Source organism: Lonchura striata, chromosome 5 (assembly GCF_050655825.1).
Source record: "Lonchura striata isolate lonStrDom1 chromosome 5, ASM5065582v1, whole genome shotgun sequence".
Lineage (NCBI taxonomy): Eukaryota > Metazoa > Chordata > Aves > Passeriformes > Estrildidae > Lonchura > Lonchura striata.
In genome coordinates, this window is record NC_140707.1 from 66,155,771 (window position 1) to 66,299,949 (window position 144,179).

At 41.1% G+C, this 144,179-nt stretch overlaps 1 protein-coding gene and 1 long non-coding RNA gene across 2 annotated transcripts; one reads left to right on the top strand and one right to left on the bottom strand.

Moving 5' to 3' along the window:
- Nucleotides 1–1,099: 1,099 nt before the first annotated feature.
- On the bottom strand, nucleotides 1,100–59,524 carry NUDT14 (nudix hydrolase 14). Its single transcript, XM_021554491.4, has 5 exons — nucleotides 59,431–59,524; nucleotides 32,067–32,110; nucleotides 18,126–18,190; nucleotides 12,970–13,207; nucleotides 1,100–2,635 (listed from the first exon to the last, which is right to left on the bottom strand). The coding sequence occupies exons 1-5, from the start codon at nucleotides 59,509–59,511 to the stop codon at nucleotides 2,395–2,397; spliced, it is 669 nt and encodes a 222-aa protein (XP_021410166.2). The 5' UTR covers nucleotides 59,512–59,524; the 3' UTR covers nucleotides 1,100–2,394.
- Nucleotides 59,501–61,362, top strand: LOC110484091 (uncharacterized). The gene is made up of 2 exons (XR_014955789.1): nucleotides 59,501–59,712; nucleotides 59,960–61,362. It is a non-coding gene; the product is annotated as an uncharacterized LOC110484091 (long non-coding RNA).
- The last annotated feature ends 82,817 nt before the right edge of the window (nucleotides 61,363–144,179 follow it).

Here is a 144,179-nt window from a genome sequence, read left to right on the forward strand (position 1 = left end):
CCAGCATCCCTTGGGGTGTAAAGCTTCAGAGCCACTGGGGTGTGTGCCCAGTAGACCCCTGGGGAGGAGCAGCCTGGGCGTGGGGACAATGCTGCTTGTCTGGCTGCCTCCATCACGGAGGAGTGCTGAGGGAATGCTCGGCTCACACCACTGCCCTCCATCACCCCTACCCACAGCACCGAGTGCCAAAGCACTCCGAGCCTGTAGGCTGTGTTGGTGGGGTCACCTCGGGGCACTGATGCCGCCCTGTCACCCCTGTGGCTTCCTCCCCACACCCCCCCACGCTGCCACATGTCCCCCTCTTCCCACAGGGTGACCTCCAGCTCTCTCCCCAGCCCTGGGAAGCCTCGGCTGCTGCTCTGGTGGCGATGGCTCCTCGGTGGCTCCTCGGTGTCACCCTGATGGCCCCGGCAGACGCCTCCTGCGAGCCCCAGCACGCTGGTGAGCGATGGGGAACAGCCTCCTGCTGACCAGCAGGAGCTGGGGCCAGGTTTTGGCAAGCCTGGCACTGCCCCTGGTGAGGTTTGGTACATTAAGAGGCACAGTCACAGCGCCTTGGAGGGGCAAAATATTTTATTTTTCCCTATTTCTGCATTATACAGAAAAAAGGCTTTTGACATGTATGTGTACAAGCTGCTGTGTGACCAGTAATTTTAGTGGAATCAAACAGAAACTTTGGTTACTACAGCCTGGAATAAAAGGCATTATTTATTCTGTGGACTGTAGTAGTTCATAAAGGCCTCAGCAGCAATCAGGACACACTGTACTAGACAGAGCAGTGGAGACCCCACCTTGAAACACCTTCCAATGTAAATACATCAGACAGACAGAATTTATTTGCTTCTCACAATAACTCAGCCCTTGACTCACCATGGACCAGGCCCAGCTCAACACAGCTGTGTCTGAACTTCCACAAATAGCCTGACTCCACAGACAGAGGCTGATCCTTCTTCCCTGGCTTTCCAAGGACCTTTCCTCCCTGTCATGAGGAGAACCAGCAAGCAGCAATTCTAAAAGCTCATTTAAAAAAAACCAACTTTTTTATTTATACACCTATTGAGATAAGCAGTGATTTAAAATCAGCCACTGGACACCATCAGACACCTCTGCTGCATTTATTTCAGCTGTTAAATTCAAGTTTGCATATTTGCAGTTCTCTTCTAAACACACTTAGCACCTCAGTACCCCTGGAGGCATTCATAATATGGGCTTGTTGATTAAGTCAGTGGATAACATAACCCAGTGCATAATTAAATTGCCAGACTTGATTCTGTTTCATTCATGCTCTTAACAGTTTCACAAGACAAACAGTCCACATCCAAACTACACTGATAGAACATGTACTATATGTTCTAATTAGACCACTTTATTAAACCAAATTAAATCAAATTATTAAATCAAGACGTTGATTTTAAAAGACATTCCTCAGTACATCTGTGCAGGTTGCATAGGCTTTCATGTAAACTGCACAAATCATGATAAAATCACAATAAAGCACTTCCAATCATTAGACTCCAAGAAGTGTTATCTGAAGGGTAAGTCCCATTCCTCCCATTTGGGTGGTAAGTAAATTGAGATCACAGCAAACCTCAGAGAAATCACTTGAGTTAATCACCTCATAGTCAAATTAAAAGAATTTGGCCTCTCTGGTCCCGCTCTAGAGGACAAAGTTTGATCTAATTTATCAACAATTGCCCCAAAAGCAAAGAAAGAAGCATGTGTTCCAGCAGAAGCCCCCATCCTTCACCCCTCCATCACCATCACTGCTGCCCAGCATTGTGATGGGAACAAACAGGAGCACATAATCTTACAGCTGCTCCATTGTCAAAGTGACACGTTAGCAGGATTTACAGACCTGTTTGCTTATGAAATAAAGGTTTGCATGTTCAGAAATGCAAACTCCTCCTCTGCACAGGAGCCACACACCACAGAAAAAGCTGCTCCCTAAAACAGTGCTGAACTCAGGAACATTGTTAAGTATCTGTGACTATTAAGGTTTGCTGATTTCTTAAAAAAAATAAAACTGGCAATGAATGCACAGCTGTCAGTATGTACAACACGGTGAGAGGCTCCTGAGACAGCTGTGCTGAGGGCTTGGGCAGCTCCTCAAAGCAGTGCTGTGAGAAAGGAAAACTGGACAAACTGAACACATTCACTTAACCTTTGCACAAAAATCACCATTTGCCTCTCCAAGGCAAATCCTGGCCCCAGTGCAGCCAGTTAGTGTTTTGCTAATAATGGAAACTGTGTGAAGATTTTAATTCACATTTTACATCCAAATTTATTTAAAGAAAAATTTGTCATGTGAGAAGTTGAGTTGATTGAGGCAGGCAGATTTGCAGTTTTCTGCATGCACAGCACCAGCAGAAAAGCTTTCCTTAAAATCATGGGGCTTTACTTTTTGGGTAGGTTAGGTGCTATGTTGTTGTGGAACCACATGAAGCTGAAGATGACACCCATTGTCTTTGGGAAAGTTTCATCATAAGCGAACTTCATGGATTCTCCTAAAGGTATTTCCACAACTTCAATCAGCTCTCCTTCTTCAGGCTGGCCACCTCCTTCACTGGTTCTCATCTGGTCGTTTACTTCTGCATAGAACAAAGTCTGCCTAGAACCTGTCAAACCAACTCCAGACCTGGAAAAAAGCAGAGAGGAAACTCTGGTTTAGATAGAAAAAAGGCTGCAAGGAGCTAGGAATGGAAACTTGGGTCCTTAATGTGTGAGACACTGAAAAATTGATTGCAACTTTTATGCAGAAATATCAACAGTTTTGAATACAGTTCCATATAAAATAAATCCATTTTCAAATATATTCTTTGGAAATATGTGAATTTGGGTGAAAATAAAGAAGGAAGATTTTGTACTGGTGAATTGTTTTCCTACACACACTGAAGTCAAGAGAAGTTCTTCCAGCTGACCTCAGGGAGAGCAATCTGCAGGATGACTCACAGAGATGCACAAACAACAGGAAGAAGCTCCCCAGTGTATCTGTGTGCTGTCGTGCTACATTTGTTTGCTTGTTTTTACACAAATATTTAGATTCTTTACTCTTAAGAAGATTATGTCCATTCACAGCTGGAGTCCTCCACTCATGGACTGGATAGGTAGAGAAGGGAAAGGCAGTCTGAGACTCGCTCTCTATCCTTCCTGAACTTTAGCCTTGACCCAAATGGACCACTGTAAGCACGCACATGTCCAAAGTAATTCAGTCTCCCTGCTAAATTTGCTGCAGTGGATTTAGCTGAGGATATTTTAGATTATGTAGTCTTTCTTCAGCTAGACTGCTTGCTGTGTATTATACTTCTTATTTGTTAATCCTCTATTTCCTTAGGACTATTTAATTTAGGTATTATTAAATAAGGGATAAGTAGATAATCCACTCATTTAGTCCTTCCAAGAAAATATTCACATTGTAATTGCAATTTCTTCATTTCACATGATTACAAGCGACTTTTCACATTAAATCTGGATCCAAAGTTCACTGAAACTATGAATGAGGCATTAGGGCAAGATGAAAAATTAGCTTCCATATTATTACACATACAGAGGATTCTCAGATTTGTAGCAGTGTTATGATCTCAGAGGGTATATCCAGATTTACCCAACCATTAGTCAACTAAATCTTTCAGTTAATCCAGCACACATCACACCCCATAGCAGGAATTAATCATTTGTCTCTCAGTTTTCTAAGAACACTGGCAATTATTTTGTTTGGATAGTTAGTAGTGACTACAGAAGTTGGTTTCTAATAGTGACTATTGAAATTGATTTCTTATATCAATATACACTTTAAAAAAATACTGAATAGGCAGCGAATCAGTGAATTATTTTCCTAAAATTACTTCTGATGCATTCTGTGACTTTGGACAAGATGTGTCACCGTGCCTCCAGGATCATTCCTATGAAAAGAAACTTGACCATCTTTGGCATTTTCAGGAACTCTGAAGGTTGATATTGGACCTGTTTCATTCTGTGCTCATCACTTTATCCCAGTGTTAGGACTGGGCTTTTTGATCTGAAAAATTTGCAAAGAATGCAGTTTTCTGGTTGCCATGAAGAAACACGGGACTGTGTATAATATATTTAATGTCCTGTTATTTATGATGAGTATCAAGTCTGACACCTTCCTCTGGGGTGCCCCACCTGGAGAATTAAAATGATCCTAACCCGAGTATTTCCATGTCCACTTGATATTATATAAAGGTTATATACAAAACCAGAAAATTTATACAAGAAGTACTTCTATAAGAACATTCTGACTTGATTATTTACAGCATAATCTCCTTCTATAGCACCTGTGACCATTTCCTTATGAAATAGCTAAAGCTGTGGAAAGCAGTTCACTTCCACACATCTTTTTTCTAAAGGAAAACCAATTTCCAAGGTGCTACACTGTAAGACTCAGGCTCTTGCCACCACAACTCAAGTAGCAGGATTGATTTCCATATGGTGTAATTTCTTTGTACTTATTCACATGATATTCCCTTGTTATGAACTAAATATATGAAGAGTAGCTACTACACTTAAAATACTTGAAAAGATGAAAGTCCTGGAAATCAAGGTCTTTCCTTTGTTATGATGCCCAAAGTTATGGTATTTCTTCACATCTATTGGCATATAATTAACCACCGAAACGAACAAACATTTCTAACAATACATATTCAAGGCAGGACATACCCACATGATCATTTTCTCTTACTTGATTATCTAACTATCTCTTCTCTGGTGCATTTTTGCCACAAGATATTAGTTATAACAAAATAAAAACTTCCAAGTGAGCTATAAATAAAACTAAAGAATGCTGGTATTAATACTTTTTACATTCTATTCTACTCTTTCCTTCCCAAACCACCAAAATCGAACATTTCTAAGCCTACCTAGAATCCCTTCACTATTTATATGGCTACTTTGCAGACTGTTGCAGGATGTTATTTATAAATATATTCACTCCTTTAATTTGTTGTCTTGTGTCCCTCAAGGGAGTTGACAGTTATTTCCAATTTGATGATACTGAACTGGGAGGAGCTGTTGACTCCTTCAAGGGCAGAGAAGCCTTGTAGAGAGACCTCAATGAATTAGGAGAGGGGCAATCACCAACCACATGGAGTTTAACAAGAGCAAGTGCTGGATTCTGCCTTCAGCATCCTCAGGGGGTGCAGCAGAGGCACAGGCAGCCATCCCTTCACTCCTGTGGCCAGCAGCAGGACCCGAGGAGCTGAGTCAGGAGAGGTTTAGGTTGGATATTAGAGAAAGGTTCTTCAGCCAGAGGGTGTTTGGGCAGTGGAACAGGCTCCCCCAGGGCAGTGGTCACAGCACCAAGGCTGACAGAGCTCAAGAAGCCTTTGGACAACACTCTCAGGCACAGGGTGTGGCCCTTGGGAGTGTCCTGTGCAGTCAGGAGCTGTACCTGATGATCCTTGTGGGTCCCTTCCAACTCAGCACATTCCATTAGTCTCTGATTCTAAAAGACTGTTTCAATGGTTTCAGAAAGAAGTTCAAAGACATAGAAATATACTTGAATTCTTAAAAGAGGCAAATATCTTACCTTTTTTCACTTGCTATTTTATTCTCTAAATGCTCTGGCTTACACTGCCAGTTGATCATTTTTGCATAGATCCGCATGGACTGCCCTTTACTAAATTAAATATTCTTCAGTATTGCTTACTGCTGTCTTTCACAACATTTCCACACTGCTAATGTACCCTGCTTGTCCTTAGAAAATTGCACAAAAAAATCAATGCTATTCACATTTTATCTGTCTTAGTACCTTTGGCTTTTATAGAAATCAGAAGTTAAATTTGTTGCTTTGACTCTTTTCAGGTAGAAGTAATAAAGCATTTTTCCATATAACCTTGCAAAACATTGTACATTTCAGTGATTTTGGGCACTGGAAGAAAGCAGAGAGGAAGAAAGTGGGTCTGACTGGTGAATAGGCTATAGGAAATATTATGTTTGCAGTGTGCTTTCAGGTTTATCTGTCACTAGGAATTTTCTCTGCTTTTGCAGAATTACCTGCATTTTCTGAGTGTGCTGCTTAAGGAATTTTGATGTGCTTTTAGTCCTATTTATACGCCACTTTCTGCTACTGTCTTCTTCTATCCCACATATGTGGCATATACTTTTCCTTACCCCAGTATTTCCCACTATGAATAAAACACTTTTGCCATGGTCTAAAATGAGTCACCTATTAACAGCTATATTCATTAGCTGTGAAAATCACAGGGGTCAGCACACCCGAACTGCAAGTGATGAGTTTCAGCCTGGGAAAGCCACCTTCCTGATAAAGGTGCCTTCCTGGGACAAGAGAAGCTTGGCTGGGGGGAGGGTGAGCAGGTCTGAACTCAGCACCAGCCCATGGTGAGACTTCAGGCTTTGGTGTGAGCCCAGGGTTTAGCAGCATGCTGCCCAAACCCAGCACGTCATGGCTCACACTGACCCAGACCTACTAAGCCTGGCTTGACCTCAGCTGACTGTTCCAGCTGTATTCTGATGTGTCTGCACAGGGCTTGACTGATTTGCCACTGGGGGACAAAGGCAAATGATCTACACAAAACACAGCTCAGTTTTGTTGCCTCTTCATCCTGAGGATGGGTTTCCTCCAAGAGCTGATGGTCTTTCCAGTAAACAGCTACAGGGCTCACAAATACTCCTTGTCAAGTCATTAGGGCTTAAGCTCACAAGCCATGTAATTTCAAGAGAGAGATTTTAAACCCCAAAACTCTATTAGCACTAAACTTTCTGCGTTGCTTCAGAGAGTTAGAAACCTCCATTACCTTTGACAACAGCAAGTCTAGGAATGTAAGCATGTCAAAGCAAGGATACCAAAGTCGTATGGTTTTCATCACAACAGTAACTTATATATAAGTTTAACACATCAAAACAAGATTGTATGCTGCCTTCCCATATTTCATTTTGAATAAAACACTCAAATAGTGAGATTAAATCATGCTATGGCTTTTAAAGCCCTGGGCAACACCAGAGAAGAAACTTCTGTAGAGTGACTGGAAGCACTTCTCACCTCCTGCCCAGGAGTGGGACTGGCAGGCAGCACGAGGCTGTAATTACAGTATTTCCATCTACTTCCTCCTCAGACCAGGGGAAACACAGGAGGCAGATTGTCACTCCAATCTGTTTTTGAAACACGGCCATAGCAGCTACCACAAAGCCTTTGTTTAACTGTTCCCTTTTATCAAATGCACGAGGAAATACGGCGCTCGAAATCGAGCTCACAAAATGGGACTTCTCACTTGTCCCAAGTTCATGAGCATAAAAACACAGTGCATACATTTTTTATCAGAAATGGGAAACGGTATCTTATAGCTTAAAAGAAAAGGTTTAGTAGTGTCTGAAGCCACAAGTGAGACTGAGTTTGCCAACATTCCTTGAGCTTTTGCTTCACAATGAGTGTGCACACGTCTGCATGTCCATGTACAAACATGTTGGCAATCAGGGCCAAAATTCAAAGCTTCTGGTTCAAATTAGCTTTGCCTTTTCCTCGTGTCTGGGTGCTCACCTATGCCAACCAAGCATCTCATTAATAAGTATCACATTTGTAAATATTATATTTTTAATTTGAAGAAACAAGCATGTATGAGAATGTAAACAATATTTTATACTCTGCTGCAACATGGGGAACAAATAAATTGGTTTATCCTTGTGAAGACTTATTACTTTAGTTCAGATTTCTGATAGACAGCAATTAAAAGCTAAATTTCTTTAATGTGTTAATATTAAACAAATACAAAATCTATACACAATCAACATTCTTATCAACACAGAAATATATCTCTTTTTTTGGTTTTAATCTTACATAGTTAATGTCCAAATTCCTGAAAGCAATATATCTTTTTCTAAGACATAAGCCATCTGGATGCAAAATTTGGGTATAGAGTGAATACATAATTCATGTTTACAAATAAATGTGACACAAATCTCTGTTATTCATGCTTAAATCAAGACCCACTTAGGCATGCAACATGTAAACTGATGATCAGTGACATGCAGCTCCTATTGTCACTTCTTAGGACCTTTGAACAGTTCTGACATTATAAGCAGCAGGTGCAGGCAAAAAAGCACAGAAGTAATTAACATAAAATTATATTACATTATGCCATCACCCAACAGGTGTACTAGCAGGTGATCTTTCTAATTATAATGCACTCTAACATTTTCAGGGCTTTTATTCCTTCTACATAAAAACCTGTGAATACAAACCATTTTTACCTCATTGCACAGAGGCTAAAAGCCATGGCACAGTAATTGGAACATCCAATATTAATTCTCTGAATGCTCTTCTTGTACACTTTGGAAACAAAAATCAAATGTAGGAAGATTAAAGTAAGTACCTATTTTAATATAGTCAGTCCTTTAAACTAATCCATCTGATTTCTTTGCAGTGAGGCTGAAAACCTACAGCTCCTATTGTATCCAGGTCAGAGGCAAGAGTATTTTACAGCCCCTGGGAGAAAATAAAGATGTAATGAAGGGAAAAGGAAGCTGAACTAGAAGCTCTGGTTCAACTCTACCCTGACGTTCCGAGGTGCTACTGAAGTCCAATTAATTTTATAAATATTCTTCAGGACAACCAACATTTTCAAGAACTAAAAGAAAATACTTTGCAATAGCAACAATAACATCAAGGAGAACAATAACAACAACAACAACAACTTATTTCCCTGCCCTTGTCTTGGAAGGAAACACCTCAAGGCAGGGCAGATAGCTGGAAGCACTTCAACCTAAGAAATTAACTCACAGCTGAATTTCAGCACATGGGATTCTATCAGAAAACTGCTGGGATACCATGACAGAAAGAAAATTGTTATATCTGGTACAAGTAAGTCCAAAGTAAGACGTTCACTTAAAAAATTTTGCATTTGTGAAAAAAACCCCAAACATTAAAGGAAGCTCACAGATTTCTTTCAGAGCTTTTAAAAATGTTGAATTTAACTGCAACCTTCAACCTTCATGAACCCTCAATTTATAATTATACTACAACTGGATTAGCTTTATTTTGTTGTTTTATTATTGAACCAGGTAATTCCTTTATACCCCTCACATCAACCACCTATGCTATTTTGGACTGATGCCATACATACAACTGACAAGAATTCAAGACAACAGCAGCCACCAAAACTTCCTGGAAGTCTCCGAAAGTAAATTAGCTGCAGCCATAATTTAAACCAACACTTTTTCAATACCAAAAGGAAGTTACTGAATCCCAAGCACAAATGTAGAAAATTGTGGAGTGATGATACTAAACTCACCACACAGGCTACAAACAATGCAGATTCTTATCGGAATGATCTCTCCTCTGTCTACACAGCAACATGAACCATCTGCATTTTAATTCATCTCCTGTCGGGCATTTTTCTATAATAGGAACAGATATTTCTGACTTTCAAAGTGTGATTACTCTGTCCTCTCCAGTCAAGTTCCTCTAAATATGTCTGTGTTTCTTGTTATCTGCCCCCAACCCAGCCTCCTTCCCTCACCACACCATACTGTCCTCCTGCTGCTGGAACAATTTGTTCCAAAGACTCTTTCTCAAATGGTGCAAATTCCCCAACTCCTGGCTTCTTTCCTGATCCCTCACTGACTCCACAGCTCCTCTGTGGATAATTCAAGGTAATTAAGTGTGAGATCTGCTTAATTCACTGTCTGACTTCTATGTGATGAGTATTAAATCACTGGAGCTTTGACAGAGCTTAATAAGGGGTCCAGTGGCTTAACTCCATGTTTATGAATTACCTGTGGCAGTACTGGGGTCATACTTTCCAGATTAGCTGAGAAGCACTAAAAAAAAATCCCACAAAACCACTGCTACAGGCCCTGATAATAAATGAGGAAAATCCCTGCTACCTTCAGATTATCTCTAACCTATACAGTTATAAAACAGAGGACAGAGCAAAGTTAAATACAGTCTCAATACTTTCCTCTTTTCCTTAGAGAATTCTTCTCTACCACAAAGAATGTACTTTCCCCAGGTCCATTTAGTTATCAGCCTATGATTTTTCTGCATTTTTTCTCCATCTCTTCTTCCTCTTTTTCCACTCAAGGTTTTCATATTCATGTTTTCCCCATAGTGTAAGTTCTCCCTATGGATTGTCCATGCTCCATCTTCCTTAATCCATTAGGCATAGAAATATATTGACCTCCCTAGCCAAAACCATTTCTCCCTTTCCATTTGATGTGTCTTTGGCTCTTCATGCCCTTCTGTCAGGTCTAGCTCAACTCCTGCTTTTATTTCAGTCAGGCACTTCCCTTCTGATGACCATGATTCCAGCAAGGGGTGTCATTAGGAATACAACTCCCTGCTTTCAGATAAAAGGCTGTGATGACACAGAATATGGACAGGAGGTGAATGACAACGCAGAATCATGGAATATTCTGAGCTGGAAGGGACCCACAAGGATCATCAGGTTCAAATCCTAGTTTTGAGACAGGGAGGCATTGTGGAAGATAAATTGCATCAATAATGTAATGCCTCTGCAAAAAAGGCAAACAACAAACTGCAGTGTATAAAGAATGATCTGTGAGACTAGGGGAGATAATGCTTCCACTCTATCCAGGAAAGCCCCCACTAAAGTACTGTGCTTCACTTTGGGCACTTGATTTTTAAGAAGTGTGCAGACCAGATGGAGAGAAGGCAGAGGACAGCAGAAGGAATGATCAGATATCTAGAAAATATGATCTGAAAATACAGACTAAATCAACTAAAATAGTTTTGCACAGGCAAAAATAAAATAAAGGGAACATGCTTTAACAAGGAGGTGGAAGGAGCAGAAGTACTTCATGTCCACTGGGGACAGAGTATTAAGTGTCAGTGTTGAAGTAAAGAAAGGGAAATTTAGGCAAGATATGAAGGGAAAGTTGCTTTTGGTACAGACAGGCAAGACACTCCAGACAGAATGCCAAAACCCTCCAAGAGAGGCCACGGAATGATCCGATTTGAGAGAAAGAACAGATGCACATTTGTCACAACTGGTGCCAGTCTAGCTGAGGCTGATCTTTGCAAGAGGAGCCATCTAGAGAGAGCCACCCAAAACTCTGACCTGAGGCACTGGATCAATAAATAATGCAGAGCAGCTATTACACAGATTGTTGGGATGGGTGATAAGAGTAGAAGTGCAGGATGCATTGCAATTGTAATGGCATGCATATGCATTAATGCAGTGCTTTATGCCTGTGTTTTGTATTGACAGTCACAGCATGAAACAGCAGCATAAACCACTTGGAAAAACTTACTACAGTTAGAAAAAGCCCAGGAATTCTTATATGTAGTGCAGTCATTACAGAAAAAAATGTCCTTAGGAGACTATAAATGAACAAATTACTTCCTGTCTTTGCATTGAATCCCCAAGGATCAGAAAGATATCACAATCCTTGGCTGGAGGAAAACAGGACACTACAAATAGGAATAATAGAATAAAACCCTAATAATAGAGCATGGGAAATCACAAAAAAACCCCTGTGAAATATCATCTTTGAGGTGTCAACCTCATAATTATTTAAAAATGTAAAAATTATAAAAATTGTACAGGCCCTTTTGACTTCAGCATGGATCTCCATGGGTAGAAAGCTGTGTCCACATGGACAATGGAGGATTACGAGCTCTTTGCAAGGATCTCAACAAAGAAAATCCAAATTGTATACACTCTTCACAACTCAGTGCAATAAAAAAAAACCCAAAAAAAAAACCCCTGAATTAACAACCACCTGTAACATAGAAACACATTTATCAACATCAAAACACAGAGTTTTATGCAGATAAAAATCATTCAGTCAAACATCTGCACTAAATCTACAACCTTCTACAGGAATTGTATTCTACTTTTCCTCTTTTGCATTTGTATGCACATATACGTACACATACATATGTATATATCTGCATGCAGCAGCCTGTCAGTGTCACCCAACCTATGAAATTCTATAGACAGCTTTTGCTCATAAATCTGGAAGACACTTTTTCTTTCAGTACAACAAACCCTTAATCTGGTTTCAATGAGTTGTAAAAGACAGCTCCTGTGATTCACCCCCTCCCCTCAACAGAAGCACTGCTTGTTAATCCAGCAGGAAATAACATTTGCCAGGATTGACAGCTGTGGATTTGTATTCAATTCCCAAATTAAAAACCAATGACAGCGCCTAGTTCAATGGAGATGTCAAGTAAAATAAAGAAAGTAAAAAACCTGCTGCTTTCTCTGTAAAATACAAACATACATACATTTTGGATAACAATACTAAAAGCTGGGAATGAGATAGAATAGGATTAAAGCTGTGTGCAAAGTTTCTCTTCAGAGTTTTTTTCCACCAACACACGCATTGTATTTTTCCACTTACATATTAATTTTCCCCTTTACTCCTAATAAATGTTTTAAAACATGTTAAAAACTATTTCAATAACTATTTATAACCCTGTGAAAATACAGTGTAATAATTTTGACAATCAACTCTGCAAAATCTTCAATTATTGTCCAATTCAAAGAAGCTTTAATTACAGACCAAATATTAGGAAGAGATCTAGTGCCACAGGTTCTCATGCTTCTGCAAAATCATGTTAAAGTCTAATGAGAGAGTATCTTGGGCAGTTTCTATTGTTAATCTGAATAATAAGAATTAGAGATGGAAAACACCCAGTATAGAAAAGATGGGCTGTTTTCTTGTGTTGTACCAAACTCTGAGGAGCCAAATACAACATTTTCCCGTCCTAATTGTTTTTGGAATAAGTCACAATAGTATGATTCTTCCTGGGAATTAAACCCCATAATTATAATATTGATTATATAATTCTAATTCCTTACATTTCTGTAAATACTCCTCTCACTTGCTAAAAATTACACCTTTCTTGTACCTTCAGATGTCCACATTCCTCCAACACTCCATTTAAACAGGGCAAGAGGGAACATTCAGGCCACTTCAGCAATCTGTGAAACAACAAAATGCTAAGTGCTGTAACTTGCTGCTATTTACCTGTAAGAAGTGATCCTCCTGAGGCCTGCAGTGGAAACACGATAGCCACACTCTTCCAAGACTTCTTCACAAGCAATTTCTTCTAAAGAAAGGCCTGGCTTGTCCACAATGCCAGCACAGAGTTCATAGGTCACTCCAACCACAGCAGGTAAGGGATTCTCCAGGGAAGTGAAGCTCTCCTTATCCTGATTCTCAAAGACTTGAGGATGATGCCTTTCAGTTTCACACATGTAAACAGCTTAAAAAAAAAAAACCCAGAAGAAAAAAGAAAAAGAAACAAAAGGCAGTATGTTAGTCTCTTCATATTAAATATAAAAAAGGGTGGTAGACAAATTTTGCCTGGAAATTAACAGCCATGAGAGTACTTGAGAGTAACAAGGAATTCAGCTGTGTTATCTGTTAAAATAATGACACACAGAATTGGAATTTTAAAGAACAAAGGTTCTCTTGCCATGTCCGTAAAATTATTCTTTAAACTCTTGTTTCTACTTACATCATCTGAAATGAATTCATGCACACCTTAAAATAAATAAAAATTGAAAAAGGAAGCTAGTTCATCCAAGAAATCTAAGTGCCACAAGCACCACACAACTCCCATTAGTTGGGCAATGCAGATATTGGGATTTAATTTAAACTATGCAGTTATCTTGCAGGGAAGTTGGGTTGCACATAAAGTACCATGTGCACAATGATGAGTCTTTCAGCCTGTCAACTCAGCTGTTATTTAGAAAGGCTATGAAAAACATGTATGTTTGTTTGAAAAAAAAAAAAGTCCTCTTTTGAACATATAATTCCTTGCACAGATTCCTTGTAGAGTCTGAAAAAGACTTCTTGAACTAATCTACGAACAGCTGCCACTGTAATGCACTCCTCAATAAAGTGCAAATGTCAGATTTTAGTCCTTATTTAAGCAAAACCTCTCACTGATGTCAAAAGAAATTTTGCTTAAGAACTGCAGGACTGGATGTCAACACACAAAGAATCCCTACTGACAGACAACTTCAGATCATTGTAACTTTAATATACAGGCATAATTCCACTTGTTTTTCCTTGAGATTTCCTTATGTCTATCCCCTTGCTTTTCATGAAAGGTTTCCAAGAGAGTGTTATAAACCACCCTGAATAAAACTGTTTTAAACTTTGAACCTATTTTTATTCCATTAAAATATTTTACATACATACTTCACATACACGTAACATGGTTTTCAGATTAGTTTCTCTTTTATTTCCCATTCTAAATCTTGCAGAATTGATAAATAACAACTCAGGTTTAATAGGCTTTGTCCTTCCAGATACTGTAGCTTGGTATTTCTTAAAAAAAGGTGTCTGGAGAAATGTTGCTGAATAACAGTGAAGTACCACAGTGACTTCTTAAGCACTTGGTCTCTGAGGCAGAGTCTACACCCCAGCAATCTGTGCCTGGGCTCTTTCTGCAGTGCTCATTTTGACACCTCAGAAGTGCAGAATAGCAAGATCTGCACTTGAAAGGGAGATGTCCAGATCAATATCCAAAATCTAATCTTCCTCCAGAAGTTAAAACTTTCAAAGCTGCTAGTCTTAGGTGTATCCAGGTATTTGAGATTCAAACAGGTATGGATTGGAGTTTCTATTTCTTACTTGAGAGACGTGAGTTAGAGCTCTTTTTTTTTTTTTTTAAAGCACAGCATGAAGCCAGAAAAAAAATACTCCCTGCCAGCTCTAAGGGACAGCTCCTTGAAGGGTGTCTATTGTCATTATTCCAAAAACTTCTAAAAGCTAGGAAAATTATCATAAATGACAACCACATCCAAGATTTCTCTGAGACGAGCCAAATCCTCTGAAATCCTTATTTCTTTTTTAGTACTGACAAACCCATATCAAATAATTTAAAAAGGAACAACACATGCATGCCATTAAAGGCTTTGGGCACTAAACCAGGATGCAGGTAAGAGTGTGGGATACAGACATATGAAGCTGTGACTTGAAAGTGTTAAAAGTCTTCTGTATCCCTGAAACCCATCCTGTCATTCCATCAGACACCTGCCATTCTCCTTCTCCCTCAGCACAACTGGGCCCCACGGAGATCAAAACCTACATTCCCAGAAGGACCTAATTCAGCAGTCCTCTTCAGAGCAAAGTCCTGTGATATGGCCACACTTCAAGCCCAGGAACAGTTTTTCTCTGTAGATAAGGAAGAAAAGAAGCAGTACCAGCCACTTCTGTAAGAGCCTAAATATTAGAGCATTCACCAAGGAGTCTGATTATGAATTTACTATCACTTGGCTTGCAAAAGTTCAAACTCAACTCACAGATAAGAAAAGCCTGAAAAGCCAAACTGCCTTCTAATGTCAGGGAACAGAGAATCTCCCATAACTCTCTTGAAAGTGCAAAACTGACTGCACAAGTGATGCACTGGATGATGAAGAACTGGATGGAAAAGCAATGTGTGACCTACTGACTAAGGCACACTCTTCAGAGCGAAATCTGTGACCCTCCTCTTCCTCACCAGAGATTGTCATCTTACTGCAAATCCACAGAGGCTGGAAAGCAGATTCCAGAAGCCCCAGCACAGTCACCCACCCACTTGTCCCATGTCCATTGTTCCCTTGTCTTCTGACGCTTCCTCAGCCAGGAATTGCCCCTGCACCATTGCTGGGCAGTCTCCTCCATCACCAGATGGACACGGCCATGAGCGGCAGCATGGTGAGGAACCAACCTGTGCCAGGGCAGCTTCTGCCTGCACATCAGGGACAATGACAACAGAAAGGGCTGTCAGCTTTGGAAAAGGCTTCCCAAGGAAGTGATGGAATCCACATCTCGACTAATTACCCTGGAGGCACTTGGCTGTAAGAAAGTTTCCACTCAGAGTGGAAACTCCAGTAGAATTGATGTTCTCACCTTCCTTTCTGTAATGTGGGACAAAGGATAGATGGTTCAACCAAACAGAGCAAATAAGATCACTGCTGCTATTAAAAGCAGCCTTTGTAGGACACATACAGGGACTTATTTGCTGTCCCTAAACAGAAGAAAACAAGAGTACAGACTAAGGAGCCAGTGGGGTTTGGCTGTCTGGGAAGGCGCTGGCTTGTCTCTAAACTTCTGACTGCACTGGAGTTTTGTACCTCCTGAAACAGAATACGGCTTATGATTCAAATCTTTGATACTGTTCATTTTAAGTGAGTGGAAAAACAAACATCACAATCCATTGAAAGGTCATTATCCTTACAGTTAATGAACCAGAGAACATTTTCATAGGTCCCAACCCTAGCAACATATCATTTTATTGTATTTGAAAATGTGTGGTCAATTGCCTACCAAAATAAGCATGGACCAATCCCATTGCAAATTAGTCATGAGTGAGGTACATATACAGAGATACATGCTTATCTTTCTTCTCTCTGTGTGATTTCATGATCATTCAAGATGATCTAATCCCAGAGCACACTGTTTGCCTCACTGATCATGTGCTTCTGCCACCCTCGAGTCAGCATGAACTCCTTCAGCTCCCTGCTCCTCAAAGCCTCCTGTCTGCAGCCATTCTGTTGTGGCTGCATAAGGGCTGCTGCTACCAAACAGAATGGGAGGCATGGGTGTCTTTACAAGCAGCACAGACATCAGTGGGAAAAGCTGCTCCTGCCAGCACAGCCTAGGGAAAGGTGAGCACACCTGGCACCAGCACACGTGCAGGGGACGTGCCTGCAGAGCTGTTCCCTCACAGCAACGAGTGATCACCTTCCTGGTGGGACCCTGGTGGGATCTGGCAAGGAGAAAAGCCTCAGCCTTTGTCTTGGCTTCATGGACCAGGCACCAGGGCAGACATTAGCCATGGAATGGAGATATAACTATAACAACTATAACCATAACCGTAACCATAACCATAACTATAACTATAACTATAACTAACTATAACTATAACTATAAATATAACCATAACTATAACTATAACTATAACTATAACTATAACTATAACTATAACTATAACTATAACTATAACTATAACTAACTATAACTATAACTATAACTATAAATATAAATATAAATATAGGGATGTGAGTAATGCAGGGCATTGTTGAGATCACTGAAGTCCTGTGGCATATCTGACTGACCACTGGGCCCAGGACCAGGTGTTGGAGCAGCACCAGCCTCTGGAATGGTTTAACTCCAGTCTTTTGGGGCTGATTTGAGACTTTCATAGAGATAATGCAATGAATGTGTTGCTGCTCAGTCCATATATATACATGTGTGTGTATATATATATATGTGCATGCACAGATATGAAGGCTTCTCCCTAAGATTGCTCAAAGAGAGCAAGAGCTAGGGGAGCCATATATTTGCTGGCAAATAAAAGACAGTGGATTAGTGATGAACAAATAACCAAACACTTTATACAAGTCAATTAGCACTTGATGAGAAGGATGCACTCTCAGTGTAACACTGCTGCACAGCACTGGAGAGGCTGTGATCACTGTCAGGAAGAAAGGGCAGTGTGACACTATCCTAGAAAGTTTTTTATGAAATCTACCATGAGCAGTCTTGAAACGGTCTCTTAGCAACAGTCAGTGAAATACCTTGTCCTTTCTTTTAATTAACATGCAGTGAATACACATTTAGTTTTTAACTTCCAGGAAGTAAATATTGCTATGAATTAAAATAACTGATACAAAACCTCAGAAAAAAATGTATATAAACTTAAATTCAAAATAATTGGTAAAATGAAGTTGTCCACATACTGGTGAAAAAGCATACACTCCTGAATCTCCCTCATTTCAAATTCCCAACTATACAATGCACAATGAGACAGTACAAATAAAAATAATATTTAAGACAAAACAAAACAAAAAGGAAAATACTGTGCTTCTGTACAAGTAGGTCAAGAAGGAACTTCAAATTAAAGCAATTTCTTGCACGATCATTGTAGAGCTGTTTGCAATTCCATCCAAAAAAGGACAATAACCAGCCCAAGAGCAGAATGTAAGACTACCCTGATCATTCGTTTCATCTGTAATGGAAATTTCCCTGGTTAGAAATTCTGACTAACTGAAAAGGATGGGCTATCATACCAAGAAACAGAATATAGAACAAAGATTTTATCACCACAGATGCACCAATTTTAACTGCTAAACCCTTAAAAGCTTGCTTCACTAGAGAGCAAAAGTAAATGTAAAAGAGAGGATTACCTGGGCGGAACTGCTTCACCACAACAAAGCACTGCCGAGAAGTATTAAAGATCAGGATTGACACACTGAGGAGGAAGATAAAAAACACCAAAGATCAATGCTTTATGAAGGATTAATGCAGAACTATTAAACTTAAATCTTGTGAATTTAATTTCAACTTCATAAATACATGTAAAATTTATTACTAAAGCCTCAACACAGCAAGGTCCTTGTCCAAAATCCATCTAGAGGGATAGATAATGGATCATGTTCCCAAAGCCCATGACAATTTTGCTCAAAATTAAGTCCCTTTTGTCTCCTGGCATGCAAAATAAGCACCAATCAATTCCTTCTTGCTAACAAGAACACCACCACCACACCCTCTTCCAGTCTAAGAACACTGGTGCTAGATAGCAAAAAATCCTTACAACTAAAAACATTTTCCCCCTTATACCAGTCTCAAATTAGGACAGTCAAAACCTCAGGCACAGTCTAGTCTCATTCAGAGCCAGTGATTCTGTAAAAGCATAGAGCATCTCCTATCTGCAGCTACTGGCTGAGCTCAGGTTTCAAAACAGATACCATCCAAGTTCAGTTTTGTACAAACTTAATCTAGTAGCTTCACCTGCTACATTCAGTGTTCTTTGGTTGCTTGCAGTACATGTCAGGGGACACCTGATGGGCTGAGTATTTGGATATGCTCTTGTTGTGTAGAGTACTGATTTCTCTGCTTGCCTAACACACTCTCAGATTTACTAGTTTAAGAAGATGCAGACGGAAGTTTTTCCCCTTAGTTGGTAGCCCACTGCCACCTGAGAAAACAAGTGTGTATTTTGCTCATTACTATGGCAGCATTCTCTCATTTGTTCTGCCTCACTGTATGCAATTGAGACGTTAATTCATTATTCTATGAATTCTACAATGGATAAGACTCACAATGGCATATTTGCAGGGTTGAGTCAAACTTTCAACTTTCCTTGTAAAAGAGCTGTATATTTATTTTCACTATTTGATTTAATAATGAAGTCTCAAGCTGCCAAAGAAAATGCTATCTGATGATTATTAAAAACAATGTTAATGTTTATTATAATAATATATAAAAGCCAAAACAGAATGGAGAAGTCCAGATGTTAGTATTTATATTCATGCTTCTATTCTCAAAGACCTGTACTGCATATTGATGGCTTCCTGCCCTGGGAGATGCCATTTGCAGACAATTTTAAAGAAAAGGTTTTAGCCTTCAGAGAGGCTGGAGGAGAACATTCACTCTGTTTACTGGCACTAGGGTTCTTTCTGGAATATCTGTGAGTTTGTTGGAAAGAAATGAAGTTAAACCACACACCATAATATTTTTAACATTACTTAAATATTATTCTTTTATTCTTTGATTTTTTTTTTCTTTTGCATGACCATTCCTCTCCCCAAAGCAGTATTGTCTGAGGGCAGACACTGCTCTAAATAAAAGAGGAAAAGGAATTACTGCTGCTGAACCTTTGTTTTTTGTCCACGGGCCCTGCCTGAAACTGGAGAGAGCAGCAGCCTAAAGCTGCTGATGAAGAGTGGAAGCTTCCTGAAGCAGATGGTTGCCCTTTACCTTTCTTTACATCCACCACCCCAGGCCCAATCTTTCCTTTGGCTTGCCTTCTTCAGCACGTCTCATTAAATAACTCATACCAACTCATTAAAAATGGCTCAGCTATTAGACATTATTTTTTCCTAGGAGTCAATCACTTGAGATTTTTTATGGAACAGATGGGAAAATTAAAAACAATCTGTCAGAATTAAGGAACAAGATCAAATTAGCTGGAAAGGAGTAGCAGCAAGTTATTACAATTGTCTGCTTCTCACACCATCTTGAGATGAGAGGGTACAGAAATGGCACAAATCTGTACAACTTTCTATTTAATTACTTCTAATTTTCTGAGAGCCTGACAAACAATTTTGAACAGAAATGTACATTTTTTAACAAACCACAACACACAAGCTTGTCGGAGTTGGAGAGTCATGGAAGAGAAAGTTCAGAATTACATCTTCTTAGGAGGGGTAACATTGAAAATGCCATTTGCTGTTTCATTTTACAAAAAACAACATAACATGAAATATTTCCATAGGTCACCAGGTCTGTAACTTCTGAAAACCCACTGAAGGTTGCATTCAGGACAGTTATTTGAGTATTAGACAAAGTTAGAGCAAGATAATTCAACTGAGCTAAGTAGAGGAGCCTCACTCCCATTTTCAGTGGGTTTCCTTAGAACGACCCAAGTGGGTTTATATGATTGGTCTGGCCTGTAAGGAAAATATTTATCTTCTGGAATTTTATACCATCATACAAAGAATTCATTACAAAATCAGTTTGAAATTGCTATTTTTACAGATGATACAGGCTATTAAAAAGAACTACAATGTTAGTAGTTCCATTAGTAGGTCCAAATACATCTTTCAGTGGTGCCATACCATGAGGTATTACAGATGCTTCAAGGCAATTCCCTTCGAAGTATTACAACCAGATCTATTTTAGGGTATACAATACCCTGTTTTTAAGTGAGGAGTAAACATACAAAAAAATTAAAACATCCACAAGGACTTTGGTGAGCATCTCCACAACTGAAAGATACAAAAAAGAAATTAAGCCAAAGTTGTACAATTGGGAAAAACACACAGAAGCACTAGAAAAGAAAAAAGAAAAAAAAAAAAAGAAAAACAAACAAACAAACAAAACCCAAAAAAAAAAAAAACCCAAAAAAAAAAAAAACAAAACCAGCCACATTCCCTAAAAGAAGGCAGTAATACTATACAAGAATTTAACCTAAAACGGGTATCAAAGGTCCTAATGTAATAACAGGCTTCTTGTCTCAAACAGGAGCACAAAACCACTTTTTTATTATATTTCACAAAGGAAAGCAATACCCAGATATAAAAGGATCATGATAAATCCCAAGCTTCCATCCATGCCTTAGAACAAGCTGCACTAAGGAAACAGTCTCAGGTCAGATCTGCTAATCTTTACACTTTGTGTGGCAGATTACTTTTACCATATTCCAGAGGTGGGATCTCTGCTGGCTATTCCTCCAGCAGCTGACTCTGGGGGAAATCAGAGGTGTAAAAGGGGAGCTCAGGAATGCAAATACCACTGCCCAGTGAAGGAGACTTGGCTCCTCCACACCACATCTGTCGAGGCTGCATTAGGAACTAGAGCCAAACAGAAAAAGAACTTATTAAGAGATGACAGGGTGTGTGAAGTGTCTTCCAGGGCTGGTGAAGACCACAGACCTACTTAGCCTTCAGCCCAATCTCATCCTCAACTTCCCACTGCAGTAGCTCCCACTCATTTTATACATAAATCACTACTCTAATTACAGTAGTTTTCCCCAAAGAAAGCAGGCATGTAAACAGTTTACTATGCAATGATGTAGAATATTGTTCTTTCTATAAATATGGGAACAATTAGAGTAGCTTTAAAATATTTTAAGAAAGATATGTACCTAAAATGTTACATACACAGAGCATTTAACCTGTACTTGAGCTGTTGTTGTACTCAAGTTTGCAGGTGAAGTGTGTCTGGTCTTGGCACCTTGCACAATGTTTTCTGAAAGGGATTTCAACTATTTGGCCAAGGCTCTCATGTAGCATTTAGCCATTTAAACTTCAAGAAATCCCTGAGTGAAAAAGGTATTAGGATTCTTTGATGGATATCTGACTTCCCTAAACTAAGTCAATGTGCAGAAATCAGACAGCTGACCCAAGGACACTGTAACATACAAGTGCACAAACTTAATTCCTCCTCCACCTTTAAGACTCTTAGGACAAGAGAAAATACCCACCTGAACACAACCTTTACAGCTGAAAACACCACTGAGAATAGTTTAGAAAATGACTCCATTGTGTGCCATAGAAAACTACATTTTTCCTTCCCCCAACACAGTAATGCTGATGCTTTGTGATATTCCAGCTCAGCAGACATTTAACTAGAAATACTACAACTTCATGCTCTCAAACCTGAGAAAGGAAGGTGGTGTTTCATGGAGCAGCACAAGACACGCAGCATTTGACCACAGCAGCTCTGAGGTAGGGGACAGATGAAAACTGACATCCTGTTAAAATGTGCACACACACATATGGACCATGCAAAGTTAATTCTTTTGAAATACATCCCAGCAATTGAAATCAGCAAATTAACTTCACCACAGCTTCTTAAATGTGTACTTCTAGGGCTATAGAGTTAATCCACATGCAACTGCTGACACTTACTAATTACTTTTCGTGAGACAAACTTTCAAAATCCTTTAATAAATAAAGATGGATTCAGTCTTTCTTTATTCTTAGATGTGGTCCTAATGCTGACTTTACAAATGTGAATTTCGAAACTAAAAAATAATTTTAGAAAATCCCCACAGTACAGCAATAGCAAAGACAAGGACAATACTCTTGCACTTCTGTCAGTGAGCTAAGACTCTCAAAGCTGGAGATGAGGACTTTCAATGACAATCCTGTACTAATAACTAAAATACTAATACATTAGGTAAATTATGAGATAACAGAGGCAAAGAAATTGACCTTTCTTAAATCCTTGTCAGATCAACTCTGGAGCTGCTTGTGTCAAGCATTTGTGGGTATGTGTGTGATACACACAAATTGTGATCAGAAATGAACAGTGGAAGATAAAGCACCTAAAAAAAGACTGATATTAACACTGGAAGCCAGGACTTCTCAGCTATTAACTTCAGCCACTTTCACCTACTTTTGAAGGTTAAGAAGTATCTCAAAAATAGTTTAAGGCTTGTAATATTGGTAAGTGCTGCCTAGAAAGAATAATCTCAGCTCCATGGGGGAGACTTTAGGAACTAACGATGTATGATTTCTAAAAAACCACAACAAACCAACCAAACCAAACTACCAAAACCCCTCCAATACTACTAACACAGCGCCTGCAGTATTTCAGTTACCATTCTCAAAGAAAAAGGAATGGCAGATTCCAAAAGGAGACACAAAAACAGTGTGCAGAAATAAAAGCAAGTAAGTGATTTAATCAGCCCCCTTGACTCTCAACAGATATTTGGTTTTAAAATTCCCTTTGATACAATCAGAAGAAAATAATCAAATGTAGTGTGCAACCACAGAGGTATTTAGAGATGCATTCATCTCTGCTGGAGAGCATGTGAATATAAAACATACATTTCATATTTTTGCCCACATAGCTCATAAAGGAGAAAATATCAAGATTTACAAATCATACTAGATGAAAAGTTAGTAATAAATAAATAAATAATTCAGAAATCCCATAATTGTTTTAGCTTTAAAGTATAAATTTTTCTTCTTGAACTTATATGAATTTGGCTTTCTTTGTTCATAGAGGGATGACAAATTGATTATTCATAGTTTTCCATGTCAAGCCTGTAATTCCAGATAGTCTTTTTAAAATACCGTGTTTGAGAAACACCCCAGATCACAAATAAAGTATATCTATAAAAAGCTAAAGGGTTGGAATAGACCTTAAAGATCCTCTAGCTCCAACCCCCTCTGCCATGGGCAAGGACACCTCCCAGGGAACCAGGTTGCTGAAGGTGTTATCCAACCTGGCTTTAAACAGTGCCTGGGCTGGGGCACCCACAGCCTCCCTGGCCAACCTGTTCCAGTGCCTCACCACCCTCACAGAAAAAAAAAATCTTCCTAACATGTGACCTAAATTTTCCCTGTTTGAATCTGTACCTCTTACTCCTTGTCCTGTCACCACAGTTCTCACAAAATCTCTCTGGCTTCTTTGTGGGTCCCCTGCAGATCCTGCAAGGTGCTGTTCACATTTGGGAACGTGTCCTCTCCTGTTCCAATCTAAAATGACTGTGCTTTCAACTTGAAAGTGATAATAAAAAACACCTAAACTTGTTTGGGAGCCAACACACAAAAACAATTATTTGTGAGGAGTCAACCTTCAGGAGGGCCTACTTCATCTTATTTCAAAATTATTTTTGATGTCCGTAAGAAAGAATTGTATGCAGCCCCTGTGCTACTTCTGTATTCAAATTAATCATCCATTTAACAGCTGGACATGTCCTGAAAACTTCTAATGCGGCTTCTAAAGTGCTGTCTTCTTCCTTTTATCAGCACAGCACCCAGTACCTTAAGCCAGAGAAAACAGCCCCTTCGTTTTCAGAACAGAGATGTAACAAAGCTGTACTCTGATTATTCTCCAGTGCAATTCCTTTAGTTTCCCAAGCTTTAACTATAATGCAGATAGTCCTGAGATTAAATGTGTGCACTTGCACAATCTTTACTGGTTCATTTAAGTCTTCCTTCAAAGCATTTTGCATCTTTCAAAGGCCAACACCAATCCAATTGGCTGCTTAAAATGCAGCCTATTACAAAAGCAAAGCTATAAGCTCCTGACAAAAACATTCAGCCTTTCATACTAATCACATATAAAGTGGATTTGGCAATAGATAATTAGAGACATCTAAAAGACTTCTGTATTCTGATGAAATTTGAATGCTTTCTCCAACACAACGTAAATATTTAATACTAAATAAACCCAGAATAAAGAGGTGAGCCATGTATGCTTAAGAAAATAAACGTTACTTTGGAAAAAATCAAAAGGAAGATCGATTTCAGTAAACTGAACTGCAGCAGGAAGTTGTTCATGACACCATAAAGCAGGAAGCATATATTTGGTTAATCATCAGACCAGCGTAAAAATGGACTAAGAAGTGGTAACAAACCCATATACACCCACTTTTAAAACACAGTTTGTACTTGTAAAGTAGCAATTTATATTGCCAACCAGAGAATATCATCAGGACAACTTCTTTGGAATAAACAATTCTCTCTGCAACTTATTTTCATACAACAAAGAAAAATTAGACAGAAAATTCAACTGCAAAATAAATGAGACATCAAAGCATGCTGCTCTTAATAACATTCCTTAAGTGTCATATCTTGGCCAGTATCCCAGGATACCCTTAGAAATGACACATTGCATCTCAATGGGATTCTTTCAACAAAATATTTTAATAAATAAATTCAGGTTTTATGCTAACTTATTTGATTAAATACAGCTTTATGTGAATTATGTGCAACAGATGTCAGAGCCTGATGGGCTTTTGTTCCAATTCCTAATTATATGTGAAACTGCTATTTATAAATGCTATCACATAATAAGACAAATAAATAATCCACCTAAAAAACCTAAGTATGCCTCTATTCCCTTCTGAAATGGCAAAAGTCAAAGATTTAAAACACCATCAGGTTTCAAGGACAGTTCACAAAACAAAAAAGTTCAAGCGTTCTGCACTAAGGTACGGGAAATCAGCAACTTTGTTTATTACCTACCAAAATCCAAGTATGATGTGCATAACACAACCTTTTGCCACGTATAACTGCACAGTCTCAGTACCATCAGTGAGAAACTGGTAATTGTTCACATTTTCCTCAATTTTCTAGAATAAGGTTTAAATAATTCCCTCTTTTCCAAGAGATATTTTCAGCTAAAATTCTAAAATACAGGCACTTCTACTACAGAACATTTCCTAGCTTTCCTAAGATTGTTTTTACCCATCCCAAATGCAGGCCATGATCATGCTACTGCTCTAGGCCATGTACAAACTCTTGGCATCGTTCATACAGAACACGTTTATTTCAAAATCACCTGAAAGCAGAAATCACCTTCCTAATTTCACCTGAAATCACGTTTCTAATTTCTGTGATTGTAAGAAAATGAACACATTGATTTATTTTGTATATTATTGGAAACACTAGATTATTAAATCCCTAAACTCATGAAGAGCCCAAGATGCTTCTAATCTGGATACCAGAAACCTGTATTCAGAAATTAATGACTAACCAGCTAAAATTCTTGTGTACCTGCTTAGTTATAAGAATTTTCATGGATTCTGTTCTTAAAATTAGGCAAATATCTAACTTCCCAATGAAGCATTGCCCTCTATAAAGATTTTATTGCCATTTTATACTGTTTCAGTGATAGAGCAGAGATTATATGCTACAGAGTGCGTTCAGATCACATGCTTAAGAAGATAAAATGAGAATTTGAAAATTTATGACTTCATTTTTCTCTCTGATAACTTTACAGCACTTCATCTCATGTTTCTCTCATTCCTATGCATTTATTTAAATTGGGTCCTAAGGTAACAGCATAATAACTCATTTTAAAAGACAGTAAATATGCCTGCAGAATTCCTGGCACAAAAGCAGAGGATCTGTCAAGCCTTCACTGTAAAAAACCCCAAAAATGAACAACAAAAAACACAGCATTAAATGCATTTTATTTGCAAATACTGTATGCAAACAAATTGTGTAATTACTTGGGTTGAAGGAAACTAATAGGCTACTACATTTTTTCCTTCTAATACCAGGAAAATTATCATTATCCTGATAACATCCTTGCTAGATATCAAGCCTAGACCTGAGCATTTTCAATGATAGTGATTACAAAATATGCCTTCCTGGATTGTTTATTGGTAAAAACAGTTTCTTAGTGTTTAGTTTTAAAAATACTTTCCTCACCATACATCATTTCTCATTATGTCATTGATTACTGATGAAATTAAATTATTCTGGCCTGTTCCTTTACATTTTATGGTAAGTGGTGATTTCTCTCCTTCCATTGTGATATCCTTTGCATGAACATGCCCAGCTCTCATTCCTTTCTCTCAGCCATTATTTCCCTAAACTTTTCATTATTTTTGTTTGTTGAACTACCTCCAGTTGATTTTAAACACTGCTTTATCTTCCACATTATCTTTGAAGATAATCAAGAAAATTCCACATCACTGACACCCTGGAGGAGACTTTACAAAGACAGACAAGGTTTACAGAACAACAGCACATCATTGAAAGTAAAAGGCATATGCCACCCAAGAAAAGCTTTTTTAGGTTTTTTTTTTTTACCTGTAATGATGTTAAAAAGCTATAGTTTAAAGCTACTGTGACAATTCTTGCACAAAGGAAGCATCTGAGTTAAATTTCATGGTGTCTTATAATACACCAGGACATAAACCAGAAAAATACATACAGGATTAAGTTTCCATAAAGCCCAAATGATCTGGCATATGAAACAGGAGAAGGAATTTAATCCACTCCTATAATGTGGTCAGGGCACATGACTTCCACCGTGTCTCCATAGCTGCCTGTGCAGCCCCCTGAGCCAGAATAGCACCCGTGGCTCCCGTGGGCCACGGCTCTGTGACCCATCCCTGGCTGGCTCCCCTGGCCAGGGCTGGATGCAGCCACAGCTGCTGGGCTGCATTCCTCAGGCAGGACCTCCTGAGCTCTGCCCTCGGCCAGGTAACTGCACAGCACGCAGCCTCCACACCTGCATCTCCTCCTCCTGAGTTATGCTCATTGCTAACCTGCCTCCAGAACCTCCTCCTGCTGCCTGCATGGCTGGTACCTGCAGGAGGAAGCAAGCTGAGGTGGAGGTTGCTTTGGTTTCCTTCATCCTGTAAACTCACTCCTGATGGAAAACTACACTTTTCAGTTGTCTTTGTAATAGAGAAAGTGTAAAGTCGTTCCTTCCGAGGAAGCAAATTAGATTAGGAATTAATTTGTTTGAAATGTGAAACAAATGAATATCTTTACTTGAAAAAAAAAAAAAAAAAGGCAAATCTTATAAGCAGGAATATAAACTTTCAGCTTTTTTCAGTAAGAATTTTTTAAGTCAGGAACTATTGCTGAGTCACTGAGACGTTTTTGAAGGTAAAAATGCAGCATGAATGGGGTACAATGCACGTGTAGAATTCCAAGTTTTTTAGTCCAAATGCTTTATATACATCACATGGTATTTTCAGAGTTGAGAGGAACTCACATAACTATCTTGCTATCTTGCACAAAATTCAGTCTCCTCAAATTTGTTCTCTTTAAATGCAGTGAACTTTACAGTGAATTTTTCACACTTTCAAATAGAGAGGTAGACATAATTTTGTTTTGTCAACTAGGAAAAGGTACAGTGGTGTCCCTGTTCTCAAGCATTATTACTCAAAGCACAGAAGGGAGCACATGACTGTACACTGACCTTCATCTGTTCCCAAATTATGCCTTTTAAAAGCCTTGAATCTGTTTAAGGGGAGCTGCTGAAACCTGAAACGAACGTGGTCTATTGCTTTATAAAGTAGATGAATGTAGAACTTAAGTATTACATTTCAGGCTCTTACTGTACTATATATAGCAAAATTAGGATGAGGGAGAATGTAACTGTAACCTGAGTCTGGTTTTAGAGAATATTTTTTTGTTACAGGTATCAATGGTTACTCTGTAAAATTCAGCATGTTTGTATTTCTAACAGAAAATCACCACAAATTTGTAGAAGGAAAATGTTCTCCTGATAAAGACTTTTATTTTTAAAAGCCAAGCCCTTAAAAAAATTAACAGCTCTTCAGCCTGCAAATCACACCCCACAAATTGCTAACCAGTTCTGACAGACCCAAGTCTAAAAAGAATCTTGAAATACACCTTGTATCTCAATTTTCATTGCTTGCACTCTGCCTGATTTTCATCAGGATATGTTTAATAATGACCAAACACATCATCTTGAGTATTAAAGGGAAAATTACACTTAATTAGAAAAGTAAGTAATGCCTAACGCCAGAAAGCATCTTTTCTGTGTGCCTGACACAACAGGCCAAAATTATGTAACTCTTAGGAGCAACAGCTCAATAAACTTGTTCAATAATTACAGTGTAAAAGAGGTAATCAAGGATTTTTACTTCATTCATTTTTAGTAAACTTCATTGTTGCTTCTAATGACATAGTAAAACCTTCCAATGAGCTCCGATAATGTTATCTGAATGTTTCAAAGAAAGATTAACTTAAATCTAACTCCACAGAACAAGAACAATAGTAACCTCATTATTTTCCAATAGAAAAATGGCTTAGAAATTGACAGATTCCTTGACAAGTTTGCCAATTTTTGACAGTTTTCAGATGGGAACTGTAACACTCATGAAGCATTTAATATGCTTGTAAAATACCAGAAACCTTCAGGATGCAAGTGACTTTTGGCAATCATCTGATCCAATCTCCTGTTAAAATCACTATAACTTCTAAGTTAGGCCTGATTTCTCAGAGCCTTGTCCAGCCAAGGTTTGGATTTCTCTAAGGAAGGAGATTCTGGGCAAAGCATTCCAGGACCAAACTACTGTCCATAGGTGTGTCCTTGTGTCGTGGATCTTCCTTCTGTTAGAATGTAAACCTAAATATGGTAAGAAATGCTGCTGCTTTTGTCTATGCTGACACACAGTTGACTTTTGAAGGTACAGGTTCTGAAGGTTTGCCTTAACACAGTTTATTGTGTGACCAGGAATAAATTGCACATAACTATTTTTGTCTTCAAGTGGCAGGGAGGGATTGGGAATAAGCAATTACTTGTTCAACATGAATTACAGCAGTGCCTTCAGGATTGATGTTTAGTTCTGAATGATCTTGATCTTAAGAAAGCTCATGAACCACATACTGTAGACTCATGCCCAGATGTGCAATAACTAAAGGAAAGACAAGAAATAAAAGGAAAAACCAGAGAAGTAATACCAATTATGCTATTTTATCTTGTGCTAGAGTTACACCACCAGACTACACATAGTTAAATGATCTTGCCCCACTGCAACATATAGTGAGATTTTAAGAGATGACTCACATCTAAGGCAAATGAAGTGACTACTGCAGTCCTTGTGTTTTTGTCTTTGTATAATTTAATCAGCTGTTCATCTGAACAGTTGGAAAGGATACATTTATACAACAACAACTTCATCTCTCTTGGTAAATACTTTTCTGTATCTTTTGATACAAATCTATTAAATATTGGCTTATATTGACCTAATTTGAAATGAGGCAGAACACTCCCAAAAGAACCCAGCACACAAGCTCTCATTTTACTACCATGCAACAAGGAAGTCAATCTTAAGCATGTTTACGTGTGCTGCTGAAAGAGGATGACAATAAAGACATGGGTTAGGCACAATGTCTGGTTTGATATCATCACACTGTTGTTTTTTTAATTAATCATCACTAAATTCGTAATACATATCAGTTCAGGTAAACAGCTGCATTACAGATACTTGGAGCACTTAAGAGTCTTACAGCACTTCCATGAGTATTAAGCCATGAATACTTATGAAAAACTATTATGGAAAAGGGATCTTAATTCTGGAAAACATCTACAATGTTCTTCAAGCAGACATACACACCAGGAAATCCTGACCAACAGAACTGTGTCCCAGAAACCTCTCCTCTCCTTCAATATTTCATTAGCAGTAATGAACCTGTAAGAGCTCTCTCAGCATAAAGTTCTTTATAATCTTCAGGAACTAGTTAACATGGCTTTTCCACATAATAAGCATCACAGCTATTAAAATACATCAAAATGTAGGGCTTTAAAGTATTGTAAGGGATTTTGAATCTGACTAATATATTGGGTAATAATTGCCTTCTTATTCTCAAAAAAAATTATGTAAACCCATGGATTTCCTATGCAGGAAGTTCACATTACTAACTTTGGTGTCAGAAGCTGCAATGAATTTCCTTGTGAAAGAGTGTTAGACATTCTGCAGTTCCACAGTAGTCACTAATAAGTTGGGGTGGCAGCTGTTGTGCATCTGAAGCTAACAAATGTTATGTGACCAGAGATGACTGGCATGACATGTGGCTGTAGCCTTTTTATAAAGTTATGTTCTCAACTATTTTAAAAATGTCCACAAAAGTCCTTCAGAAATACTGTTCCCAAGAAGTTCATGGAAAACTGATCCTTTAATACTTACCCCACTCAGTTGCATATATTCACACATTATCACACAGTGATAAACTAAAGTTTAAACAAAAATAGTCATACAAATTCATCTGGAAGTCATGTTCTCAGTACTGTGACTTGAGGCTGGATTCACTTGCTTGAATGGGAATATATTAAATTTCCAGCAATCAATTATCATTTCAGCCTTTGTATCTGCCATCATAAATTTAGGCACATGCCCATATGGACAGACAAAGTGCAAAGACAGAACTGTCTTCCAGGCAAATTCCAAAAGCAAGTGTGAAGTTCAGTATTGAAATATCACTCCCTTTTCTGTCCTCATTCTCAAACAGTACAGGCATTTTTAATCCATTTAATGCTTTCCCAGTCCTCCTGAAAATTTTACCTTCAGAATCTTTATATATATAAAAAATGTTGCTAGAATTTAAAATTTTATATCCCTCCCAGGCACCCCACAAAGACTCATGAAAGGACTTAGAGGGTTCCAACAGAGAAGAATTTCCCAAATTGCAACTGATTTTAGTTATTTAATGCATACATATTGCTGCATCTTTTACAGTTAATAGATTTAGAAAATCTTTTTCTTGGAAAAAGTTATTACCCTTCTTTTTATTTTTATCTTCTAGTGCCTGAATTTTCAGCAAACAGATTAAATATTAATACTTTTGGAAAGACATATAAATATTTTAGTTTTTAATAACACTGAGACGTGGTCTGTTTTATATACACCTTATTTGTTATAATCTTGTATGAACTGATCTTTGAAGTCAGGAGTTAATTGCTTTTCTTCCCTGATCAGAGAAATACATTTGGAAACACAGAAGAAACTCCTTCCTTCAGGTAATAAATTCCCACTCAAAAAAGAGAATTTCAAACAATCCAAATGTTCAGTTCCATCTTCTGTGTAATTAAATAATGTAATGTGTAAATAATGTATACAATAATGTGTTAATGCACAATTATGTGTTAAAAGTCTAATATTGGAATAGTCAAGTACTGACAAAACTCACTGAAAACATAATAAACGACAAAGAGATTTTTAAATTTCTGCTAATTCTATCTTAAACTGTAGAGAACCACCTGCAGGTATTATGTAAGAAGTGACAATGGAAGAGGAAATTGGAGGAAAGAAAACATCAACAACACTTGACTAATGAAAGAATAGAGTATGAAATATAACATGAAGACAGTGGGAAATAATGTCATGCCATCATTACCTGTCATGTGTCCTCATAAAATCCCAGAACTTCTTTGTACCATTCTAGGGGAGAAAAAATAATAAAAAAATCAATCAAATTAACTCCAACTGAAAAATTACTATAATGAAATTTAACAAAACTTGAGAGGTATTTCTTTGAAAACTTAGTATAGTTAATTTTATTTATGAGGCCAGTATTCTGTATTTTGACAGATAGTATTACAGACACTGAGAACTAACTTAGGAGAGTTCAAAATCTTAGATCCACAATAATATGATGACAGCTAGCAGACATTTCTTGCAGCCTTCAGGGCCAGTTTTGGCCACATTATCAACTTTAGCTGCCCAGTCTAACCATTCATGGTGCCAGGAAGCCATAAACAGCTCTGTTTTAACCAGTAAAATAACCCACAGGTATGTCCTTCAATGTCCAAAAATGGTCTCACCTTGAGACCAGCTCAGCACTTACCTCCTAACTAAACCCATGTGGGATCCAGGAACAAGACACCTTCCCTCTAACCCCCTACAAGGACCAAAATAGGAGTTTTATCCACACCTAACATGAAGGGGTCACACTCCATTCTCCACAGCAGCTGTTCCTCTGCACTGCTGCTGGTGCTGACGGCACTGCCTCACAGCAGGCTTGAAATCACAGCACTCACTCAAGAACTGGGAGACATAAAATGGCTGATTTTCTCAAGATGGGCCAATTCCTGTCCTCTGCCAGCTTAAAAAGAACAATACCCACTACAGCACAGCTGACAGCAATCTCTGAAAACAAGTGTTCTTTCATAATTATAATGAACACATATACCCTGCTTACATTTATATTATACCTATATTACCTATAGCAATTCATACACATCAGTTAATGGAGATGCAAATAATTCTTTACTCTGTTTACTGCAAGTGTGATGCTCAAATACAACTCAAGAGATTTCACTCCCATGCTGGTTTTAAGTCTGTGTTAGGAATCCGTATGAAACCAGAGGAAATTCTTGTGGTTGATACCTTTTTCTTATAAGCAACACAAAAATGAGACCTGCTGAAGGCCTACATACCTAAAATATGCTTAATGTGAAAAGCAGACTTGACTTCTATTATAAAGTATGGCTAAATGGATGATCAAACCCTGAGCAACTGGTTAATGATTTAAAGCAGGTAAATGTGAGCAATGAGAGAAGAATCAAGTTCAGTTGGTGAGTAAAGGTGCCAACCAATATAGACAGGCCCTTCAGCTCTATTACAGATGTCATGGCTACCAAGTACACAACAGCTGGTGGGGATTAGATAACAAGCACTCTGGTTCAGAGATTAAGCCCCTGAGCTTTATGAGTTTACCAAGCTTTTTGGAAGAGGGACTGTTTGCTTGCTAGCTGGGTTTTTCTTCATTCCCACAACTCTAATTATAAACAGTTGTTCACCTCAAGAGAAACTCTAATCCGTGCTTCCATTGGTGTGTGCACATACCTTCTGTTAGCACTGACAGGAATCCAATGTGTGCATTACAGGAGAAGCCCTGTCATTCTTTAAATGAGATATAATGTTGAAATGGAAATAAAGACAGCAAATTCTTCGTGTGAACTGAAATATTAAAGCCATTGTTTCAAAACCTGAATGTATATCCAATTCATTTCACCTGCTGAGAGACAGAGGAACAACTTTGATAGGACTATGATACAATACACAGCTGCAACATGGGATGTATTGTAATGTAAGATAATTTAAGCTATTAAATGTGCAAGGTCAACTCAATCTTTCTGTAGGTTTATTTCTACCTGTAAGCAAGGTATTTGTGGGATTTGTTAGCAGATTGCCGAGCAATTTTCCATTTAACACAAAAGAATTGGAAAATTTTGTACCAAGGGTAAATTTCTCCTGCATGTAACTTCATATTGTTTCTCTAGCCTCAACCTTCCCCTGCCCCAAATCATAAGTTGGTGCTACCATCATCCATTCTCCCTTTGTAGTATCCACTTTGGAGAAGTGTCGGTGTCCAGCTGCTGGAGATGCAAAAAAAAAAAAAAACCAAAAAAAACCCCAAACCAAACCAAACCAAAAAAGCCTGAATCAAGTTGCTCCTTGCATTAATTTAGGCTATTAGTCCTGTGATACTGCATTCTAACAAACAGTCCCACCAACAATCTTCCTAGCTCTTTCCTTTTGCCATCATTTTGCAAATTACAGAACCTGATCACTTTGGAGCACTTATGAGAGGGTTTCAAATAGCTGAGGAAAATTACACCCTAGAGAATCATCCTCATACAGATGGGATCCATCAGACCTGAATGGCCTCTTCCCAAGGATGAGCTCTATTACCATTAACAGAGCCTGCCTCACAGACGTAGACATAATTTTAGCAGAAAGTAAAAGAAGAAACTTAGTACCTAAAAAGAAATTAATCAGAAAATAAATCTCTATTTTCTATTTTCTAATCCCAGGTAAAGCATTTTCTCTAGACCATGATTTGATTAGTCTAAGACCCAAATTCAAAACTAGCCACAGGCTAAATTATTTTGAACCAAGACATGGGTTAGTATCACATACTCTGACTGGACAATGTTTACTAAGATATTTTCTGCCTATATTTGAATTAAAAATTTTTTTCATATGATCAAGTTGCACCTGTCCAAATAAATAAATCAATAAACAAATGAAACATTCCAACATCTCTTTGTTTACAGTGGCAGAAACTCAAATGAGCCCCATTCATACCCTATTGTCGAAGTCAAATGTAATCTGAACCCAACCGAATGGAGTTGAGTTTCTATTGTACCCAATGCATGGTTCTTTCCTAACTGACTAGTAGGAAGGTTGCTAATTATTAATAGCATGTAAACAGTTACCAATGGTTCTTATGCTGTTTTACATACTTTACAGAACATTAATTCCAGCCAGCTTCTAACCAACTATATCAAGCTGCATGTAGTATCTCTATCTTATCTTTGAGACAAAAGTATTATTTGTTGAACTGATCAAGACTCATGCTTTTAAAAGCCAAGAGGTGATGATTACTTGTTAAACTGTTCCACTCTACACATCCTGATCTTTGACAAAGATCTGCTATCACCACAGTTACAGACAGCTGCAATATTAAAGGTATCAGTGGTCAACATCATTCCTGAAAAAGAGAAGTATCCTTGTGAAACACAAAGGCTCTCAAACCCTTAACATTTTTCATTTTAATAAGCATATGTAATTGCATTATTACAAGTAGTCCATTCTCCAATGTCTAGGATAAGGAACAATCACATTATCTCTCAATGCAGTGGGAACTGAGTATAACTGATTGCTGGGAGACCTAAACATTGATGACAGGAAGGAGAAAGAATTATTTTATGACATTTGAGAAAGATTTAAAAAATTATTCTTCAAACAGGAGATGTATCCTGTGATGTTTATAAATATGTCAGAAGTATTTTACACTACTTTTTATCTGTTCAGAACAGCAGTTCAGATACTGCAACGACCTTGTGTAACACATAATCGATTTGGTAAATCTTTAATCACAAAGTAATCACACTCTAGTTCTGTGCTCAGTGATCAGGTTCTGTGATGTTGCAACACTCAACTAGTGCATATAGTATGTGTAAATTAATAAAGCTGTATTCCAGGAGAGGCAGCAAGTGAGACAACCTCGTTTCACATTACACAGAAGACGGATCACTTACATAAGTACTAATTGCATAAGAAAGCCATACCAGGTCAGACAAGATGTCCATCTTGCCTGGCAACCTGTCTCTAAAATATAAGAGCAGAGAAAGCACACAGCAATGCTTCCCCAGAGCACTCTTCCAAATCTGGCAAAAGGCACCAAAAGGTGGCAAAAGACAGTGCCTCAAAAAGGCACCCAAATGAAACACAGTCCTCCCTCAACTCTAAAAAGCAAGCACAAATAGCCATTTCAGTACTACCTGAAAGTGCAAAGTGGCTCACAAGACCATACTGTCTGTAAGACTGACTTGGTAATGGCATTGATAACTTAATCAGAATTAGCAGCAGCTTGCTCCCAGCTTGACAGTCTGCACAAGCAGACTCAACGCCTTCTGGTACAAGTGATTCCAGGAAAACCAGGCACTGCCAAGTGCTCCCTGCTAGACAAGTGTTGACAGTGGCTGCAATATTAGCAGATGTGACTCCTACCTGTGCAGAGCTGTTTATATCACCCATACTTGATCTTCACATTCTCTGTCCTGTTACCATCCTTGAAACAATTTTCTTTAGACTCTTCCTGCACCAGCTCAGTGCCATAATTACAGGCAGGTGTCTCTTCACACTATCTGTAATGGATAAGTTGGACTTGTCTGCAGCCTATCAAAGTACCATTCTTTTTACCATATGCCCTTTAGCTAAAATGCCTCAAGAATCACTGTGCCAGGGATATTGCTGTCCTTTGCTTTTGTCCACTGCCTGAGGCAATAAAATATTTGAACAGCAAGTTCAAGTCACTGCCAGAATGCCTAAAGGATAACTCTTGCTTGCTAGAGGAACTTGCCTAAGACTTAGCCCAGGCAGGCCAATAAAGAAGAGAAAAAGGACTTGCTGTGCTAATGATGTAGAAAGAAACATTCACTGGCACTGACTGTAGGGTGATACTGGGTATGCTCCACATGTGACAGACCCTGGACATGCTCTGACTCAAGTCACTGGAAGTTTCTACTCTTCACTAGAGGCAGCTTCAAAGCCTTCCTCCTTTCTACTGAGGGCAGTGCCCATGCACAGTCTGCCACCTGAGAAGAACCAGCTCTTGAACCAGCTCTTACATGAGGTAATGTGTCTGCACAGGCACCAATACTCATTACTGTTTGACTGATACCATCCTGGGCTTTCAAAATACTCCCAACTCAAACAAACCAATCCCCTCAGTCTTGCTGTGGTGTACTCAACAATTTCTCTGCAGATGCAGCTTTTTCAAATGGAGGGAGTAAGTACTTAAACACAATTTTAGAGAGAGGTGTAAACCCTTCCTCAAAGATCACTCCAAGAATCTTCTCAAAAATAAGATCCTTTTCATAAGTAATTTAATTGAATTAGACCTGTGGTACTTCAGTTATAAGATGCTACAGAGTTTCAGGATGAGGAAGAGAAAGGACAGGGATGCTGTAGTCCATGGCACACAGCTTATGGTAACCTTGATACAGTGCCACACTAAGGGCTGACACAGCAGAAGTCTGTAAAACCATGAATCACACAGAGAGCGTGGGTGTGAAAAAATATTCTCTATTTCTCGTAATATAGAAGCACTATGTCATAGCTGGCTAGCTGGGAAAAAGGCTGAGGTTTTTCTGGGCACTGATCTTCTCTGATCAGCCTCATCTCAATGAACCAGTGCTCAAGTCCTGCAGCTGCACAGAGAGGTTTGCCTTGCTTATGTATAAAAGAATTAACTGACAGCTTCTGAAACAGCTACAGACAAACTGCATTACATGTATGTTTTAAACATGTGCAACTAAAGGCTTATTCTTCTTAGATTTTTTTAGAAGTTTTAGTCTGAAGAGTAAGCTGAAAACACGTTGGTGTTACAAGTGAAAGAACACTCGCAAAACTGCTCTAAATGCTTCCTTTATCTTTGTGTAATAATTTTTTTCACAACATCACATAAGGCTGTATAAAATAAATCCTCCACACACAGGTTTACAGTAACAGATTTCCTGTAGTTACTCTGTTGGGAGTTTTATTCAACAAAACAAAATTTACATTGGATTGTCACTTATTTAATGACTCCTTGAAATGAGCTCTGGACTGACAACACACAAGTGAAGGAGAAATGATCTTTACCCAAAACCTACTTAAAGCTTCTCCTATATTATTTACCTTATACAAATATCCAAAGAATTAAGAAGTGACCAAATTAAAGGCACTACCTTATGTCATCCCCCCCATTTATCCACGGACTTCTGCTTGGGCAGAGAAAGTCTAAGTGGCCAAGAACTGTAGAGTTACACCAAAACCACCTCAGTAAAAAGGTTTTGTACCTTGTATTACATATTTTTGAAGAGAAAGGTAACAGGCCACGCAGGCTGATCACTTCAAATGCAGGAGACATGTGTCCAAAATATGTCCAAAATAAGCAAATTAACATCACATATACCACTAAAAGAGAAAGAAAAGCAATCTGTCCATGACAATGATTAACTTCTTTCTGTTTACATTACAGGAGAGACAACATGAGGTTTGGTGACCCATTGTGAAAGGCACTAAACACATATAGTGGGAACAGTTCCTGTTCAATGATCTTACAATTCAGTTAGAGCCCAGACAAAAGTTGATGTAAACAAACAGAGGCAGTTAAGAAAAATGACAAATACATTATGATTTAGATAAGCTATATGCCCTAGTTATGAGGGTTAAAATGACAAATAACAGTCATGATCCCACAGTCTCTACCATTTGGATTGGGTTTAAAGCAGTCACCCAAGAAATGTTCCATATTTGTGAAAAAAATATCCAACTGGAGAAGTTGAAGCAATTATAATATAAAAATAATTCTGTCGTCATTATTCCATTTACTCTATTTCCACACTCCTAAGACTCAAAAGCAGTTAATGTCCTTAATGCAAAGGAATAATGAGCATTCTTCATGTAATAAAATAATTGTATTACAGGTGCAGAAAAACAGATAAGAGAATTAATTGGCAAATAACGCTCTTAAACCAGAGTCAGCAAAGTCAAGCAAGAGTGAGGTCCCTGTTTAATGATTTACATGGACCAAAGCAGTAAAATTCCCTAGAGACATAATCAATTTTCTGCCTTTTTTCTGCTCTCAATAAAATTTTGTACAGGTTTGAGGGTTATGCTTTTCTTTCAAAAAGTGTAAAACTTGTTTTTCTATTGCACTTATTTTCACATTCAACCCATCTTCTACAAAAATTTTCACAAAGTTTGGTATCAATGTGCAAAGCAATGCCCCTAACTGGAAATTCACCATACATTCTCCTGTGGAGGTGTCTACTTGTTGCCTAAACCTTCATAGCAAAAGAACACTGAACTTGCCATTTTATTAGATGGGTTTTTGTCAGGTTAATCTATGTGAGCAGTCAATGAACTGACTCATGAAGGCAAAAATCTGCACCAACACAGCTAGCTCCTGCTACCTCCTGTCACCTTTATTTCCTTACGTGGTCTCAGCTTAATGCTTTTCAGCCATGTTCACCTTTTTATGACCAGTAAAAATTGCCAAGAGTTAAATTTGCAATAGAAGCAACTCAGTAATTCAGAACTTTTTGGTTTATAAACTATATGGTTGTACAACAGGAAAGATGTGTGTGAGCTGCTGCTTCTCAAGTTCCAGATCCTAGGTTAAACAGAGTGGACTTCCCCTATGGTAAAGCCATAAAAATTATGTCCTCATCCCTCTGCAAACAAACCTTTCCCCTCCTTTCTCCACTCTCTACTGAAGAAGTGCTGCTATCAGGTGAGGCTTCCTTGTTACATTTGTTTTTCCAGCCTAATGGAACCTGATGTCACATCTGTAGTGGTTTTCTGTAGCAATGTATGAGCATTGATAACCTAATGTAAAGAATTTCTTGTCAGCTAAATTATTAATGCTGGAAGTCTCTGTTCTATAGAATCAATACAAAATGTTTTCAATGCCCACAATGATGTGCCTGCAGAAACTGCACTTCCAGGACAATCTCAGGACTTTATTCTTTTCACTTCACTATCAGAGACAATTAGTCACCAATTACCTTGCATCGTCTGAAGATCTTTCATAGTATTTTCAGAATATACAAAAATTATGTGAATTTAAAAAAAAAATCACCCTCAAAATACAAAGTTTGTAATTTTTCTTGAGAAATAAAGCATTGATAGTCATCACAATGCTGTGAAACCTGTTTGAAAAACAGAACTCAAATTGAGAGACAGCTAAAGCAAGTTTGAACTCCTGAAGTTTTCCAAATGATAATAAAATACCTATTCAATACTTACTCAATACACGTTAAAAGCTTCATTGCTTCCTGTTGAATATTTTTATTGGATTAATGAGTCAGTGGGATGGATTTTGTTTATAGAAACTAAAGAATTGCCGTGCTGTATCCAAAAATCTTCATCCATAAAAAAAAAGTGCAAATGAACAGTCAAAAATTCAAGGATATTTAATATTCAACTTTTTCATCTAAAAGAAAAACCCTGTCTTGAATAGACTACTTTGCATCTGAAATCTGTTTGAAATAATGACTTATCATAATTTTTTTGTCTACTTGAAAGGTTTGATTTGTAGCAAGCAGGGAGAATGCTGTCTTCTTTTTATATAATTACAGACTTAATAGAAAGTTCTACATTATCTTTCAAAATGAAAGGAAGCATTTTCAGCTAGCATAAAACCATGAAACAAAAATATTAAAATCAATAAAATAATTTCAATTTGCATTAGTTGAGTGACATTTTTTTTTTTCTTTTGAATGTGCACATCAGTATTAGGGATCTGTCTTATGCTCGGCTCTCTTATTACATAACTACTAATTCAAATGCAAAATTGAAGTCACTCTGTCCTGGGGTTCAGTCCCAAAACACTGTAAATCACACAAAACCCAGGCTGCCCCTTTTCCTACTCCACCTGCACATCTTTATCCTATCCTTACCCCACCACTGATGTTTGTGTGGGCTGGTTCTGCAAACTGACCTAATCAAAAAAATGTTTTTTTTTTTTCTCCAGAAAAAAATCCTGATGAAAATATTATTTACTAGAATGAAAGTGAAAAATTAATAATGAAAAAATATTAGTCAACATTAATGCAATGCCATCATACAGACTGCAAGTCTTCAGCAGTGACTATTAAGCAGAACAGGCTTGGTCCTCTCACAACTGCTCCAGGAGGACAGAGATGTGTCTGATAGGGAGTGTTCTACAGAGAGACACATGCACACAAAAATCCCAAATTACCATTTCAGTCCACACCCACCAATCCACTCCATCAGACTGCACACGCTGGAGTAAATGAAGCCTCATCTTCAAAAGCAATTTGCAGAATTACTTGCTGATGTTGAAAAACTACTTCAAAAGAGTTTAAGTGTTATGGAATTTTACTGGGTTTTTTAAACAAGCCACTATTTAAGCTCAAGAGGAAGGGGGGGAGTGTTTGCTTTTTAAACAAAGCTTGTAATATTTCATTACTAAACTATCCAGAGTGTTTACTTTAAAAGCATCATGATTACAAATAATGGCATTTTTCAGTTTTTAACTTCCCTATTCCAGCATTTCAGTTGGAAACGATCAGTTTAGTGCCTTTGTACAGTATGCATCCAAAAATACAAAACCTAATGACATTTTAACAGAACTAATAGTGAACATTGTACCTGAAGCAAAATACTAGTGCTGTAAGCTGGCTTTAATTGACAATTTTAACAGTTTCAGAAGTAAGACTGAGCTAGTGAAGTCCATGCAGACAAAACATCCTTTACACTAAAGGACATCATGCCAGATGTCCAGCAGTTTGGGCAGGGCAGGACAAAGTTGCTGAGGTCTCATTCAGCTCATTTTAAGGCTTGAACAAGAGACTGGAGTGCTCAGCTCCGTGTGACTCTTTGATGCATGGGCTTCTTATCTGAAATTAGCTGGAAGACATAAAGGTACTTCTTGAAGAAACTTTAACATCTACCAGTGGAGACCACACCAGGAATACCTCAAGGGACACAAAACCTAAGGTCAGAGACCGTAATTTTTACAACCCATATCAATTTTCTCTTCAAAGGGAAGGTTATTCTGGTAGGACTGTGTAATGAAACTGCAAACAGATGGTTATAGCAATAGAGTTTACTGTTCAAAGGTGCAATTTTTTCACACTTTGGGAGGTAAAATAAACAATAGAGAATGCATTAATTTATTCAACTGTTAATGTGATACTGGGCCAAGCCACTTTATTCATTTTATGTACATCAACTGCCAGAACAATTACAGCTAAGATACCTGATGTGTAAGTAAACTTTCTCCTATAATCCTCTGGAAGTTTACTTTTCAGGTCACAGTTTGTTTTTTGTGTGTACTTTTCAACAATGGAGTTGTTGCAGTTTACCTTGGCATTCAGCTATCATTAAGATCACTTACCTTTGAATGAAATTTATAAAACATGAAAATTAAGCATATATAACTGCATTAAATACAATCATATCTCCTTTCTCACCTTGTTTTTCTGTTTTTAATATACATAATTATCAGGAACAATTGCATGTACAGATCAAACATGTTTTATTTCAAGGCAAATGCACAGCAGTGCACTGAAATCTATACTACAAAGAAAAAGGACATTGAGAAACAAAATATGCACAAAGGTCAAATTTATGACTTTTCTCACATCATTTTATTACCAAGTCAGCATATAATTTAAGGTTTTAAGTTGAGATACAGATGGGGATTTCCTAGTATTAAATTCAATTCTGTACAAAGGAATCAATTGCTAACAGGTAGCCATCAGATTCCTCTCTCATTGTATATAACTGATAAAATTTAAAGTGAATATTCAAGTGTTCTTTTACATAAATTCCTGTTATATTATTGAATTTTGCTGCATGTATTTTGCCAATTTCACTAAACTACATTTTCCCTTTAAAATTTGTAACACACTTTCTTATTTTGCAAGGATAAAAGGAATATACACTTTCCATATTTCCTAAATTACTTACACTATTTTTTCTAGAACACTATAGAAAAACATAGAACTATTAACTTTAACTGGACGTAGATAAGAAAAATATTCCTAATAACAAAAGAAGTTTTAACAGAGATAATGTAATTTGGAAACTGCATTCAGCTAATGTGACAGCAAAATACTTTACTGTAAATAAGTGCTGTACTTTCAAACAGATGTACTACACATCTCACACTTGTATCCATACCTGCTGAAAACCTCCCCACCAAAGGCCTTTTCTCTAATCTTTTACCAATATTTTTTCTGATATTGCTTAAGAAAAATCTCACACAATTTGCAAAAATTACACTAGGAGGCTGAGAAACTCAAGTCCAGGATGCACATCTGCTGGCTCCAACTCAGAGAATAAAAGCCAGGGAAATACCTCAGCCAAAGGCTGCTGAGAACTCCTGGGTGTTCTGTGCCTCAGTACTTTTTCTGGAGTTTTCCTTATTTGTATAAGTGGTTGCATATTGTTGCAGTTAGAAGCAAACAAACAAACAAGCATGGCCTTTGTAGTTCAGTAATAAATTCATCTGGGGAACATAGACATGAGTTCACAGCCCTACTCCAAATTTATAATAATACATTAACATCTCCAAAAGATGAGATTTATGAAAGCACTTTTTAGCATTCAATAACCTTCACCTTTAAGACCCTCACTAGAAAGATAGAAGAATTGAATTTAGACTTTACTGTGGACCACTGCATTTTCAGCCAAATGCCAGAACCCCCCAGCTGCATCTAAACATTTTTACTGAATAATGTAATTTCTGTGGTGGGACTTAAAATGCAATATTTGTCTAGGATTATAGAATTATTTCTACTCTACCATCTGATGGAGCATTAGTGAAATTAACTGAGAAGAATTCCTGAAAATTCCTTTGGAAAATGGCATTTAAACTCATAAGTTACTAAAGACAACATTTTCCAAACTTCTAAATTTTACTGAGACTCACATAACTATGAGAAAAATAAATTTTGTTTAATTTTGGCCTTTTTTTTTTTTTTTTTTTTTTTAGAGAGACATAAAGAATTAAATACATTTCCAGGAAACCTGCTTCCAATCTTTTCTTGTCCACTGGCAGCTGCTCCTTTTGACGAGTTACTGAGATAAAGGGCCTGACTGAAATTTCAAACTAGTGATATTTAATGACAGGCGGGGGCAATAATTCTGCACTCATAATAACATACCTAGATCAATCACGTCTGTCTCTAGTAGCAGTTTCAAGACAGAGTGAAATTCAATATAAAGTACCCATTGCAAGTTTGAGACCCCACAATGGATGAGAATTCTCACTGAATATTCTTGAGCTCCTTCCTGTACTCATCCTGTGCACTCATCAGTCAAAATAACCTTTCAACCCCTTAGGAAGAGGATTTTCCAAATGCTACACACAGGGCAAACACTGCTTTGGTCCACATCACATTCCCACAACTCATGATTCCCTGCTCAGTTACTGGTACAGCACAGCCTTGTGTAGGATCTCTGACTCAGAGAGAGGTTCACACCCCTGACTTTGCTGGGATTTAGGGCTTTCACCTCATTTCTGCAGGCACAGCAGGGAGAAAAGCAAACACAAGTGTAGTAGGTAGAAGGACTAAAGGAATCTTAAAATCATCAGTCCCAAGGCAACCACTACGCCTACAAGCATAATTTCTTCTTCTTTGCTACACTAGGTCATGACCCTCATCCAAGAGAGGAAGGAAAGAAACTGTCCTTTCATCATTAATTTTGCTATGTCATTCAAGAAAACAACACTGGCAACACCATAAAACCACAGTTTAAGTTGCCACTGGTACTTCAGCCAAAAGCTAATCACCACCATCAATTGTCTAATATTTCTCATTACCTCTTTAGTCATTCTAACAATCCACGGCAACTTATATAGGATCTGATTAAAATCTTTTCTGGCTGACAAAGAGCCAGCAGGAAAATAAAACTATCCCTCTTCTACCACAGTACTGGGCCACTCCATTTAAACAGATAATAACTCTGCATTCAAAAACAATGCAGTTGATGAACACTGCTCTAATTAAAAAAAACAACAACAAAAAACTACTCCTGACTGTGTCACCTGAAGCAGAATGCTTGTAAGAAAAACCCTCTCTATAGACTGTTGTATCATTAATATTGGATTTAAAAACCCCCCAAACAACGCAGAAAACAATCCATCATGCATAGCTGCAAAGTTACTTGGTTTTCCTAATGCACCTGATAAGCAATATCACAGATCACATGAGTATGATTTTAAAATAGTTACAAATCTATTCGTTTATATATATAACTTACAAAGGACAAAATACTTCTAATGCAGCATTCAAATCAATGCAGAAAATAGAGTTCAATGAACTGTACACCTTGTCTTCTACAACAGGCTGGTACCTGCCAGCAAAGATCCAGCATTAACAAGCCTGACCAAGGTTAGTAAGCAGCACTTGGGACATCCTGAGTGTCAACAAAGTCGGGAACAAAGCCAGGAGCAGCCCTGCTCTGTCTCCAGTGAAGTAAGGGCAGGGGAGGACACATCCTATGTACCAAATCTCAGAGGAACTCAAGGCTACCACTTCCTCTTAGTATGTTCATAGACAGAGTCCCAGGATTCTGAGCATGTCTCCTCTGAATACTGTGAGCATGTTAAAACTGTTTTTGGCCACTTCTGTTGGTCCTTCAGTAGAATACCAAGAGACTTTAAGCCTTAAGACTTCATTCTGAGCATGCAATGGCATGAACTCAGCATATACAGAAGAGCCTAAATCTTAAACAAAGAATACAGGTCACAAGTTCACCCCACAGGGTCAGCAGGGCTGGTCCAATAATGAAGATTCAACATTCACAGCTACTACAGGCAATTCCATACCTTCCCTTGCAAAACCAAGACACACTTTTCTCACTAAAACGTATACATAACATACCACTGCAGAAAGTTGCTTCTTCTTCCTTTCATCCTCTCCCCAAGGCACAACTGCTGGGTGTGGTTTATCATCCCACTTAGTGCAGGACTGGAAGGCCTGACACTGCTCTATCCTACAGGCTGCAGAAGAGTGTACAGAAAGAGGGGAGGGAAAACACCATACCAACTGTCATTCATCTAGTTTTTTTTTTCAGAAATACTTAAAAGCAAATATCCTGACAATTTTTCCATTTAATGAAATAGTTTCCCTGAATTTTTTCAGCCCCTGGGTGTGATTAAATCTTTACTCTCCCACCACTCAACATAATTCTTACACTTAAATCTTAACATTCATATTATTACTTTAACAAATTAATCTTTATGGAGTGTCCCATAATGCTCTAGGGAGGCTCACATGTTCCTGTGAGTCCTGTCAGATTTCTGCCAAGAGGTCTGAACTCCTAGACAGACCAAAGAGAAAGTAAGGAGATAAATAGAAACAGAGTTCTCCAGACTGACAGGTCAACCACATCTCCTTGTCAAGAAATAAGGGTGGTTTAAAGAAACAATAAGGGAAATATTAGTGATTCATATTTGGTGGAACTATCCTATAAAATACTATAGCAGTAATTTCCAAACTAATGATTACTGATTTGTTTCACGAATAGGAGGCCAATTTCAAAGAATGATTTGAGCCGGAGGAGACCTTCAAGATCATCAATTTCCAGACTCTCTGCCATGGGCTGGCACACCTTCCACCAGACCAGGTTGCTCAAAGCACCATCCAATCTGGCCTTTAACATTTCAAGGGATGGGGCATCCACCCACAACTTCCCTGGGCAACCTGGGAACCAAGAGTTTCCTCCTTATAGAAAATCTTAATCTATCTTCTTTCTGTTTAAGGATGTTCTCCCTTGTCCTATCACTACGTGAAATAATCTCATATTGTTTTTTAATTTATCTGAACAGTACGAATCAGATAAGTTACAGATAAAATTTTAGGCTGTACAAACTGCAGTACAATGGAAATGTTACTCTGAAGAACAACACAGCTTTGCAAAGTAAGCCAGAAATTGTCTGGGTCCAATATTTTCAAGTGTCAGAAATGTTACAATGCTGAAAGTGGAATGCTAAGTGTAGACACACATATGAAATTCTACAGCAGATTTGCCAAAAGATTTGATTTTTGAAAGCAAATTTTTCTTCTAATCCTGCTGCTTCAAAAGCTCAACAAGTGGCATAATGATAACCAAAATGAAAGTAAACAAAGTCAACAGTGATAGTTTATTTCAGCAGCTCTGGATAAGAATATATACAAGAGCTATATAGCATCATAGCTTATTTTTTAATTATTATTTATAATGTTATCATCAATATATAAATGTACTGTTTGCCCCTATTTTTTCCCCATATTGTCTTCCAGCTCAGTTTGTCAGAACATATAATTTCTAGTTAAAATCCACTGAACTGTTGCTACTCCAATCAGTTTACCTACTAAGTGAAAAAAAAAAGTTACTCAAATTGCTTTCAAACTTGCTTTAACTAGTACCGAATACAAACAATGTAAGGCACAACCTGGCCTCACAAGGAGGAGAACTAAAATGCCATTTCATTCAGCAAGGTTGGAATTTCATAATGTTACAGAAATTCATGCTGAGGATCTTCATATCTGGACAGACCCACTTATTGTCTAGAATCTTTTTCTGCAGTAAACCAAAATGCTCTATCCAATCTAAGTTCACAAATAGCCATTACAGCTAATTAAAATATAGTCTAAAATGAAAAATATGGAAAAGAATCCTTAAAACAGTAACATCAAGTGATCAAATTCTATGTAGTTGATTGGATAGTCAATATTCTTACTCCCTATTTAAATGATCTCATACATAATGAAAATCTTACAGATTTTACTCAAATAATGTCATGCTTTTTGATGAAACGTACCATTTCTAAGCCTTATCATCTGCAGAAAATCCAGTAATTTGCAATCATCACATATTCGGCTCTTGGGAAAAATAATTTTCTGTATTTCATAGAATCGGATCTGGAGTCAGAATCATGCATAGATGTAGCTGTTTTACTCCAGAAGGAACTTGTGAATTAAAATTGAAATTACAACGCTGAATATTTTTGAAATCTGAAGATGGATATTATATTTTATCAGTTTGCTGAGAAATTATTCTAGACTTTAAAAAGAATTGTTTGTATTTGCTTACTAAATGTGCACCTTGATCATATGCAGCATGAGATCAGAAAAAGCATTTGGTTTAATAAAATGAGGCTCATAGTCTCAGTGGAAATACTGTTTTCAATGTATACTTTTTTTTCTTCATTTTTCATATTAGATCTACAACACAACAGCAAAAAACAAGCTATTTACTGATTGGGAGTACTCTGGAGGGAATTGAGAGTGGGGAGAGGAGACTAAAGTAAGAGGGCAGGTTCCAGAAGAAACATGCAATTACTAGATGATACACAAATGCACTTTGCACACACTGAACACACAGAACAAATATTATGCACTACAACACAAAGGAAAACAACTATATCAGAACTAGATAAGAATTTGAAGCACTAGTTAATTAAAAATACCAGAAAAAGGCATCCCTTAAAACAGACAGAAAATTAAAAAGCACAGTAACGACCACCTACATATTTTTATGCTTTGGTCCTTTTCCATCTATACATGATGAAAAAAACTGCAACACTCATGGAAAAAAAACATATTGCAGATATACAGAGGGTCACAAAAGCTATGAAAGAGATACTTAACACAGGTTCCTGAGCAGATGACAAGCCATTAAAATTTCACCTTTAGGTAGTTATGACGATCTGGTGTCTCTTTTATGATATCAACCATTTTTTAAATTAAATCTACAATGTGATTAACAAGCAATTCTTCCATCAATCTTTGATGTGTTTTACTTATAAAGCAATGACAGTTTTCAGTTCAGACTCCTTAAAGTTCCAGAGAAACCATTTTCCACTCACTTGCTTTGAAAGCCATTAAAACAACTTGATGAAGAACATCAGCAGGGGGCTAACAGAAGCCAAGGCTTAGGAACAATCTTTAGATTTTTCTCCTAAGACTTTCTCACAGACCCTCTTCACAAAGATCCTCAGGGCTTTTCATCCTCTCCTTTCTCCCCACCCCCTCCCAAAAATCAGTTCAAAGTGACAGATGCAACTAGCTCCAGATTCTGCTCTTTTCTTAATTTCACTTTTACCTCTCAATTTTGATAGACTCAATTGAAATCTGATTCCCACAGAGGCAGTCCTCTTATCATCTTCCCACTGGGAAAAAGTCACACAAAGAAAGATTCAAGTAACTTGTGAACACTTTCTAATCTGTCATCCATTCTAATACAGAATAGTGAGACCTGTACCTGTTATTTAAATACCATATACTACTGGCATTCAGTAAACTGACTGAATTGGTGATTAATTTATTAGTGATTTACCTACAGTTCTATGTGTTACTGCAGTATTTCTGGAACTTGCATGACAATGACCCTGTAACAGTTTCGATACTAGGATATAAAATAAAGAATTATGCAAGCAAACTATAAATTATCATTAAAATGGAAATTGTGTATAACAAATGGTAAATTATTTGGTGATAGTTTCATGCAAATGCAGAAATCCCAGTTTTATGGAAAATACACCTATTAGGACAGTAGTTATGCTACTTAGAATGAGTAGAGCGGATTAGTTTTGCTGTGCTCACCATAATTTTATTTCTTTGATTATGGCTGACTGAAGGACAAATTTCATTGATTGCTAATTTTGTGGTACATGTGTGACTCCAAAGCTCTACCAACTCTTCAGCTGCTGTATTCAAGTGATGTCACTGTGGTCAAGATACTGAACATGAATTTCTCAAATGTGAACATCTAATTCCATGAAGCAGGGCGATGGGACAAATCAATCCCATATTTTGTTTACAATCCCTTGTTCTTTTACAAATAGAGCTACAGTTACAGTATGCATAGCAGCAAACAGGGACTGAAGGAGACCAGCCTCATGTCTCCTCAACTTGAGGACAGGGGCAGCACATATGAGGGATTTGAGGTCAGGAAGGACAGATGGTTGGCATTCCCATTACAGCTAAATCACCTCTTGTCCTTACAACATTGAGCTTTATATTTGCCAGTTGGCAACTCTCAGTTTATGTTTCTACATTATTTTACCAAGCTTGTATTTGTAACTCAAACTGTGAGAATACATTGTGGAATAAATTTCTAGATGTCTTGTGAACAAATCTTATTGGTACTTTCTCAGAATATTAACAATTATACTTTCTGCTTGTCCTCTCTTCAGCTAAAGTAATACATTACTAAAAAGTTAGTGTGAGATGTTTTTTAATTCATTTTTCTTTACAGAAATTTGAAAGAAAAAATCTCATAAGAAATTCTAAGTCAGAAAACTGACATACAACCCTATAAGAGAACATGCAAAAAGTTTGTTTGCTTTCTGACATTACTATATCATAAATATTGGAAAAGGATTCATCAAGAATATAAACTAAGGAAATCCAAGAAGTAAAGAAACAATACCCTAAGGAACAGGAGGACTTATGTATGATATTCTACAAGCATGCAATCACTTTACAGAATTGAAAAAATGTTAAGGCTGGAAGGACCTCACAAGATCACTCAGTACAAGTCTCTTAACAGTGGCAGGATCAAACATATGTTATGTGAGTGCTATGTAATACATGCCAGATACAGAATATGCTTCTAAGCATTATCCAGTCAGAGCCTCCATTCCAGGCTGTTCCATCATTCAAACTAGTCCACCATTTGTGCAGTCTCATGACTAAAATAAACACTTTCAATCCTATATGTGCAATAGCACTGTAAGATTGTTATGCTGAAAGTACACGACTTAGAGTTTATACTGAACGCTCCTGCGGAATAATAATTCAATTAAAACTATCATTAGCATCATTTCTTTCTATATTAATTTTCAAGAACATTTACTTCTCCAGAGGGCTAAACTTTTGTTTTCCCATATTTTCTATTTCAAGAGAAAGAACATCTCTCGTCTTCAGGAGTATAGCCTCATTTCCCTATAATGTATTCATCACCCCTCAGCACATCTGTCCCAGCAAATCCCATTTCCTGTTCTATTCATGAGGCTCAGCAACCTGGAGCTTTAGTGATTGCCGCCACACTTTTCCCATGGCCTTCTCACCTCTCACCCCCCCCACGCACCCCGCTCCCATTGTTTATCATCTGTTCTCCCCTGCTGCAAACTGCTGTCAGATGTTCACTTATCCCTAATCTTACTCACTGCCTTTGATATTCTTTCTAATCCAACAACCTGTCAACTGGGGCATCAGCCCATGTCCACACCAGCTGCTCTGTCACAGGCTGTAAGATTCCCTCTCTTCTCCAAGAGGTATTTAAAGGATTTTGACACAGCAACCTCAACGTGGAACAAATAATTAATGCTGTTTTGATCAGTGATCAGGGCTTTAGTGTGACATGAGCTGACCACTAAGAAACACTGAGCTTTACTTTGTTTAAACTTCAGTAAACTTTAGTGTTACTATATTAACAAGATTTTGATCAATGTCTGAAGGACAGTACCAAAAAGCTGAGTTCTTTACCTTTAGTTAAAAATTATGAAGAATAATTAATGAGTGCAAGTCAGAGGGGCAGATAACACTATATGCCTGCTGTGTAAAACATGCTTATTTATTCAGTATCAACTTGTATAGAGTTTTCAAAGCATGGGAGCTGACCTTTTATGAGTTACAGCTGAAAATACAAATGCATTTTAAATATGGCAGCAGTTGAAATAAAATTATTTTAAAAATACTTGTTTTCAGAAATAGAGTAGCATAGTTTAATCTCTTATAGAACATCAAACCCTGACATTTTAAAGAATACTGCCATTTACAGAAAATCTAATTTCCATGATATTCAGATTTGCTATAAACACTTAAAATTTTACAGTGTTCATCTGCTTTAAAACATATCAAATACACACAATGTCATAGCTGAGATTGTGACTCAGATGACAAATTTTTTGTATGAGGAAAGGTTTCTGCTAGTTAAGCAAACACATGAAATTTGATCCAAACTGAAAAACAAATACAGTATATAGTTGTTGGATGAACATGAGCACTGTTTTATTTCTCAGATCTAACTTCAATTACTACAAGCCAAACAAGGCAAAAAAGCCTTCTTCATACCCTACAGTAACTGTATTTCACACACAGAAGTATAATAAAACTTTAGTGATTAATTATATAACATGGTTCATTCACTTAGAACTAAACCACTTTTATTCTTAGGGCTTGTCTATACCAGGACATCAAGAAATGAATCTGAAGTAAGTACCTTGATGAACTTGAATTCTGCTACTTAAACTCCATTAAACCCCTGTGTGGACACAGTCATCCAGTTTAGTTTACTGGTGCCTGAGGGCACACACTGGAAAGTTAACATGGATTAAGGCAGGGTATGAATTCAAAGTGCAGTCGTACTTTGAAAATGGTTTAACGTAAACAGAACCAGACTCTTTGTTGTAGAATGAGACATGGAGTTAATCAGGAAAGTCCTGTGCAGACAAGTCCTCGAAGATGAGGCTACTGGAGTGGTATTGCCAGAGCTGATGGTTTTCAACTTCTTCATCTGCTGATCTGGAAACATCTTCCAGGGAAGCTGCAGGCCTTGGTAGCACATTAAGCCTGCTAAAAATTTATCTGCCTTTCTTAGTTACCTCATATGGATGATCTACAAGTATTCCAATGGCCCTCAGTGAGTAGCAGATCAGAACTTGAGAAGTACAATTTAAACTCACTACAACTTAAATACCTCCTCCTACACTCAGTCTTAACTTCACAGTTACTGTGCAGTAACCCAAGTAGTCTGACGGCATTAAATGAGATTTTACTGATCGTTTATGTAAGTGCAGACACATTTCAGCTACAAAAGGTGCTCAACAAGGCCTTATTCTTTTCATTATGTGACATTTGCTGTCACAAGTGTGTTAAATCGTAGTATGACTGACCTAAAAATACAAAGTTTTGTCACTGTCAACTACTTTTCATGCATTTACTTCAAAGCTTACATTCACTTGTCAAAGCATGCTGGATAAAGAAATTAAGACTAACATGACATAATTTCACTGAAACAAAAACAAGTACTAGTGTTCTTTTCAACTAGTGCTCTTATTAACTAATGCTTCTCATTTCCCCTTCAGTAATTAATAAATGCCTGATACAAAAATAACTTGTACAAATTTTCAGAGTTAAATTCAAAACATATGGCAGAGTCAGAAGCGGATATGCCTAGATTCCTTAGTTCCTTTTCTTAAATCTGTGTTCTAATTGCAGAGAACACCATTCCTCTCAAAGGAAATTATGTTTCCTAAGTACTCAACTCCCTAACACTATCTTTACAAAAACTTTTCTTTATTTTCTTTCACCCATATGAAAGAATTATACTGCACCTCAACTACATTCACTGTTAACACAGCAGCAGTAAGATCAAAAATCAGTCTCATCCAGGATCTACCTCTGACAGAAGCCAAGATGCCCAAGTAAGAATATATTGTTAAAACACTCTCAGACTCCTGCAATTTGCAGCTCAGGGACTCCCTGAGCTGGAAGCAGTATGTTTCCATTTAAGATTAATACCCAACACTGACATAACAGACTTGACAAGCTGAAGAAAATGAGACAAACTTCACAGGGAAAAAATGGCATCTCCTTTCACTGCATTACTGCTTTAAAAAATGAACTGCAAATAAAAGTGTTACTTAGTAATATATTTCCTACTACTGGAACCTTTTGAAGATTCAACAGAACACTTACTTGTTTGAACAGGTAACTTAAAAATCTGTTTACTCCCTCAACAGTGTAATTTTTAACTGTCAAAACAGAAAAGAATGTTTTATGTTTATAAAAAAGCAGTCGGAAGTTCCAGAGAATATTTCAGGCAGCTGGGCACATTCATGTTGCTATTAGCATATACAAAAATTCCTAAATGCAAAATAAGATTGTTAATATTATTGTTACACTGCCCTGCTTTGCTTTTTCATCTTCAAAGTTTTTATGGTATTAATGATAGAGGCCTCACTTCTTTCTCCATGTATACACATATTCTAATCTTGATGACATCTCTAAGACAGTTAAAATTCTAAGACACAGGGGTTGCTCATGGTCACAAAAGAAAGCAGTGGCAAACTCAGATCAGAAGAAATTCTTTGTTCACTGATGAACTGCACCCTGCTCATGAAGCACATTTTCTACCCATTACAAAGTTCATGAGGTGTTAAAATCTATACAGCAGCCTTGAAAATTGCTTTAGAACAACTCAAAACTCAAAGATATAATAATTTCATTCCATTAACAGTGAATAAAAAACATCATGCATTAAAATGAACTTGAAGGGAGCATTTTTCACATTTAAGTTTAAAATAAATTATTCTAAGTATTAAATCAATAGAGCAAATGTGATGCTAAGGCATTGACCTGCTCCAAAGTGTGGAAGGAATGTGAAGCTCAGAAAAGAGCAAATAGTTCCAGTTTACCATTACTGACTGTACATGTTGATGTGCGTGGAGTTTTTGAGCATTATCCCACCTGCATCATTGAAAGAGATGCCCATTCACCATTCCACAGATTCAAAACACAAACTCACAAACACGCTGGGAAAATTGCTGACTGATGCTTCTAGTCTGGTAGCAAACTTCTCAAAGTTCCTGGGCAGAATGCACAAATATGTTTACAGAATGCAAGGAAACAGTGGCAAGAGCTCCTCTGCCAGAACAACTTTCAAAAACAAAGGTTTATGAGTCTAGGAGAGATCCACAAAGGCTTTGATATGTGAACTCTGGACAAAGGTTTCTGTAACAGCTCAAGGTATTATTCCACCAGCTAGATGCTTCCCCCCAGCTGATGGATGCTGTGCCTCCCCTTTGAAGGGCGCTGTCCCTAGCACAGAGGTCACCAAAAAGACTATGCAAAGGCAATTCACTTATTTCTGTCTAAAGCTCAATGATTTGGCTTAAAGGGCTGATAGCAGTGGGTTTGAATTGGAATAACAGAGCAAGAGCTGGAACAAAGCCACCCTCTGCTGATTCCCAGGCGGTAAGAACCATCAGCACAGAATAAATTTGCATACAGTAACTTCTTAAATTGTTACAGTAAGATCAACCATAGCTCTTGTTAAAATCTAGTGTAAGGGTCCAGATCCAACACACAGAACCACTGAAATCCCTCTCTGCTCAGGTGCTGATTGAGAAGACTTTGTTGTATCCAAGTCCCATTTGCATACTTAATGCTGCTCAAAATCCTTACTACTCTCCTTAACTGTTGCTACTCAGAGTTGACTTAATGACTTGAAGTCTCAGCAGAGTTCTTAAACTTGGTTTTTTGTTGTTTTTGTTTTTTGTCTAATATATAGGCTAGTGACTGGCTAGCATACACAAAAGAGAGCTGAAGATTTACAGACAAATGTGTATCCCAGCAGTGAGCACATTCTCCTGTGATGTGGGAAGCAATATTAATTGAAGTGAGATCTTGCAGCCTGACTCTACCACATCCCAGGGAAATGCCCTAGCCCTTGGGCATTGAGTTAATCTCTCATTAGCCATCCCTCTGGTCTCTTGAATAAATTATTTATGAAAAGCAGAAAAACTTCAATAGGAAAAAGTGAAAAGAGATTTACCATGGAGTTCCTGGTAAAGAAGCCAATTCTTCAGGAGGTGATGTATGTTTAGAAAAAAGCCAATTTAGATAACAAATCAATTTGCACTTTGGGGGCAAGCACGCATTAAAGCTAGACAGATGCTATCCTCTATGTGAGAAAAATTAATTTTCTTCTCTCAGTACCAAGCAGAACCAAAATATATAGGAATACAGAGTTCCTACTGACAAAATTGAGAGACTATTCTTTAGGCTAAGTGAGGTACCTTGTCCATCCCTCAACCCCAGGCTAACTCACTTCAAACATGGTTTATTTGACTAAGGGTCCCCCTGGAGCAGGGCTGACAGCTGAAAATCCCAAATAGAAACTGAGGTCCCTTCTGAAGTTGTGTCAGACACCTATTTTGAAGAATATAGTCTTAATTTGTACTTTACTCCTCCATAATGGCCCTCACTGAAATCTGACTGCAGTTTGCTGAATTCCACAACTCCTTGGCTACACTTCCATTTTTACCTCTACACTACATAAAGACAGAAGTAATAATTTAAATGATGACTGGTACAGTGATGTGTCCAGCAAGCCAGGTTATTCTCCATAGCGTGGATGCCCAACACAAAGCTGCAGGGTGCCTCAATCTGCAAGGTTCGAAACCTGGAAGTCTTTCAGAAGGGTATACAACTACTTTCAAGCACTACAGGAAAAATTCAGAGCTGACTGCTTTCATTTAAAATACAGATGGGCAGAAGGAGAGGATGATGAAACACTTCATATGAAAAGCTCTCATAACCCTCCATGGGAAGAACAGACTACACCATAGGCATAAATTGCTGTATGGTTTTCAACTATTCCTTCTCCAGGAACTGCCATGATTCCTTACAATCCTCACTTCAGTGAAAAAGCCAGAAATTGACATTTTTCTCACAGACTTTTGGAAGAGTATTTCCATAAGTAACCAAATACAGACTAAAGGATGACTCAAGCTGTTACAACACAGGGGAACTTGGGACTCAAGCACAAACCTACAAGGACATTGTTGTGGTTTTTCTCTAACATGACAGTAATTGTCTGACTGGATTCTATGTAAACACAACTCTGTTCTTCTGTTTGTCCACAGCTCCCAGTCTGAACATCTGTATGTCCAAGGAAAATACTAAACTGGCCCAAACATTAATGCAATCCTGCAACTGTAAATATGTAAAATGCCTCTGAGAGCAGGTAGAAAATGATCTGACCCTACGGCTCAACTCTTCAACAAGTGTGACCACAGCCTCCTTCAGATGTGTAACCTGTGTGGGCTTACAAAAGTATATCCAGAATCACAGAATATTCTGAGTTGGAAAAGACTCACAGGAATCACTGATCCAACTCTTGAGTGAAAGGCCCATGCAGGGACTGAGCCTGTGACCTTGGTGTTATTAGCACCATGCTCTGACCAGCTGAGCTAATTTACTCAGCATTTTGTTTTGATTTCAGCCCCCAAATGGATCCTCCTCTGCTGTCTTACAGATTTTGAATGGTCTGTAAAGCTGCTAGAACAACAGTGGTATACAAACCAGTGGGGTGCAGGCTGAATGGATAAAATCAAACTAGCAGGGTACACTGAAATGTAAATCACCTACTTACATTTATCTTTAAAATAATAAAATTTATCTTTCTGCTAAAGACCTTGCTGTATTAGATATAGTAGTAGGATTCAAATTATCTCCACACAAGTAGCATAATTTTGATATGATTTGTCTAGAAATCAATGCTGTTATTTAAGCATTCATAAATGCTTAGAAATAATCTTAAAATCCTACACTGTATGTAAAAATTCTTTCTTTGTACAGAAAAGCAGTAGTTGTGAAAGAAAACAAATTAATAAAAAACCATCCAACTTTCTGTATGTCCCTGGGCAGAAGATATATGTTAAATATCAATGCCTGTTTTAGGAATATACCTTTTTGAAAATAGATTTCAAATTCTCAGTCTTCAAGGCCCAAATTATCCTCCATTAATATCATATAAACACTAAAAATGCATCAATGAATCTTCTTCAGACTACAATGAATTATAGGGGATGTGTCATAGCTTCACAAAATGTGAAGACCACCCCAAGCCTTCCAATTACATCATAATTTCACATATTGCATAATTTAACTATCCAAACTAGTTTCAGTTTTCACAGTGCAACAAATTCTGTTATTCAAGTTTTCCCCATTAGATTATTCTGTTATCCAGAAAGACTTTTTTATTATATTTGGGTCAAGTTCAGCAAGAAATTGCAAGGAATTCATGGATGGGGGAAATGAATGTTTCTTAGGAACAATTAGGAACTGGGAAGAAGAAGTTTCTTTTCTTTTTCCAGCTAATGAATTAAAATAGTTGGACAAGGGAAGACCTACTCAGTATAAAAGCATTAAGATCAAGGGCTAGATTTTGGAAACAACGGTCAGTTTTAGAGGAGTGGTGGAATTTTCAAAATTCTCAAGCACAACAAGCATCTAACTGTCTTAGATTTTAGACACTTGACTGTTTAATGGGGTTTTCAGCAGACCTAAATGGTTTTGAAACAATTAGTCAAATGAGTGAAAATATTTAGTATTTCCTTTGGTTAGTAAGTCAGTTTTTAAATGTAAAATGGGTTTCAATAAAAGTAGGGCCTGTTTCTCAGGTCAGGTACAGACAGTTGTGCTCACACTGAGCTCATGCTCTCAGTGGGCTGGACCCAAGCCAGCCTCTGCACAGATGCCATAGAAACTACATTTTCAAGTTCATTTTAAGACAGTGCTGCAGCCAAGAGAAACAATCTCTCACCAGGCCCCAAACACTCATCCCTAACTACCACATTACCACCTCCCCTCTGCCAGCATAATGAACTGAATCACTGATCTTGTCTAGCTTAAAACTGACTTCTTCTTTTGGCTAGATTAGGTTTTACCCTGGTCCAGCTCACTCAGTTGCTGCACAGACATTTGTGCAAGGAGAGGATGCAAGAAGAGCAAGGCTACTTAATTTAGTGGCAATGCTGATTTCTGTCAATTCACAGCACATGACCAAACACATCCTTATTTCTTCTTTACAATACTCACCACATCTAAGGCACATCTATTCAATTAAATGTAATTTTGCAATACTGTTTCAAACATTTTAATTAAATCCCTTTTTTCATGTAAATAGAGCATGACTCAGAAGTGAAAATTAAGTAGTAAGACCCACCACTTGTAAGCTAAGCCAGCAAAAATTCAGAATGTGAAAGAATGTTGTTCAGCTTTACTTCTGCTACCTAAAAAGACACAACTCAGTATAAGAGTTCAAGAATCAAGATTGTTTATTTATCCCAACCAATGAGAAGAGAGCTTTCTTTAGGAAAATCATGTATAAAATGCATTTTTTAAATGTTAAGAATCAGCCCATCTGCTTTGATGAAACCTATTTGAACCCTTGCTTTTAATTTTCTGTAGTTTATCTCACTGTTGGACTCAATACATTCCTCTTCTGCCTTTCCAACTGATGTGTTTAGAAGCAAAGCAAAGAAAGGAGAGAGATGTGTATTCCACCATCGGTATCTAGGGCTGTCCGAACTCTCCTTATTTCCCCTCCCACCACTCTGCCTGGGTAAGAGCTCACCCTGGACCAGCCAACAACCAGGCCCAAGGAAAGCATCCAAGGGACACGGGATGCTTTGCACTGGGAGAAGTGACTTTCCCTTCAAAGCTCTCATTCCTGCCGCTGCTGGAAGCGCCAGTTCTCCGCCATCCCGTGACAGGTGACTCATGTTGATGCAGACATGATAAGGGATAGGATTTCCTTCCTCACTTCCCACCTGCGGGCATTGAGGCTATTCACAGAATCGACAGGGTAGAAAGGGATCTCTGGAGATCCCCCAGCCCAAACCCCCTCTCCTGGCAGGGTGGAGCGGGTAACACAGGAGTGAGTCCAGCTGGGTGCGGAATGCCTCCAGAAAGGTGAACCCAACAGCGGCACGGGGTGACAGTGACAGCCGCAGCCCAGCGCGGCACAGCAACACCCGTGTGGCCCCAGGAGCCGCTGGCACCCCACGGCAGTGACCCACGGTCGGCAGGGCCCCTGCGCGGCCCTCCTCGAACCGCCCCGCGGGCGCCGTGAGGCGGCAGCGGCGCCGCTCCACAATGGCGCAGGCGGGGCGGAGCGGCCCCGCAGGGACGGGGCACGGCGGGCGGGCCGGCGGCGCCACTCACCTGCCGGTAAGAGAGGCGGAAAGGCCGCAGGTACAGGGAGGAGGTGCAGGGCTGCACCGCCAGCTCCTCGATGGCCTCCATCCCGGAGGAGGAGGCGGAGGAGGAGGAGGAGGAGGAGGAGGAAGGGGAGAGGCGCGCGCAGCCGCCGGCGGCCGGGCCGGGGCTGGCGGACGCGGCTGCGGCCTCTGCCCTCAGAGGGAGCCGGGATCGCGGAGTGCTGCGTTTCACCTCCGCAAAGCGGGACACAGGAGCCTCCCCGCCTTTATTCACAGGATCGCCAAGGTTGGAAGACATTTTTAAGATCATCCGGTTCAAGCTGGCCGCCTAGCACTGCCCTTGTAGCCCTTACACCGCTAACACATCGCCCAGTGCCAGATCCAGACACTCTTGAGCTGGTGACTCCACCATCTCCCTGAGCTGCCTGTTGCAATGTCTGACCGTTATAACACTGGAAAAAATGTTCCTACTGTCTATTCTGAATCTCCCCCCTCTTAGCTTAAGGCCATTTATTCTTTTCCTCTCATTGCAGGCACGGAAGAAGAGACTGGCCCCCACTCGCCTCACTACAAACTGCGGTCATGGAGTAGAATTATTCTCCAGAAACACCTATTCACGATCCTGTTATGTCAGGAGCCTGGCGGATGTCCTCAGAGGGTCACTTATTCCCACACTTTACACCAAAATTTATGGGGTATGCCCATAATTGGAGAACTTAAACCCACCCCCTCCTCCCAAGCCTTGATGCGATCTATGTGCTCCTAGGTCATCCCGCTCCTGGATATCATCGGGCTTTGCAGAATGAGCACCTTGCTGTGAAAAGCAAGGTCCCTTCTGCCTGCCTGCATGCGTGGTGCTTTCCTGCTAAATGGAGATTGTATGAGTGGTGTGGGAAATGCAGCTACAAATACAAATTCTTGGATAACCTTCAATTCATCGCTTGATGCATCTTCAACTTTGCTTTTCAGGGTCAGCTTCCAGTACTGGCCATGCACCCAGCCCTTAGCTGGAGAATAAAAGAAGCTTGGTTAGACTCCCCTGGCTCTTTTTGAGTTAAAAAATAGTTATCCCTTCTCCTTTTATTCAGTATATTTTAAGCAGAACGCTATTAGATTTAGCAATTTTCTGGTTTTTGTAGAAGTTTGATCACAGTTATGCAACATTAGGTTACATTACTCTGGGTGCTTTAATACTCCTAATAATTTCTAGGTTCATGAGCAACAGAGCTCACTATTTGTGGTGGTTGTTATCTCTCTGATTTGTGATCACTTTCTATGCAGATGTGCCTGTGTACAGCAATTTAGGTGCCATATAAATCAAAATATTTTGTCAATGTATTGGCCACACTGAGAAAAATCTGAAGTTTCTTGTATTTTTTTCTTTTTTTGTCTTCCTCTGTACTTCCACTGCATCACTAAGAAAGTTTGTCTTGTCATGTGGTAGAATTTTAGCAGTCTAACTGAAAGGAACAGATCCAGCAATTACAAAACTCACTAAGAAGTAAATGAGGCAGCACTTACATTGCAGAGTGCTTACCATCAGTTCTGATAACGCAAGTGGCAAAAAAAATGCTTGGTGGGGCTGCAAACTGTGGCTTTGAAAGTGTGTTTGCAAAGCTATCATAAAAAATAGGCAAGGAAATGTATTTTATTAGCTGACTTCAAAAATATTTGTGTAACTCTGTTTGCATCACTGTATATGTCTACATATTTTTGGTTTTTTCAGAATGATCTCAAGGTCATTCAGAGCTCCTGGGAACTTAAGCTATATTTTTCTAGTAAGTTATTTCAGTCTTCCAAGTCCAATTTAAGTATAAACACAGTTTCCATGCACAGCAGGTTTACAGTATCTCTGTTTGCTTATGTTAAAAGTTACCGGCTACCCAGGTCGGTTCAGCCAGTCAGATTGCCCTCTTCAATAAACATTCTGACACCACTTTCAGGTTTTGAGTGTGTGTGTGTTTTGGGGAAGGTGTCACACTGTATGATGGATTGCTTATTCCATTCCTAGGCTTAGGTGGGAAGCTTTTGGGGTTGTGATGTGTCACAGACCTGATCTCGTTAATGTACCTGGAACAGTTGAGCACAGTGTCACAGGAAAATGCATTTTGAGATGCTCAGGTGTTGCAATTACAATGGAAAGCTGTAGATTCCTTTGTTAGAAAATCTTTGTGAATATGCCAGCTGAATTGAGGATTTAACAGGCTGAGATTGATGAGTTGCCTTAATGTTCCTGTTTTACAGGTGAAATCTGAGCAAGAAAATAAATAGGAAAAATATGTTCTGCATAGTGGGACTATCATTCAACACCTGGACCTGAATTTCATTATAGTTCTTTATTAAGGCTCAGATTCCCTCTGCAGCAAGTGGCTTTGCATTTGCTAGTCCATGAACAATCCCAAGAAGGAAATTCCTTTCAGCTATCATTTTTTCAAAGGGATAATAAGAATGGGGAACAATTTTTGTATGGGTGAGACACACTCCTGCTTTCCTGTTCCCTTTCACTGCTTTTGTGGCTGTCTGGCACAGTGACACCAGCCTGGCTCAAGGTGCACTGAGTTCACAGCAAGGATTAGGAGATGATATGATGCAGAGATGCTGCTCAGCTCCTCAGCTCAGGGGTCAGAGCTCACCTGGGTTCCAAAGGACACGGCATGTTTGCTCTGTAAACTGCCCCAGCTACTTTGTTTTGTGTTCCTTGACATCCCTGTGTGTTTGCTCCTTTTTAAAGCAGAACTACTAGCGGTGGGATGTGTCCAGAAACTTGGGAAAACAGATGTCCAAAGTGTTAAAGGACTGTGTTCGTGCCTATTACCTTCAATGAGATACTTCCAATACTTAAGTCCATGTTTAACTGCTTGCAGAACCTTTTCGGTTTGATTAGTATTATTCCAGTAGCATTTGCATTTCTACAATCCTGTCCCTAGTTCATCAGTTCCCAAACTTCTTGCATCCTGGATTACTCCTGGCTATCACAGTTTCTTTGTGGGGTGCTATCCAGCTTTATCATTGCACTTCTAATCAAAGCAGCTACCTCTGATGTCCTTCCACAAACCAAGTGCCTTATGCCATCACATCTTCCTTGCCAAGTATGACTGTTAACTTGAATTCCAGAAAACCAAGAATGTGTCAGAATGACAGGTTGCCTTTCACTGTATTAAATACATTCCTTTTTCTTCCTTAACAGTGGCTTATTGATTGTTTTCTTGTTATTAAAAACAAAAAACAAAAAACAAAACAAAACAAAACAAAAAAACAGCAAAAAATAAAACCCAGATACAAAGTTGTGAATGTTGTCATGTGTAGTTTGCTCATGGGTTCTTCAGTCACCTGGAGCTGCTGGTCTCTTGCTGTAAAATACTAAAATCTCGATGTTTTTCCCTAGTCTGTAATAGATCTGAGTATGGTTTGTGAAACAGTGTGATAAACGGCCCAATGAGGAAAAGCAGAAACTGTGAATAAAAATTTGTGTCTTTTGTGGAAAGGAGGCAGAGAGGGAAAAAGGAGAAGTGTCCTGTCTGGAGTAAAGAGTCTTAAGGGAAGATTCACTGGGATTTCTTACAAAAAATGAAATGTCAACATTGGTGTTAAAAAGGAATTCTTTCTGCAGAGTAAAGATCTTTGTTTAACAGACTTCTCTTTCCTTCAAAGCGGTGTTTGCTCTGTGTAACTTCGTGAGTAACTTTTATTACCAGCAAAGTGCCCAAACTTTTTTTTTTTTTTCTTTTTTTTTGGTTGCTCTTTTAAGAAGTTTCCTTGAGCTTGGAGTTTCTGCCGACACAGTCCTTCCCTTCCCCTTCCAGCCCCGCGGTCCTCGGGCATGCACTCTGCAGAGGGTCAGGTTGCATCCTCATTAGCGGCTTGTTTTATTGCTGTTTGCTTTGGGACACAACCGGCAATGTTTCCGTCGCAAGCCCGGTGCTGCTGCCCCTCTGCTCGCCGTGGCCCCGGGAGCCAAGCACACCTCCCACCTCGGCCCAGGCTTACAGTGAGTGGACATCCAGGAATGTCTCTTGTAGTCTTCCCACTGGAGCTTTGTAAGGTGCCTGAGCTGCTGGGTTCACTCATGCAGAGTTAGGCAGCACATTTTCCATAGTGATTTTTGTGTGTGTACATGCCTGCATATACTTTTCATCTCCGTCAATCCCTGCCAGGCTCACTTTGTTCTTTGACATGCTGTGGCTCATGAAGAAAAAATCATCAGGTCCTGAGCCTTTTATCTCCAGAGGACTCCTTAATATATGGCAGAGTATCATTACTTTTGATATTTGTGAGTACAGTAGTTACTAAGATACTACAAATATGAAAGCCTCAACAACCAGAGGCGTGTTGACTTGCAGTTCTCAAATTCCATTTTAAAAAAATTATTTCTAACCCTTATGGTTGCAGGGTAAAATGGGAAATGTAAATGATGGAAATGTAAGTGTTGGCAAACTTAATGGTTTGTGAGCTGTTAAGTGGAGATGATGCCACATGTTTGGTAGAAGGGCTTTGCTGTTGGGGTGACAAATAACCTGAATCCCCAGCTCTGAGCAGAAGAATGCCAGCAGAAGCTGCTGAAGCCAAGAGGCACTGGATCCAGCTGTGTGCTCACATCAGCCCCATCCAGCTGGGATGCCATCAAAGCCATTGTCTTCTGCCTAGAAACTGCTCCCTGAACTTCCTCCTCTGCCTCAGCTCCCTGGGCCACGTGCAGTTTTTTTAAGGTCACATAGGGATATTGGGAGAGTTGAACACCTTTCCTGTACAGGCTTAGTGAGGAGGATGGATGAAAGTGTCCCAAATGAAGTCTATTTTGTAAACTCATGTTGGGAATCTTTATGGCTGACAGCATGAAATTGTATTCTCTTCATGTGGGCCATCCTTGCATTGCCACAGAGATGTTAGTTTTTAGTGCCTTTCTGGGGATCAGATGCATGTTCTTTCTGTAATGAAGTGGCTGTTGTGAAGTTTGCCTTCTAAAGCTTACCCCTTAGGCTCCTGGGGAAAAGCAAGCCTGAAGCTGCCAATATCTAACTTTTAATTATTATTCAGTTCTGGGGCATAACCACCCTGGTTACATTCATGAAAGTCAGGAATTGTGCTTATGCAATTCTTTTGGCATTGTAAATAGAGCCCTAGAGAAATTTGTTTTGATTTTAGTAGTAACTTTCCTGAGAGACTACTTTTTGTTTTAATAAATTATTTACATTTCAATTACAAAATATAAAATTAGAGGTCCACATTGCAGTACATAATATTATGTTCCAACAATTTTATTCACCATCAATTAGTACAGGGCTGCTTCAATCCATGAATAGACTCAGTCTGAAGAACTTGGAGCAATTATTCCTGAATTTGGTTTTTAAGGACTAATGGCATGGTCACGACAGGCATGGTGTCTGGTATTGCTGATGTGCACCACAGCAAGTTAGAAGAGTATGTCAGTTTGCTTCCCTAAGATGTTTTCATTAGCTCCATCTTGTTTTCAGAAAAAGTGTATCTCTTTTAATGAGAAAAACCATCTTGGTCTTTACTTTGCAAAGTCAAAAACTGTCTCATGGCTGTAGTAGAAAACACACCTGTGTCTAGTGTCATTTCCCAGAAGAGCTGAAATTTATCCATCTGCCTTGTGAAATGAAGGTCTGATAAATAGCTTTTTTTTTGTGCCTATTATCAGTAAAAGCATTGAACTAAATATGGTAAGAAAAAAAAATTAAACATATTCAGTATAAATATAGAAACAGATATTATGACATGTAAAATTGGTCTCTAAAAATAGTGAAGGAAAAAAGCTCTGCAACATAAATGTGTAACTAATATGTCAAATAGTTCTTAAGTTATTCACAATATAATATGACAAGTTGCAATATGGTATAAAGTAGAGGAGGGGAGGTGAGAAAATGGGAAGTAAATTCTCATTCTTAGCTTTTCAGCTGGGGTAAGAACAAACAGTGTGAAAAAAAAAGAAACAATATGCATGCAAAATTTAGATACTTTTATATTATATTAATTACTATCCAACAAATGTTGCCTACAGCTAACAGAATGAAAATGATTAGAGGGAAAGCTTTGATTTTTCAATAAATTCCCTCTAAAGAGGGGAAAAAAGAAAATTATAATACCGTGTTGTTTGTATTACAGAACCATGTACAACCAATATCTGGATCTCATTATGCTGGGAACTGTTCAAATGCAGGTAGAAAAATGGTGTCTTTCACAGAAAAGCAGCAAAATAATTTGAACAAAAGAACAAACAAGATGAATGTACGGTAATAAGGAACAGCTGAAGGAGAGCAAAAGATCACAAAGCATCTTCTTTTGTTTGCCACATATGTATGCAATAGAGCTGGAAGGAGAACAGTATTTTGATTTCTCAGGGAACCTTGATGTTCCAACAGTTTGAAATTGCCTGTAAAAAAGGACTGGAGCTGGAGCTGTTGGATACTGGAGTGCTGGCCGTGGCTGTAGCTGTGACCCTGGTATCTCTGAGCTCCCCAGTCACCACGACACTGTGCAGTGCCTGGTACTCTGCCCTGGACTTGGGGGCATTATAAGCACAAGGGTGCTTAATCTTCAGGCAATTTGTCCAGCAAGATTTCTTGAAACTGTAGGAGCTGGAAACCCTGGTCATCAGGAGACTACCAGCTGGGATGCTCAGAAGCTGGGGCTGGCATAGCTCCAGTGGAAGCTTGCCTGTTTTTCAAAGGAATTTGATTGAATACTTGTCTGGATGAAATGTTTCTGTTTGGTAAATTGAGACATTCCAAAATAAAAATATAGTCAGAGAGGTTTTTTTCACCAGATGTAGGGAGCAGGTACATGGTTTCTATTTCAGCATATTTAAATATAAATATATGTATATGTGTTTTATGTGATAGAACGGTAGAGAGACACAGCTGGCCATTTTCCTGCCTCCTCTTCATTAGGCATATTATATTATTTTCCTGTTTATTTCTGTTGTGCCAGTGCTTAGGAACCCAGAGCTTTATTGTGCTCATCAGTATCGAATCTCAGAACAAAACAGCCTTAATGCTCTAGTGAGATTCTTGTGGTTGGGAGTGAGTTGGAGAAGAGCTCCAAGGAAGGACAGGGTAAGGACCCCACAACTTAGTTCAAGGAGTTGTAACTTTTCTTCAAAAAAACCTGTGGTTGAAGGACAGCACAGACAGTGATTCTGGGAGTGCTGTGGCAGCGTGGGATGTGTGCTGGAGATACGGAGCAGCAGGATTTCATTATCAAAGAGTTGATGTCAGGAAGCAATATAAGGGTTGGACTGAGTCAGTTGAAATGATTTAGCAAGTAACCTACAGGTAGTTGAACTGATTTGTTGTTGAGGGCTAGCTGGAAAGTTAGACTATGGGTCTTTAAAAGATTGGGTCTGTAAGAGATTGGATCTCCATAAAAATCAAAGTTCTGAAAAACAAAATCCTAGGCATTTTATACTGGACTCTCAAAACTGTTGGCACTGACCTTTCCTAACTTGGGAAAATGCCTGACTTTGAAACCTTGACAATTTTTTGTTTTTAATAAATGTTCTGCATACTTTTCAATTCTTTAGTTGTAGTCCAGAAAAAAAAAAAAACAACCACAAAAATCAACCCTTCCTCCTCTTTCCTATTTGTGATCTATCTTGCTGGAATTATTATTTTGCACTGTGTTCTTGGAGGCTGCAGAGAAGGTTTCCAGGGCATCTCAACTGGAGATATGGGCATTAGTATGCCCACAGTAAAACTGAGCCCGGGGATATCCAGCCCTAATCTCTGTCGATCTCCCGGAGCAGCCTATTTTTGTTTGACTTTTGCAGTGCTCCCTCTCTTAATGCCTCTTCCTTGCCTGCAGCCACCTCATTAGAAAGCCTGCGGAGCAGGAGAGGCGGATGTGTTTAATGCTGACAGGTGTCAAGACCAAAGGAAAGACACTGTTTGTTTGGCTCCCTGCTCGTGTGAGAGGAGTTTGCAGCTCAGCTCTACACGACGGACAAGGCATGGGGCATCAGGGTTGCCTTGTGCTGGGCAGGGGATATCATTGCTTTTAAACTGGTGGGGATTGTTCACTGTGTTGCCTTTTTGCTGAGACCAGATTTGAGATTCTCATAACTAAGCGACATGTAGGAAGAAATTGCCCTCCTCCATCAAGATCAGGAATTATATATGGTTTTAACCACAGTGCTCTCCAAAACCTCCTACAGTTTTCTGCTCATATTTTGAAGATATACAGTCCATGTATGCTAATATATCTGCATGAGAAATTGTGAGGACTTGGAGGCAGTCTTTGGCAGAGACAACAGAACAGGCTCACAAACAGGTGGTTTTCATCACTGGGTGCATAATGCTGTGAGTATGTTTTAGCCCCTTGCCTGATGCCCTGATGCTACAGAGGAGGCAGTTCTCTCCGGACATAAATCAGGATGCATTTTCTGGAGAGGGTAACAAAGTGCTTCCTTCATGGAGGCATCCTGCCTGGTACCTGTACAAATACCTCTAGGCAAGCAGGTAAACCAACAGCACATAACCTGCCATTGCTAAGGACAGAATTGCTGCTCTGTGTACACAAGAAAGGAAAATATGTTTAGAATGAATGTGGATATTCTGTTCTTCATTCATGTGTGACTGAATTCTAATCTCTTTTAGTGTGCTGTAAATCCAAAGTAACATACTGAAGTCAGTGCAGTTCCTGGGGATTTGTGCTACTGTAAATGAGAACAGAATAAAGAAATTTTTTCTCCTTCTCTTTTGTAATGGTGAGAAGAAAAGCTGGATTGTCAGCCTGGCTATGCTTCTTTGCTTTGCTCATGTTGTCATAAAATGGACTTTGCTTTGCTCACTTTGTCATTAAATGGACATAATTTAAACAATATTTTATTTTTTTATATTCAGAATATAGCAGAAGGAGAACCTTGATGGTTTTTTATTTGACAGAAATATAAACATTAAAGTCATTTTTCTTTTACACGTGACTTAGAAAGCATAATTTACGTGAAAGGACCCTATTATATACTCTGTCCTGTATTTGTTTATCTAACTGAATAGAAGAGCATTTACTGCAGTTTCAAAGTTAAGCCAATAAACATTTGTCTTTGTATTGCAGCAGCGATGTTTGACAATTGGGTTGTGTAACACCCATTTTAACTTGGGTTTATTTTATAGTATTGATGAAGCAAAACTCCAAGTACATATTCACTCCCTGGCTTGCATGTTGCCATAAGGTAGATATTTGGCAAGAGATCCTGAAAGTTTTTCTTACAAGCTGCCTGTGTTATTTACATCATCCTTTTTCCGTTCACCATATAGGTCTTCTCAGAACTTTATATTTTATTTCACATATCCCTGGATATCCTGGATCCCTGGCATGTGAAACAAGATGTAGAGATATGAGCAGAGGGATTTTAAATGGACCTATCTTTATATTTCCAATTAAAATCAAGAGGAAAACAGCAAAAACCAAACTGAACCTTTTTCTCTTATGTGGCATGCTCACACCAAAACATCTGTCCATCCACTCTACCTGCTTCAAATCCAGGAACACCATGGTTATAGTAGTGTTTAATGCTTATTTTCACTGTCAGTTAGAAGATGCCATTGGCATACTTATACATAAAAATATTTAAAGAGTGCTGTATTATTTTATTTCTGCACTATAAATGGCATTCTGGATTGTGCTGCCTGTATCATATAGCTCCTAGAACATCCCTCTTAATCAGTTCCTTTTGGGAGCAGGATCATCGGGCTCGTTCTGAAGCTGTGCCACTGCCAGCAGTGCATGGGGACTACAGATGAGAGCTTTGTTACAGAAGCATGAGATCAATTCACCATTCCAGGCCATGTAGTAAACGCATTCCTGACTGAATGTTACATCGTTTTTATGTTCCTGGGACAGCGTTGTACTGTGTCTCCTCACTGAAAGAGCCATGTTCATTAGATACAGGAAGTTCTGCTAATCATCCATAACACGACATTAACAGCTGCTGGTAGATCTTTGTATGCCCACTGATCAGGGGAGAGCTTGTAGGAGATTTGGTGCTTCTTTGCTGTGATTGTTTTCCTCAGCATGCTTCAGAATCTGAAATTCAGTGGAGAAAAAAAAAGGTAAAAAAAAGGCACTTATTCCTTAAGGTTGTGAGGAAAACTTTTCAAACATGCACCAGATGGAAGTCAATGCAGTAGTGTCTGCAGGCAGGCACATACACTAAGAAGCAATCTGAAGACTGACACTATTTGGATTAAAGGCAAAAGAGCTGCAAAGCAGTCACACAACTTACATATCATCAATAGAGTGCAGGGGCTCTGCAATTCTGCAGTTTCACATGGTTGATATCTTTGTTTTTGCCAGTGGCTCAAGATAACCCAAATTTTCTCTCCTATTGATTTGTGCTCCCTTTCTTTTGTATAGACAACTTCCATTACTTCCTTTAGCAGTGTACACAGATAGCTGACTCAGGAATGGAGCTGACTGGAAAAAAAAGTATTTCCAGTCTATGGGCAATAAATTTATATTTCTCCACTTGTTTTCTGCCCATTTTCCCACAACAAGAAAAAAAAAAAAAGAGAGAAAAGAGTAGAACTGGTGAATGTGGAGATGTTTGTTTTGAACTGTTTTGATCTATATGAAACACTTACGCTGGAGTTGATTAGCCTCATGGCTGCTTTGTGTATAGTGAAGTCTTCAGGAATCTATCCTGGGTGCCAACAGTTATTCCTTAGCCCCAGCTTTGGGATCTCTGACACCTCTTTGTGGGGGAGCTATAGCAGGATTTCTACAGATTATTCTCCAGAACAATCCATTGTTCATTCAGGAGTCCTGCATGTTCGGCTCCCATCCAGTTTATGGGACAGACTCTCTGCTGACAGTGTTGCTGGTGTTAGTAGAGAAAATACTAATCCAACATCCTCTTGGGAAAAAAAAAAAAAAAAAAAAAAAAAAAAAAAAAAAAAAAAGAAAGATAAATCTCAAGGTGGTTTGCAGTGTCTTGAAGGAAAAGTACATAGCAAATCCCATCTTGTACCCTGGAAGACAAGTGGTTCCCCCATGTCAGCAGCGAACAGGGGCTGTGGCTTCAGAGAACTGGATATTCCATGTGACACAGAGGGGATGTGGGCCAAAAGCAGATGAAAGCACCTTCATTCCTGGTCCTTCCAGTACAGGAAAATGCCTATAAACCATAAGAGCCTGCTCAGGAGTGAAAGCTCTGCCAAATGAGTAATGCAGAGCTGGTAGCAGCTGCTGGCTGAAACAGGAAGGCAGCTGGTCTCTATGGATAGTGCCCATGGGGGGAGCTGCCCTAAGATGTGGCATAGGTAAAGCAGAACAATAATCAAAGAAACTTCCATCCTCTGGATGGAAGTGTTTGCATGCAGCACCTTGCTACACACCTAAGTGCCTGGCAGCTTGAGGTTGTTGATACTCTGCAAGATCATACATGGTACCATTTGCTTTAATAGTAGCAATTAGTGGGCCAGTAGAATAAACAATGATTTTATGAAAATGAGGACTGATCCATTCATGGATGGATCTGGGACAAAGATTGAATCCCATGCTTGTCATCAGTCAATGCCCCCCTCAAGGTGTTCATTGTTCAGCCAGATATCACTGCAAGATCCATACAACAGACCATCCATTTTTGTACATTTGCTGCATTGCACAGTACCCTGGGGCTCCAAAGCAGCTCTTTGCTGTCATATGTAATGCCTGCTGTATGCTCTAGTACAGGCAGACAGAAGAGCAGGTCCCAGAATCTGTTCACAAAATTAAAAAACAAAAAAAAAACCAATATCATGGAATGCTTCTCTTTTGCCCAATTTACCGCTACAGTGAGATGCTCTATGGCATTGCAATAACCAGAATTTGCAGTAAGAAGCTGCAGTAATGCAAGTTTAAATGAAAATTAAGAAGTGTTTCCAGCAGTGGGCATCACTCACCAGAGGAGCACAAGTTCCAAGAGAAACCACCTCATGGCTGATGATTAGTATGGTATTTTTGGGTAATTTATGGACAAAATGATAGATTACACCAACTTTCATCTGTTGCAGACTGTGAACAAAGCAAGTAGGGATTGTCTGGGGAGGAGTGCATGGCATAAAATGCATTGGTTACAGTCCTCCACCATCTCCTGTGTCCTCTTACTTGGTGTCCCTCCTGTGTTCCCAGCAGGGAGCCTCCCAGCAGGAGGTCAAACTGCAGGGCTGGCACCTTTTGTGCCTGCAGCTCAGTGACAACCGAGCTGCTCCCTTGGTATTCAAGGTGAAGTAGGTGAAAAAGGACTTAGCTTTCATGATTCTGCATCTTCAGCCTTCATTTTGTACTTCCCTCCCTTGAATTTGAGAGTTCAGTGCTGCTGGGAGAAAAGGGTGAGAGATCTGGCTTTGAAGGAGATGAATCCTAGAACAGAACAGTCTTCAGGCTCCAGTTACTTCTACCTGCTCACAGAGAATACATTTCTGCTGTTACTGGATGGTACATGCAGACAGGACAAGATGCTTGAAGCCCTCAAATGTTAACTGCTGTGAGTGAGCAGCATAAAAAATGTAGCAGTCAAGTTCCCAATCCTGGGAATTGGCCATGAGGATTCACAATAAATAAGCATTTCAATTTCCCTGCACTAGGAGTCTTTTAATGATTTTGTGTTTTTCTTCACAAATGTGGAGGCTTAAAATGAATTATTTAGGTGGAAGATGGCTCTTTCTTATGATTATGATTTCTTGTCTTTGTCTACTTAGACACCCAGTACTGGAGGTTAAAGAAACACATCAGATTTGCTTTGATATCCTTAAACCTGGAAATAATGGATTCATACCAGAGAATGAGACTGTTGTGAAACTGAAATCTTGGCTTTAGCTGCAGAAGTAATTTTAACAGGCGTCCACATGTGTTTAATAAAATCAGATTTCCACCTTTCCAACTGGAGCTTTAGTCACAGCAGCATATTTTGCAGTTCCAAATCAAGCCAAGAAGCATGTGATAGGAAGGACACTGTTGCAGGAGCAGGGAAAGTGGAATCAAACAGTGTGGTAATCCACCTCACACTTCCCAGCCAACAAACTGAGAAGGAAAGTGTTAAATCTCCTGCAGCAATACTGTATGGGAGCCTGCCAGTCATCTTTGCCTTTATTTCCAGCTCAAGCAAAGGAGTAGATCCTCCAAATTAGGTCATCTGTTTGCTTCATTCTGAAAGATTTTTATTAAAATTAAAAGTGTTGTCTGTTTCTTCTCCCAGAGAGAAAACAAACATTGGCATCTAAAGTGGTGGAAGACAAACACTTGGTGCTGGGCAACTTGATTAAAGTGTATTCCTTGCAATGAGCGGTGCCTCCCTTATCCTGCCATTGTGTTCAGACAAGAAAAAAAAAGGAGGGCTTGCCCTTTCCCATTGTACAGTCACATTTTCCAAGTGCCGAGAAAATGGGTTTTATAAAAAGCTCTAAATAATAATAATTAAAAAAATATCTCTGTCTTTTAGTAAACCACTGAAGCAACTCTTCAATGAAGGCAACCTTGTGCACCTTGTATGCAGGAAAACTGTTGGAGTTGGTGCTCTATCTAACCTACCAGAGATAATAGTGAAAAAAATGTTCTAGGATAAATATTATTTGAGCTCTGCTTAAAAGTTTGCTACTAGAATCAAAGCTGATTTTCACTTGGAAAAGGTAATAAAGGAAGAAGTGATTTGCAGCAGAAGACTGTGTTTGTATGGTTATATTTTTATCACTGCCATCACCAATACCAACATCTGCATTTATCTACCAGTGTACATTAACCAGCAGTCCACTAATACATTAACAGACATTATTAGCTGTAATAGCCCAGTTCAGTCAGATGTAGTGAGAGAATCACAGAGTTTCTGCATCATGTTTGCCCTTATCCAGAGAGAGTTGCCTGTGGGCATTCACCTGTGTGCAAACTGGGCAGAAAAAATGAAAACTGTGCATTGTATACTTACATTTTGGAAACATTAAAAAGAAGCTGTAGTCAGTAGAAATACATGCCTATCCTCAAAAATAAAAACCCCAGCAAAGAAAATTTGAAACTTAGGCTAAGCCATGTCCTCAACTCTGTTTTGTGGCACTTCTATTTGTTTTTAAAGATTCAGCATGGATTTTCCTTGGTATCTTTGTGTGCTGAGTTTTACTGTACTGGTTCCACCACCAGCAGACTCAGTAAACAAGGATGTGCCCAGGGAAAAACAGACATGTTTAAAAAGATCTCTGTTGCCAGCCAAAATCTGATGAGGTTAGTTTGGGCTTCTAGCAGCCAAAATAAAACAGTTGTGCAGGGCCAGGAATTTTGAGATAGAGAGGGCTGGAAGAATTCTAAGTATGCTACAGAAGTGGAAGGAATAGGACTTGGCAAAATCCTTGGTTGAGATAGAGAAACAACACATCTCTCTCGCCAAACAACAGGGTGGTGTTGAAAGAGAGAGTGAGATGGCAAACCCTTGGGCAGAGAGAGAATATCCAGGAAGGAGTGTTTGAAACTTGGGCCCAGATGGAGATAAAAAGTTAGCTCTAATGAAACACCCATTTGCTCAGATATTTGGTCCACTGTAAATATAAATTCTTGACCAAAAATTCTTCTTTGGTATGATCAAGGGATCTGAGCTGACCAAATAGTTCTGAGATCCAACAAAAACACAGTACTCTTGAAGTATACATAGATAAATATAATATATATACACTTCCATCTATACTTACAAATAGGTATGTTACCTGGACATGGTTTTGACATAATAATTGAAATAACAGAGAGAAATATTTCATGCTAGAAAAGTATCAAACAATTACTGTAAAGAATCTAATTTCCTTGTGCTTAACTTTAGTTCTGTATCAACACATTTGTTTTTAAGTTTTCTTCTTTTCCTTCCTAATTTTAGGGATAATTACATTCCCTGTAGTTGCTTCACTAATAGAAATTAACCTATGGATCCTGCATCATAGAAGCTTAACATGTAAATGCTTGTACCTGTTTGGCAAGAGAATTAGCAAAGTGATGCTAATTGACACTGAACACCTTGAGGGGGGAATATTTTTATAGTCATCAATTACACGCTAATGTATATTGATTGAGAGGCATGCAGTGCACACATCAATTTCTCAGCACACAAAAAAAAACGCACTCAGCCAGCATAGCATTTTTGCTGTGTGATTTTCTTAACTTTTAGCACCACGTCCAATAAAAGGCAGGTACTTTCAGTTAATTAAAATTACACATTTTATCCAGGAACACATCAATAGATAGGCGTGTAAAAGGTAGAGATATTATCTCACTCAAAGGGAACATGGGTTTGGTTCAGTCTTACGCTTTGAATTTGTGTTTGTGGCTTATTACCATTGTAATCAACAAAATATAAATCTCCTTCCAAGCGCCTGCTTGAGCCTGACAGCTCCAAGGGAGCATTTCACAGCAGGACCCTTCCATCCAGACCCCCAGCCTGCTCAGGGTCTTTTTAAAGTCTTGTGTTGGAGCTGTCAGAGCTCACAGATGTAGTGTTGGGGTTAGTCAGCAAAAACCAGCCCCGTGCTGCTCTGCTGGTGTCTGGCATGCAGAGCTTGGGCTGCAGGAGCAGAAGGGATGCACATGCCCACAGAGCCTGGAGCCCACCGAGGGAGGAGACACAGCTCGTGCCAAAATATGCAAGGAATTGAAATGAAGACTCTCCTAACCCTATACAACGTGCATTTTCAAAAAAATGCCTAGATCTCTCATCAAAGTAAAATGTAATTAGGGATATTATTGCATGCCTTCTTAATTGCAACAGCTTGTGACAGAGAAGTATTTGGGAGGATAACAAAGTGCAGAAGTTGTGTGTGCATGGCTCTGATGGAAATGCTGCCCAGCACATCCATGTCCATGCAAAGCAGAGGAATGGTGAGGGTCAGTGGGACTGCCCATGGGCCCAAAGTGGTTCATGTGCAGAAAGGCTCAAAGCTTCAGCTCTAATCACAGTAAGACACTGTTAAGGTTCCTCTGGGCTAAGCAGGAATATGTCACTCCCCTGTGAGCAGTAGGAAGTACTTTAACAAGTCATATGTAACTATAAGTGACACCTTTTTTCCAGAAGCATGGAGGAAATTATCAACCTTCTGCCCTGTGTTGGAGTTACTGTCCCAAATGCAAAATCGGCTGTGTCAATGAAAGGACAAACAATTGTGCAGCCAGTTCAGAAAATTACTCCTGTGAGACCCAGCCATGAGAGTGAGACAGCAGCAAATGGATGGGAAGAGTTCCCACAGACAGGGTAGTGGAGAGAGACCATAGATGGGATTTTGGGCACAGTTAGGGAGGGGCTGACACTGGGAGGTGAAAGATGCCTTCATTCTTCTCATGTGGTTGGCTCTGCACTGCCATAGCCAGAGGGGTTATACCCCAGGGGACTGCTCTCCCAGACAGCCTGGCCACGGGCCAGGTATTAATTTCTCTGGGTTACTGTGTGGAAGCAGGGAAAGTGAAGAAAAATGTTAGAAATGAAAATAAGATGAGAATATTAATTATGTTTTCCATGGGGTTTCTTCTTAGGCAGTGTGCTGCTAGCACACCCCCAGAGTGAATGTAGAAACAAGTTTGTTATTTTCACATGACTAATACTGTAATTTTTAAATACATTTCTTGGTGGAAGTGTAGCTGGAAAGATTTATTTTAATGTGGTGCATTGAGAAGAGCTGTTGCCTGATATTCAATAGTTAAGTTGAAGTATCGGACACTGGAGTAATAAAAACCTACTTGCTTTGATCTTGTAGTTAAAAAATGATTAAAGTATAGAATTGCATGTGCTGACATTAGACCTCCACCCACAGAGAGATTTAAAACTGTCAGGGGAAAAAGGAAAGTTGAAAGACAGCTTAAATATAATAATTCAGAAATTGAGCTGCTTTGTTATTTCAAAGATGGTCAGAGTAAAGGGGATTTTTCATACCCTATTTGTTACACTAGATCTAAGAAACTTATCCCAGGACATTTCCTCTTGCATACAACCGAAAAGATGAAAATTGCTAAGAAGAGGTAGCATAGGAGAGACCTACATTTCCATACTTTGTGTTGAACTGAACTCAGTGCATTTACAGCCTTGGGGATTCCCTCTTCCTCTCCTGGTACCTCCACCCTGTGCAGGGTGACCTCTGTCCTCCCTCCTGCATGCTGCAAGTAGAAAAGATTGCAGAATTCAGTAATACACTTTGCAGGGATGAAAAGCTTTCTTGTTTTAATTGTATGCATATTGTCATCTCCCAGGCACATGAAATTACCTTGTGGAATTGCAATTATGAACTTATTACTGGTTTATCTAATTGTTAAAGAATACAGTGTTGGATTTCTGGCCTCTGACATCTAAACTGCTCCAACAAAGGCACACCCTTACACCCACACACAATCCTGATTTAAGTCAGTAGGAAGCCTCTGGTTTTGCATAAGCATTTTGCAGCCAGTATAGAGACTTACAAAAATGTATTGGCTGATGTTTGCATGATTGCATCTGCCCAGCCAGGTTTCTTAATTCTTTTGTAGCAACAGCTTTGCTTATGCAAAGTCAATATTTGATCTTGCAGTGTCCTTGATTATACAGATAATTTTGATTCTCTGGCAAATTACAGACCCTTAGTGTTTTGTCAAACATTCTTCAATAAAAGTACTTTTGTGATAAAAAAACCCACGGTAGCACTCATTGCAAATGACCCTGGAGATCAGACACAACATTAGATCAGTGAGTTGGGTTTCACTAAAACTGCTTCATTCCTATTAACATGATGATCCTAATCAGAAATTGCAGAGGGTCTGAGGTTAATGTTGCTGTTCTCTGAGAATAAAGAGCCAGAAATCACACGATGTCATCTCTGGGACATGAGATCTGCTAGGACAAGAAGATTCCAAGACAGCTTTCTGGAATCAGCTTTGTTTACACAGGATGCAACATCTTTGCTTTTGAATTGCCTGCCACATTGGCAATGCCCTGCTATTCTACTGTATTCTTTACCAGATGTTCATTGCTGAAGCACACACTTCAGAAACATGTTGGTTTCTGGGATAAGTAGGATTATTGCAACTCACTGGTTTTATATGTATTGCCCTTCTCACTATCAAAATTTAAATACTGTGTGTCCAGCTGCTAGGGTGGACAAGAAGTTAATTTTGTTCTTCCAACCAGCAAGGATCCAATTACCACTTGAACGGGTCCAGGACCCCTCAGGACAAACTTCTGAGGCACAAGAGTTGTCTTTTCAGAAAGTCATTCTCATAATGTGTGTGGACAAGGGAACCTTCCAACCATGTAGAGTTTCCCCTGTGTTGTTTGCTGAAAGGATCATTCCTTTCCTGGTCATCTACAAAGCACACTGAAATCCACAGTGAGAGCTTTCTTCAGGTGAGAAAGACAGTGTTAAACTCTCTGATTCTTCTGTCTGAAGGTCTGTTTCCTGGTTAATTTTGAACTGTCGTTGCTTCATGAGATGGAAGGACAACAACCTGGCATGATGAGGCAGGGTTTGCCTCTTGGAAGTGCGGGTGTGTTCTCCAGCATCTCAATTCCTTGGGGGCATTGAGAAACTGGTTTAGGATCTTACTTATCCTGAAGTTAGTCTTAACAATTGGAAGCAGAATTTTAAGATACTGGTGTAATAGGGGATGTAGTAGCAGTACATAGCACATGGATTAGGTATAAATGGGAAAAAATAAGAAAGTTCCACAGAAAATCATAGCAAAGTAGATCTTTGTGTTTGGCCATCATCTGCACTGACTCTGCCTATAAAGAAATATCCACTGGGAAATGGGCTCTCTCTGGCAGAGCTGTCAAAGAAAGGTACCCAGTCAGACTTGTAGACAACTGAACATCATGTGCCTTTGGGCTCCTCTGAAAATTGAAAGAATGAGGTGTTTACAGATCATTTCAGACAACGAAGGTGTGTCTTGGGGTTCTACTACAGCATGGTTGAAATGGACATATTTTAAATGCTCACATCATCTATGCAAAAAAATAACGCTTTCAAGTTAAAATAGCAAAGAACATCTTGAAGCTTATATCTGTGGAAATAAACCTTCCAGACTAATAGTAAATGACTATTTATAATTGCCTGTTGGGATGCCTGACATCAGATGGTTGCACTACTAACATGAGAACGGTATCTGACAGGTTGGGAAAAACACATGGCAGAAGTTGGGAATATTGATTTGTAGGCAAAATTTGGAGGGAGGGGGAGGGAGACAACAGCCAAGAATGTGCTTTACTTTTTAAGAAAGTGACATTCCTACCACCAAAACAAAACCTGAGAAAGAAAGCACATTCCAAAATGATATCATCACATTCCTTCTATACGGACAAACATGCAGCACTGTAGCTGCTGTTTCCTGCGTTTGTGATTTCCCTCAAAGAGTGTTTCAGTGAGAGAGGTTTTCAAATATGAAAAGAAATTCTGTTTCAATGTCCTTAAGGACCTCTTGGCAAAGTTAGACTGTCTCTCTGAGGCCAAGACTGGCTTAAACAACATCTGGGTTGGCTAATACATCAACTTGAAAGTTTGTGATGGAGGTAGAAAGTAGGTTTTCCAGTCTTCAGTGACACCTTTTAGAAAATATCCACATATTCTGGTGGATGCTTTAGCCTGAATAATAGACCCAACATGCGATTTTAATTTGTATTGTACTGAAACAGAATCTGCAAATTGTCTTGACTTCCAGGTTTGCAAGTGGATAGGAGGCCTGTGAGGCTTGAGAGGATTTGTGTTAAATTGAGTCACTGAGTGTAGCAAACCACAGCAACACCTGACCAGGGATGTGGTGATTCTCCAGCATCAGGAGACTGGACCAAGACATATTTTTTTAAACCACCAGCAACCACAAATTGAGACCACAGAGTAGAGCAGAAGCTTCAGCATGAATTTCTTCACCTTGGGTTGCTCCAGAGGTCAGACTGAATGATCATGAAGTCATGAGCTGTGAGTGCATGGGCTGCCACAGCCCGAGATCAGTGTGGGGCTTTGCCTGTGCTGTCCCATTCAGGTGGGGAGAAAGGGATGAGGAGATTCAGGCTCCCATAATTTACAGGCTGTCAAATGTCTCAGAGCAGCAAAGCAGGCAGAGTCTCACTGCAACTGCATGGCAGGGGACTTGCTGTTGGTTTGCTCTCTTCTGAGTTCCATTTTGGTATAACTCAGTGGCTTCCCACAAAGCAAACCCAAACGTAACTGAAGGGAGAACAAATTCATGGTCAATTAAAAAAATGAAAGTCTGAGATTCCTGTGCTTTTTGGACTAAAGACTACAAAACCATGGCTCTGTGTATGTTATTGTTCAGTGTGTAATTCTGAATTTTTTTATTATGAATAACATAGAACGTTATTTAGAAACCCTGAATTTCATCATCAACCATGAACACCTGGGGTATTTCTGTAACTGTTTCCCCATACTCCTACCTTTTATCATTAGCATCCTAAAATCAGCATTCAGGCACAGACACTGTCCTCTTCTGTGATTTATGACAACCTAATCCTTCCCTTTCCATTTCTGTTATCTTTGCTATACAACACCTCTCACTGATTTCAAATGCAAGTTTTGAGGGGCAGGGTCTGCCTTTGTGAGTGTGAAGAGGTCTTGTTCTCACTCAAGGTTGCAGTACAAACCTGCAAAATTATTATAAATATTATCATAAGAAATAATATTTATTTTTGAAAGGACAAACATTTATCCAGTCCTTGACTCGGGTCAGTAGCTCAATCCTTATACCAAATAGGTGCATTTTGCACAAGTGGTGCCAAATCACCATGTCTTCACAAAAACCAGGATCATTGTAAAATCTCTCTTGGTTTCAAGATTACTTTTTGGGTGATGAACAACAAAAGCCTGATGGCCCAGCAAAGAGAATTGCCATGGCAAAATTGTGCCCCTCACAGCCTTTTCCAAACCATTCCCCTGTTGATTGCAGTTTCTCTCCAAATGCTATTCTGCTTTTATAGAGGGTGTGAACCTCCTCCATCTTGCTGCCCCCAGACTGTCAGCTGCTCCTTCTGTCCTTGAAGCACTGAGGGAAGCTGTGACTGGCATGTAGCTCTTCCTCCCCTCCACGTAAATGATGAGGTTGTATGGCAGATCCATGTTTCCGTTGTTATCTTTTTGTTTGAAGAAACAGGGGTTTAGCCTGAGTAGGTCTGCAGAGGCATTCAATTAAACAAAGACATTTTATTTTAGCCTCTGTTTAATGAAGAGGAAATCAATGGACAGTCTTCTCTTCCTCTGGGTGAGGAAGGCATTGACAAGTGCTATATTTAGTTGTGAACTAATGCAACCTGCAAAAGGATTTTATCCAACTTACCAGGAAATGAATTCCCCTTCATTTCTAACAACTTGAACTTCAGGGAATGTGAGCAGCTCACACTACACTGGAAGCTCATGTTCCTAAATGCACTTGAGTTTTAAAACAAAACAAAGAAAAATCCAAACACCAAAAATAGGTGAAAAATAGTCAAGTAATTTTTAGTCAAGCAATTCTTCTGTCTCAGTCATAATTTGAGATACACTTGCTGGCATTGGAAGGTAAGATTATTTTTTATTCTTGTTCCTCTCAGTGCTGATAGCCTAGGGGAAAAGATGGTTGAACTGGACTGGGTGAGGAGCTGTGGGCATGGCATGGGCACTGGAGCTCCATCTCCAGGGATAAGCATTGCCCTCGGTTATGCCAGACAACAGTCCTGAGCTACAGGACTTTGATGTATTTATTGCTGCTGCTGATGATTCATAAGACACTTGAGAAGACAACTAGTTCCTCATATCCCAAAACAAGTTTCCAAGTCTGGGTAGTGTAGCTGTAAGCTGAGCTAATTAAAGATAATTTTTAGTATATGACAGGAAAATGCTGATAACATCAAACCCTAATGGAGGGAGATGGGAGAATTTCCCTGAGCTACGTGATTGTTGCTGAGAAAGTGGAGCTTGGCAGATGGAGGAAGATGGAACTGATTTCCAATTTAGCCTTCTATTAATGTTTTTTGAATTTAAATTTAGCCTAGTAATTCACTCTTCTGTAATCTTTGCAGGTCTCCTATTTCCTTTCCATGAACTGCTAAAATGAATTCTGTAAAAATATCTGTGTATACACATATCAGAAGCCTCTCCTGTCCAAAAGAGGAACAAGAGAATCTCAGTACAAATTCCACAGCAATTGCCCTTCCTACCATATGAGGCTCAACATCCTCATTCTGTCAAAACTTCCTCTGAGCACTGTGGCTTAGATCCAGGTTTGTCTGGGTCTAGCGTCTCAGGTATAGATGGGTAGAGAGTAGAGCAGAGGACATACATTGTTTTTATTCTCTTAATCTCTCTGAGCAATTAGGCTTTGGCAAAGAAAGGGTGAGAGATGCAGTAAGAGTCCTTTCCTCCCCACTCTGCGTGGGCTTGAGCTACAGGCTGTGTGATTTTATCCAGTGCATTCTCATGGCACTTGGGGAGTGCTCTGGCAGCACGCCATCAAGGCATACTGATGGCATCCCAGGAAATCTCTTTAGAGAAATGCAGGAAAGTAAAATACATATCCACCCACCCTGGGCACTAGGGACTGTCTGAGAAATGGATGCTGATTCATTCTGCCAAAAAAAAAAAACCCAGTAGATGGAATGCCCAGCATGAATTACCCTCTGCCTCTCTTTTCATTGATGATAATTTAATCATCTAGTGAGCTGGCTTGGACTCAGAAACCTGAGATTTAGGCAGAAGAACTTGGACAAAAAGCATTCAGCTCCAAGGACCAAGATGGAAACAAAAAGTTATTTCTCTCAGGGCATGTTTCATCCCATGATTGATAAATGTGTCATTTTCTCAGGATTAATCCCTGGGAGCATCCCCATGGCTTTCATACTGCCAGGCCCTATGCAGGCTGGGGGGCCAGTGGGTGAAGGATCAGCACATGCTGGCAAGTTAATTGGGGTTTTGGTCATAGTGGCATGAATCTAGAGCAGCTCTCCCAAAGCCAACAGCAGCTGCTCTCTGTCTGTGCGACTGACACTTGGAAACCAGAGAGCAAAACACTGGGAATTTGGGGAGCTTCAATTAGCAGTTCCAAAAATTGAGGAATCCAATGAGGTAGTGCATCAGCTGAAAGCTGAAAGCAAGCAGAAGGATTCCCAAAGTATAAGCATGATTCTGTAGAAAATCAGTAAGAAAAACAGACTGGGGAGGGAATTTTGCCCAGCAGGGTGTCCCCAGCAGGAAGGGAATCTTTATTTGGAGAAACGTGACTTTATTGTGTTTATTGTAGCACTTATTCTTATCATGTGCTGCTGCACAAAGAGAAAAGAGGTGTCTGCAAGAAGGCCTAATATGCTGATGCTGATTTGGGTGTCACTGGTGTAAAAACACAGTCATTTCAGAGCTGGGGGAGCTGCTGCTGGCGATTTAGCACTGCATATCTCAGGGTCTGTCTGCTCCGACCGGCTTCCTGCTGCTATCCACCATTATGTATCAGCAGGAAATTACACTTTTATGAGTGATTTACCTTTAAACAAACACTACTACGCAAACAATATGGTATTGAATTTGGTGGTTTGCCTTTTAAGTATTACAGTGAAAGACTGTAACAGCTGTCTAAGCTGATAACTACTACCTAGGGTAAGAATAATGTTGACTGAGTTATTAGTCAATTGTTTAACTAAATCTAGCTGCATCTCTCTCTTTTAACTGTGTGGCATTTACAGTTTCTTTAAACAATATAGTCCCTTGAAACATGTAACTGGTTCCTTGGGTGGGAACTTTATGGATAAAGAATTGTTTTGGAAGTCGGATCACATTTTTAATTTAAATTTTTGTATTTCTGTGTTTATTCCTTTATTTTTCGTAGCCAGTGCCTGGAGGGAATAGTCTCCTAGAAGTGAGTTTCCATGTGGCTTGCTAAATTTAGCAAATGAGTTGCAACCACAGCTTGTGGCTAAAGGTGACTAGGCTGCACAGCTGGATGAATTTTGGCAGAGCTGGATTGAGACAATGTAATGAAACCACTGCATATCTACAGCAGTGGCTTTTGTGGGAGCTTTATCCTAAGATGAGGGGTCATTTTGTAAGGTGCTGAATGCCTGCAGCCTTCAAGAAGACTCTCAAGCAAAATAGGGCACAGCATGTGTGGAGGATATTGACCTAACAAAATTCTTATTCCCATTTTGAACAATCAGGGTTAACTTCAAGCCCAGTTGAAACTTCCAGACTTTGAGGCTCCACAGTTTGGACCAGATCCAAGGTCCAGTTAAGTCACCTGGAGATTTTCCACTGACTTCACTATGCTTTGGACTAGGCACTTTGAAAGGCTATTCCCGTGAATTCAAATGCCTAAAGTCAAACATGGCTTTATACAATTGAAAATCACCTGCTTTGTATGTTTTCAAAGGCAGCTCCACCACTCAGCAGTAACAATGTAGAATTGGGTTGAAAGGGTGAAAATAGAGGTGGATGTGAAGTGACTCTTCAAAAAGTCTGTGGAAATGGTCCAGCTCTGCCACACTGAAAATGAGAAGTTTTAATGCAGACTTTTTATGGTCATTCCTGAACCAGATTTAAAGGGAAAAAAAAATTGTCGCTATTGCAGAACAAGCACTCTCCTCGTGTTTTATAGATTTGAACAATCCTCACTGCATTCTTTGAAAAGAGGAACACTTCAATGCTTCAAGGCATTCCTTTTGTTGTATCACTTCTACTACCATTTTAAAGCCAATTTTTTTGATATGAGCTCTGCTGATACTCTGGAGTTGGTCTCTACCAGCAGCCCATTTTCATCAAATCACACCTGGAGTCGTTTGCCCATTGCAGGAAGAATCAGTGCTATGCCTCAGAGACAAACTGTTCTCTGCAGCTTTGCACCTGGCAACAGCCTAGTTCCAAAGAACCAGACTCACCCCTGAATTCATGTACAATCTACAAATAAAGGCAATCTCACGCCTTTTGTTCCACCATTAGTTTTTTGAAAGTACAGTTCCCCTTTGCCTATAACTGCTTTTTGTAACAAAAACCCTCATTTTTTAAGTTAAGTTTATATCACTGTCTTTATGGTTTTCTTTTTTTCAAACAAGGTCAGTTTTGAAAATTCTTGTACATATGTGCAAATTTTTGTACAGTTATGTGGATTCTGATGTAAGTGCCCAAAAGTTAAGAGGACTAGGCCCTTCTTTGTCTTATTACATGGATGAAAAGGAAGAAAAGAAAGGTGACAGAGGATTTATAAAGTCTCATGATCTACTTCTATAGCTTATTTTCTGCCCATGTCTAAGTTTATAAAGGGTCCTTTCTTCATTAGAGTGCTAATTATTTTGTCTAGTGAGCCAAAGCAGAGATGAATATTGGATTAACAGTGCCCACTAACTCTCCCTCAGCAGGTGGAAGATTTGATGCTGATCTGCTTGTTGGTGATGTAAAGGAGGAGTCATGACCTGGAACCAAATGAATATGGAAGGGCACAAAGGAGGATGAGATCAGAGGGAGTTTCTATTACTGTCTGGGCAGCTCCCTGCTGATGTAGCCATCCTTGAAAGAATAATAATAAGTCAGCTCTTACAGTTTACTTTTCAGGTCTTCGTGTATTTTGGGGCACAAGAGTTATTGTCACAGAGAAAATAAATTATCTATTTTCAAGCTATTTTCCTTTTTTATTGTTGCTTTGTTTTTTGTTGTTGCTTTGTTTGATTTTGTGTCCATACCAAACTAGGAAGAACTGCAGGTGATGATGAGTATGAGGTTCTGAAATGCACAAAAATGGCAGAACAGCCTTGAACATAAATAGAGTACTTCTCTGTAAAACAAGTTGTCAAAAGCACTGCCTCTTAATGCAGAACAAAAAAAAAAATAATCTTTTCAAACAGTTTAATGGCCAGGATGAATGAAAGAATCTGTGTATGCTTTACAAATGACCTGATTACTGCCAGCTCACATGCTTGCTCTGCAGTTGTATTACATTAGAATTTGAAGTAGGATGTTGTTAGCAACTCCTTGCGTGGGGTGGAATTTGAATCAAAAGCTATAAATGACCTGTGACAGCAAAAATGAAAGTGCAATTGCTTTCTCACATGACCTGTTTCTTTTAGTGTCATTAAACTCAATCAATGATTAACCTTTGGTTTAACAGTGCTTGTCATTTCATAGCAAATCAAGTAGAAAAAATGTTGTCTACCTGAATAATTCCCTCGAAAATGTCTCTGAGGTACATTAATAGTTTGAGAGGTGAGAGGCTGGCCTAAATTTGAAGTGCAGAATCACCTAGTGCAATTGAGGGAATGAGAAACATCTGACTATCCATTTGGCTTGCAGAAATCCTGCATGCAAACCCAGACTATAGGAAGACCTGGTGTCTTCTTGCACGAACAGGACAATGTTTGACTCACAAATAACACATAAGAAATAGCATTGACTGATTTCACAGAGCCTTCATCTCACTAAGATTGTTTTTTCCATAATAACTTCAAATACTAAATATATATACAAACAATATGTTGAAATCCAAGATTCTCTGGATATGGTTGTGATTTTTTGATCTTCATTGAGATCAAATGAGTTACGTTGCTTTACACTAAGTTAAGTTCTAGCTGGAATGAATTTCCTTTTGGCAACCAATTAGGATGTTTAAAGAAATTACTTTTATTTCTTGATCTCAAAAGTATTTGTGGAAATTTCACATGGATGATATATTACCATGCCTAACTGCCCGTATAATTATGTCATTTGCATATGCTAACAAGGTACATTATAGGTATGGTGTTTTCACATGCCTTTTATCCAATTAGCTCATTGTACCCAGCAGTCTTGTGTTCTGTCCCTCTGTCACCAAATTGCTAAGAGCTGTGAATTGAAAATGGTTCCATTCATATGGTGTATCTGTGCAGACAGACCTTACTCAGAAGAAATGTGGTTTCTGCTGTTTGCTAGCCTGATTTATTCATTGCACAGGATGGGATGGTGTGTGGGGCCCCTGGATAAACTGGAGAGCTTGATGTGGGAGATGAGAATTGATTAAGGATTTAACAAGAAGTTGTGCTCTAAAAAATACAGAATTCACAGGATGACTTCTTGTGCTCATCAAGCACCTTTCAACTGAAGGCACATGAAATAATTAACCTTTGCTTGCTTTCATTCATTTTGCTCTCAAAAGAAAAAGTTGCACATGGTGAGATCTCTTTCCTCTTTTTTTTCCTATATCCAAGTATTCCAATGCACTTTGTGCAGCATTTTTAGTTCAATCCCATTGAAGTGGGATTCATTCAGGGGATTCAGCCATGCTCATGTGCCTTGATGTGTAGACTCATACCCAGCTATGTTTCTTTTAAAAGAGGACTTGCATGTAGATTTGCACCAGGGGGGATAAAAATTTTCAATAAATTTCCTTTCTAAAATTTTGGCACAAAATATATATGATCCTGGACAAAGATCCTGGGGAAATCATCACTCTGTTAATAGTGTTGCAACACGATAGTGCTGTCATCATAGTCAGTGAAGTCAGAGCAGTGTTGGGAAAGTATAAGAGACAGGAAGGTTAAGTTTTTACCCCCAGTGCCCTTTTCTATCTTATCCTTTTTTAAATTGTGAATATTCCCAAAGAAAACTGCAAAGTCAGTTTAGGAACATCTCCTATTTTATCGTCATATGATTAAAGCCTCATTGACTCAATGACGGCCTAATTAATCACTGTAAAAATGAAAAGGAGAGAAAAATTGGGGTGACAATTTGCAATCAGTATTCAGGCAAGAAGGAAACGGGTTAAAAGAAGTGTGGAGAACATAGTTTTCAGTTACTCTGTTTTCTCCTTTTCCCTTCTTTCTATCCCGTCCATGTCACTCCAAGGAAAGCAGCTGGCATCTGTAGCCTGTTGTGCAGATGGGTTGAGAGGAGCACATATTCCACGATGTGTCTGGCACACTTCAAAAGTGGCTGGTGACTGATTGTGTATTTGCCAGCAGCCAGTGATTAGGGAGATTTGCTGCAGCCATGGATGTCTGGCAGCACACGGAGTCCAAGAGGCTGTGGGCATAAGGAAACATCACATTAATGTCTCTCAAAACGCTGGCCACATATGCAGCCACTTGGTAGATGCAGCCTGCAGGGTGAGCATGTCCCTTATCCAGACTTTTCAGTTTCACAGGAGTCCTAAGTTTTTGTTTTTATTCCTAGATGTATGGAATGTGCACTGGAATATGTTGTTGTGTGTGTACACCTTGTGAGAACAACTTGCAGTTTAAATAGGCAGAAACAGCAAAGGGCTGGAGACAGAAGATTTCCCCATTCCACGGGGAAGGAACTGAAACACGGAGAAATAACATTGTTTATTGTAAATGCAGGCGAACCCAATGGGAAGAAATGATGATGTCTGACTCCAGTTCAGATGGCTGAATTATTTCTTTGTTATAACTACACTATAATACATTAATATACTATTTTAAGGAGATACTAAAACTACAGACCTACTTTTTCTAACTACCATATCTAACTCTAACACAACTCATGACCCTCTCTGGAGAGTCCAGCCCCAGGTGGCTGTGACTGGCTATCAGGCTCAAACAATCCTCACCAGAATCCATCAAGCAATCATCCCAGGTAAACAATTCTCCAAACACACTCCACATGAGAAAAGCAAGGAGCAGAAATAGAAATTGTTTTCTCTTTCTTTCCTCTGTGCTGCTCTATGAAAAAATCCTGAAAGAAAGAAAAATGTCCCTGCAACAATTGTTGGGTGACACGTGGGCATTGTGACAGTGGTGAGAGCTAAATCCCATTATTGCAAGCCTTTATTGAGGGTTTTAGCTTCTAAATTATTTTTTACCTGTATGTGCAAGGCACACCTTTGACTTGATGGCATTTGACTCTTTCCTCCAGCAAGGCAGGGCTCTGCTAACCTTAAGTACAGGTCAGATGCCAGCCTTACCAGGGTTCTGTGTCCTCTTCAATTTCCACTGTGGCCTTGCTGTGATCACCACCCTGCAGCACAGCTGGGACACAGTTCTTGCTTTTTGGAGGAGGCACAGGAGCCACTAATCCCTCTCACTGTCTCCTTCCTGCCCACCCAGCCTGGTGTAGGAGCAGGAGAGAAAACAAGGCACAAGCAGGCAGATGGAAAATGACACTTAGAAGATGCTGACATGGCTGGAGCAGCATTCCTGCAAAGAGCCAGCCATTGGCAGGCAGCTTTGCCATGGTGCCATGCAGGCAGGACATGGCATTGCTCAGGAACTCTCTGGAGCCTCTCCCTTGTTTTTCTGGAATGGTACCAGCACAAAGCTGCAGCAACACGCTGGTGATTGAGGCCCAGCATGAATGGTGGGGCTGGACTGGTAACTGTGCTGCATGCCAAGAGGGACTCTGCCAGAAAATTCACCGCCAGCAGCATACTTGCACCACATTCAGCTTTACAGACACCTTTCCAAAACAAATATATCTGCTTAGAATGAAATTCAGTTCTTTGTGAAGTGGCGTCAGGCTCGGCGGATTGGGGTTGTTTATGGACAGTCACCAGCTCTCCAGTGGTGAGTTCTCCAGCAGCAAATCCAGCCTCTGCATTCCTCATTGCGAAATCAAAAGCCCTCTTCCAGCCTACACTCAGGATTCAAACATGTGATGATCTTCAGGAGAGGCTAAGGCAGAATATCTCCCTCCTTTTCCTCCATCATTGGGTGATATTTTTTATTATAGGACTTATGCACTTCCAGTGCTGTGTCCCTGGTGAATTGGTCTGTTCATTGGTCACTAGCTCACCTCTGGCCTCAGTTTTCCACCAGATAATCCCAATGGCATCTCCTGCCCAACCATTTGGCTGTGATAGAGGACCCATGGGCTCTAGCAGGACCTCAGCCAGCATCAATGAAAACCAAAAAAACCCCTTTTTTCTGACTCACTCTCCCACCTGTTCTGCATTGATGCTTTTCCAGATGATCAAGAAAGTGAAGGAGGATTGGGACACCACTGACAAACATGGTGGCTCCTCCTCCTCTAGAACTGTCCAGGTGGCAAGGAATGGCTCTCTTCCTCTGCCCTGGGTACAGACAAGAACGCTGCTGTGGCTGCACCTGAGCAAGACCCAGGACCAACCTCTTTCACCAGAAGTTGCAAGAACAAAACACTTGCATGAACAGAAATAAAGTAGAAGATGAATAGTAGAATACTTGCATGAACAATAAAGTAGAAGATGAAGTAGCAAAATACTTGCATGAACAGAAATAAAGGCAGAGAATTGAGAGGATCAGGATTGCAGATCAGTGTTGACCACCTTTCTCTGCAGTGGGAGCACCTGCGTATCAGACATGGAATCTCAGTCTTTGGTCAATCTTTATACATTTTTCATGGTTATAAATTGCTATTGTATACCCTGATATTGCAACCTGCTGGCTGACACTGCCGTGCCCCACAGTTTCATCTGGTTTAGTGGCTACCACCAGCCTGAACCTAGCCCAGAAGCCTATGAAAACTAGGATATTCACCAGGTGCTTTTAGGGGAGAAAGCTTCCCACAGACAAATCTTGACTTAGTGTATGAGGAATGAAGAGGAAATGCAAAGCTGGCATAGCTTCAGCTTGGAAAAACTGACAGTCAGACAGCAGTCCCCAGGGAAAATATCCTAATTTGGGAGAGCAGGAGGAATAGCTATGGCTTGTTTGGTGCAGGGTTGGGAATGTAGCCAGGCCAGTTCCAGCACTATGGTGGGAGCAGCTGGAGAAGGACAGGCAGTGCAGGGCCAGGGGCTCCACGTGGACATCGGATGTGGCCTGTGGGGTTTGGCATCCTGGAAGAGCCTCTCTGCTTGATCCAAGCAGTAGCACAGAGGGAAGCAGTGCGGGGACTTGGCCTCACACTTGCTTTCTCCCTCGCAGAGGTAAACTGTTCAACCCTCTGCACGCCAGCCCCTCCGGGGACTTGCCACCCAGCTCGAGAGCAGGCACATTAATGAGCCAACAATATCTGCGTCTGCATCTAGATCTAATCTGAGCTGCTAAGTGAGATTTGCTGCTCCTCACCCCCAGAAGCATCTTGTCAGTAGTTCTGGAGCTCAGTTCTCCACCTGCAGTTTGAACATCCTGTGCAGTGGTGTTAATTTAGAGCCCATTCCTCCACTGTTCTGTTGCCCAGTGTTAGGGAAGTGCAGGTGATGTTCATCCCTTCAGGAAAGTGATGCCTTTCCTGCTTTCAGTGGTTAATTCAGCACATGATTCTGGCTTGCTGGATAGACAAGCCTTTGCTGGATTTTGTCAGCTGAGGGGCAGCACTTACCTGCTTCACTGGAAGCTCTCCAGTGGCCATTAATTTGGCATCAGTGTTTCCACCTGAGGTTGCTGTCAGGTTTTTTGTCATGGTCTAACAGTCTGATCTCTGTGGAATGCTCCAGAAAGATCTTGATGGCACACACAGCCTCTGCTTCCCCAAGCTGCCTTCCTGCCACCTCCCTTCCTCTGTTTCGTCTGGGCTGCAGCTTCACACAACAGTGTTTAGTACCTTCAAATTCATTATTTAGCTACATTTTGGGCAAAACACTCTAAATATTAATGCAAACAAGGCCTGTTTCTTTTAACTGTTTCCCTCTGCTTGCTGATAGAAACAAGAGGAGAGCTAATCCCTGGGGACAGCCTGCCCATCTGGAGTATTCAGGCTTTTAGGGTCTGCTTTTCATCTTTCTCCCTGGCACTTACTTCTTGCAGGGCTGGGCTGCACATTCACAGGTATATGACATTACTGCTAATACTGCAACAAGCTGGCATTCATCAAGCATCTGGGATGAAAGTTGTCTTTAAAAAGGCAGGTAGGGGCTGTGCCATGGGAAAAATGACCAGGTTTTCTAATCACTCATATGGAGTTATCTGGACACATGGCTACCTTTCATCACTTATGCTGACGCCAAAAAATAGGGATTATAAAGCCAACATGCCTGTTGAAATGTCTGTGTGTACTAGCTGTCATGGACTTGTTTCGGGTCAAAATCACACGTGTACTTGATTTCTTTGTTTTTAATTTTTCTTTTCTTTCTTTTTTTTTACTGTCCTAATTTTCTTGTAAGAATGTGAATAAAGAAGACAAAACTTATCCACAGAAAAAATAAGTAATAGTGCTATTAACCAACATTACTTCTTGAAAGCCATGCATAACCCAGAGCATACTGTAAGGTAGAAGTAAATACAAATATCCAAGTAATTTTTCTCTTAAAAACTGAACACTTCAGTAAATGGGTTTGAGCAAGCTGGTCTAGTGGGAGGTGTCCCTGCCCATGGCAGGGTAGTTGGAATAAGATGATCCTTAAGGTCCTTTCCAACCCAAGATTGTTCTCTGATTCCATGAGCTACAGCTTCCTTATCACCAGTGTCTGTACCACAAACATAAAACCAGGAGAGCAGCTGTACCAGGTCACATCAAGATCCACCTTGACTGGCATCCAGCTTTGGACTGAAATCATGAATATATGCCTTGGGAAGAGGAAGGAAGCAGAAAACCTGTAAGATACATTCCCCTTCCAGCATCAGCTGTTCTCAGGTCAGGGACTCCCTGAGCAAGGTGTGGTTTGTCTGTTTAATAACCTCAGTGCATTTCTCTACTGTGAACTTGTCCAGTTGAACCCTTTTAAACTTTTATCATCCACAACATCCTTTGGCAAGCAATTCCATAGATCTACTATCTATTGCATGCAAAACTACCTCATCTTGGAATCCATGCACAGCAAAAGACAACTGACAGTCCATCCCTATCCAACTTTTCTGTGATAATGTTAAGCAGCTATGCAAATTAACAGCAATGGCATTATTCAGATTTGGCTTTACATCATCCATGAAGCTATGCTGACATATTGCAGACTAGCAAATGCTCATCTTCTGCAGAACTTGCTTGGAAAAGGCACAAACCCCCTAACAGCTAATAAAAGAATGCCTTCAAAGATTTTCTGGCCTATACAAATAACTGAACAATTTGAACAATCCGTTGGGCTTGGTTTTCCATTGCGTGTCAGTAATGGTGTAATACTTGGAGAAACTGTGTATAAAGCTCTATGGGTTGGAAAGGAAGTAATTTCTATTAAAATCCTATGAAGAAAAAACGGTGCAGCACTCGACAATGTAGTGCTCAAAAATATACCACAAGAGACAGAAAAAAAAGAATATTTTAATTTTTAAAATGTCATTGTTCAAAGGTATAACGTTAGTCCTTCCAGGTTTTCCTGATGGCAGTGAGTGATAGGGCTCTGCTTTGCTCCCCAGTGAGTCAGTGGTGTGCACCACCCCACAACAGTTATGGCTTTTCAGTTATCATTGTGCAGCATTTTGTCCCCATTCTTGTGTGTTTTCCTCTGCTTCTGCCATTTGTGTTGTTCCAATGGGGCAGTTTTAACTGGGATGTCAATAAGCAGTAGCAAAGCAGTGAAGCCCTCTGAGGAGGGAGCCAGCATCTCCTGTGTCTCCAAGGAGAGAACTGCAAAGAATGGAAAGGAGGATGCCAAGCCAGAGTGTCACTGCAAGCCAGATCTGGGAGAGTCACTGTGGCAAGGGAGGAACAAGAAAGGGAGGAGGGAGCTTGCCACCTTTCCCTGCAGGACTCATGAAAGCACTGATAATGTGTGTTTTATTCATTCCTTGCCTTTGTTCTCTAACCATCTCTTGAGAGACATTTCAAAGAAAGGGAGGTGAGGAATAGACTAAAAGTCTCCTTTTAGATTGAGGAATGCAGGCTCCACCCTTGCTCCCAGCTCCATCCTTTTAGTGCTGCTGCAGCTGGGGAGTCTCCCTCCGGGCTCTAACATAAACCTGGGCTTGGTCCTAAGCCAAATGGTCCAAGGATCAGGGGAGCCATTTTCTTCCCTGAGCTCAGGGCTGGCCTTTCATTACACTGCTGAGAGGTCAAAGATCCCTTGGGGAAGGATTCCATCCCTTGCACCACAGGGGAGCTGGAAAGATGTAGGGGTGACATTGAGCAACCAGGTGAATGTCATCTCCTTGTGTGATGCTGCTGTGCAGAATGTCCTGAACATGCACAGGAGGAGCCACGACCTGGATTTATTTCTGTGCACAACAGCATGAGGCAGCCATGGGAACACTCTGTCCCATTTTCAAGTCCACACTTCAAAAGAGATGTTGACAGGTTGGAAAGGCATCAGGGAAAGGTACATGAGCAGGCTGAGATCTGGAAAACTTTATGGCAGGAGACTGAGAAGTCAGTGGAATTCTTCTGTTTGAAGGAAGACTGAGGGGTGACTTGCTTGTGGTCTACAAGTATGAGCATGGGGAAAGTACAACAGATGTTTCAAGCAGAAAATAAACCCATAATAACATCTAGTGGTTGGTTGTTGATGCTAGATACATCCAGAACAGAAGGCAAGTAAAAAAATTAATGGTAATTAGCCACTGCTTACTAGAGTAAAGTTGGAATCTCAGTTTCTCTTTTAAATCTAGAGTGGATGACTTCCTGGAATCTCTTCTGCAACATCTGAAGGTGGAGAAGAACTCATGGGAGATGATTTTGTATCAGGGTTATACAGCAGTTCAGATGACCATCATGAAAGCTTCCATGGCAAAACTGAATGTACAGCAGAGTTGGCCTTCCACACCAAGTGCCTTTAGTCCTTATTCTGACAACCCTTGTGTGACCCTGGGTGCACTGGGAAATCCACATGGTCCATAGTCACAGTGTGTTTATATAGCCCAGAGAGATGAATGGACAAATGTTTCCATACTGGGTAATCAGGATTAAATCTCACTGAGATTACAGCATTCAATGTCAGTACCTCTGAAACTGAGATAAAGACAAAAGTAAGTAAAAATATCGCCCTCTTTCATTTTCACACAATAGATCTGCTATCAACAGTAGCCAATCTGCTTTCAACAGTAGCCAATCTGCTAGCAATGATATTAAAATGTATTGCTATGTTCAGAAAACGTACCATTTTTGGGTATAGCGGGTGCCTTACCTAAAACCAGTGTGATCTGGCCAGCTGGGAGAAGTGAGAGTTGGAAAAACGTTGTGTCTGGTCACTTGAGCTCGGGGACTACCTGGAGGCTTTGACCCTGTTTGGATTCAGATTCCCACAAGGCTGAATTTTATTTTTTTTAAAAAAATACCTAATGCATGAGGATTATCGTGTACATGCCTGGGAATAGAGAAACTTAGAGAAAGTCGTTTTTAGGTGTTTTATGGCTCGGAAGGTGTCCCGGGTGAGCGTTCGCACTCCCATTCTGCAGTGACCTCTGCTGGCAAGGGCAGGAGCCGGGCTCTCCCTCCCTGCCTCCCGCACACAGGCTTTTTTATAGCCCCTTTATCTGGAGGTGTTCAATTACCCTCCGTGTCAGTGCGGGGCAACACGGGTAAGGTAATGGAGCTGTCATACAAAAGCAAAAAAAAAAAAATGCCATGGGGCCTATGAAGGTGGTAGTTAAACACAGATAATAAAATCTGATTAACAGCAACGATAGAGGAGTGTCAACATACGGCAGTCTCGATGATTAAAAGAGAAAGTAGCTGGAAATTAGCAATTGTTATAGGTAGCTTAAGGATATTGTTATTTTTTTCACCTTTGGAAACTTCCCTTCGGGCGTGTGTCTGCCAGTGAAATCACTGAGATGTTTTTCCAGTGCTGTAAAGAGCTGCTGTCATGCAGCGACTCATCAGAGATGCCCCTTGCTCTTCTGGAGGGATCTGCGCTTTTAGTGGCAGAGTCTCTGTTGCTGTAAATCACATTAGTGCAATTTACTTCATTGCTTTCTTCCCCTGACACAGAATCTAGCTCCAAATCTTTACATTGCAGGTGTCCAAGAGCACCTACAAACACTGGGTTAGTTCTTGGCCCTTGGACAAGTCCCCAGTGTTCACTGTTGCAACTTGCCTTCTCATAGCTGATGTTTGGGGTTTTTTTCTATGTAACTTGTTTTTCTTTCTGTGTTCACCATTTGTTTGCCACTTCAGGCACATTGTGTTTGCACTGTGACCAATAAAGTCGTATTCCATGCGAAATGCAGAGAGGAGAAGTGTTTCTGGGCAATAGTCTCAACTCAGTGCAGGTGGAAACGTTAAAGCCCCGGCTGCCTGCCTGTCCTGAGCTCTGCCCCCCTCACCGTCACTGTCTAAATATGCACGGCTAGTTCTGACTGTGAGCAGCAGCTCAGAGCCAGAGCACGAACAGAGCCAGGAGGGCAAAATTAGCTTACAAATTAACATGCAATGTGTAACCTGAGTTTTGGCTGTGTGCTGCCGCTCTCAGAGAGCAGCCAGGGGCTGGTGTCTGAGGAAGAGTATAACAGCAGGGAAGCACAGAGCAGATAGCCCCCAGCCTTCTCTGCCAGCCACCATCTGACCCAGGTGCTGCAACTGGTGATGTATAAGGTGTTGATTTAAAATTACCCATTTCCCATCACCTGTCTCTATCTTGGAGACATCCTGGTCTAGAAGCAGGAGGCTACAAGAGTTTGTCTTCAGAGGGCTTCCCCTCCCTAGGCCAGTTTGTCCCCATCTCCTTGGGGATGCAGTGGCAAATGGAGATGGGAGTATCCTCTCCTCTGCAGAGGAAGAGGCTCATGAATAATTGTGTTCCTTGAGGAAACTGCCCAGGGCCAAGAGCTGGAAGGCAAAGGAAAAGGAAAAGGAAGCATTATGACTCCAGCATGGCCAGAATGTTTCTAAGCACCAGCAGACAACTAAGTTCATGTCTGCTGAAATTCATCTCATGGTGAAACCCTTCAGGAAAACTCAATGTTACCCCTCCATGGCAGAACACCCTGACACCTCCAAACTGCTCCATGAGGGCTGCCAGGAAGAAGTGGCACATCAAAGCCTGAGCACCACGATTTCTTCATGTGCCCCCTGTTAGACAATTCCTTGGACATTCTGGTCAGGGCCAAACCACCACACCGCCTGTCCTGGGAACAGACCACCAGCCCAAGCAGCCTTGCTGCCTTCTACCCCTCCTAGCTGACTCCCAGTATTTTGTCTGGATCACTGACAGTCCTGGTTAGTTAATGTGGCTCTCCAGGGCCTTGCAGAAGTCTCCCAGCTCTTCAGGTCTCTTCCTATGAACTCCTGGGATTTGATGAACTTTGTTGCAGCCAAGGTACAGGGGAATCTCATAAATCTTCTCCTGCCCTATTGTATGTTGTTTTGTGCATCTTATCACGTTCGACATCTCTAGTTATAGTAATCACTTTAAAAAATGTACTTCTGCGATGTCAGTAATTAATCAAATGCCTTTGTTTCATTAGCCATAATAATACTTTTGGTTTCATGTTCTTAGGTGTTCCTCTTTATAAACCCCTCCTGATGAGTCTCTCCTCCTTAGCACCCCATCACTCCAGATACTTTAACATTGCTGATAAGGTGTTTAATGGGAAGACTATGAAAATTTCTTTTTTCATATCAGGCTGGGATCTAAAAGGGTTGGGATCAGCATCAGGTCTGCTTTGCAGCTGCAAATACTGGCTCTGCCCTTTGATCCCTGTAGCTCCTGACTGACTCCAGAGAGCCTCTCCTGCAGCTCCCAGCCCAGCCCCTGGCCCTGGCCCAACCCCCTTGCAAGGTCTCATGTTGGTCTGAAGAGAATAGGATCAGTCCCTAGAGGTAAGGTAAACTCCTGACAGTCTGTAGAGGAAAAGGTTATGAGTGAACATACTGTGGATTTTGGTAGAAGTGGAAGAAAATGAAAAGGATGTCCAAACCCAACCCTGTATCTGTATTGATAAGAGAGCAACAAAGGTGAAGTCATTGCATTTGTCTCCCACTGAGAGCTGCTGTGTGGGGACCTCACCTGTCACAGCAATGTGCACTGAAGCTGTGCACACCAAGCTATCTGGTGAAACCTGGTTATTCAGTATCTCTAATTTTGAAATTTGTGCCGCTGTGGTACACTTCGAAGTCATGCTGTACAACAAGAACTTTTCTTCTCTTCTCACTTTCTTTTTTTTTCCTCTGGGATCATTCCCTTTATTTTAATTTTTTTTTTACTTTTTAAATCAAGGAAAAGAATAATTCTGGCATACTTCTGGGAGTATAATAATTGTATAAAGTCACTGGCAAACAATCTTTGCCCAAACACGCATGCAGAAAGTGAGTTCTCACAATTATGGTTAATGCAAAATGAAGTCAGATTATAGAGGCCTCCAGCGTGATTTCTAGCATGGTAATGATGAGAAGATTAGGCTTATCACAGACAAAGCTTGTGTGCTTAGATTTTTAGTAATTCAAAAACAGCCACCCTGCTACAATGCACTTACACTACTTATCTGCTACACGGTGTTCACAAACGCTGTAGCTTTGCAAAGTGAGGCAAAGGAGGGATTTTCTGCACTATTTTTCACTCCAAAACTGCAACAGTGCAGGCATCACCTCCATCTCCAGCACGTGGAGCAGCTCTGTGGGCTCAGCTGGGAAGCGCCATGTGCCTTGAGGTGCACAGGTGCTGCTCATTACCTGGGTGCTCAAGCAGTTTGGTTTTTTGGTGGGTTTTTGTGTTTTGGCTTTTTGTTTTTTTTTTTTAATTTTGGAGCAGGCCTTATCTGAACCTCCTACAGCTCTGTGCATCTGCCATGGGAAAGCTGGGAAATCTCAGAGAGCCTGGTGTGAGCCTGGAGCAAGGCTCGCCCCCTCTTTTGTTTAGTGAGGAACTCCAGAGCAAAACCCAGAGCTGTTATACCCTGGTAGAACGTGAAGTCGGCAGAAACTGTTTAAGTGCTGGGCATGGCATGGATCCAAAATTCCTTACACGTCCATATCCCCACTCCATATGGCACTGGTTTGAGATGGGGACTGTCTCAGAAGAAATGAGTCTGAGTGTGGTTTCCTATGGCCCAATGAGTCCCGCCAGAGTGCTGGTCAGGGCATGGCAGGTCTGGTTTAGCTCTTTGTCATTGCTTTTCTTTTGCAGCTCCATAAGGATCTTTGACCTCATAGTACCAAGTCCTCAGCTCTGATCATTGTGTCTGAAAACTTGTGTCCCTTTGCCTTGCTCCCAGTGAGGGTCTGTCTCGGCTGGCAGAGCAAATCCTGTGTTCTGGATAACCCAAATTAAACAAGACAGCAGGACACAAAGAAATACAGCCCCTGAGCAGCCATCATGTGAATTAGCCCAGCTGGAAGGGAGCCAGGCTGCAGGAAGAGCAGTGCTGAGTCAGGCTGAGGGGTCACCTAGGCTGCATCCTGTCTCTGACCAGCCTGTAGCCAATGCTCAGCAAAAGAGCACAGAAGCAGGACGAGTAAGGAGATATTTCCTCCACTTCATCCTTTCAGCTTCTGGCAGTCTGGAGTTTAGTGACTTCCTGATCCAGTGCTGTATCTTCATCTCTGCAGTCTAGGAGCCTTTGATAAACTTTTCTTTCAAGAATTCTCTAGTTGTACTTAGAATCTGTTTATACCTTTGGCCTCCACGACATCCTGTGGCAATGGGTGTCACAAATGCTTATGCATTGGGTGTGTTTGCTTTAAACCTAGCACTTAATCATGTGAAGTCTCCCCAGTCTTCACACGACGGGGAGACACATTTTTATCCCATTCTCCAGGCCATTCCTGATTTCACACACCTCTCTCATCTGCTGTCCCAGTGGTCTCTTCACTAGCTGAGCAGTCCCAGCCCATGTGATGCTTCTTTATTTTGAAGACTTCCATAGCTTTGATCATCCCTATTGATCTCCTGTGAGCATATCTGGCCCTGCTCTGTTTTTCCTGGGCACAGTGAGCAGCCCTGCCTGCAGGGTTACACACCATCAATGTACACAGCAGCACAGGGATGAGAACAGCTGTCTTTTTTCCCCCCTCTGTTTCTTTCTTAATAGTTCCTGATGCTCGGTTTTGCTTTTTGAGTGCTGGTAGACCCTGAATTATGTACTTACAAGCACTAGGCACACTGATTGCAGTGTCTTTCCTGAGAGGAAGTACCTAATGTAATGTCCATTACTGTGTAGACATTATTAGGCTGTGGTTTTTGCCCTGTAAGAGGCAGCTTGCATTTGTCATCAGGAAACTTTTATTTGCTATTTCATCTTTTGCTAATGTTAGTCACAGGTTGAGTGGAATTTTCTGTGACTCTTCACAAACAGCATTAGCTGTTTGACTTTTCAAAGTCAGCCTTCACTTTTTAGCAACTGGGCAGGATTAATACAGGTATAATACTTAGGATGTCATCCTTAAGGGAAGTACTGGATAAAACCCACCAAACTTTGGGGTTTGTGCCTATAGGATGCTCTTCATAGGACCAAAGGTGTGTTGGACATCTCAGAAGTAGAGATGACACCAGCACCTAATTTCTTGAATTACAAACACCAATCCTTGACACATCCTGCTCCAGGGAGTACAGAGTTGAAATGCCTGATTAGTGAGCTGGGTGTAATGCAGATGTTTTGGGGTTATTCCAGGCACTGGAATTAATCCAGGCTGTGGGGTACAGCAATGGGCCCTGAGCTGTGCGGGTTGCAGATTGGATTCCACTTTGAGATCAAGTTATTGGTTTTCTTTATGAAGCTTTAAATATCCCAGGATGCTTATGTTTTGAAGGCACAACTCTTCTGAATCTGGTCTTTGACAACGGCAAAAAAAGTGTATTTGTGACTCTCTCAGGTCATTTGTTGGTTGTCTCATTCCATGAGCTGGGATGTCTTTCCTCTATACAATTTGACTCTGTAAATCCTAGGGATTTACACAAATGCTGTGATCTACTGCTGGCTTAGGGGGAAAGAGTGAAGCTGGGATGATTTTGAGGCTTACATTTGATCATAATTAGCTGTTGCAGAGTGGGAAGAAGAAGCTGGCTTTCCTTGTGACAGATGCTGGGGAGGCAGAGCCAGGATAGGTCGTTTCCGATGGGAGCTGACGGTATGAAATAAATAAGGGGAAAGTGAGAGTGAAAGACACATTGTATAAGATGTGCAACTGGCAAGGTGCCAGCATAAATATTCATTGAGTATGTTAATTAGCAACTATTGCTGTTACTCATTAACTAATTTATTCAACAAATAGCATTCAGGCCACTCTAGAACACTGCATACTGTTACTGCTAAAAGGGGTATCAGTTTCCCTGGCTGTCACCTGGAGACATTGATACTCCCCCATTTTTGCAAGTACTTTGATGTGTGGAGATGAAAACTGCTGCAGGGGGCCAGTGGAACACAGTGTGTCACTTATGGAGTAGGAGAGGTCCAGTCCCATTCCCAGCAACCTGCTAAGAGATTTAATTCCTTAATTCAACCTCAACTGGAGAGGAATGGTGAGTCCACGACAAGACTTCTGTTTGGACAACAGCAATAGTTTGTAGGTGGGAGAGAGTCTGCAAAGAAATGGATGGGCTTCTCTGTGAATTGATTATTTTTTAAAAGAGAGGAATTAAAGGTGTCATAAAAAGAATTTTTGGTTGTTTCCACCAAATACAGTAAGTCCTGCCTGGCAAAACTACTGCTGGCAGCAAAGAGTTGCATAAGAGTTTGGTGTTACTGAGTGGCTGGATGATAAAATAGAAATAGAATTTAGTGTTGAAAAGTGCAAAGTAATGCACTGCAGAGAAAAACAATCTGAATATTACATAGGTAATGAGGGTTTCTAATATGGCAATTACCAATCAGGAAAGGGAAACTGGGGTCACTGGGGACACTACTATGAGATTATCACACCACCAGTGAGTGCTCAGTAGTGATCAGAAAGGCAAATGGGATGTTGGTAATTACAGGAAAGAGAATACAGGAAAAAAAATATATTATTAAGCCATTACTCCAATCCAAGTACATTCAAATAGCCTGGTCCCTCGTCTCAAAAGCTCAGAGCAGAACAATATTGCATCTGTAACTGTGACAGAATATGGTGTGATATTTATGGAGAAATAACTTCTATGCAAAGACTGAACAAGTAGAAAGGAATCTACCTTATGGGGAAAAAAGTGATGATGAAAGGCAACATCTGAGAAAAAAATGTTTTCCATACCAAATGGCACAGAAAAGGTAAATAAAGACAGCTGTTCTTACAATAGAAGAACTGAGACACATGCAAAGAAATGATCAAGCAGCAAACTCAAATAAGAAGAAATACTGCTTCATACCACATCTAATGTGTTGGTGGAACTCCTTCCCCAGGGTGTTATGGGGGCCAAGAATATAACTGGTTCCAGAAAAGGAACAGAAACATTCATGATGAAAAATTCCTTTAGAGTCTACTAAAGCAGAAGTTGAAGGAGTTGTTGATTGCCACAAGCTGTGAGGAGGCCATGCCCACAGGAGGATTACTGCATTGTGCCCTATTTTGGACTCTACAAACCTGCTGCAGGTCACTGTCACAGAGGTCCTGGGCTACCTGGACTCATAGGTGGCTGCCTTGTGTAAGGGTTTTTACATCAATGCTCTGCAGTGAGGACTGAGATCTCTTTGAGATCCCTTCCACATCATCTTTTCTAATTGAACTTTGGAGAAGAGCCAGAGGTTGAAGAATCCTGATCTATCAGTCCAGCTATCTGCATTCCTACCTGCCTATGCACCCAGATAATATGTGTCACTTAGCAATGGGTTAAGCTTCATGGTGTATCTTACAGTACCTAAGACAAATACACCTTCACAAGTAGCTGAGACACCAGTGGTGTGCTGTAATACCCAGCAGACATGGTTTGCACCACAATACTACCACTCACTCAGATAAAGTGGTGAGCTGGTCCTTGTGGGCTGCTCCCACAGCATGGGCTTTGTAGCAAGAGACTCAGGCAGCAGCACTTGTAAATTCAGGTATGGCAGTAGCATCCCCAGGCACGGGGCTGTGCCTGTACTAACAGACTTTTAGAGCATCCCAGCATGAATTTCATAGAATCCTAGTTTGTGCTGGGAGGGACCTTAAAGATCATCCCATTCCAACCCCCTTGCCATGAGCAGGGACACATTCCACCAGACCAGGCTGCTCAAAACCCCATCCAGCCTGGCCTTGAACACTCCCAGGGATGGGGCACCCACGACTTCTCAGGGCATTTGCCCATTCTAACTCTGTTCTCAGGCACAGCTCTTAGAGCAGTCTAGGTCCATTTCCAGTAAGGGGTTGCCATGTGAACAGCTTTAACCAGGCAGTCCAGGCACAGGCACTGCCTTTTCCAACTGGCTGCAGTGCCCAGGAGTGCTGCTGCCCATGTTTAATTTACCAGTGTACATGTAGCTTCTGTGCCTGGATCCAATTACAGGATTCAGCCCACAAGGACAGGAGAGATGAATTTGTGAATCAAAGCAGTGCAAATTTATTTCCTATGAAGGGCAACCTTTTCATGTGAGGCCAAAGGTAGACCAGCTCCTCAAAGAAAACCCCATTGATTCTTATCTCAGCTGTAAGGAATGTGTGCATTTTGGAATTACACCATGAATGATAGTAGGATGCTCAGCTGGAAAGTAAAGAACCTGGAACAGAGGTTCAGGGACTCTGAACCTCAAGAAGGAATGGCCTGGAGGAAAATCCTAACAAAAAGGAAAAGAAAAAAAAGGAAATAAAGGAGTAAATGAAAACATAGCTGACATTTATGCAGTACCTGAGACAATGACCTCCTAGTAGAACTTCTTAGAACTGGTGTATTTTAAATGAAATGTAAAGTGAAGTAGCAATTAACTAAAAAGGCAATCTAAGTCCAGCCCCTACAACAAGTTGCAATACGTAGAGAAATATGTATGAAATTCTTTGATGGGGGTTTAAAGTGTGAGATAAAAGTGGTGTTGAGAAAACAGTATTCTCCTTCTGCTATCTGGCCCATCACCACCAGTGACTGTAGGTCAGTCATGCTAACTGCCGAGCATTTGGTACTGCTGCTTTTTAGGGTGGTTGAGACTGAAGGAAAAAAATGCAGATGCATGCTGTTCCCAAAGTGCTGGATGCATTTTATTAAAGCATGAAAAATATCAGTGAGCTGACATTACTTATGCTCAAACTGACAAAAAGCACTGCAAAAAAGTTAATAAATAGCTGGCCTTCTCCCTTCAGTAGCAGCTTGTGATGACACAGACTCTGTGAGGAGTGTGGAGATGTTCTTCCTAATCTGTGCTATGTTCTAACTTTGGAGCAGGGTAAATCCACACCAAGATTTATGCACAGAACCACTACATTTCCTGGTGTGGGAGCAATGGGATGGACCTGGCAGACCAGTTCATGTGTGATGGGGAACAGCCAGGAGATGCGGGAGGACTCTACAGCATGGGAGTAGGAGTGGAGGGGCAGGAGCTGGACCAGCAATGCTCAGGCTTTGCCCTAAGAGATTCTTGTAGATACACTTCAGGAAAGCTCTCCCTTGCTTTCCACTTTTAATATGCTCACTGAGTGTTTTCTCACATCATACAGGCTCTTTATTATTATTGCCAGTATTTTCCAAGTTTATTTTTAATTTGGTGCAATGGCTCATATCCAGAAGGACTTTTTAATACAATGAGGAATCTTTTCTCTTTGGATAAAGTCTTCATGGGAAAAGAAGGTTTTAAAGTAGCTCAAGGAGGGAGGGGGAAAAAAAAGGCAATTGTTTTCTTTAAAGCAAGAGCAACATGTATCTACGAATCAAAAAGATTTCTGCAGCCTACGCTTAAAAACCCTGGAGAGTCCCTTGCAGGGAGGATATCCCCTCAGGGAGAATCCATCCTCTCTCCTTCCAACCCTGCCACGTGCTGCTCTGGGTGCAAATGAAGTTTACCCTTGTGTTGGTATAGCTGCAAGCCCTGGCTCCAAACCCAGCCAGCCTCCCTCTCCTCCCGTGGGAAGCTGGACAGAGCAGTGCACACAGGCTGGACACCACATGCCTCCTTCTGCTCCCTACCAGACATGGAGATGTGCTGGGGCTCCAGTCTTTTCTGGATAAGCTTTGGGAGGCTGTCTGGGGGCAGACTTGCTTGGCCCAGCCAGCCTGACATCCCTCAGGAGCACCAATGCAGGCAGTGTCTTCACTAAGGTCCAGAAGGAAACAGCTGAGCAGTGTGGGATAATGTTTACTGCTCCTCCCTTCAGAAGGTCCTTTCAAGACATATTTTGGATGAACCCAGGCCAAATAATTCTGTAATTGTGTTTGCAGCAGAGGTGAGGTGAGGGAAGTGAATGGTCCTGAGGAAAATGTATTGCAAATACTGTAATTTCTAGGTGATGTCTAACTCTGTTGCAAATCCTTCCTTTGTCTAGTTACCAAAATAAAGAGTATTCTTTAGTAGCTGGTTATAGAAAGGAGATCAAAAAAAAGCTGATTTTTCACTCAGAGAAAAGACAGTCCTGTGGGTGTTTTGTCTAGTGTTATGCATAAAGACTTTTTAATGTCCCCCAAGGAACATCTCTTTAAACAGCCTGTCAGCTTTACACTTTAATCCATTAGGCTACAAAATACAGATAAATGAACAGAAAAATACCTATCTTTAAACTACTGTTGCTTAATCTGCTTCGGTATTTACATATTTAGCAGCAGACAAATAATGGGCTTGCTCATTAGCAAGAGTTTGTTTCGTGCCACTTTTATTTTCTTTTCAGCTTTGTTGGAACCTGATCACCCAACCAACAATACACTGGGGGAGCTAATGTCATTTCATATGATTTAGCTGCAAGGCACATCTTGGGTTTCCAAATGCTTGCATGCATTGTTCCATTCACAGTATATGTTGTCCCACTCCCTTTTGAATAAGGACAAATATTTTTACATATGCAGGTCATCAGCCAGCTCAGGCCCATTCTGTTTTGACTGGGTGCTGAAGGACTGTACTCAGAAGCCAGTCACATGGATTCCCGCTCCTGCCTCATTGTCCACACTTCCCGACAATCACTCAGTTGTCCTTCTTGGCTTTTTTTGCCCGGAGCAGCTGAGTAAAGCCACATGCTCTCTGGATAATCAAACAGCTGATCCTCGGGGTGTGCGTTGCCAATCGTGACTCAGTAGATATGGAGACAGTCGCTAGCTGGCCTTATGATTTGCCCCTCGTGGCTCCTGAATAAGCAATAGCACAAAGGGATGAGGACACACATTCAGGTCACATGCACAACCAAAACTGTGGCATGGCAAAGCTTATCTTTGTTTGTAAGCCTTCAGCCAGGCCTTCATTTGCTGCACCTGGATGTCACATCCTTTAATACAGTAGCTCTGCACCTACCCATGGCACACACAGATCCAGCTCTTCCCCATCCCCTCTTTCAAATGCTCATCTTCAGCAGAGGAAACTTGCAGGGGATCCATTGCCCAGTCTAAGGACAGAACACAAGCACAGAGACCCCATTCTTCCCTTTAATGAGATGCCATCTCCATTTAACTACTTTCTGGCAGAACTTTCAAGCGTTGCAGATCTCACATTCCAATTACATCAGTTGGTATTTTGCTCCTTGGCAAAGGCCACCGGCCCCAGCAGCTTGCTGCATTCACCACCAGTAGCAGTGATTACCTACAAAGCAGGGCCACAGGCCTAAATAAGCAAGTTACACGCAAGGAGCCAGATCCTTGGCCCAGCTGGGGCCGCTTTGCCCAGCTCTGGCAGCACAAAGCTGTCACCAAGCCAGCCCAAACAGCTGTTGGAGGATTCCCTTGGCGCAAAGGAATTCCTGAATGGCAAAGAGCCACTAAAGCAACTCCTACACAATCTCACTCACTGGTCCCCAGAAATCCCTGACAGCTGGGACGGCACAATGGGGCCAGAAGCACCTGTTACCATTCAGAGTGGCCTAAAGGCTGCTCTATAGGGCAATGAATGGCAAAAGGAGCACCCAGTATCTTTGGGAGCCCTTTTGGGAGCACACAGACATGCCTTCATCACCTCGCTCCCACAGCTGGAGGTGCACCGTGGGAATGGTTGTTGGAGGCACCACCCCAGAGTCAGGGACTCGAGGCACTCCATGTGTGGCTCTGCTTTCTGACCTCTGTGTGCGTGGAGATGCGGAGAGAGGGAGGAAGGAAGCCTGGAGGCCTGCAGGGGGAAGGATCCTGGAGGCAGAGCCATGTTTCTCAGCCCTCTCAGTGTGGACCCACCTCAGATGTCAGCCTCCCTCTGGAAATTTGTAGCCATCTATTATCAGCACCTTATTTAATTTGGCATTTCAGGTCAAACCCAGAGTTTTGTCTCAACCAAGAATGCCAGAACCTTCTCCTTCATCTTACTTGATCTCACAGTCAGTTCACCCTTGCTAATTCCTCTTGTCACTGGCCCCAAAGTGTCATCGTGGCCATCTCTTAGGCAAATATAACCCTCTCTAATTTAGTGTTTATCTGCCACAATGTTCCTCCTGGTCACAGATTAATGGAATGGTTTCAGTTGGAAGATCACCTAGTCCCAACCCCATTGCCATGGGCAGGGATGTTTTTTACTAGGTTGCTATTCACTAGATCACTGATGCTCTTACATATTCTGTTCCACTCAGGCTTTGGGTCTGATGTCAGAATTTCACTAATCCTTTGGCACATGGGAACTGATGAGTCCCTTAGAAAGACAGAGTTATCCCAGGAGAGGATGCTTCTTTCTGCAAATGACCATAAAATTCTGTGTTGTGTGTCCTGTGTTTCTAGAGAAGTTGTAAAGCAGAATGAAGCCCCAGTATATTCTCAGGCTCAGGGGCTAATATTTAGGCCAGTTTTTTTTTTTTTTACCCAGGATCAATTTGTGCCTGAATTTCTAAAATGTATATAAATGGTGCATAGTACAAAGAAAGCAATTGTTACTTTTATTTTATTATATACACACACCCACCAAATTCCAAATAAATAAATAAAACACATCTATCTTTGTTAATAATATTTTCCTAGTTCTTATCATGGAATTCTTCCCAGCCCTAGACAGATTTCACTCAAGTGACTGTATCAGCATCAAGATTTCATGCAGGATCTGAATGGAGCATTGTCTCTGTGCTGTGCTCTTAACACGCTCTTGCTCTTATTAATTGGGTACTTAATAAGAATTTGTGCGGAATCCACCTTTCATATACTGCCAATGTGGAAGGGATTAATATAGAAGAGATCTAACAAAGGAAACAAAGACAAGCCCTGACCCAGAGACCTCCTAATCAAGGATTTAGACAGTACACAACAGGTGAATACCCCAGTAGGATAAATGGAGACAGGAAGGAGGAATGGAAGACAAGTGCATTTGCCTAAGCTAATAATCACAGTGATCTCAAGAGTCACAGGTGGTCACTAGCTGAACCCATGACTCAACAGCCAAAAAAGTTTACTCCAAAAGCTCACAAGATGAATGTGCTCTATGTGAGCACAATTCAGAGCATTTAAAAGCCACTGGAAAGACTCCCAATAATGAGGCCTGAGGAGCTGTATTATTTACCTCTTGGCTTTAATCATTATTGGATGCAAAATTTGTGGATGCAATAAAGACAGTGGTTTTATGGCATGTTCTAATCCCTCAGTGACTGTTCTAAGCAAATACCTCTGTTTTCCTGAGGTGATAAATTACCTGTCTCTTTCCCTCTGAACCACACAGGCTAATGCCCTTTGGGACTCCACTTTTAGTAGCAGTCCCTCCTGACACCAGCAAGCCACAGGCCCCAGCTACCTTTCATCTCAAGCAATATCTCTTCCTGCTCTATTAACAGATTTCAAAGCAACACTTTTCAACCTCTACCCATTTTTGAAGATTGGAACTTTCTGACATTCAGTGGTGTCCTTAAAAACTTGTCTAACCCTTCCAAGCACAGTAGGTGGTCTAAGAAAAGCTATTCCTACTCCTGACAAATTTTGACATTCCTAGCAATTAACTGGAAAAGTGTAGATTTTTGTCTTTTCTGAAAAACTTGTTCCAAATGCAAAGCAAGCTTAGCATTTTAATTTATCAAGTCAATGATTTTCCATTGCAGCTAAGATGCAGGTGAGATTAGGTAAGCATGCAATGAGGGAGAGATTAAAATTGCTGTAAATTGGTGATGAAAGACCACTCATTATTACAAGGATATGTCACCAACCATCTTTGGTTTGTACAGGTTATATATACTCAGTATATGCCAGAGGAGCATTTTTTGCCACAGGGTAAAACTCTGAGAACAAGGTCCTCAGCAGTTTTGTGTAATACATTACTAGATATGGCAAAAGTAAACCACAGAAGTAGCCAAATTCAAACCCAGTGAAAAGAGACTCTCAGCTTGTCTGTGCTGCAGTGCCACTGGTGTAGCCACATCGGGCACTGCATAAAAACACCCCCTCCTCAGTCAGGTTTTTACAAACAAAACCCCTTGCTTTATTGTTCTGGGGTAACACATTTGCCCCTGGGCTGTGGGTGGAGGTGAAATAAGTCACACTGCCAAAAGCACAGTTCCCCTGACATGAGCTACATTCACAATAAGGCATTTTGCTGCTGGAGAATACTGTTGAAACTGTATTGGCAGAGTAGAGGGATGTGGACCTGATCTGAGAGAAGCTGGCAGGTTTGCATACTGTGTATTATTCCTTTCCAACCTTGTCTTCTGAATAAAAAATGGCGTGGAGTCTAATTTCCTCTCTGAATAAAACATGAATATAGATAAGACAAAGTAAGGACCCAGAGACCACAGCAGCATACTTTCTTGTTCTCCTTACTATTCAACATCATGGCAGCTCACATATAGAGCAGCTCTAGAAACCATCTGTCATTGGGCAGTTCTTTATTCAAATGAAATCAACTGTGAAGTAATCATGGTTCTCATTTTTATTATCTCTCCTTACAGTGAACTTGATTAAAATCCAGCGCACGGTATGCAAACAGGCTGTTGTAAATTTGTACTCTGACAAAAGGGGAAAGTAAGTGATCTGCCCACATGCCTAGAACTTTGTCATTATACATGGGGACAAAAAAAGGAAGGGGCATACTGGGTTGCATAAACAAGTTTGTCCGGACACAAACTGTCCTAGCCCTTTACAAAGGCCACGTTTGCTGCATGACACCATCAGAGGGGCCAAGGAGAAGCTAATTTTACTAGCACGTATAAAAGGCTGGGGCATGTTCTGAATAAACCAGATAGCCTGGCTTCAGCAGCACGTGCTTTCAAGTCTTTTGCCCAGGAGGATGAGCTGAGCTTCTGAGGAATGAACTCAAAACAGACGTGATTCTCCTTTCACTTCTGGCGGTGTAAATGGGGAGTGATTCCATTGTATGGCTGGTATGAATGAGACTGGGAAAGAGTCCCAATCAGTCAATCATTCCCTGCTTTGTCTATTCATTAAAGCCCTCTTCTCCTCTGCACAGATGGCCAATGTACTATTGTACTCTAAGAACTGGCCAAGTTAAAAAAAAAAACCACAAAGAAATATGCCTGACAAGTCAGCAATAAATGTTTGTTTTTCAGAAGAAAAAAAAAAGGGGGGGGGGGCATATTAGCCTGTTGTACAGATAAGGCTTAACCTGTGCATGTACACATATGTGTAAGTTGATACAGATCCATATATATGTAGATATGCAGAGCCTCTATAACATGCATGCACACACTGTGAGTGTATGTGTATATATATCTCACCCCAACACCCACAGATTTCCCAGCACGAGGCAAAAGGTGTGATTTTTTAAAATCATAGTGGCTGCTGCTGTGTTAACAAACCTTTCTTTGTGCTTTGGAAGCAGCACAGCCAGAGAGTGAGACTGCAGAAGACATTAATTCGGTACAGCAGCATTTTGCAGCCCCCTAAAAGAGGAGCACGTCCAGGAGTGCAAACATGGAGCATGGAGGCTGTGCCCCAGCTCCTGGGGCTGCCAGCTGCAGGCAGCAAGCACGGGGCTGGGAAGGTAGAGGATGGAGGAGAAGCATAAGGGGAAGGAGAGACAGGGGATGCCATGTCATCCCTGCTAGATTCCTGGGGTATAACCAGAGAAGAGATGGTGCCATTCAGCAGACCCCAGCACATCTTTAGAACCAGTGAGTCAGGTTCTGTGGAAGATTGGACATTTAGGTCAGCTCTCCTTAGCCCTAGAGTGCTCAAGTATGAAATCTCTGTACCTTCTTCTAGCAAAATCCTGTAGAATAACTACCTGGGATTAATACTTATATGGGTCTCAGCTCCCCCAAAGGTCTAAGGAATTATAGGAAGGATGCCTTTCCCAAATACCTTTAGGAGATAATACAAAATTAAATCCCTACTAAAATTTTAGAGCTCTGGTTAGTCACAGGGACTCACAACAAATTTGGTGGCTGTAACATTCACATGGTGCACACTCACATTTGCCAAAGTGTTTTCATGGGGTTTCCAACACAGCACTCTGCTGAAAGGGTGATCCAAGTCATCCTGAGTGCCATGGCCTGAGCAAATGCACCCACCACCTGCACCCAACCAGTGGCCTCTCATTAGCTGGCATGCAGAGATTATTCAGCAAACTTTTTGGCCAGCTTGAGTCATGCCAATGGTGGGCACAAGCCTGTGTGGGGATGGGCTATAGCATGGCTGTGCAGTAGGCACTGGCCACACAGATGGGTCTGAATTTTTTAAAGCACTGTCTGGGACACAACTTGCTTGTGATGAGAAATACCAGGGTTTGTTGCTCAAGTAAATGTCTCCAGCCGATGGTGTTTTGTGTTGAGCCTTATTCAAGTCAGCTTTGGTACCACCCAGGAACAGATTCTCTGTCTGTAATGCCCTCAACTTATTTAATTTGCCATTTCCAGGACTAAGAGGGTCTGTGTCTAGGACACAAACAATCTTCCTAGCCTGGGCGTTCCTTGCCTTGGCACCCAAGGACCGATAGTCACAAGCTAGGCACAAATCACGTGTCAGTTGAGATGCTGCTTTTCCTCCCATAATGAAGAGACCATGTTCTTAAAGATTTGGAGTCTGTGGAAGGGTCAAAAAGGTGTTTTCCATCAGCTGTTTCTTTGCAGGAAATGTGCTGAAGCTGGTGCATCACTGGAACATGGAGTAGAAGTGGTTTGTGCTGCTGACTCTGCTCTCCTCAGGCGGGACACCTGGCACTGGTGTCACTGCCTAAATCATGAGCTGAGAGTTACAGGGAACTTTCATCCTCCCTACAGGGCCTTTGATACCCTACAGACATAATTCACTGAGAATGGATTTAATAGCTTTAGAGAAATATCAGGCTTGATAAGATGGGACAGATTTGTGTAAACTAATGAGTTTTCAACCCATTTTGGTCTGAAAATTGGAAGTATTCTTAGCGAAAAAATAAGCTTAGGAAGCATTGCTTACATATAACAGGATGTTCATGGTAGCCCTGGTATATGTCATTGTTTCCTGTGCAAAAAGTATTTTTGTTGCTCTAGTTCTTCAGTGAAGGAAATAATGCCAATAAAGAGAAAATAAGGGAAAATCTGAGAGCACAGGGCACTTCTGAGTATACAGAGTGCAGCTGCAAGAAGAAAATGCCTGTTTTGTCTGTGATAGGTAGGGACTCAAATATGCAGCACCTGAGAAATAAAGGGTTTTACCCAGGCAATAAACAGAAGATGATTACTTTGGAGCTGCACATAAATGCTGAAATTCCTTGGCAATGATTTCATACCTTTTCCTGAGGCACACTCTGCTGGTACGTAAAACCTGTATCTTCCCATGTCCCACAGGGATTTATGTTTTTGTTACTCACTCGAGGTGGGACTGTGGGCAGGGTCAAGCAATCCACCTAGAGGTGAAAATGTGGGAGCAGCCCTCCCTCCAGCTTCTTCTCTGGGGGCTTCATTTGCTGCCTTTTTAATAATGAAAACCAAACCAAAACAAGAACAGAGCATCTGAAGTGTTTAGAAAACACAGGGCTCCGCTTAGATGAAAGCAAACTGTGCTCCCTCATCAGGTGTATGGAAGTCTGCACCCTCCTGTATTTATCTGCTCCCTGCTAACCTCAATTCACCTTCATGGCATCCAGGGAATCTTTGCTACAGGGCTCAGGTATCAAAGGCTTCAGTTTCTGAGCGTCTCATTGCGCCGCGCTTCATCAGATTAGGGCGTTGCACATCCTTCCATTGATCCGCTGGGCTTTGGATGTGGGTCCTTTGTGCCTTTTCCAACCAGCACATCTCAGCTTTTCTCAGAATGCCTGCCTTATTTTGGACATAGGTAGCCCACCCCTCATATAACCTTGGATTCTTTAAAAATACCAACACAAGTCCCAAGAGGTCCCCCAGGAACCTGTTGAGATAACTTGACCCTCAGCTGACCCACACAGAATGAGAGCAGCAAAAGAGAGGTGCTGAGCTGCATGGAGCAAGGGGAAAGAAAGCTTTGGGGCTCTCCTCAAATGCTAAACAAATAAATTATTCTGCTGCTGAATGGCAGGGACTTTTTCACAAATAATCTAGAGGGTAATCTAAGGGCAAAACTATGGGAGGTTTGGATCTGTCTGAACTACAAACTTGCCCTGACTGGGTCAGACAGCCCCATGAATTCACAGCACTGGGGAGATGTCTTCAGGTTGAACAGTTGAGGAAATAAGACATCTTTAACAAAACAAGATATAAAGCCTGGCTTCTTTCATTAAGTATATATAATCTGGCTGCTTTTATTACTTGTGTAAAAGAGTGACTCACAGGGCTGACATGAGGCAAGTGCATCTCTTGGGAGCTCTTTGAAGGCCATCACTGACAGCAAAGAAGTTCTTAATTCTGACCTGAAATTCCCTCTGCTGTCCCAGACAAGAGATTTTCTTCTCTAGACATCACCATTTCCAGTGAACTGAATTGTAGTTTTGCAGTCTGTGCAAACTGGAGTCATCCAGAGGAATGAAAATTCAAGTTACTTTTGAAAGTAAATTAAAAATACAACTTGCAGAATTTCCCTTTACATTGTGTTTTATTTCAAAACAAACTCAAATTTCCTTTTTTGTCATCTGTACATCTCCTTAACGCACATTTTAAAGCCTACTCTCACATTCTTTATTTTCCCAAGAAATTATATGCACTGAGTCACCATCTTTCCATAGTTTTGCACTGCAATAATTATGATTATTTACAAGATAACTGAAGATGACCTGACATGAAAAAAAAGTAGACCTGAAAAAGTCCTACTTTCCCCCAGCCTTATCTTTGTTTTCCCACTGTTATCAGCTGGATTAATAAAGAGATGCTATCTCACCTTCCAAACAACTGCCTTGTTTATGTCGTTAGATCTTCATTACTTTAGCAACTCTCACATCTTCACCCTCGGAAAGAGAGACATTACTCATGTTGCTGGCTACGGGTTCTGTGCTAAAACATTATCACTGCCTGGTTTTGTGTCACTCTGGCTGCATAGGGAACTCATCTGAGCAGCTTTAGAGAGAATCACAGAACATCTTTGAGCAGCAGGGACCTCTCAGTGTCGCCTGGTCACACGCCCACTCACAGCACAGCCCACTTCAAAGCCAAAGGCAACTTCAAAGTCAGATCAGGTTGCTCAGGTCATACCTGGCTGGGACTGGAGTGCCTCCAAGGATGGAGACTCCTCAGCTCCCTCTGAAGCACTCATTGCTCTCCTGGTGCTGTGGGGTACCTGAGTGCATCCCACCATGCAGCTATTCAGCACTGAGCTAGCAGGAGTTTGTGTGCTGGCCAGCACAGTGCTACTCCTGGGTCCTTCAGAGGATATGCATTCCTTCTTGCTGCTCATGAAGAAACAGTGACCCTCAGTGCTGGAGTGACTAGTTAGGACAATGTGAATTGCTGCTACTTTCATCTTCATCTTCGTTCCTTTTGGTTTCAGAAAATATTTCCTGCCAGTTTGTCTGAGCATTTAGCCTATTTTGATATTCTTTTTACCCAGGAAAAAGAAAAAAGAACCCCCCCCAAATTCCAATAAAACCTCAAACACTGTAGCTATAATTAAAAAAAATAAAAACGTATAAACTTCAAAATGAACCTGAGGCAAAAACATAGAGCAAAAAACACATGTGCTTAATCCAAAAAACTGTTTGCCTGCCTTTGCTTGCCTCCAATTTTACCTGATCTTCATTGACCTAAAAAAAGTTTTCTGTTATTTTGCTGTCCTGCTGCATAGTTGAATTTAGAGCATTATCTGTGGTCTTGTGGACTCAGCTTTTTTGACTCACCCAGAGATCTGAGACATCACTTGGACATTCATAACCTCTGGACACTGTGGAATCAGCTGAGTGGATAAAAAGCAGAAAAAGAGGAAGTGATCAGGAGATGTTCTGCAGTCAGTTTTGACCAGGGGAAGAAGTTTAGGCATGATTTATAGGGGAAAAGTGTGCAGGGTGTGTCCTGTTCTAGAAGACTATTAAAAGCAAATCCATATTTGTAAATGGAAGTAATCATATACATATAAAAGAACACAGTTTGCTCTTTCTAACATTAATGCCACTAATAGTAAAATGAAAGCATATGTGTTGTTGGTGATGTTTGCCAGTATTTCAGTGTATTGATTTAGGACTGTACAATATATTTCAGTGATAAGAAATCCAAAAAGTCTACATTGAGTCAGGTTAAGAAATCTTCTGACATTTCAGATAGATTGTTGATTTCTTCTAAATTAATTTGTCTTTTGCTGCAACAATTTCTCTGTTAAAACCATCCAGGTTTTAAGACAGCAGCCCATATTTTCAAATGAAGCACTGACATTTTCTGCTGAACATTGTGTGAAAAGCAATTTCTTTTCCACTTTTGTTAAGCATTTCCAGCAATGTATTGCCAGTTTTCTGCTGACTTTGTGAGAACCAAAGGCCATTTCAAGGGATTTGGATAAAAGTCCAATACACTTGAAATTACTTTACTCCCTCTCAGCTGTCCTAATTCCTGTAGTCCAGACTTCTGGCCCTTCCTGATGAGTTGAATGTAACATGATTCATCTCCTTCTTGACCTACCCAGCTGTTCTTATTTCATTTCCCTTTGCTAGATCAGAGACAATCATATAATTTATTTCAACCTTCCAAGATGAAGGGAAAACAACATTTTAAAAGGACCAATGGCCCAATGGCAGAATCTCATTCATGTATTTGTTACCCTGGATTTTGAGTAGGAGTTGGTTATTTGATGTTGATTGATAATATTGGTAGGTATTTGGATACCAGAATATCAGAGTAAGCTTGACATATCTTGCTGATTTGTAAGTCAAGGAAAAATTCTTCTCTATAAGCAATACACGAGAGCTCAGTGTAATACAGGGACTTTTCATTTTCCTTTGAAAGACTGATTAGCAGCCACATCTAAAAACAAGTAACTGGCCCTAGTGAGCCAAAGGTCTAGGTTTTCACTGCAGTCTCTGTATATATCACTACAGAAATATCAATATAGCTTAAGGCCAGCCATTCAGGTTTCTATCTGCCTGCAGATTCTTGTCATGTTCTTTTTTTGCCAGGTCTCTCTGAGGAATTTGTTATGGTAAGCATCAGCCTTGTCTTGGGTGAAACATCACCAAGCGAAGATAACAGGATGGGAGAGTTAAGCTGGGCAGGAAAGAAGGATTAATGAGGGGAATGGAAACAAACTGGAAAGAGGAGATTATTTCTTTCAATAGGTTGGCCAAGGCAGGCAACATTTTTTTTTCTGTTTTTCTGTGGCTCGGTGTCAAAAACTCCATTATCTATGAGTAGACAGGAGAAGAAACAATTTGCAAAACATGAACACCTCAGCTTTATGTGTCTGGCATAGAGCTTCTGATTTTTTTTCCCTATCTATGTTATTTTCCTCTACAATAATAAAAAAACAACCTAATGAAAGAGAAGTAGACCAGGACAGCAATATCAGTGTGTTGTGTCCACCAGTCTTTCCTTTGAAAGTAGAAACTTCTGCTTATTTCTGGCACTCAAGAAAAGTCTATAAAAAAGAAAAGCCTTGCTCATATGTGAGGGTGAGTAAGAGGCCAGCTCTTGCTTGCTTTACTCTTATGAACAAGCCAGCTGAACTTGCATATTTGGTGTGAACTTTAAGTGAGTGAAGCTCTGGAATGTACTCCTGGTTTGCAAAGGGAAGTCAATCCCCAAAAGGAACTTCACTTGGATCCAGGTGCCCCTCGTGTGTAAATACAGATGCAAAGTGGTGGTAAGCAAGTCTTTTCTATTGTGTAAATGAGTGAGTTCTAAGGTGAGGATTTAAGGGGAACTTTGTCCTGCAATGGATAAAAGTGAGGGAGCTCTTCAGTACAGAAAAGGAGCCAAGGGAAGAATGTGCAGTTAATCCAGACGAAAGACCTACAGGCAGTCTTTAAAAACATGTCAGTACAACTGCCTGGGAGGTTTCCAAATGGGTGCCACATCTTCAACATCTTTCACAGCTTTATATCTGCCTTCGGTATGGAAATGAGAGAAGGGAAATGCTGATAGGAGGGCTGAGAGGAATAAGTGAGGTTATTTGAAATGCAGTAGTTGTTCTCTGGTGTTCATTCCCTCCTCCCCTTAAGCCCCCCACAACAGTTTCTTATTTTTACAGAGATGAATCTGCCCTGCCAATTGTGTGGCTCCGAAGGGCAGGGCTAGTGACAGGTTTGCAGCCCGAGATCTCTTTTGAGAGGGGAGTTCTCAGCATCAAGGTCAAAAGCAGGGGTCATGATCCCTCGCCTGCCCGTCTTTCACACTGCTCCTGGCTACATGTACTTCTTTTTAGACATGGCAGATGGTGAAATACTAAAAGTACAAAGGATTACCCAAACCTATTCAATAGCTGAACTATTTGTGTATTATTGTTATTTTGGAGCGGGGGCGGCCTCGGGACACCCTCACTGTGTCTTTCACTTTAAGCTGCCCATAGACATGTGAGTTTGGAAGGCTAATGGGAAAAATTGTGTTCTTTGCACAGTTTCAAAAGACTGCAAAGCACTCCCAAAATGCCTTTTCTGCAAATTTTCACATAAAATCTGTGACTGTTCATCACAAGGGCAACATTACTGCTAATTTGAAATGAGTTGTGGCTGTCCAGATCATTACTAATAATTTAGCAACCCAAGTTTTCTTTAGACCAAAACTCTGAAATATGAATGAGGCCCTAAAACTTTACTTGACACTAAAATTTTAGTGGTGTTCTTCACAAACTAGAATAGTTTGAAATATTCTGTGCAGCTTTGCTGTTGTGCATCATGTGTGAGCAGAGATTAGAGAGTGGAAGGAGAAGGCTGCCTGCCTCGTTCTGCTAGAATGCTGATAATTTTTTTCTATATTTTAACATTTCTTAGTGAAAGCCAAACATGGAGTTTGTTTCTGAATTCTGACTCTGAGAACTCAAGAGTTTTTTGACTCGAACCAGAAAATGCCTTTACTAATTTCATGCATTTTCTAGAAGCCTTTAACAATTACTGCAGGGGACAGACTGATCTGCTGCTATGTTGATATCAGTTGTGATGGAGAATGGTTCTGAGACTTCTAAATCTTTCCTAGCCACTCACAAGTGTCAGCATACTCTCCATTTCCTTCAGAATTGCTAAAGCTGGGATAGAAGTGTGTGCATGAGGACATGGCAAGAGAAAGCCATGTTCATCCTGTCATTAAAAGAAAAGGAGAAGATGGGGAGAAAGGATTTGGGCTAAAATTTTATGGTGTTTCAGCCATGCTGCTCACAGGCTATCATGCCTTCAGGAGGAAAAGGACACTCTGGTGTCACTGGCACCAGAAAAATGAGAGCAGTGCCTCAGCAGCCACATGAGGAGGAAGGCACTGCTCACAGGTGTTTGGTGGCACTCTCAGAGCTCCAGCACTGCAGGAGCTCAGCACACAGTTCTGTTGTCTGGCTGACACAGACACACAGTTGGCAGCTGATGTAAAGGGAGGGAGCACTTGGAAAACCCACAGCCAAACCTAGTTCTGACAGACATCAGGGCAGACCTGGTTCCACTGCTGAGTGAAAGTTTGACAGTGTTGATAGCTCTTTGGTCCCTGTTAGCAATCACACAGTGCAAGAATGTACCTTGAGCAATATCCAGCACCTAAACACAGGCAAATCTGAGAGAATTTACTTCTTTTTTCTGCCACATGAACAGAAAGTTTCTGACTAGCATGAAATGACAGTAACACCAGCAGAGTGAAAGGAGGAAATTTTTGGGCCAGTGGAAGTGTCACCACGAGTATATTGTTCTGTGGATTCCATGGTACAGACCACACAAGAGGCTCTGGGGTATCTTCAGTTGTCAAATTATGTTTGCTGTTAGCAGAAAGCCACAGCAAATCCAAGACCATAATTTTGTGCTCGTGTGGCGTTGTGAAAGCTCTCACCTGAGCAATCAAAAATTTCCTCCTGAATACTAACAGTATTATGCAATGCAGGCAACTTTTAGCATGCAAAGCCAGGCATATTCAGCTGAATGCTGCGGTGTTCCACCTTAGGGGCATAAACAAGGGCTTGTTCTGTCAAACTCAACAGAAGATACTGAACATACTCATGCCATCCTACAACCTCTTGGGATTTTTGCCTCCATCATACAGAACATGACAGAACTGAATCCCCTCAGACCAGTGTTTTTCAAACCACAGTTTTATACATGTGCAGTCTAAGCTGCACTGACTGAATGCAAATTATGTATCCACACACAAATTCTAGAACCACAATCAGGCCCAATGTATTTAAATAACCCTGGCTTTAACTTAAAGGTCAAAGGAAAAATGAGTAATGAACTAATTCTTAAACAATGAAAAATTGAGAAATGTTTCTGGTGTGCAATGTATGTGGCTGTTATCCTCCTTGTGCCACTAGAGTTCATAAATACAATGTAAAGGAAATGTCCTTTCATCTAATATTAACAATCAGAATCTGAAAAAAAGACCATTGACCTTAACATGAACAGAATTCAAGTGAGTAATAATTTCCTCCAATTTTAAAAAAGCTTTCAATAAATTTATTGTTTTTAGTTTTCATAGGGCTTGGCTGGTGTGCTGGGAACACTGCTAGTTGCTTATCAAGCTTCTGCCCATATATATTCCAAATTAATGAAAATCTCTCTAGCCTGGTGCTGGCTGTGATAGGGCTCTGCTCATACACGCTCTGTTGAAGGGTAGGTGGAATATTCTGTATTTTCTCATGCACTGTATTTCATTGTGGATTTTTTCTGTGTGGGTGAGGGGGGAAGTGGGTTACAAAATTAGGACTTTATTTTAGTTGCAGCGTAATTGCTTCAGCCTCCTTTAGATGTTTTGAATAACTTGAGAAGTAACAATGCACAAAAGCACAGGAAGCAATATGAGAAGCAAGCCCTTACCCAGCCTAGTTAAAACACTCTGGCCACAGTTTACAGAGGTGGGTGCACAACATTAAGCACCAATCCTTTCACTTGGTTCCCAAGAGATGCTCCTTCCACACCCACAGACCCCACTGGCATCAGATGCTTGGGGATGTCCCCTGAGCACTGAACTCATAGAAAGAAGTGCTCCACAGGGTTGGTTTCTGCCCCACTTGTCTGGCACATGCTCATGGACTGATGTGCCTGGGTCTGGCCACTGCTGCTGCCCAGGTGTCCCCTGGCAGCACCTACAGTCCAGACTGGTCCTACAGGTGAGCGGGAGATGCCCACATAAACGATTCCAGCCTAGCCCATGGCATGCCTCAGGCAAAACAACAGCTTTCCCCATCGTGAGAGGGAAGCAGGGCCTCTCATTTATCCCTTTCCTTCGAGGAAATGATTTCAAGGGCAGAAATTGTATATCCGTGGGCACAAAACAAATCTTGCTCTTGTTCTTTCTGGGGCTGTGGGCAAGTCACTGCCTATCCCAGGGACAGGGTTTTGTTCTGGTTTAAACTCACTAATTAATTGACTCACTAGTGTGCTGTGGAAAGGCTTTGCATAACTGATGAATTTGGGTTATTTTAATGAAATTGCTGCATTACTGAATGTTATGGTTGAGCTTGTTGCAGCCTGGAAGTATCCTTGAGATATTTCCACTCTTCCCATCCCTATCATGGCAAAATGCTATGCAGCCAGGAAAATAGGCTCTCATTCCAGGCTCTGCCTGAATGCCAGAGATTCAGAGGATGAATCTGACCTGGGATCTGAAACTCTGCAGTCTGAAGAGAAAGGAAGAATATTCAGATGGGGAAAAAAAGAAACCAGGATGTTCTCACTTTAATAAAATGTAAAGGAGGAGAAGAAACTGGGACAGAAGAGAGCAACAGGAGAGCAAGCTTTTATAGCAAAGGAGCTGTTCTCACAGCAGAGGATCAGAGAAACTGGCTGCATAGGATGGAGAAACTGATCCAGGATCAATGGGAAAAGCCAGCAGCTGCAGCGAGGGCCATCCTGGGACACTGACCAAAACCTACAGAAGTCTCAAGAGTGATGAACTTCAGCTTGGAGCTCCATCCTGTTCTTCTACCACTCCACCTCAACCTTTGTAGTTCTTGCACTGGTGAGGATGAAGGGTCACTGCTTTTAGCATACTTTGTAAAGTCTGGAGTAACTTTGTCGCTTCCCTGAAGGAATAAGTTGAAACCCAGAGCACCTGCAAGGCTGCAGGTAGGGAAGTGTTTGATCAAGCAGCTGGACATCTGTGGGGCTGCCCACACAAGGGACAGGACAGCTGAACTGCAATGCTCCATTTCTAGGATGGAGTTAATTACCAAAAAACACACGTGGTAAAGGAATACCTCGGGTCACTAGAATTGAACAGTTTGTGGAATAAATAAAAATAAAAAATAAAAATAAAAATAAAAAAATAAAACACCAAACCAGCAGCCTCCTTCACGGGGAGCCACGAGAGGTTTATGACTCTCTCTCGGTGTGATCGTGATGGACTGGGTTCTTTTTTGCCGGTGATGCTGACACAAGGGCAGGGCTCCTCCCGTGAGAAGGGCCAGGCTGGGCTCTGCTGTGTTTATTTGGGCTGTAGCGGCACCTAAAGGCAGCCCAGAGCCTGAGACAGGCACCAGCAGCTACCTGAAGATCAAATCCCTCGCCTCTAGATGAAGGATAAAATGCTGTTCTGGGGACAAGTGGTGGCTGAACTGAGCAAGCTGACCCCTGGGAAATGGAAATGTATGTTTATTTACTTACTTCAGTAATTAGGGATTTTCCTGCTTTGCACTTGTACGCCCTCCAAAGCTGGCCATGGGTACCAAGCTCTCTTGGTTTGTTTTGCACACTATGAATCAGATGCTACTTGGGAACTGACATAGCAAAGAATAATTTTCCTCTGGTAAAACGATTAATTGGGTGATCCAACCTTCCAGAGGATGCACCAGGCCAACATCTCCTCTGGGTGATTCAAAAATGCCAACAAAACAGCAGATACTTACTGCATGGATTGCAATGAGGTTGGAAAGCAAGCTCATTTCTGACCTATGAGAAACACCCAGCTGGACAAGAAAATGTTTCCCCACCACCTTCTGTTGTTGCCACCCATTCTTTCCATGAGAGACGTGAGCTGGGACTAGTTCTGATGTGTTCAATGCAGTTCCCCAAAGCCCAGTTGAATGGCTCTGATTAGCACCAGCCAAATATCTGGGCCACAGACTTTCAGGGGAGCCTTCTTGTCTCAGAGCTATTGTTAATGCTTCCTGTTTATTGCAGTTCAGCACAAAGCCTTGCAGCCTGTCCACAGAGCAAAGCAGCCAGAGGAGCTGAAACACTCTTTAGTAAAGGTCTCCTTCCAGCTTTTGCATGTTTCTCATATCAAAGACAAGAACTGAAACCTCTGCAATGTGCCCAGTGCCAGTGTCCCCCCCTTCCAGGCATTTAAGTATTAGTTTGAGCACTTCACAGAGGGATTTTGGAGTAACTAAGTCTCTCTGGACAGTCTTTTTTACCATGCAGAAGCTTAGATGTGAGGACTTTAAAAAATTTCTCTTGCTAAAAGCAGATCTAAGATAGTGAGTTATTTTCAATCCTAAAGGATTGAATCCTCTAGGATCCAATGCCCAGAGGGCCTGAGGTAGGAAAGATGCATGTTTCCCAAAGGACAGAACCACAGCCAGGAGCAAAGTCAGGCACAAACCTGAAGAGAAGGAACAGGAAAAGCCAGAGGAGTGAGAAGGGCAGAGTGCAGGGAACAGGGTTCTGATGGACAGGCAGACTTAATCACACTTGAATTAGTGATATGTCAGGCTCCACAGGGAGCCTTCCTTCCTCCCCCATGCTGCTATTAGTGAGACATTTCCAAAGGTACAAAGTGCCTGGTGCCCATGATTACCCAGCAGGAACTACCATTAAAACTGCCTTTTAATGGCACTGAATCTCATTTTGGCCTGACAAGAAACACAGTCTAAGACCTGGTTCCAGTTTGTGGTGAATTGGTTTTGTGGTGAGAATTGCTCTTGCTCATGGGCCAAAATCAAGTTGAACTGGTGCTCAAGGCAGAAAATGGAGAGAAAAAAAAAAAACATTATTAGGGCCAGACAGTGCAGTGGTGCTGGCAGCAATGTGTTTATCAGCCATGGACCACAGTTCCCCTCAATCTCTTGGCACAGCTGTAGAGTATCCTGATTTTTGAGCTGTGGGAATTGAGCAAGGCACACAGAGATGTGAAATACCTGTCCAGGGTGTATCTCCAGCACTAATACTGGACCTGTGATGTGGACATGGGCAGAAAGTACACAAACTGGACAAAATGCAACATAAAATCTCTTAGATGGGGAACTACAAAGAAGGGGAGCAAAGCCTGCCTCTTCACTCAGTCTTCTAATCCAGGAGCTAGGCATGGCTTATGAAAATGGCAGGGAAAGGCTCTGAACAAATGGAAAGAGGCACACTACAGATGGTGTAGATGAGCTGTAGAACTGCTTGGTGTTGGTGGAAAAGCTTTAAATGGGGAAAAGAGGAAGCTGCACAAGGTCATGCAAGAAAAGTCTGTTGAAGGTTACTGAGTAGATAAAGACTGCTCCAATTTAGAATACCCCTGGAGCAGGAATGGCTGAGGGCTGCAATTACTCAGGGTATCTCATAGTTCCTTGACATGTTCCTATAGTCCTCCTTAGGCATTCACTGTTGGTTGCTGTTGGAAACAGTATGTTGGACTAGATGGGTAATTAATCTAAGCCAGTATGGCCATTCTTATAGTTAAGTGCAATTAAAAATGATACTGTGCAACAAAGATCAGTGTCTCTAGTGTGATACTAAAGAGCTGTGACCTCTCTGAGCACCTTCAAACTCTAGGCAGCATCAGCAAGGACAAACTGAGGGAAGATGGAGGTAATTAATTTTGTCATTCTGATGACTTAATACTCAGGGGTGTCACAGCACTTTCTCTTAGCATTTGACTGAAAAGTACCTGGGATATATGGGGATTGTCATGTTTTGACATATTTGATGTGCTTTGGGTTTTGAGCTCTATTCTTTGGACAGTTTACCTACAGCAGACACATGCAGAGGAGAGACGCTTTTGGATATGAACACACTTTGTAAAAAGAAAGAAGCAGGACTAAAAGATCATCCCACGCAGACTCAAAAACTGCTGAAATAGCTTGAAACAGAGCCATCTACTGACTCACACTGACACTGCCTGTCTCTGCTCCTGGGAAGGGTCCTCAGGACCAGGCTGCATCCTGCCTGTGCTCACGATGGGGATAATGATTCACTGGAGAAAGCAGGCTTTTAATAGCACAGTGCCTGAGAGTAACACAGTCATGGGAATGGAAGCAGAGATGATTCCTTGGCCTGGAACAGCAGGCTGGCTATCGTGGAGGCCAGATAGTGTGATAGCTCTGAACTCTTGATGAAGAGCACAGCCATGAGAATGGTGTTATTTGATGAGAGCTTGGAGCAGATGGGCAGTGTGGTTAATTAAAGGGCTAGGGATAATGTTTCCTAAATTAAAAAAAAAAGAAAAAAGTAAGTAGTTGGAAAGCATTTTAAGAAACCATAATCTGCATGTACAGGATATCTCAAAAGGGGAAAACTGAGATAATGGAAATTTATAAAATAAAATAAAAAAAAAAACTAGTTGGTTTAAAGTATTGGAACATTCTCACAAATGAGATAAGTGCTCTTAAAACAGATTGTGTTGGTGATTGGATGGCAAGGTTAGCAGCAATGGCAAGGGAGTGGAATAATAACCTACGAGGTTTGATTATTCCTACGTGCCTAATCTCCATTAATGTGAGGAAAGCTGATCCACACAATACCACTACAGATCTGGTCTGTGGAATTTACTATCTGAGAGATCTGAAGAGAGTATTGAAGATCTCTGCAGACTCTGAAAAGGACAACAGAGCACATCTGATCTGGATTTTTTGCTGCTGAGCATTCACGCTGCGGTGGTCCCCAGGGGCTGTGGTGGTTCAGAGGTGCTCAGGGTTGTACTATCAACTCTCCTGCTTGTTCCTGCTGCTGCAGCTTAATTTGCTCCTCAGTCAGATAAAGGGTGCAAGCAGAGGTGGAGAGAATGTTTGTTAATGGAGCTTCTTTGATGCCATATTTTTATGTGTAGAACCTATGATTCAGATAACCCATATCTATCCTTTTCAAAGTGCCATATCTTAAAGATGCATTTTCACTCAGATACTTCTAGGCTGACTCACTCTCTCCTTCATGGGTTGCATGGCCCACAAATTGCTCAGGCCATGGTGGAAACTACCTGCTGAGGGAATCTGGGGTGGGGAACAGGTCAGGCATGGGTAATGTTGGGATAACAGGAGAGAGGTTCATGTGAAAGGCGGAGGCTGGTGGGATGTCAAGGAAAAAATCTCTGGGTTAAATTTCCTCTTGTAATATTCACTACTTAACCCTCACTGTTCCTAAAATAATTATGGGTTTGGAAGCTAAACCCCAGATTGTACGTGTGAAAACATTGTAGATGAAAGCAAAGCAAAGCAGACAAAAAGAAATACCAGAGACTTAAATTTTCAATGTGTAAGATGAATATAATCTCTATCCAACTATGAAAAGAGCTAAAAATTAATATTGTCCACAGACTTTTTGGTAATAGCTAGGGTAAAATGAATTATACTGATGTAGGGCTGCCTTTGAACAAAAGCATTGCAAAGAGTGTTTAAGAGATCTGAAGAATAACAATAGATTAATAGAGTTGTTAGAAGAAATGGAAAAGAAATTAAAGTATGAGTAATGCAAACAAATTTCTATGAAATTACCATTCTTCTTGCCCACTTTGGCAGATAACATGGCAATTACACTTTCTATGTAGACAGTCAAAATTCTTTTAAATTAGCACAGAAGGTATTTTATAAGTGAAATTTCATTTGATCAGGAGTTTCAGGTTGGTAAAAATAGCTTTCATGTACTGTAGGTTTGGCCTGTGGTCCTTACTGTACCAGATGTCCTTGAATCAGGAACTTGGCATGACTGGGGCAATTAGTCATGTTTGAGTAAAAGAGCAGCCCAGGTTATGTAAGACACTTAGACTGGACCATAAATTAATGAAAAAAATTGTGATTAAAATGAGAGTTTTGTTATAATGAACAAAGTGTCGGAGGTTTTAACTGGAATTTTGGCTCCACTGACAATGATTGGGGTTTTGCATTTCCCTTACAGCCCCTGTGCCTAATTAGACTCCATCCAAGGCCTTCTATTGGCTTAAAACTTCAGAGTCAAAACTGTGCACATGACATTATTTATGTGATCTTATAAATTTTCATTTTAACAGGTCTTGGAAGAATAATCTGTGATAGTTTATGAACTATAATGATGGTTAATTTAAAATTTGATAAGTCTGACTTGGCCCATTGGGAAATGCTTTATACCTTTCTAATTCATGGGAATGATAGGACATTTCTCTGTCTCATTAAACCACAAATTTAATTGTACATCATTGAGCTGTTGGAGAAAAATTAACTTATGTACCCCAGAAGAAATCACTTACTATGCCAGCTGCATATGCAGTAGGTAGAAAAGGATATAGCTGTCTTGCACTCTTCCTTAGTCTTTAGGGGAAACACAAAAAAATGGTGTAATTGCAAATTGAAAAGGGTAAAGAGCCTTTCCAGCAGAAACAGAAGTCAGGAGATCCCAACAAGCTTCTGCAATGAACTCTGTCACACAAAGTGAATACAAAACATATCAAAATCTGGGTTTATGTATTTTTTTGTTTTCCTGAGAAAATGGGAGAGTAAAAGAGATAATATTCAGTTTTAAACACAAAGATCCATTGAGAAAGGAGATTTTTAACAACTCCTTATTCTCATGTTGTGAGTTTACCAGCTTCTACAAGTTTACACAACTTTATTTGGAGCAACTGGCTTCTAATCCCATAACTCAGTGCAAGAAACATGAATGAAGTGATAGGAGATCTATCACTGCTTGACTTCTCTTGATATAAACATGAAACAAATATCAGATTCCCCAGCAGTCCTTATTTTGGCTACTGCCCAGAAGGTGCTGTTCTTTTTGGAATTTATGAAAGATGATAGGCTGACCCATAGAGGCAAATCATACACTCTGTAGTAAAATCATGAAGTGTACTTTGTGTGCATAAGTGGAGATGGGTCAAGTGGTCTCCCTGTAATGTGAGCACTGGCAATCTCAGCCTGGGGCAAGAATGGGAATAATGTGTTTTACAGCACTTCATGTCATTCATTTCAGCAGGGAGATCAAGTGTGCAGCCAACAGAGGCTTCTCCCTGCTCAAAATACTTATCTGCATAAGCACACACACACACCAGCTACAGCTGTGTGAACACTGGCACCTATATTAATGCATTAAAAAAATCTTCATTTTACAAGGACCAGTCCAGCATATTCTTACAGAGCTCAAGAAAGGGGCTTACTTAGTTATAGGAGTGAGAAACACTATGAAAAGCACCCATGAAGACTTCTCCCAGGCTTGAGATCTGTTTAACTAAAAAAAAAAAACATGGTACTGCAAACATTTTTTTTTTTAAAAGGTAATCCCTAAAGACTCCTGTCACTATCAACCAAAGCAGACTCAGTGGCAGTAACTACGAGCACTAACTGAGCATTAACTGGGCTCTAATTCATACAGCATCCTTTGCAAGGATGAAGAAGAGAAAAACATCTCAAAACATTCTTCCCCATGGAACTGCATAATCACCTCTCTTTCTTTGCTTCTGGCTCAGTGAGAGCCACATCTGACAAGTCACACAAATATTTGTTTCTCTTGAAGTGTGTAAGTGGTACAAATGAAGTGAATGGGATTACTCACATGCTGAGAGATAAATATGTGCTCTGCTGGATCAGAGCCACAGATCTCAGCAACTTAGGCTGAGCTGTAAACATGGGCTGCTGAAAGATCCCAGTTCTTTGGCCATATATTACACTACTGGATTCATTCTGTAGTAAAGATATCTGGCTGCCAATTTCTGTCTCTTATTTTACCTTGCAGTTGAGATTTTTGCTCTGTTACCTGTGTCAAGTAAGACACAATTATCTCCTAACATGCATAGCATGATACACCCTCAGAAAAAAATATAATAAAAATCCTTTTAAGCAGTATTACTCTGTATTTTTAACCTATTTGCCTGCTCTCTCACAGCCTTAGCAAATACATGACTGTCCCTGGCAGCTGAGTCCTATCACAGAGAAGCCACTTCTGGCTCAGGAACTTTCTGAGCCATCACAAGCAAGAGTGGGGTAGGAGAGTCTCCAGGGAAGGATCTCTGTATGCTTGAGATATCATTCAGATCAGCCAGGAGTGTAGTAATGAATGGTTGTTCTAGCTTAGGCAGAGAAGCTAAGATGAGGAAATTACCTGTGGAACATCTCTAGCTAGAGCATAATTCAAGGATCACACATTGTGTTCATTGCTGTCATGACCTGAACTGTCATGAATGAAGAATTGAGGGAACAGAGAGCAGATTTACAGGCAAAGAAGTAAAAGCTGCAAGACAGAATGGGGCTACTGTGAAGGGAAGAGATCAAAAGAAGTGCCTGGTAGGGTGGGGGGGATGGTTAGATGTAAAACTCAAACTCAACTCAAAAGGTGAGTAACAGATGGAGAAAAGGATTTAAGGGGGGTGGATAATCTGAATTTGTCTCATTTCTGGTTTTGCTGGGGTGTATAAACCCTCTTACGTGTGGGTTGGTGTGTGGTCTCTTACACCTTCAACACTATAAACAAATGTGTGGAGCACTTTCCCCAGGGACTTGTCACACATCCTTGGAAGGGGTGTCCTTCATCCCTCTTCCCCCACCAAAGGTGCTTCTGTTTGAATGCTGTGGAGAAAGCTGAAAACATCCCACTGCAACACTGGTACAGCCATGGTGCACCTCAGCCATGGTGCACCTCAGCCATGGTGCACCTCAGCCTCCACCCAGGGCTGCATCCCCTGACAGTGACGAGGTCCTTGGCAGCCAACAAAGGCATGGAGTTACTGCCTCTCCTTTGCACGAGCATGTGAAATTAAGGGCAATTATCTGTGGCATACAGCAGGGGAGGCAATGTTTAATTAATGTCTGAGGGGGGCATGTGCTGCTTCTGGAGACAAGCAGCCCTTCCTCCTGTCAGGTCACCAGGGCTGTTCTCCTGGAGACATCCAGACCTTCCTCCTCTCAGGTCACCTCCTGTCAAAGACCACCCTAGGTCATGGGGTGGCTCCATGTGGTGGAAAAGTCTCTCCTCCAACCCGTGCTTTCAAAGAAAGGCTCAGCAGTCTCTTGTTGTTCGGTCTCATGGTTGTTTATTGCAAGTTATCTAAAAGATTTTCTTCTCAGGCAGCTCAGGGAGAGGCACACACACACCCTGACATCCTCTCTGACTCCCGACTTCTCCTCTCCCCCTACCCAGGGCTGCTGCTCTCTTTCATATGGTACATTACATGTTATATGTTTACAGTTTTTCCCAATGCCTATTACCTATATTAAATGGTGCTTTTCTACTCTAAACCAATCTGTGAGTGCCAACATCACCAAAAACATGGAGGTAACGAAGGAGAAAGAGGAAGGACAGGACCGGCCAAAATCCCTCCATCTTAAAACCTCTGACCCCCATGTACAAAACTTGTACCCCCCTGTACAAGTATTAAAACCCCCCTGTACAGCACTAAAAAATTCTTCCCTCTACTTTGTGACTACTTCTACTGTAATATCTAAATTTTTGTGACTTCTTGTTCTTCCTGCAAAATTGGTAAATCATTCCATGCTCAAACCCAAAATCACAGCTGTTTCCAGCTGCCTGCCAGGGTCTCAAATGCTTCTGACTTGGGCCTGGAACCTCCAAAAATGTCTGAGACATTTTGAGTTCCGACATCCTCCCTCACCTCCCAGTGCAGAGATGGGCATGGTGCCATGGGATGATCCTGCAGAGATGGGGGTTTGGTATCAAGGATGCCATGCTAAGTTAACACACTGAAAGACCTGGGTGTGCTCTCATGCTCAGGGAGTTTAGTGGTGTCAGCAGGAGGTGGCCACTTCATGGGGTCTTTGGTTTTGTGGTTTGTTTTTTTAACAAATGGCACTTTTGACACGAGGAACAACACTCTGCCCAGGAGCTTGTGCTGTGTTTGTCCCAGAGGGCAGGGCAGGAGGGGCTGCAGAGGTCAGGAGAAGCACCATCAGGGATGGTGGACAGACAGGAGTAGAGGCACTGGCTGTCCTCAGAGGGAGACAGAAGCTTCCAACACCAGTCCTGGCTGTGAGTGCAGAGCAAAAGCTGAGAAATGCTGTCCCTTCTCTCCTGCAGATTTGCAAAAGCTGAGAGATGCTGTCCCTTCTCTCCTGCAGACTTGCTGGACAGCACTTCTGCTCTGAAAAACAGCACTGACTCAGCAGCTGCAGTGAGGGCTGGGCACTCAAGGTCCCAAAAGCATCCTGATGTATCCCAGAACTCCCATTGCTCCTGCCAGCTGACTGCTCACTGCAGGACAGCCTCACACACCAACATTTTCTGGCCTGGTCCTGAATGTTGTTGTAGCTTTTTTGCTTTCTGGGCTTCCAATGAATTCTGTGAGGAGGGACATATTCCTCCATTCGTCCACCTCATCCTTCCCAGGGCTGCCAGTGTTGCATGCAGCTGACAGGACCTGAGGTCTTAGGGGTTTGATCTTGCCTGGCAAACCCCAGGAAGCTCTTCCTGGGATGGTCACACCAACTCAGAAATAGAATTAAAATCTATTACATACAGGCTTGCCTTCAGAAATGTGGCACTGAGTGACAGTTTTCCTTATTCTTAATGCTTTTATTCACCAAATGTTTGATGGATATTCAACAGAGGAATAACAGGACACTTTAAAAGAAGAAAGTACCATAAATATATGCAAGGGATGTTGAAAATGGATGCTCTGATTGCAGAGACTTTTAGGCTCTGGTGTAATATGACAATGTTGAGCAATTGGCAATTGGCCTGTTAATAAGCTGCTGGCATCATTGCTGCAGATGCTGGCAGGCCATAACATCAGCCTACATTGAAAAACATTTGCAAATGCAAAACAGAGACAGCTGGTTTCAAGTTGTGTTACAGCTACACTTAGTAGCTAAATATGGACCTTCCATCCTCTCCTGAGGTGTGTGGTTAGGGGGAGATGTATCAGCACTGCAGCCTTGGCAGCTCCTCTCCATCTGGGACAATTAACATGGAAAAAAACACGACAGAAAATCAATACTGTTTAGGATTAATGAGCCAAAGCATGTACTTGAAGTGAAAATGCTTGCAGTTTTTCTTTAACACAAAGCCTCATGTAAGATAATGACCAAAGGGATGAGTGGCAGAAAGACACTTGCTCTGCTATCCCCACTATCAGAGCAAGAGGTGACATAGTCTGGTGTGTGAGGGTCTGCTGCAAACCAGTCAGCTCAGACACTGCATGGTGAGGTTGATGTTAGAGAGAGGAACTGAGTTGGGCATATTCACTCTGCCTTTTCCCTTCTCTTCCCTTCCCTTCCCTTCCCTTCCCTTCCCTTCCCTTCCCTTCCCTTCCCTTCCCTTCCCTTCCCTTCCCTTCCCTTCCCTTCCCTTCCCTTCCCTTCCCTTCCCTTCCCTTCCCTTCCCTTCCCTTCCCTTCCCTTCCCTTCCCACTTCCCACTTCCCACTTCCCACTTCCCACTTCCCACTTCCCCCTTCCCTTTCCCTTTCTACCTTTCCTTTTTTTATCCCTTTGCAGAGGTTGTGAGTATTTTGCTATTATTTCTCTCTGCTGATTTCATTCAGAACAAGTTATAAAATTCTTCCGGCTGTTAGCAGAGGCCAGCTGGAAGAGTCCCTCTTGTGTTGTCCCTCCTGGGTTGTCCCTCTGTCCCCTCTGCGTGTCCTCCTGGGAAAGCCGCACATCCAGCTGTGCTTCCAGGACCTGAGCAGTCCTGCTGCCCTGCTCCGCTCCCAAACCCAAACCCCCGACCGGGTCCTGTCGGAGCCTGGCAGCGCCGCTCCAGCTCCCGAGATCCTGCCCTGCTCCAGCTCCCGAGATCCTGCCCTGCTCCAGCTCCCGAGATCCTGCCCTGTTCCAGCTCCCGAGGTCCCTGCCATGCTCAGCTCCCGAGATCCTGCCCTGCTCCAGCTCCCGAGATCCTGCCCTGCTCCAGCTCCCGAGGTCCCTGCCCTGCTCCAGCTCCCGAGATCCTGCCCTGTTCCAGCTCCCGAGGTCCCTGCCATGCTCAGCTCCCGAGATCCTGCCCTGCTCCAGCTCCCGAGATCCTGCCCTGCTCCAGCTCCCGAGGTCCCTGCCCTGCTCCAGCTCCCGAGGTCCCTGCCCTGCTCCAGCTCCCGAGATCCTGCCCTGTTCCAGCTCCCGAGATCCTGCCCTGCTCCATCTCCCGAGATCCTGCCCGTCTCCATCTCCCGAGATCCTGCCCTGCTCCAGCTCCCGAGATCCCTGCCCTTCTCCAGCTCCCGAGATCCTGCCCTTCTCCAGCTCCCCAGATCCCTGCCCTGCTCCAGCTCCCGAGATTCTGCTCTGCTCCAGCTCCCGAGATCCTGCCCTGCTCCAGCTCCCGAGATCCCTGCCCTGCTCCATCTCCCCAGATCCCTGCCCTGCTCCAGCTCCCGAGATTCTGCTCTGCTCCAGCTCCCGAGATCCTGCCCTGCTCCAGCTCCCCAGATCCCTGCCCTGCTCCATCTCCCAAGATCCCTGCCCTGCTCCATCTCCCCAGATCCCTGCCCGTCTCCAGCTCCCAAGATCCTGCCCTGCTCCATCTCCCCAGATCCCTGCCCTGCTCCAGCTCCCGAGATCCCTGCCCGTCTCCATCTCCCCAGATCCCTGCCCGTCTCCATCTCCCGAGATCCGTGCCCTGCTCCAGCTCCCGAGATCCTGCCCTGCTCCATCTCCCGAGATCCTGCCCTGTTCCAGCTCCCGAGATCCCTGCCCGTCTCCAGCTCCCAAGATCCTGCCCTGCTCCAGCTCCCCAGATCCCTGCCCGTCTCCAGCTCCCCAGATCCCTGCCCTGCTCCATCTCCCGAGATCCCTGCCCGTCTCCAGCTCCCAAGATCTGCCATGCTCCAAAGGGACAGACGATGGCACTCCAGCACCGCCTGTCATCTCCTGCATCTGCTCCTCCCCAGAGCTCCCTGACTTTGAGCTTCACTTTACCACGGGTTTTGCGCCCGTTCTCTGTTAGAACAGCATTGGGAGCGGACATAAATGGGTCCCGTCCGTCGCTGGCACGGGTTATGTACAGGGAGAGCCGCATTCCCGTCATTGCTCCTGGCTGTGCAAGGGAAAATGCCGGAGCATCCCCTTGGAGCACACATTCCTCCCCCGCCACCGCTGCATCTTTCCCCCCGCGGTTCATCTGTCTTCGTCAGGGTCTGTTGCATAGCACGGGGGTGACGTTTTACTGTCAGTTTGTACAACAGTCAGTGCCTCTCCTGACACCGCTTAAGACCACATTTTCTTTTTACACAGCTACATCACATTGGCAGCATGTAATCATCCCATAATAACCTCATATGCACAGGTCTTTATCTGCTTCACTCAATTCTAGCAGATGAGTTCACAGCTTATAGAAAAGGTTTTGTAATCGGTTCTTCATTGCAAGACCCTGAACACTGTACTGTGAATTATGTACTGTTAATTTCATAGTATTTTTATTAATACTCCATTTTCTTAAATTCACTCAGTTTTGCTCATACTGCATCCCTAATTCTTTTCTCCATGGAGGATGCCTCATACCTTTCTGTCATCAAAATATGCCATTAATAAATATTTATTTCAGCTCACTAATGCAAATATTACTATCACCTCTGATGATCTCTATTAACAGCTGTTCTCTGACATATTTCTCACCTTAACATCAGCCACTGCCACATCCCCTTAGCCAACTCCTTCTCCCATCATACTCTTTCCATAGCAGTAGTTAAGAGTTTCTCGTGGCTTGCTCCCAAGTGAAATTAAACCCAAACAGAGGTGACTTTTCACCCTGCTTTTGAACAGGGCAGTGTCAGATGAATTGGGCACAGCACAGCAAATCCAGCCACTGCTTTAGTGTCTGTTCATTATCAAATTTGTTGCACAGAGCAGAACTCTGAAGGCTTTGCCAGGGAAGCGGTGGTGGAGTGGTCAGCCCTTCCCTTGCAGCTCCCTCCTGCTCTCCAGAGATCCAGGGAATGCTGCAACCAGTAACTCTGTGCTGGCTTCTGTGCTGCCCTTGCTGGCAGAGAAACCTCTTTGCTCTTAGAGCAGCCAGCTCACAGTCAGGGCTCCAGTAGTGCTCATGGCACTGTGCTCAAATAACAGCGTTCAAATCCTGCTTTGGCCACGGGGAAGGGCAAAGCGAGGTGGGGTGACTTGCTCGAGGTCACTAAGCAAAGCTGAAGGCAATGTTCTCCACAGGAAGGGTGGGAACAGCACGCTTCCTTCTTCTTCACCTTCCCACTGCAGAGTGAGGCCACCCAAGGGCTGCTGCTGGCTGGTGGCAGGCCTGGCTGGGAGCAGGGCTCTGATGCACACAGACATCCTCATGTGTTGCAGGCACACACAGAAAAGGCTTGGCTTACATTTTTAAACTGTTGCTGCTATTTTAGACCAATGTGCTTGTATCAAACTGGCAGGCTCCACTGAGAGCTTTTTCCAGACAGTAGGGAGCACACTTCCTTTATTTTTCAGCAGCTCAGCTGGAGCCACCCAAAAAAATCCTCTGCATTTCAAAAGAGGCTATAAATGAAATGCTTGTGATGTGGCTGCACCAGCTAGACAGGGAGCTCGCTATGTGAAAGAAACTTTATAGCTGCACTGCTGATGGGGACTGGCTTGTGGGTTTGTGGCAAACTCTGCTCCATGGCCCAGGGACATGATTCTGTTCTCCACACTCTGGGGCCACCACTTAATTAAATATTGCACAGCTTAAAATCTTTATAGGGTTTCATTTTTAGAATATGTAGAAATTTCTAGCCTAATGTACTTATGATTCAAATATATGCAGTTAATTGATGTTTCCTGTGGCTTCCAGATGGTCTAAAAGGAACATTTTATATTGCCCTGATTACTAGCACAAGAAAGAGATTTTAGGAAGGAAATGGAGCACTTCAACCTGAGACAAGTATTTGCAGTACAGCAGATAGGGAGATCACAGAGAGAAGGAGAAGATTGTCTGGGTGTTCTCTTCTGACATCCTGATGGCAGAAGAGAACACCCATTCTTGCTTTAGTCATTCTTGCTTTAGTATCATTCTGGAATGATTTTCAGTATGGGGAAATATAACTAATTTTATGTGTTCTTACCTGAAAGAAGAGGAAAACAACTGCTGCAATGACTGAATTGCCTACATGGAAATTGTGGGCAGACTGGTCATCCATTTCACCATAAAGGAAAGGAATGTGGTGAGTGTGGCACTGTTCCTGCTGGTGTCTCTCACAGAGGCATCAAGAGTCTGGTCCATGAATCTTGAATACAGTGTGATCAGGAGGAAGTGCAGAACCTGCTCAGGAGCATTTCTGGGACCCCAAAATGTTGCCCCTTGGGCTGATACAGGTAAGGCCACTTCAGGAGAAGGGTCCCTCCACAGACTGAACATCTCCAGGGTGTTGTGCTGTGTTTTCAGGACATTGCAGTGGGTACAGATAGGTGGCTGTATGTGGGTTTAGGGGTATGTTTCTCAGTCATTAGTGCCCCTGGCCTTGCCCCTAGTGTTTTTGAGGGTGGGGTAGTGTTAGTTCACAATCCTTGGTGTGTCCTTTCCTATTACAGGTGGCAGGCAGCAGAGGCATGTCACTTAAGCAGAAGCCATTGCAAAGAGGCCAGTCACATACTAAGGAAACATTTCCTTTATTTTTTTTTTCACATCAAAACCTGAAATGATCAGTGCCCCAAAAAGCCCTCAGTGGACAGGTAGCACCACACATCACCAACACCTTGTCCCACTTACATCCAGCCTACTTTCCATATCTTGTCTTCTGATATTATGATGGCAGTGAAACATAATCACATCTTTCTTCTCATGCATGTTTCCCCACACACACTCCACACACACACACACAGACAGGGGAAGCTGAGTTGTTTGTGATTGACTTGGGTGCATATTGGACTGCTAAAATGTGCTGGAGACTGGGTCAGCTGGGCAAACTGGTCTTGCAAGGTTGCAGGCAGATGTGGCATGGATTCCCTCCCTTTCCCTCTTCCCCCACCTCATATACAGCTGATTAAAAGCACAAAGATCTGGTCAAACAGAGATTATATCCTAAAGTAGCTCCATAGGTGCTTTGTAATTATGAATTCTGCAAGGCTAAAAACTGCAAACATGCTTTTCTAGCCAAATCTGCTTATATTATAACTCTTTAGACATGAACTGTTGGCCAAATGTGAGACAAAGGGCACCAAGTTTTACTGAGACTCCTCTGGAAAGTTCAGAAAGCAAGGAGGTCTCACTGAAGATCATGATTCAACAGGAAGAACCATGACCTGGCTATATGAAAATCCATTGTAATAGATGATAGAGTTGTTATTTAGATACCGTATTTGCAATAAATCTAATTATAATCATCCACATAATCACTGTGTTCTGGTTCTCACAGCTGGCTGAGGTCCTTCCCTTAACTACTCTGCTACAAGTATTGTTTCTTCCTCCTCATTCCAGCCAGTCTGTGAGCTCCTGGGCAGACTCCATAGCCTCAACCAAAGGGGTAAAGCACCAGTGACTCCTAGACCTCTGTTAACTCCTTATGGACAGCACACAATGTGAGGACAGATCCCCTCAAACTGATGTATGCATCACTCACTGGTATTGCCTCCCATGGCTGGCTGCAATTGGTTTTTCTCCAACCTCTGATAACCTTTCCCAGACCAGCTTTGTGAAAGGCAGGATCTTGGAAATACCTTCCTTTCTGTGATATTTTTTTTTGCCTTGTTCTATTTTCCTTTAAATCTTTTCCTTTCCATTTTCCTTTCCTCTCCCTCACTGGTAATTCCTACCCATGCTCAGTTCTTCAGACATGTTTTAGAATCAGCTCTAAAGTGCACACAGTCCCCTTGGAAAGAGCCTCAGTGTCATGTTCAGAAGAGGAGTGAGAAGCTAACTCTGGAACTAGTGGCAGTAAGATCAAAATTGTATCTTGAAAATCCCTCCTTCTTGCTGCTATTCTCTGGAAGTACCTGTTGTATTAAAACCAAGCACTGTTGGGTTTGACACTAAGATTTCAGAGGTACTTAAAGCTCATTTTATGGCATACTCAGAGGTACCTCAGCCTTAACAAGACTGGTCAGATTTCTGTCTACCCCTCACCTGGGCCTTCTGTTTTTAAACTGAAGTGATAACAGTTAGAATTCACTGATACATCGACTTAGTGATCAAATAATCACTGACTTTTTAAGCAATAAATGACTGAGTTTAGCTCTGAGTGAACGCAGCAGATTTGGTTCAAGTTCTGTCTGTCAGGGAAGTACAGTCAACTCAGTTTGAAATAACTTCTGAAGACACAACAAAGGGAAAGATTTTAATATTCTCAGAAAATTATTTGAAAATTCATTCACATGAATGAATGCTCTGGATGGTGCCCAGAGAAGCTGTGGCTGCTCCATCCCTACGAGTGTTCAAAGCCAGGCTGGATGAGGCTTTGAGCAACGTGGTCTGGTGGGAGGTGTCCCTGCCCATGGCAGGGGGTGCAATGAGATGACCTTAAAGGCCCCTTCCAACTCAAACAATTCTATGGTTCCATTATTCTATGTACTCCATGTCCTAGAAGTACCTGATTGCATAGCTGAGGAACAGAAATAGCTCTACCTGACCCATCTTCCCTTTTGAGCACTTCAGTTTAAAGGTTGGGGTGTTAAGCAGTCTTACTGAACACACACTTCTAAAAGGTAAAAATGTGTTTGGGAAACAGGGTCATGAAGCATAATTCAACCCTGTGAAATGCCATCTAGATCAGAGGCTTTCTGTCTTAGCTGCCCTGAGACAGAAAGAGGCCCAGTTCTTCCCCAGCCAAACAGTTTGCTGTGATTATTTCACACTGAGCCACGTACAATGAATCACACAGCTCCTACACTCATCTGCACCCCGGGTCACCCAGTGGGGATTCCACTGCTGCTGCCATTCAAGGCAAGATGCTATAATAAACCTTACTAATAATAACACTGTGCAGAGTAGAAGGAAGCCATTTGTCTGGAAAAGGGTGAGAAAAAGTTTGGACAAGACAGTTTCCTCAGCTCTTGCTCGCCTTTACTTTCTATCAAACCACCATAAGCTGTTTAGTGTTTGTTTTGTTCTTTTGGTTTTCTTCTTGTTGTGTTTTTTTTTAATATTAAGGCCTAATAATATATTTTGGGAAACACACAAGAATATATTTAAAAGGCAAAAATAACCAATTTCTCCAAGGCATCCTCATCTTGACCGGAGTGGTTCTATAGGGATTTAAACAGGGGAAAGCATACTCTCCCCAAAGCTTGCAATCATGTATGTATTTCTCTGCTGATGCACACAGGGGCAGGAGAAGTCAGCATCTAAAAGCAGGGGCATTTTTGCTGCTTTATCTGCCAGGACTCTGATCAGCTCCTGATATTTCAACTAGTTCTGTTATTAAGGACAGAGTAGAATTGGGGTTAGAAGGGGTGTCAGGTTGAAGCAAAGGTTTGCCATCTCTTTAGATGAGTTATTAAACCTGCCCTTTTTTTTTCTATTTATTTCTTGCTTTTGCCTGGATGACTACATGGGACCAGGGTGAAGACCCCGGACTTGTAATGTGGCAGCAAGTCCTGTATGTCCTTTAGTCCTGCCTGGCTGAGTGGGAGCTATGAAACGAGTCTCCATGAAGTGTTTCTAATTGAATTGGTCTGTAAGAGGAAGGCAACTCCTTTGCTGAAGCCTTTGGCCTCAGTCCCATTTGCTCCTTGCCCTCCATTCCCCAGCTTCCTGATCAGGAAAAGAGATTCAGAGCACAGGGTCAAGAGCTGCCCACACAGTCCCTGCCCTGCTGCCCTGTGCTCCCCATCCCTGCAGCTCCTGGCAGGGACAGCCTCCTTCTCCTCCAGCTCACAGCTCCAGAGAGGGGGGATGCTAGAGCAGGCTAAAGAGGACAAGAGAGGGGGGTTGATGGTCACACACTGCTCAAAATGCTGCATCTGCCCAGCTGCTCTTCCAGCTAGGAGAGCCAAGTGCACAATGCCCCAGCATTACTGGATCTTGCCTGGGCATGGGATTTCTTTTCATAGAGATGCTCAGATTAAATTGTCTTGTGGAGCACCTTGCAGTGCTTTCCCTTGGTTTTTACCCAGAAGCATCTCATGCCAGTGTGAATCTAGAGCCAGTTCATTGGCTTCAAAGGAACAACAGGTTTGCCTGAGAGCAGAATTGAGCCTCACCACAGACTATGAAAAATCTGGGATGTGTGAGGTTCCTGCACATTTATAAATTGCATCACACAGGCTGGGCCAGATTATCTGTCCTTTCCTTCCAGCTCCAGAGGAAATAGGGAACATCTTGATCCTTTAGGGCTGACAACCCCCTCAGCAAAAGGCTGACCACAGAGACTGAGAAGTGGGTAAAGCCAGCTATTATGGCAGGCCCCAAAATAGCATCTGAGAGGAGGACGTGTGGCCAGGCACTGCTGAGCACTGCCTGGGCTGGGCTGGGAGGGCAGCAGCCTCTTGCTTTGGCCCAGAATAGAGCAAATGCTCTGGGGCTGCTTGGGAAGAAGAAATGCTTTTCTTCCTGCCCTTACCAGGGAGAGGGGCACACTGTGGGTAGAGTTTTGTATTTACAAAAAGGATCACAAAGCTGAGAGTCCAACAAAGATTAACCAGCCAAAGTTTGTGAAACTGAACACAACAGGATGCCCTCCTATTGGAAAGGAAGCTTTATTGTTTTCATTGTTATAATGAAGCATTAATTTCACTAGGTGCCAGCCTGCTGTCCCTCCCAGCACCAAACCAGGAACTTTACTGAGCAGCTGGAAGCCACATGGCCCTGAGTGGTTTTTTTAGCAAAACACTTTCATATCTTACCTCTGGATCCTTCCTAGACAGTTGATATCACTGATGGGGGGTCAGTCAGCTGCACCATGCTGCATCTTCTTCAATAAATAGCACTTTCCTTCCTCTTCAATGTAATTTTTTTATTTTTGTTTTGCATTTTTTTTAAATTTTGTAAATAAAAGCACAAAGAGACTCAAATACCCCCTGGACTGCCTGGTCTAGGAAACAGCACACCCTGTGCTTCCTTAAAGAAGCTTATCACTGCTTCCCCTGGCTCTACCCTGTCTTTGTACTTTGACCTTTTTCAAGTAAGGTCAGTTTTTCTGTGAAGCTGCATTTGTGCTTAGACTAATGCAATATTATTGTTATCACACGAATTTTTCTTCCTTTCTAACAGTGCAGTGTGGTATGATGCTGATCTCTGATCTTCGCTGCACACATTGTTTTTAAAATCAAATTAGAATGGACTTCCCCAGCAGCCACATGTAACACTGAGGTGAACTGCTTCAACAAACAATCCTGGTGCTGGGCAACTTTGCCAGAGAAGCTCTTTCTGGCTTGAAACAGATCTGCAGTTGAACTTGGTCCAATCAAGGCAGTCACAACTCTGTGGGTTCAGTTGCCTTCTCCTGCTTGACTTGCACAAGCAGATCCCAGCTGGAATTTGGGTCCTTGCATAACAAAGCAGCAGCTGCTGCTGGTCTCCAACACCTCATCCTGCTGCTTGCCATGGAGGCTGTGTTCCCCCTGGCAAACCTTGCTGCACAAGGTCAAGCATGGTCTCTCTGCTGGGTTGTTGGAACAGGGAAGAGCAGGGATTGTTATTGCTTTGTCTCTGGGCTCTGGAAGTGGGAGCTGCTGGTACATGATGAGACAAAGATCTGGAGAGCGAACACAAGGATGGTTTGGGATGAAATCCATCTCTTTCTGTGAACTGGATGGGATTCTCACTCCTGTTACTGAGTATCAGCAAATGGCATTCATTTCTTCAGCAATATATGCTAATTGGAGCTTTTAGCAGCTCAGTTTTATTACAGCTAGACACGGTGGGCACCGGGCTGACTGTCTGACTCTGCAAGTCGGTCCCAGCCATGATGGCTCTGCATATCAAGCACTAAAACATGGCTTCAGCTGAAAGCTCTTTGGTGGTTTTGCTTTTTTTTTTTTCTTGCTTTTTTCTTTTTTCATTTCTGTTTAAATGAGTTAGGGCTGAGGCAACAACATTTTTATTTAGTTCTCATTATTAGTCTCTAAAGTTTTCTTTAATTAAAGCCAGATCCTGATGCTGTTACTTCTGTTGAACCAACCCAAACTCAGAGGGGTGACACAGGGAGTAAACAGTGACCCAGCTTGAATCTGGCCTGTGGAGACTATGAATTCCTCGGGTGTTGAGATTCTCATATCATTTGCCTGTGAAGTTCCATGAAGCTGTGTAAGCAATAAATAAATAAATATAATTTTTTTATCATCCCTTTTAATGTTTATTGTCTTACAGACTTGGATAAAGCAGCATTTCTCTGTGTTGTAAGGGCAGAAATGTCCTGGGCTCTCAAGGAGTTACCCAGGCAATATTATGCACCTGATTTAGTTAATTAACAAAGGAGAAGCCACGTTGTGAGTGCTGCGTTTGCTTCCCACTGGCTTCTTCCATGCTGTGCCTATCAAAAGAGAACAGCAAACATGTGTAGAGAAATGAAAGAAGCCTCTTTGATTGTGTGGACTTCCTAATAAGTGGCACTTTGCATTTTGTAGATCAAGGTCTGGAAATAACACTGGCAGTAATTATGCACATGTGGCATGTCACCTTGATGCACTGGTGTGGAATTGAAGGGGAGAACAAATTTACATAACTAATCACTGACAAACAAGATAAAGTGATTGCTATTAGCAAGTTAACTTTTCTCTACAATTACCACCCTGTGCTATGCGAGATACTCCACCTAGTTATCTCTGTGAAGAACAAGGAGGGCCTGCTGTGCTTCAGATATCAGCACACTGCCTTTTTTTGTGGCAAATCATAGAATATCCTGTTAATTTACTTTTCATCCTTGGCTGTGAAACTTAGAATCATCCCCTGGGAGGAAGCAGAGAGAACAAGGCTCTTTCCCTCTGGCATATAAATAAATTGAGATTATGCACAAATACAAATTGCAAAACTTGTTGATGGTCTTTAAAACTGGGCTCATTCAGAACACAACATATGGGGTCCCCATACAACAGGTTTTACATGAGGTTTGAAGCTGGATTGTTTAATTATTTTCAGGTTTCTAGTGGACACATATCCATGCTTGTGTTTTCAGCTCCTAAGGCTGAAACACTGTCTTTAGCTGTGAGATTTTTCAATCAGTGACTGGGATCCCAGATGTTGAGGTGTTTGCATTAAATACTGTGGATCTCATAATTAAAACAGGGATTCCTTGCAGGATGTGCTTCTCTTTGTCACCTGGATGATTCCTGTCTCTGGCGAACACACATTTCTCTTTGAAAAGAAGGTGACATATGTTGCTGTGTCTGGATGTGGATGTGTGCAGCTCCTTAGATCATAGATAGGATTTCTGAGATGTTGTTCTCTCAACACTGACTTTCCTTTCCCCTTCCAGATGCTTCTTTGTGTCCCTGACTTTTCACAGTTGCACTGTGAAGGGAAATGCTTTCCACCTGCCAACCAGCTTCTCCACTTAATGCATCCTGCTTATCTCTTCCTGTGGTTCCCCTCCTTGGTTTTGCATGTAGGACCCAGATGTGGCTATTCAGCAGACCAAGAGCTTGGAAAAGCTTATTTTCAGGTCAGTGGCAGCCTCATCTCTGGGTCACTGAACGATCAATGATGTTGTTCTGTAGAGTGAATGGAGCTGGAATGAGTGCAAGGTGCTGCCCAAGTGGCTTGGCTCCATGGCCAGGTCTGGAGAGGTGCCTGTAATTCAGGGCTTTCCTGGTCTGCAGAGCTGGGACTGGGAGATTTTGGTCTGTCTCATAAGGGTTAGAGGAGAAGTGAAGGTCTTTAGCATATCTTTTAGCATAAAGATATGCTAAAGAACTTCATGGAGTCTTGGAACATTATGAAGTCTTTCTGAGTCTTTTTTATTGTTATTGGTTTTCTGGTTTTATTTTTAGCTCTGCTTAGAGAAACAGAACTTCCAGTCCCATTCTTTGAGAATAAAGAATGTCGGGCCAAAAATATTTCATTAACTACATCTTTCTTCCTTCTATCTGGAATGGCCCTCAAAGAAAGGGAAACCAACTGTGGACAATTAGCATAGACTATGCCAGATAATTGGAAAAAAAAAACCAAAAAAACAAAACAACTAGAGTGAAAGAATAAATAGCAGAGATGAAGAAAAGGAACTTCTTGCTCTATAAAGACACAGAGAAAAACCAGAGGATAAGGCTAAGTTAGCAGAGATTTGCTGTGGCTTCAGCTGGTAACCTTGTTGTTCCTTTTTTTCTGCTGGTTTCAGAGATGGGAGAGCTCTGGAGAGTTAAGGAAAGATCATTAACTTTTGATGAGTTTTGATGATCATTGCTGTGGGAAAAGCTTTATTTGTCTGTGGTAAGAAAAGAATGACTTGGTTTTATATCAAGTTTATGTCAGGAGACATTTTATCTTTATTGCACATGGAGGAGAATAAATGGGGTCTATATGGAGGACATACACTGACAGTGATTTAAGTGATTCTCTCTGGAAATCACCCCCAGACTCTTGAATGAGCCACTTCCCAAAGCAGAAAAAAAGGCAGCAAAGAAATAAGAGAATAGAAAGTCAGTGTGACATCTGTCTTGCATGTATGCTTATGTTTCACTTGCTGATCTGTGAGTTTTTCAGCCACAAAATGGCTAAATTTCAACAAGTTCAAATCATGCCTCGGATCATCCTATACAACGAGTTGTTTACCCACTCTACTACAGGCAAGTAATTTCAATATTGACAGATTGGCTAAAGCCCAAATTTGATATGCTGCTATTAGCATATTTTTACTGTTTCTGTGCTTACAAAAGAACCAGAATGTTCCCTGGCAGTCAAGGCTAATAAGTATGCAAATCATGATCTGTGCTTATAGGCATGCTCTTTTTTTGGTACGTGAATCATTATGCCAATTTGGCACTCCCCTTTCTGATCAGAGATAAACAGAGCTGCAGGGATTAGGATGACAGATAATTTCTCCCAAAACCCATCTTAAAAGGGTTTTAAAAGATGCAGAACTGTGTTTAATCCTCCTTGCTCTGCACAGTGGATTTGCTTGAGGAGAAGCTACAGACGGAAGAGCCAGCATGGGGGTCTCTGTGCCAGAATATGTGAACCCATGAGGCTTTCTACTTTCTTCAGGTCACTTTTAAGTTTATATCTTCAACAGCTAAGAAGCAGCTTTATGTCCAATGATTTTAGGGTCTGAAAGGAGGTTTACAGTATTAAGGGGTCTGTGTGAACCAAGAGCACGTGAAACAAGATCTTAACACAACCATGTGTAGCATGCATATATTTCTCAAGCTCGCATATTCCATATCTGTGCTCTCTCTTCATTCATCACCATCTCACTGTGGTGATCAGACTTTCTTGGTAAATCTTACCTCTGGAGTATCCCCTACAAACCACTCTTCCTTTTATTGCCCGGCTCTGTTACATGAACCTGTGTGACTTGAGCATCTCCATATCTTCTAAGGGAAATGACACCACCAACTTTTCCTGTTCATCTCCAGAGCTGCTTTTTAACTGCGGGGCCCCTCCTCCCCTCCTTCAAAACAGCACTTTGAGAGTGGACCTCTGAAAACCAGCCAGCCTTGTAGACATTACAGCAGTGGAAGTCGCTGGAGTACATAAACAGACAAAATTATACTGAAGGGTACTAAAGAAGATCAAAAGGAAAACTTAAGTCTCTTTTCATGTTGCAGGTATTTCTTT

Bases quoted from the DNA above. Each gene is read 5' to 3' on its own strand.
- NUDT14 (XM_021554491.4), bottom strand. From the start codon at position 59,511: ATGGAGGCCATCGAGGAGCTGGCGGTGCAGCCCTGCACCTCCTCCCTG. The intron at 13,208-18,125 runs GTAATCCTCTCT...TTTTTTTTTAAG, and splicing joins GGTGAAGCAGTTCCGCCCAG to CTGTTTACATGTGTGAAACT. The intron at 2,636-12,969 runs GTAAATAGCAGC...GCTTTTTTCCAG, and splicing joins AGGAGGATCACTTCTTACAG to GTCTGGAGTTGGTTTGACAG.